Source organism: Camarhynchus parvulus, chromosome Z (genome assembly GCF_901933205.1).
Source record: "Camarhynchus parvulus chromosome Z, STF_HiC, whole genome shotgun sequence".
NCBI lineage: Eukaryota > Metazoa > Chordata > Aves > Passeriformes > Thraupidae > Camarhynchus > Camarhynchus parvulus.
This window is the reverse complement of record NC_044601.1, coordinates 15,856,642-15,993,882: the sequence shown is the minus strand read 5'-3', so window position 1 is coordinate 15,993,882 and position 137,241 is coordinate 15,856,642. Positions and strand designations below refer to the sequence as shown.

At 41.6% G+C, this 137,241-nt stretch overlaps 1 protein-coding gene across 1 annotated transcript; it reads left to right on the top strand.

Annotated features, from left to right (window-relative positions):
* Positions 1 to 40,225: 40,225 nt before the first annotated feature.
* On the top strand, positions 40,226 to 98,229 carry MUSK (muscle associated receptor tyrosine kinase). The gene is made up of 17 exons (XM_030968562.1): positions 40,226 to 40,366; positions 45,271 to 45,397; positions 48,586 to 48,737; positions 50,099 to 50,226; positions 50,706 to 50,847; positions 67,318 to 67,442; positions 71,248 to 71,407; positions 72,893 to 72,899; positions 75,709 to 75,975; positions 80,734 to 80,909; positions 81,326 to 81,349; positions 84,451 to 84,539; positions 84,881 to 85,040; positions 86,313 to 86,502; positions 86,831 to 87,022; positions 94,247 to 94,395; positions 96,229 to 98,229. The coding sequence occupies exons 1-17, from the start codon at positions 40,270 to 40,272 to the stop codon at positions 96,903 to 96,905; spliced, it is 2,862 nt and encodes a 953-aa protein (XP_030824422.1). The 5' UTR covers positions 40,226 to 40,269; the 3' UTR covers positions 96,906 to 98,229.
* The last annotated feature ends 39,012 nt before the right edge of the window (positions 98,230 to 137,241 follow it).

Below are 137,241 nucleotides of genomic sequence, written 5' to 3'. Positions count from 1 at the left end.
TTACAATCACATTACTGTATCTCTTTAATTGTCTTATTAAAATACACAGACTTGGTGAATTCCAGTAATACTTTACTGTCTCCCCACAAGATCATATGGTCATTTAACACCACTCTGATTACTAAACAAAAGGGAAATCTTTACCCCCAGTTAAAAACCCTTCTGCAAACAAACAGTCTGAGGATTGCTGTCCTTTAGCCAAATAGCTTTTTGCTTGAATTACTCAATGAAACATGGCCAAGCATCTTTCCAAATATGGAGAAGAAAAGCATTGTGTTTCCCCCCCCCCTTCATGTTCCCCCAAATACAGCTGGATAGAGCACATCCTTGTACTCAGCCCACACAGTATTTGTGCCTGCAGAGACAGCACCACAATATCACATACCCTACAATTTTTGAAGGAATGCAGGTCATTTTTGTTTTTACAGTAAGGATGTTCTGCCAGCAACTTTGTACCACAGTGGAAACCCAGCTGCAAATGAAATGTCTTCTGCAGGAATTTCACAGCATTCTAAATTTTAACTAAACTAGAGATAAAATGACAGCTTGAGAACAGAACTCAGAGCCTGATGTTAGTTAAGCTTGTTCTAAGACTCTCTTTGTGCTCAAGCACACAGCATCCATCTGGGGAAACCTAACACAGTATGTAGCTAGCAGAGCTAGGCTTTCTTCCCCTTCAGCCTTTGCCAGGGTACAGGATTACTCTGTGCTGTCCACTTCCCCTTGCAGATGTCAGGGAAGTATTTCAGCAGGGGGTGTTTAAGGAACTGTATGAGGAGGAAAGCTTTCAGGAACAGCGTTTAGAGAGTAGGGGTAGAAATACCTTCAATCTCTTTAAATGAAAGCAGCAGAGCTGTTCTAGGAAAAGAGGAGAAAGAAAGGGCTTTGGGGAGTTGCTTCATCTTCTTTCTTCCTGTGCCTTTTAGGAGAAAGAACATATCCAGCTCCTGAGTGTGTCTTCACCTGGCTGAGAACCTTCACCTCCCAGTGCTGCAGTGCCTTACCTGCTTGCAGCTTCATTCATTGCCCCCAGACTATAGCAAAGATCAGGCAAGACTGCAGTCTCGTTGCAAAGCAGGGTCTGCTCTTGGAAGCTCCCTATGTTAGAATTGTTAGAATGCATTGCTGGAGCACACTGTCTCAGCACTTTCAGACAGTTAAAATTTAATTTTTTTTTTTTTTGTGGCAATAGTGAAAGGTGGAGAGCATTATACAGGATGCAATGTGCATTCAGTTCTGAGGAGCCAAAGTTAGGCTATCAAGATCTTAGTCAAAAAATCTGAGAGGATTTTTTTGGCCATTTTAGGCCTCAGTTGTAAACAGAACATATGGAGGAAACAAAGAATTTTCTATAAATATAAGAGTATTCTCAAGAAGGAGGAATAAAAGGAGATTAAGCTCTTAAATTATCACTTTTTTATCATTAAAAGTTGGGAGAGATACTTTACAATCCTTTCAAATACCAGTAATTCACTGGCTGTAATTATTTTAATATAAATTTTCCAGGGCTAGATAATTGAAGTCCAGACTTCCCACATAAATACTGTTTAAACACACACAAATTGAAGGCAGTCAGTTTTGATTTACACACACAGATCCCATTGACACCTCTGGGAGTTCTGACACAGACTGAAGAGAATACATAGCACTTAAATGAGAGCAAAATGTCTGTCCACATGACTTTGGAAAAAGATCATTATGTAGGAGGAGAAGTGTCAGTCTGCCAAAAATTGCTCCTTTCAGGCAGAGGTCTGTGCATTTTAGTCTTCAGCAGAGCAAACAAGCATTTGAATGAGCCAAATTATGGGTTATTAGTTCAAGTTACAAAAAAAGAAAAACAAGATTCATATTGCTTCTCAGTATTCAGACAATGATGAAGTTTAGTCATATGAATTTTGTTTTCACTGGTGGACAAGCCCAATACACAATAAGGATGTCATATGGCTAGCTTCCAAGTTTAAAAAAAAGGTAGGCAAAATCAAAACATCTGCTGGTCTCTGTTTGCACAGCAGATGTTCGCTACACTTCTAAGCTAAGCTTTTCAGAATTCATGAAGCATACTTTATCCATAAGCACACAGTCAGTCTGTCTTTGGCCTACAACATTCATGCTAAAGTGAGTGTATTTTGCCATATTCTACACCCTGAAGTATGTGCTGTATGATTTTTGAAAGATCCAGGCAAATGTTGAATGTGAGAAAAACATGGAAGGCACCTTTGATCATAAAAGACAGGTTCATATTCAAGGTAACTTGAGATTCTGAAAACTCCAGTGGGACAGAAGAAAAGATGTAGACAAAGTCTGTAGGGTGAAGCTTGTTTATGAAATTTTTTCCTCCTGAATATGCTGATACAATTAAAAAATAGGTTTAGTAGACAGGCTATTCCAGGTTGCTTTTTCAAAACTTGCTGTACATTTTAGCCTTGAAATACAAAGGCATTGTCAGTCTCTCACTCTGCTAACTTACAGCATAGAGGTACTGCTGATGGTGCATGTGTCCTTCTAAAGATGTTCTGCACTAACCAGCAGAGCAAGTGCTCTGGGATAATGAGGGTAAATTTCTAAACTCTCTTTGCTATGTCCAAAGCATCTAAGAAATGGCCTTCATAGACATGACTGGAAAGTGCTTTTCTGAATGAGTAGTGCAGTTCTGTAATTTCCAGAGGTACTGAAACTTAAGGAGCAAGGGAAAGAAGGTTTGGGGCATGCAGAGCAGTTCTTCCCAATTGCAACTGAAACGCACAAGCAGGAGAAGTGTGACTTTTGGCTGTGGTTAGAGAAAGGACTCCAGTTTCAAGGGAAACGGCTACCTTATTAAAATTCACACAACTTCTAGTATTGCATATAATATGAAATATTTTGGATGTGCATTTAAGTTACTATGATGAAAATACTGCTCTTAGACAAGAAATTATCTTCAGCTTGGTAGCAGCAACTGAAGAGAGGTGTGATGGTGTCCTGGTTGCAGAATTGTGTGAGTGCCTTTGCCTGGGGAAGCCATGAGGTTGTGGCCTACCCATGCCATCGTGGTTTTTTTCCTGGTGGTGAATACCTTTTTGTGGGTAAAATACCTTCTCTTTTTGTTAATATTATTAATATTGCTGTTATGGCGCATGTCTTATTTCACTGCTTTGTACTTTCTAGAAATCATTACCTGAACCGATAGTCTCTGCTTTTGTCCCTCCCTTTACCAGAAGGGGTGGGGGGAAGGGGCTTTACTTACTTGGGGTTTAATTTCCAGCTAGTGGAAACCAACACAGAAAAAGGAATAGGATAGTGTAGTATGAGGAAAAACAGAGTTGATGAACAGAGAGAGACTTCACTATCATTTCTGATAAATTACATTATATTAAGTGAATATGCTGGGACCTCTCTTAAAAGGAGATGCTTCACACACCAGTGTGTAGCAAAGCACTTGAACTCTAAGCCATATAGAAATACAGAGGATGCCTCAACATTTGTGTGCAGAAAAACTGCGGAATAAAAATCCTCCCAGTGCCAGTACAAATATATCTCTTCCACCTCTGAAAACATGAAGCGCTGTACCCTAGATTTTTAAAAAGTATTTACTATACTTGCCTATCTTTAAACTGTTTCCTAGAATATGTTAGTTAAAAGACTTGCACATAGACAGATGCTTATTCTAGTCTGATATGGCTCATTATAGTCATACTGCCTCACTCTCCATCTGTATAAGAGTTTTTATTCATATTACTCACAATATTATTTTGAAATTAAGCCAGCCCAGGACTGAAGATGTGAGAAATTGAAATGCTTTCAGAATTACTGTGATACACATCTAGGACAAAGAGCTCTTACAATCACAGTGCCAAAAGAAAGAAAATATACAAGGTTTCTCTTACAGAAAGAAGTGTGAGTTCCTTAGCTAACTTCAGGGACAGCAATAATAATTAGCTTTGAGCTCAGGATGGGAGCAGACAAAAACTGAAATGAAAGCTAGATCAGCAGAAAGGTCCAGTTACCTGTTTTACACATTAATGAGGGCAGCATTGGGGTATCCCAGCCAGCAATGTCGCAATACTGGGACAGCTGGAAGAGTGTCAGCCTCCATCCTGTACTCATCTAGACATTTGCTGTGTCTTTTCTGTCCTAACAGCAGGTACACTCAGCACCCCAAGAGCTTACAAGTCTTGTTTGAAGTCATTCACGCAACCATGCCACATCCCTTTTGTCAGCCTATCAGAAGTTAAAGCAAACAGAAAGGAGGACATGCTGTGTTTTGCATTTGGCTCCCTCGCCCACTTAAAATCACACTAAAGATGTATGTGTTTGCAGCAGTTAAACTAAAAAAGTGTTTAGAGTAAGCTTAAGATGTCTTTAAGCAGTCTGACCTATTTGGTTCATGTGGGTTTTTTATTTTCTGGTTGAAGGGACAATCAGGTTATAGCCTCTTATTGTTAACAGTCCAAAGTGTCTCCTTTCCTGCCTGGTTAAGGAAGGCTGGCTAATACTAACATTTCAGCAGAACAAAAATAAACATCAGGAACTCAAACTGAGATTCAGTGTTCTAGAACTAATTCTTCCATGCATATTCAAGCATAGTTCATATTTATTACTGATGGAAATGTTGTCAAAGTAAGGTCTAAGAAAGACACCAGAATTCGGATGGACTTTGGAAATCAGTGAAGCCAATGGAGACATGGCAGTTGACACCATTTTGGATTCCCAGATTTGAGTCTGAAGCTAATCATCTAAATGTTATACCTGTATTCTCTTGCGTGGAGGAAAGAATTGCCTTTCTGTCTTCATGCCTATGTGTCCATATAAGTGATGGACCTAAGTCTGTCTGTCTGGTGCAAGAAGACACATCAGTCTGGTGCAAGAAGACACATCAGTGTGATGAGCTCTACACTTAGTGTACTCCCCTCTCTGTACAGTAATCATGTCTGGAACCATATCTTGCTTTTTACCTTTTCCATGATCTTGTATTTTGTCTACTTGTCACAAAGATTTTCTGTGCATGTGTCAGCAGATCAGTATTGCATGACTAAAAAGGAGATAGATGAATCCAGTTCAGTCAGCATATACTCTCACTTCTATTGTTTTTGATATTTCCATTAGATGAATTTTCTCAGCATGTAAAGCATGATCCTCAAATGAAATAAAATAAAGATTATTATCAGAAAGGAAATCAATAAAGTTAAATGCTATCTCCTTGAAAAGTGTATGGTAAAAGATGATTTGTACCATGTTTTGTCAATGGACGACTAGTAATAAAAACTCACATACTACTTTGAAAATATTGCTCTATGTGTCAGTACTGCCACTATTCATAAAAATACATTTGGAAAAAAGATATAGAATATATTTCTTGGAATAAATTTACTGTATGTTGTATAAAGCCTATTTTTGTTATAAACAGGAATAAATTATTTTTTCCCCACTGATATTACCTGAGGTGGGCAAAAATTAAGTAATGATAAAAAGTCATATCTAATCAACTTAGTGGTACTACTCTTTCATTTTATAAAGTTATTCTACTTATGTGTACCTTTGTACTCTCTTCTTGTTCCAGGCATAGTTAACTGAAACTGTATTTTAAAGCCATTGTAATTTCATCTGGTTTTTCAGTGCCATGTTCATTGAAGTTTTTATTATTCAAGTGCTGTGATGTAGTCTTTGTCATCAGTGAGTAAACAGTCTATCCCTATAGTGAGTGCTGTGGGCAAGGACAGAGATGCCCAGGAAGGGAAGAACTTTGGATGAGGGTAGCTAAGCAGAGAGGACTTCATTGTGCTTGAGCAGTGTCTCATCCTAAGACAGAGCTGTTATCAGCACCATGCACTTAATTGTGCTGCATGACCAAGATCAGCTTCAATTAGAATCTACTTCTTCTTGCAGCTTTGCAGTCTCCAACATCAGGGATGTTACAACTCCATTGTTGAAGTGAGCTATGACAGCTTGGTGAATCCTGGTATGACTGTCAGAGCTTATGCACCTCTAAGAGAATCAATCAATTTAGAGTTGCCTCAGATCAAGTCTCTTAAGATTATATGAATTGAAAGTTTAACCACAGGTTTTCACCAGAAACCTGGACTGGAATCATCTTACAGAAGTGTGGAGAACTTACAGGATATAAATAATACCTACTCACATGTGGGAAGGAAAATTCCAGGGCTTGTTAGTAGTAGCCATTAGGTAGGAACTGAAGATCCTGAATCATGAATTATATGTGGAAGTATTTTGGCTCTTTTGCTTTTTTTCTTTCCTTCCTATTGGTGGTTCTCCTTCCAAGCTTTGCATTTGCATTTTCCTTCCTCATCATTTGACTGTACACACAAAACATATGTTCTTGATTTTACTCCCTCTTTTAAACATATCAGTGCAGTACCATGATATCAGGATTCAGTAAACAGGTTGTGTCCTGATCTTTCAAATAGACCCTTTAGGCCTCCAAATACAGAAAGCACCTGAGCAGGCTTCTACGCTGATTTTAAATTCTAATTTTAAATTTGAGTAGACTCAGACTGTGATGATATACATACACCAAGAAAATGGGGAAAATTTCTGTTCATATATTTAGGATACCATTATTTCCACAATGAACTGATTCTTAGATACAATCCTTAAAAGATCTTCCTTGACATCAGAGGAAGAGCCATGAGAGAACATAATTGGTTTGAAAATTCTCTCTGCGAATGAAAGCAATGGCTTATTTCACCCCAGTTTAAATAGTCTTTTATATTCAAAGCTTCTTGCTTATAAACTCCAATTTTCCTATTTATTTACAATTGATTAAACACGCTTGCAAAATCATTCCACGAGGAATGCTCTTTTTTTATTCTTCAGAAGTACAAGAATTGCTTCACTTTTTTCCTGCTGTGTTGTTTTGTTTGTGCATGTACAAGTTACACTTTTTAGATAAAGCTTGCTAAGGGGTTTACAAGTTGCATCATATAATGTAATTTAAAAAGGAAAGAGTAAGATATTTGGAAGCAATTTTGTTACTTAATAGCAGTGATGGGGGCACACAGTCTTCGTCCATCTCAAGAATGGACAAGCTCTCAGAAACGACTGTCCCGCCCTTCCAGATAAAGACCATATGTTAACTCTTTAAGAACATTGTAGATACCCCTAACAACTAGCCATTTATGCAAACTAAGCACCTTAAAACACACTAGCTTCACTGGGACCCAATCATAAAATGGTTCTTTTTGCTGAGGATAAGATCAGCTTTTTCCTCTGCTTCTATGTGCGAGACCCACGCTAGCAGAATCTTGGCTTTCTTCTTCTCTCTTGTTGCTGTTGATGAGGATTTTAACTTTCAGGTAGACATGGTGGTTTGGATAAAAAAATGTGGAACATATCTTATTTACTTAAAATTAGAGGAATGAAGCAACAGCAGAGTGATTTCCAGATGTATTTCCAGACCTCTTACCACAACCACTGAAAAAAGGGTCATTTTTTCCCCCATAGAGATTTAGTATGATTTAATTGATAGGCGCTTCAAGAACTATAGAAGGTCAAAGTGTCTTGTTCCTTCTAAGAATGGTTCAGTTTCCCTGGCAGGAATTTTGCAGATTTTCATGTTGCACTGGCAAAAATAAATGGATTAGGAGTGTAGTATTATTGTATTTTAAAAAAAATGTGAGAATAAGGACTACAGTATATCGCAAATTGATATTGTTTATTACAGTTTGGGAAAGTTGTAATGTTAAAAAATGCATAAAGTACATCCATATGCTTTTTTAAAGGTTCTTTTTATTTGTTGAACCCTTAAAAAAATCTGTATAGACAAGAGGGAAGAGGAAGCCTAATGCTGCATGAAATCTAAAACTGAATTTTACTACTGTGGTATCCTTAAAAGAATAATTAGTTATGATACTGAAAATGATTCTTACACTCCTATAGATATATGATCAACAAAATTCTCAATTTTTCTTCTGTCTTTTGTTTTGTCCCATGCAATCTCAAGTTCATAGCTGCAGGGGTTGCCAGCAGGCCTACCAAAAGTCATAAAAATTGATGTACATACATGCATTTAATGCTTCAGTTCATGTATGTAACTCTGGTTAGGAAAGACATGCTAAAACTTCACAAAATCAAAACCAAGTCCAATGACAGCTAAAATTCACTCTTAAGTAATCAAACAGTTGAATTTCAAAAAAAGAGTACGAAATTTGAACTCCCAAAGTAAAGTTTGCAGAACTAAAATTGGGATAATAACGGAAACTGCTTTCTGTCCGTAATGAAAGGCTACAAGAACACGGAAATATTTCTTTCCGTGAAAGACTAGCGAGAGCTTTAAAACCTGTTAATTTCTTTACTAAATTTTGTTACATTATTATCAGCTGCATATGTTACAAACCATCAAGCAAGAACCTTTTAAAATAATGAATGTAGGCAAACCTAGTTGAGCATTACTTTTCCTGTCTCCATTAATATTAAGAAGGAACTTTTTTCTGCTTTGTTTCATCATTTCCCTTTACTTGTTTACTTTTTTTCTCCTGCGAGCACATTTGAGAGTTTACTGTAAGGATACATCTTTCTGCAGTGTCAAAACTCAGGGGGCAACCTCCGTTCCCCTAGAGAGCACCTCAGAAAAACCCAGAGTAGAAGGATGGTGAGTTCTTGGGAAGCTGCGGGGTGTAAGGGGAGCTAGTTGCCCTTTACATGTGGTGGCTAGTTTTCTTACTCCAGGTGGTAGGAAATAAGGGAGGGTGCTTTTCCAGTTTTAAAGGCTAGGGTCAGCTGTTCTTTTTGGTGTGGAATATACCATTATGGATGAGTATGATTGCTGCTAGTAAGCTATGCTGTAGGATGCAAAGGAGCAGGAGGTACTTTTCTAATGTAAATAGTGAAAAGGAAGAAGAGGAAATGAAGTATCTATTAGAAAAATAAATATTAGAGCATTTCATCCTCTTCCTGTGTCTTTGGCACGACTGCCTGTCTCAAGCCTTCTCCCCAGAGTACAGATGCAGTGAAATGAGCTGTCCACTGTTATACCTATGACCAAAGTGTGGTGTTTCCCTGAAATCTAAACCATTGCCTCACCTTATGACCTCAGGGGGAAATGGACATGTTGATGACTCTGGATTGTTGCTTCTTGAGGATAGCCAAGAAAGGAGGCCTTAAAGGTCACTAACAAAGGTTAAGACAAAGAGCATGAGGGGAGCTGGAAAGCAGAAGGCACTAAGGACTCCTATTTTCAATGATTTAAAGCGAATCATGGAAGCTACAGAGGCAAAAATTCCCCCCACAACCCTCTGCACTAAGCTTAAGCAAAGCCAGATCAATTGTAAATAAAGACAGATGAACTTCATCAGAACAAAACAAGGAAGGATTTGAGACTTATCTAGATAAATGGGATTTTGATGTTAAAGCATGGCTTTTCTCATGGGCATAATTTATTTTAATTATCCTACACATGGAATAAGAGGATGCTTTGGACAGAAGGAATTTTGCTTAGACATCTTGACCTAATTAAGAGCGCATTGACATTTTATATTTGAATTCTGTCACTAACATGCACATGACCTTGGAAAGTCACATTGATTATTGTTTCATAAAACAATCTTTAACAGTCACATGAAGCAAAATGGAAAAGCTCATTTATTTTTCTGGGCTCTGAATAGAAAAAAGATTTGACCACTTACACATTAAGATTCTAAGATCACTACACAAGTATGCTTAAAAACTTTAACTTCCTTGGCCTGCCTTGTTAAATAGTCTGCATAGTTGTGGCTAAAGGTTAAATGGCAAAATGCTAAGTTCACTGGCAAATGTTCTGGCATCCTATGGGCGAACATATAGGACATACAAAATGTGCTCCTGCACTGTGAGAACAAAAAAAACAGCATGAAGTACATGAGTCCTTCTGGAAAGCTTATGGCTCTGCTCTACTGACATGATTTTTTTACATGCTCTGCACACTGCAGGATTGTTTGTTTGTTTGTGCTTTTGTTTTATTTTGTTTTTTAAAATTTATTTTCAAGAGGAACAGGTAGAATTATGTTCAGACAATAAATGTAGGATTAAAAAATGACTAAAATATATTAAAAACACAACTGAATTCCCCTCACTCCTCCCCCCCCCAAAAATCCTAGTATCTGCAAAGTGACACTTGGTTTAGAGTTCATAGACTCACTAGATATGCCCAAAGGCTTTAAAAATGATTTACCAAACATAATTTTGTCTAACATACAGTTTGAGAGGATTCTCAAGCCAAACATGACAGATTTGCTGCTGAGATGTGGGAAGTGTGTGCTCAGAACTTCTTTGTCAGGGGAGATCCATTTTGTAATGACTCTGCCTCCTAAAAACATTGAAAGAGCTTAGTTTTTCCTTTAGAACACGTTGAAAATATGTTTTAAAAACTTGAGAGCTAATGTGAAACAGCCATCCTCTGGCAAATTCTGTTGTTTTTGCCTTCCAAATGTTTTACAGTTTGTATTTTGTCTGGAACACCATTTTTTTCAGAGAGCATGCAGAGAACATGCAGTATCTGGCTGCTACCTTAATCATATATTTAAGACCACTTGAAAAGTTTTAGGAATACATTCAGATTGCAAAAGTGGTTACTCAGAGGCTGGGAAATAACACAGATATCTTGTCTTGCCTGTTTGGACAAAGCTGCTTGCTCTGAGTGAGGCAGGGGTTATAATAAATACAGAGTGCTGACAGAATTAGTCTTTCTGCACACACTGAATTAGTCAAAATTAACACTGTGCCTCTCACAGGGCTGGCTACTCCATACAAATATTGCTGGATTCTTTTATTGGACCAACAACTATTTGTAGCAGTTTACCAAGCATTCAGCAAAGGTATGTGTTGATGGAAAGAGGGGCATGCAGGTCTGTTGGCTTCATGCTGTTCTTTCAATTTTATTTATAAGCTTATTTCTAGTGAAGATGCAGCATTATGTGGATGATATACAGAGTCCTTTAAGGTCAGCTTAAGCTGAACATCAGTTTTATTGTCTTACACCCAAATGCCAAAAACAGGTTGGAAAGTAAACATTTGCTACTTATTTTAAAAAGCATCTGACTTCATCTTCAAATTGGAATAGAGATACTTAAAAAAAAATCAAATTAATAAAAAAAGAAAGAAAAATCTAACAGGGATAAAAAGATATAGGGAGAAAGCATGTCATTCCACAAATCCACGAACTTTTAATCCATTAGCGTCACATAGTTAATGTGAACAGTTGTGTATATAATGCTACACGCTACTTAGATAAGCTACATTTTGCAAAACAATGCAGCCACCAACACAACTCTCTCTGGAGTGAGTAGAAAGAGGGCAGTATTCAACATTTGAGGACATGGTCCCCATTTCCATATGTTTATGTGAAATGAAACTCTGGTGTGCACCTGAAAATTAGGTTTTCCTAATGTATTTTCCACACTTATAAATGCTTATGTTGGCATCGAAGTAGAATTATGGCTTCTGAGCAAGACCTGACATACACATTCTTCAAATGTCCCAAGCTGTTTCTTTTTCCTGGTAATCTCAATTTTGATTGCAGTTTGAAAAGGTGAAATAACACCCACTGCAGCTGACACAGCTCTTGCAGAGTGTTTGTTTTATGGCAGTACCTCTCTTTTTGGCTGAGCTGCTTGTCTTTTTCCTGCTCACCTAGGAGCCTCATGAGCCCATGGACTCCAGAGAGACAATACAGGAAATTGCATGGATCACTTTATTGTTCTGAGCTGTTTGTTTAGTTATGTGGGGCTTTCCTTATCTCTGACATTCCAGAGAAGCCTTACTTTGAGGACTCCGTGGATACTAGTTATCAAATAGGTGAAGTTAATCTGCTCTGTCTTCTGCCTGAAATACATCTAAAGAGTCAAGACAAGGTGAAACAATTGCACTCCATGTTAGAAGAATTTGAAAAGAAAATTAACCAGAAAATTTATAACATTTCTGTTGATAGGGTGAAGTCAATTTAGTAGGATGAATGTAGGATTGGATTGATTGCAACATACATTGCCGACACCATTCCTGTATAAATGAGTGAAGAAGTGAGCTTGAACTGCACAAGAAGAATCTCAGATTTGTATTTTTACTTCAAGCATAATTTCCACCTGTCTTCTGTTGTTGTGGTCAAAGTGGAGGTCCAATCCAAATGAAGGAAAACCAGAGCCCACTGTGCATTGCTGTGACAATATTCTTGCACTCCATGCATTTCAAGTCCCTGTATATATTGTGGGGAAAAAAAAATAAGATGCAGCTTTCTCTTATAGCTACAGAGAGAAAGATAGAATAAAAAGCATTCCAGTCCTATATGAACTGGTCATGTAGCCAGATCAGTAACATTATATGCCTGTTTTCTTGCCTCATTTCAAGTCACAGCAAACAAAAGAACAGAAAAACCATCACATACATGAAATAACTCCTGCTTCTGGGAACACGATGATTGAGAATGTAACTATAAAAAGTGAAAATGTAGAGGATTGAGAATTATTACTGCTAATAATTCGAGGGTTAGAAGCAATGGATTCAAAATGAGAAGCAGCCAATTTAAACCAGCAAAAATACATTCCTTCCCTCCTTTTTTGACCTCTTCTCTACTATACACACTACAGAAATTGGATTGATAATCACTAGGAGGGAATTTTGCAGAGGATAGTGACATTAACAGGTTAAAACAGGTTCAATAGATTCAAGGAAGAGAACTATGTATGACTATTAATCTTTATTGTAGTCAGTACTTCAAGAAGAAGAAAAAGAAGAAAAAGAGGGAGGAGAAGAAGAAGGAGGAGGAGAAGAAGAGCAGGAAGAAAAAATGAGGTCTTGTCCTGTTGTAAAGTTTTCTTCAACTGTCATTAGCAACTGTTGTTGGAAACAATTGCTGCTCAGAGCAGCATTTGGCCTCATCTAGCATAGCAGTTTTTGCTTCTTTTGGAAATGCATTTTAGAGCTGGTCACTCAATTTCTTTTCAAAATCTTTCACTGGCTTTTACAAGAACACATTGAAACCCCTTGCTTAAGAGGTTACTTAGCAGGTTGTGGTTTTAAAAAAGCCAATTTGTGTGTGTGGAGGCAGCAAAGGGAACAGCACACACAGAAGTTATGGACTCAGCTAAAGCCAGCTTACTCTAGGAATGCAGAGAAAAAAAGTACTTCTCTGCTGTTTACATAACTGGAATGTTTCCCTGCTTGTAAGCAGGTCAATACTTTTAGCACTGGCTGTTCAACACTGCCAAGATGGAAAGTCTTGTTTCATTCAGGTGCCTCAAAGTACAACAAATGTGATAGAGCAGCCTTACAGTTTATCATGAAATATGCCATTTACTAGTGCAGCAGGACATGTTCTGTTGTAAGACATATCTAGCTTGTCACCACAGGAGTTGAGTTCTTGAGTGTATTTGTGCATGCTGCTAACCTGGACAAAGTCAGGAAGAACAGAACACAGTGCATATCTGGGAGCTGAAAGTCTGTTTCCCACCCCTCCTGAAGACAGACAGGGAGGGAAAGCTCACTCCCAGGGGTGTTGTTTAAACTTAGCAATTGTTAGGTCAGAGCCTTGGAACAGCAGACAGACCTGGAGATACCACCCAGGGATGGGATAGCCTGAGAGGCCTGTACAGACAGCAGAAGAGGTTTGGAACTGACAGTGGAGGAACCCCACCAAGATTCCAAAAATAATGTAGAACAAGACTTACTCTGCAAATATATGAAAGGTTTGTACAGACATTTACAAGTTCATGGTAACTTGAAATTGTCATTCTACTTGTTTTCAGGGCCATTTCTTAATCTGTTTCCCTTTGTCCCCACTTGGTCATTACAAAAAATTTCTTAAAGAATCTTCCTGTTCAAGCAAGGAACAATGAAAAGCACATGCAAAGAGCATATTCAACATCCATTTTAAAGAGACAAATTCATATATATGCAATCCAGTGAGCATTTCTGTTATGATGGCTCTTATTTTTCTACTGCTTGCATCTGATAAGATGATGCACATACTTAGAGTGTAGATTCATACTAAAAGCTTGGCTGGATCACAGCCATGATACTTAGAGAATCTGAGGTATAGAGAACAAACAGATTTTCACCATTCTAGTGTCATTTAAATCATAAAGTGTCTTTGCATAGAATTAGCTCTTTCTGTCAAACTGACAAGGATTTTTTAGACAAAGCATTAGCAGTGCAAAGGCAGACGATGGCTGTGCAAAATCCTCTAGATTTCTAAGACCATGATGGAGTTAATCCCCAGTGTTTCTGACTTAGTATGCTGGTTTATGAAGTTTCCTTTTTCCTTTCTCTTGAATAAAGGTATTAGGCAGGTAGGGAAGAGATGACATAGTGACAATAATGTGCCCCCTATGGGGATCAGGTGGAGGAGAGAGGCTGGCACAAAGCTTTTGCCTCCTGTAATCCTCATACAGGCCTCTGCCCTGCAAATAGTGATGGTGGTTGCCTAGTCTCTCACAGGGGAGAACAAGGGCTTGCTGAGCACTGCTTTGGCTGTTCATGTGGAAGCATCTGAGATCACTTAACATGCTTAATTTTCTCCTCTTATGCTTAGGTTTTAAAATACTATTTATGCTTCCCATTTGTCAGCAGCTTGTCCAGGAAAGGTTAGCTCAAAGAACATGATTCACTCTCATTTGAGTTCTTCACTTCTTGCAGCTGTGCAAAATGGAGCACCAAAGTTATGTATTTTGGTCAAGCTCAGAAAGAATTTGTATATCATCAAGTATTGCCAGCCAAAAATCTTCACAGCTATAACTAGACCTTGAAAGGTACAGCACAGACCATGTGACTTGGTCAAATATGGATCTAACTCCTTCTGAAGCACCTGGAAAGACAAGGACAAATCAGGTATCTTAACTTAGAAGCAAACACATTTAAATTAGATGTCTTCTGAAAAGAAGAAAGGAAACAAAAGTCACAGCCTGTGTTTCAGAGTACATTTATTTTTTGTGACGTAAGTGTAAGTAAGTAACAAGAATTCCTCATTTAATTTGTAAGGTCAAAATAAATACCACCAATACATACTGAACAGGTCACTGTAGAAAAGGATGTGTTCACAGGATGAGAGACTGAGGACTGCTTCTTCTAGAGTCCAGCTACTCCATGAAGATTGCATTAAAGCCTGTAAAAATTTTTGCAATCCTAGAAATGAACACAGTTAATTAAATCTGGTGTACCACTCCCTCATATTTTTCTAGTCCACTAGTCTGGTTTCATGTGCCCTCCTAAATGCATATCTACTGCTATCCAGGCTTAATTTCTCTCAGCTGTAACCTGTGTATGATCAGTCTGGGCTGAAATAAGATTCTTGCCTTATTTCTCTTTTGAATTTTCCAGCAGTGCAAGAACAGCTCCATGGACAAGAATTCTGCAGAGCTAAGCCTTCTCCAAGCTCTAGCCATATAACTGCACCCATGGAAGAGCAGTACGAGACACCATGGGCTAAGATGAAGACTTGGCAAAGTGTCTTCTATTTTTCAGCTGTTGTTCTGACACAGGATTCCTGATGGAGCCATTGGCAGGCTGTTTCTCACACTCAGTCTGTGTGTCACTTAGGAAGCAGAGGGGAACAAGTCTCACTTTTCAATCAATTCAGACAGATTTGACAGCAAAAAGTAAACAGCATTTGGCAAAAGTCACTCTCAATGAGAGTGTCGTTAAGAAAGTCACTCACAGAGAATATGTATACAACTTCCCTCCCTCTCATTTTTCCCCCAACCACTACAACATGAAAGATGATAATTTAGGTTTGTTTTCCTAAAATTATGATCCCCATTGCTACCACATCACAGATTTACCAGGAAAGTTGTTTCAGCTTCCAGCTAAATGAGGCAGGATTTTTGGACATCTGCCCTGCTTGATTGATGCAAATTTATTCTGGAAATAGACCACCAAACCCCTGATGTTAATATACCCCAAGTAATGTCCCATACATACAGAAGAAAGGAGGAAGACAGAAGAGATCTGGAACTTCAGGCTAACACTGGAAGCCTGCTGCCACCCAGGCATGAATATCCTGTTAAGTAAGTGGGAGGACATCTCAGCACATCATCTTGTCATCAATGCAAAACACCTTGCTCAGAATGCTCTCAGGATAAGATGAAGAGTAGGGTTTGGATGTCCATGGATGAGCAGAAAGAGTGCTTCAGCTAAACTTGTAGTTAAAACTAGGGATGTACTTCCCCCCTTGTGGCAGCCATAGCCTCTCTTCCCTGGAGGGACTACAGCATCATCTAGTGGGAACTGACCAAAACTGTTAAAGTCACAATTGTATGATCCAATTGCTGAACATAAATGAATGCCCATAGCATTTTTTTGACATGAGGCAGAAAATACCCTCTTTCCTCCTGAGAGAAAAGGTTATCTGGAAAGCGCTTGGTGCAGCCAAGCCACACACGGCCTGGTGTAGTAGCTGCTAGATGAGCTGAGTGTCTCCACCAAGGCTATCCTTCTCCTTCTGCAGAGATGCTTCAGACACTCCCAAACTGAGCAGGCAAAGGCAACAGTGAAAAATAGCAATATGCTGGTGCACCTATGAACATTGTGGTTCTCTATCTTTGTGCCAAAGAGCGGGAAGTATTTGAAGTGCATTGAAATTCCTGGGAGACATACATGTCTTCCTCTTTTCCTCAGCTGCTTTCTTTCTTGCTTGACAAGAACCCTTTGGTCCTAACTGGGAAACCCTCCAAGACCATCAATGCTGAAAGAAAAGAAGTCTCTGCTATTTAGAAGGAAGTACTGGGGTTCCTGCAAGTATTAAGCAGCAACCATGTAAAGCTGTGCAAACTGCATTCTGGAAACTAGCATTCAAACAATTGCTTTTCATAAAGACAGCTCTGAAATGTGTAGAAGACAAGGTCCTATTTCAGTGCATTTGCTTTTGAAGGTAGGTCAGAGGAAAAATTCTTCTGATGCAGATTTCAGTTCCAATTTTCTGTGCTGTGTTCCAAGAGGATAAAGATCAAAAATAGCATTTACTCTTTCAGGAGGCTAACTTCTCTTGTGGATCAAGAGAACAAATGCAGGGTGAGGTGAGATGGGTGTCTGTACAAACTCAGCACTGCAAGTCAGCAGCAGTGGCCTCAACAAAGTGTCCTGCCACCCTCTGGTGATGTTCTAGTGAAACTGCTGCAAGCATTAGCAGTTTCCTTGTATGGTCACTAACACAAATGCTTTCTTAAAATGTGATCCAAACCTGAAAAAGACCAATTTTTGTGGTTGCCCATCTGATTCTGTTGAACACAGCATACTTGCAACACCTGGTGAAGATGGATTAAGTCAGGACTTTGCCATCTACTTGGAGGAGAGGAGGCATTTTGAGACAGTATTGCATATTTTACTATTTGTTTCCAGAGATAGATACAAGAAAAGCTTAAAATTAGGCAAGCTACAAATATTCAATTACTGACATGCTATAGAAAAAATGAAATTTGAGGCTGCTCTAGTGCCCAAGAGCTCTGAGCAGAATCTGAGCGACTATGAGTTACTGAGATCATTATTTTCATTACACCCATAAGAGATTTAAAATAAGCGGCACAAATGAGGCAAAGAAAGTCAATAAACCAAGCAGCTGGTCACTTTTTCCTGGTGGAATAATCTCATGTGTCCCCATATATCAAGAGGCAGAGTGAAGTGTACACTGCAAAGTAGACAACAAGTGGCATTTTCCCATGAAGCTTTTTCCAGAAAGATTAGCCTGTTTTGAGACTGCAAGAAAACAGATATTGTAAAGCAAGAGCTGTCCAATTTAACACACAAAAGAAAATCCAAGTTGAAAAATAGTAATTTTCATTTAAAGATCAATAATACCTTTTGTTAGTTTCAGCCCACCACTGCTCTTTTTCAGAAGTTTTCCTTTCCATTTCAGCATGGTAGAAGAATGACAATCTTGTCAGCTGACAGCATGGTAAAATACTTTGTCCCTCTCTTTTCTTGTCCACTCTTCTCTCTACCTGATTGCAGCATCTGTTACCACTTCCATCACAGCTAAGCCATAGGAAGTGGCCCCTTATTTGAAGACCTGGTAGGTGCATATGGATATCCATCAGAATTGCTGGTGTCACAACATTTCAGGTGCAGGGACAGAGAATGGTGTTGAAAGCAGTAAGGGCAAAATATAATTCTGATGGGCTTTGAAGGGCTAATTCAAAATCCATTGAAGCAGATATTTTCCCAGTCCCAATTTTGTGTGACTTCTATTTGCTGCTCTTATTTTTCCCTTGTCAGTGACTTTGTGAGTTGAAACAACATTTTATAACAATTTTACTTTGGTCCCTTCCCTCACAAGCTTTTGAGATCACTTAGGGAAGGATGAGAGCGACTACATTGCAGAGCTGGGGAGAGCATCTCAGAGTTCCAAGAGAGGCCAAACCTGCAGGGTAGCCTCTCCACCCAGCTGTGTCCTCCACTCCCCAGAGAGCTTATTGCTGGTCAGAGCTGACAGCTTGACATTTGCTTGTTGCTGCCGCTGTCACAAAGTCCACCTGCCATCCATATCAAAGGAGCCCACACATGGCAACTCTTACTGTGGGTGGCTGTGTGCCCTGCCGGAGCCTCTCCTTGCGGGCATCACTGAGGTTCAGCCAAGCTGGCTGTAAAAACCAGGAGAGGCTGGCATGGATTTTATGACATGTTGCAAATGCAGACTGTAAAAAGTGAAGCTTTGTGTTTTTGAGGGAAATCTTTCTATCCTCTAAAGGTTGCTTTCATCTCACAAAGGCTGCAAGTTCTTGTGCTCCAAGGAAAGTCCATCCCAAAATACCTAAAATGCAGCAGACCCTGCATGAATTAGATCCTGCACTGCACAGATCTTCCTGAGGACTGCTGCATGGATCTTATTTAAACACTCTCCACAGTTCCTGAAAGGCTGACATTGAGAGCAATACACCCTAAACATTAATAGAAATGACCAGAGATACAACTTCCAGCCTTTTCCTCTGGTATAAATACTTTGAGCTTTCCAGCCATGAAGTAAATTTTAAACGTGCAGCTGGAATGCTCTTTCCAGGAGAAGCAGGCTAGAGAAAGAAGTAACTAACCATTCAATGCACTGTTATCTCTGAGCTCACATGAAAACTGGAATAGTCTCCCTCACAAGATCTCTGCTCGTGTTTTTTTGTTTGTTTGTTTGTTTTTTTGTTTGTTTGTTTGGTTTGTTTTTTTTTGTATTTTTTATTCTTTTTCAGGAGGCACTGAAATGAACAAGTAACAGTTGTACTACTCTGTACAACCCCTCTTCCTCATACAGCTTTCCTCCTGCACCATGCCCCCCACAGTAACAAGGGTGTCTCAGAGGGAATATAAATTGCACTGTAACAGGCATCACTACAGAGATGTGGATGGTAATTGCAGCCTGAGCCTCAGACTAAGTCTCATACCTAATTATCCACAAAGCCTACCATGGCTTTAGGCAAGACATTCCTGCATGTTTTGATGGCTAGGGATAAATACTGGATGTGCTCCCCACCACACTGACTAGTCTCAATGCCTTCATGCCTCCTGTCTCAAGCAGAGAGAGGGTTTAGAAATGTCAGCCCATCTCCAGACAAGCGTGATTTTGCTGTACATGTTTTGGAGGAAATGTCCCTGGGGCCAGTGGTGGAGGGAAGCCAGAGAAGGGCAGAGCAGCTGCCTGTGTAGCAGTTTGCTAGTGCGCATGGGGCACACTGACCATGAGGGGTGGTCCCATGGGGAGGTACTCTGGGCTCCTTGGGCTTTGCCTGTGCCAAGTGCTGCTGTGCAGCCACAAGCTCCTTGCAAGGACACGGCAGCTCTTGTCACATGTAGTTTGCATGCATCATGTATGACTGGCTTGTGAACACCTGGCCCACTTTTCACTGCTTGACAGAGATGGAAGTTGATCACATAATCTTTGTGGGTTTTAAGGGCATTCCTGTTACTTGTTTCCCTCACTCACTGTGACTAGCACTTTCATGGGAAGGAGGTCTTTTTTCATGCAGCCCAGAAGAAAAAATTGGCATATCTGAATTGGAGTAGCTCCATGAGAAATTAGTAATCTTTACAGCCAAACATTGTATCTGCTGCCTTTCTTCTTCACATCTTGTCTATTCCCTTTCATTACAGCTTCCAACAATGCAATACCACAGAACTTTTAACTTTTTTAGCTTTGTTAGAACTCCTTTTATAGAGAAGGTGATATTTTTAGTGACAAACAGGATGTTTTGTGGTCTGAATGTCACTTGTTACTCAGCTCTCCTTATTCTTGATTTAGCCAGTGTTTGGAAATGCTTTTTGGCATGAACAGCACAGATCTTCTAGGTAAGCATGTTCATAGCAGCAGTCTGTGTCAGCGCATGTGTGCACTGACCCAGGGGCCTGGGGACAAGGACAAGGAGTAGGCAGCCCCAGACAATAACTTCACCTCCCTCCTATCTGAAGACAATGCAATGAATGATGGAAAAAGAACTGAGTCTCACTATAGGTAGCTCTGCTAGAAACTATGAATTCCTGCACTTCAGTGTTCCAGGTTTCAGAGTCTGTTCAGCCACTTTAGAAGCAGCTGTTCTAAAAAAAAAATATTCTTTTCAAGTTTAACATCTATTTTTCCCCCTACTTTCCTGGAATCAGGAAAAATAATGCAACTTATGTAAAAAATTAAACTGTGCATTGCAGAAATTTTTCTTCTGAATGTGAACCAGTCAGTTTCAGATGAAACCACAAGATGTCAGTATGTTCACAAAGAACAAATCACCGGAGATGGTTTAAAACTCTGCTGAGGACAGTCTAAGCTTATTTCCCCCTCAGAAGTTAATATTTACACAAAATCAAAGATTATGCTGAGTAGGAAAGGACTCACAAGGTTCATCAAACCCAGCTCCAGGCCCTGCAGAGCACCACCCCCAAGAGTGACACCATGTGCCTGAGAGCATTGGCCAAACACTTATTGATCTCTGTCAGGCTTACTGCTGTGACCACTTCCCTGAGGAGCTTGTTCCAGTACCCAACCACCCTCTGGCTGAAGAACCTTTTCCTAACACCTAGCTAAACCTCCCCTGACACAGTTTCAGGCCACTCCCTGTCACTGGTCAACACAGAGAAGAGATCAGTGCCTGCTCCTCCTCTTCCCCTCAGGAGGAAGCTGTAACTGCAATGAGGTCTCCCCTCAGTCTCCTCCTCTCCAGCCTGAACAGACCAAATGAGCCCAGCTGCTCCTCACTTATACGACATGGCCTAGAGAGCAATTCATCTTGGTGAATTAAATATTCACATGGGAAAGTTACTAGCTTGAATGTACTTGTGTTTTACTCATGGACAGAATCAAGTGGTGGCCATGCTATTTTTAGAATTTAGCATTTTTCCTTGCCCTCTGTAGATTATATTCCATGAAAGTGCTCCAAGTAAAGAGAAACCAGAGGAAGAGATGAAAATCAGGGCTGGTGTTTTACTGAAAATGCTCATGACATCTAGATTTCTGAGTCATGGCATGTATCAGATAACATTTGACAACTGTTTTGTGCCTTTGATTTAATGACCTCCATGGAATTGTTCATGAAAAGACTTTCCCCATCTAACAAATCAATGCTGCTAACACACAAAGCAAGGATGTTAAGGAAACCAAGAAGTAATACTCAGAAAGGGTGTAGTTCTTGTACAGCACAACTGTACAAGCTCAAGACAACTTGAGGAAGCAATAGACCTTATTTATACCTTAGGCAGTCAACCCATTCTCTCCCATCCAGAAGAATGTTTACTAAGTTGGTAAGATCAAAGGAGGCAATAGGACCTAATTATTTGCCCTGTCAAACTTGCAGAAGAGCTCTCCTCAAGCTGAACCACACACTGGACAGGCTTCCATATGTCATTCAGTGATTGATAGAATCTACACATCCCTGGAAAAGGAAAGCAAATCTGAAAGACAGATGTCTCAAGAGCTTTAGGAACTGTCTGAGGCTGCATGTGGTCAGCTCTACTTGTTTAGTCTGTAAGGCTAAACCTCTCTCACCATATTTGAAGGAGGCAGGATAATATATTCCTGAATAATCTATTAGGAACCAAATTCTGTTTGCTTTCAAGCTATCTGTTGCAATTCATGCCAAGTCCCAAGAGATCCTGTATCATCTACAAAAAGATTCCAAGTTTTCTCACTTAGTTGAGCAAATCTTCATGTGTTATGTAGGTGCACTGTTGATTTCCATCAGCACTGATCATAGCATTCAATATATGGTGACTGCAGATGCTAAAATGCAATATCTACTGAAAGAGAATTGTAGCTTCACTTCTGCTCTGTGTTATTTTGAATAATGCTGTGATCCATTCAGCTAGGAAAATCTACCCTGTGAAAGTTATGGGTCAAGAGAATTGAAGATTATAGACGTGGAGGAAGAGATAAGAAATAGACAGGATATAACATATTTTTCAAGTTTTCTACCAAGTCTTTGGCATCTTGTTCAGTAAATCTGCGAAAATGCCCTTCAGGTCTTAGCTTGTGAGCACTGTGAGTACTGTGGGTAACATACTGGCATGATGGTTTCTCAAGCCGTGGTTTCTCAAGCAGTGGTTAGAGAAACTTGATGCACTTTGGGAACAAGCCCTCAGGTCCAAACATTTTATAAAACAACTGAATGAAGTGAAACTGCTACTGGAATAGAAAAAAAGTCATGCCAACCCCTTCTAACCCCAAAGTGAGCAGCTGTTTCCATCCCCATGTCCTTCTTTGATAAGACTTTTTTGCCTGATGCAAAGAGAGCCATGTTGCAGACCAATACATCATGTAGACTATCAGAGTCCTGTTTTTTCTCAAGTCTGAAATGCACATCTGTATTTCTGCAGTGCTTAAAACCAGACAGCCATGGTGAAATGAGGAAAATGGTGCAGTTTAACTGTGTCATGAGGAGGGTGTTGTATTGTTTCAAAACTTATGGAATATGCATCAGTCTCACAGAAAGCCCTCTGGAATGAGTTTCACAAGGATTTGGTTTCAAGAGCTGAAATTTCACCTGAAAAGGGGAGTCTGCAGACGGAAAGCCCACTGTTACTTCCTCTGTGTATTGTCAAAGCACATCCTGGCATAATGAAACATTTAAGTGTTTAACTACATGTTTGGAGCCTCTGAGAAGAGGCTGACATTTCCTTTGTCCACAGGTCCTGTCATGATGGATGCATGTGCTGTATATCCAAGTTGCTATGACAGCATGAGCACAGTGCTGAGAGGGAACTGTCACCTCCTCAAAGGTACTCAGGGACCAGTGCAGCCTGGGTGAAGGGAGCAGGTGGAGGTGCGAGGTGGACTCAGATCTTACTCTTGAAGTACAAGGCAGGTAAGCTATTGGCTATGATTCTTCATTGGTCACAGAGAGTAGGCATACTTTCCCAAAGCTGGATTCCTACACATGTGGATGAGAGCTTTAGGCTTCCTCACTGCTGGAGTCTGTTTTCAAGAAAAGTTGTTTTTAATTTTAAGTCTAATTTCTTACAGCTTTTCTGACTGCATCACTTTCAGACATTAAAATATCACAGAACATCCCAAAGTAAATGCCTCCAACTTACAACAGATTTAAATTTCAGTAAATGCTAAATTTAATTTTTAAAATAAAAATCTCTTAACAGTGGAGAAAGGCTTCTTTGAGCTCTGCAAATGAGAAAAAGCTCTTCATCAGAAAGAGTTAGCATTAGGGATCTTATTTATTCACTCTTCAGAGAGTCTGGAAGCAGATCTGAAGAGTGCCAGATGAAGTCAGATAAATTTGCAGCTGTCTCACTCATAATCCACACTGGGAAATACAGGTTAAGCCACCACCTAAAAACTGACCAGGCTGCTGCAGCCGTGGTGTATTGAAGAATAGCTGAACATATCCAGAGATAAAGGAAAAATGGTTACACAAATTGAGCAAATTCCTGCTCTAACAGGCAAAGAAAAAGTGGAGAGGAATTTTCTTTTAAATTTTTGTATGAGAAGCTACCTCTTTTCTCCTATTGGAGTTTTTAGAATAAAAATGCTTATGTGAAAAACTGGTCTAAGATTTTGCTTCAAACATTGTGAGTTTCCTAAATCTGAGGCAGAAAAACTTAACAGGGATTAGAAGCCAGTTCTTTAGACAAAGAAATAAAACCTAAAGCTTTCTAAAGACTTCATTAACTCATGGAATAACTGAGATGGGAAGAGGCCTCTAGCTATGCAACCCCCTGTGCGAAGCAGGTCCCATTAGAACAGGTTACTGTGTGCCTTGCGCTATCAAAGTGTTAGTGTTTCCAAGGCTGGAGGTCCCGCAATGTCTCCAAGTCTATCTTCTAGTGAATAACCACCCTCAAGGTGAAAAACATTTCTTAATAAGTAAACCAAAATTAACATTTTTGCAAATCATGTCCTCTTGTGCGCCACTTAATGATGGGACATAAGGTCCCTCCTTCCCCTCGTCCTCTCCAGGCTGAACCAGCCCAGTCACCCTCTGCCATCTCTCATATGGTCCATGCTCCAGCCCTGACCACTGCAAGGCCCTTCTCTGGTTACCAGGTGGAATATGCATATTCTTGCTTATTCTTTCTGTGGTTTCACTGTATTATGATTTAAAGGAGGTGACACCCTGGAAGGGGTGTGAAGAAATGAAGATCCACCTCTGGCTGCCAAGGGGACAGCACTCCATGCACTGCTATGTTCTCAGTCAACTTTGGACAGAGGAGAGCTGGCTATGCTGTGAATTGATAGGAGGCACAACTTTTATAACATGAAGTCCTCAGAAGAAAATTTTTTTGTGAAGATACTAAAAATATATTTTTTCAAAGGCTGAAAGAGTCCAAAGCCTTTCTGTGACTTTCAGAGATGCCTTCTCCAGGCCCTCAATTTCACATGACTGCTCCATTGCCTAAGCAAAACAACACTTAAAATGCTTTGGCCACGGAGAAGGCAGCACGTACAAGGATGTTCAAGTGTGTTTTTGGTTTATTAGTTCTACTACAGGCACTAGAGCAGATGAATGTAAGAGGAGAAACTTGCTTTATAGTAAAGAAAGAGACCTACAGCAGTGACAAATTAATTTCCATCCTGTCATGACTCATGAGACAGCGCTACAGTAACATTAACAAAACATCAGTTAAAGTGGTAGTAATTATTTCCATTGCTAATACTGACTCTGGCTAAACAACATTTACAGGCTTTGTTACACTGTCATAAAATAAACAGTAATATAGAAACAAACCAGATTCACTGCTTTTGAAAGAATGGACGTTTTCTCTATTTCTGCCCTTGACAGAATCATGCCTTGTAAAGGAAGTCAGAGGTGGAGGCATAAAAACAGCTCATGAAAAATCCCAGTGAGGACTTGCACAAGGCTTTCAGCAGCATTATATTCAGTGTCAGAAGGGTTGTGGCCTTTGTTTGCCAGGCAGACCACAGGTGAAGGCTACAGGAGCAGGACTCATTCAGTCCAAGTCAACTCTGCAGTTTCCTGTGCACCACTAAAAACAGCAGACTGTTAGTGTCCCAACAGTCAGCACTTTATTTCTTCTGTTAGATATGTTGAATAGTGTTATTTTTTTTCACATTTTTTTCTTGTGCTGTCAGTGTCCTGGTTCTTCAGCTGTGAGGAAAGCATTATCTGCCAGAACCTGTAGCTAGATGTCCTTGTGGCTTCATACCAGACTATTCAGGACCATGCATTAAAAGAACCCAATGAGAACATGCCTTGACAAAAAAAAAAAAAAAAGAAGTTGCAGGAAATCACTTTCTCAGCAAAATTTTGTAATGATGAAACAAAATGGCCCTAGACCAATTATCGTAATAGTTTTGATTTAATCCTTTTGTTCAAAATGCGCAGTATTATCCAGTTGCCAGATACTGTTTTCTAGAGCTATGGATGGGTCTTAAGACTACATGTTCAAAATAGGGATTTAAAGCATGCAATTTCACATCACAGAACACTATTTCTTAAGGGCTGTGCTCCTCCACATGACACAAAAATGGGGCCAAGTCTTAGTCTTCTCCATGAAATGTCACCTACCACTGCAAGCTTGACTCCATTGGAAATGGATATCTTAGTCTCTGTGAGTTTAATAGTAAATAATATCTGAGACCTAGTCCTGTCCTTTTAGTGGAGGACATGTGCAGAGGAAGCAGATAATTCTGCATATGTGTCCTTAGCCAGCATATTGGCTCAGAGGGCAACACACACAGCAATAACTCATTTTCAATAGAGCATTTTCCTTTCAAAAGGACCTTATAGCACAATTGAACTTATCTGCTTTTCTTATCTGCTTTTGACTTGGTTGTTATCTCCCAAGCTCAACTTTTCCTCAACTTTTCTTGAAGTGATCTCTAGTTCAATAACATGAACACACCCAATGTATTGCTCTTATGAGCCTCTCTTCCCAGAAATTCAGGTGCCATGGCTCACAAAAATGTCTTGATGAAAGGGTGAGTTCACTGGAGGTAAATAAGGTGCACAATTTCAGATATGTGCCTGAAGTGTCTAATTCTCATACTTCAACCTTTGTACTCGCCACTGCCAGGGACTATGTTTTAAAGGAATATTGCACTTTGTACCAAGGGAGCTTATTTTTCAGATCAGCTAATGCTTACTGCACCACCGTATCCCATTTGTCTTTCCTCAAACCTGAAAACTCCTGGCAGATGTTTTAGTAGTCCAAATTCAGCTAGATTCGAACTACTTTAAATTGAAGCGTAATTAAAGAAGAAGATTATCCATGCTCTATTTCTGTGATTTATCGGTACCTTTAATATAATAGAGGCCTTGTATTCCAAAAATCTCCTGCGAATTAGTCCCAGACTACGTTTTGCTTTTTAAGGCCTCACTTATTTTCCTTAGTGTTTAGAAGAGTTTAACTTGCCACTGTTCAATAATCCCTATTAACTGTCTTTTAAAAAGTAATAGCTTTTAGATAAAATCAGGTACTTAACACAGTATTACAGAATGATTATCTGAAGATTGAATAAAAATCTAACTTAAAATCGGGAGACTTTCCTTAAATTTTCATTCACTGACCATTTTTTATATGAGGTTTTGCAGAATCAATACTTGATGCACTGCAAAACATACACAGAAGAGGCTTCTGCAGATGACTCCCAGTAGTAATACAAAATCTTGTGAAATTAATCCATGTCTCTGCAAAGAAGTGGAACACATCTTTGTAATCCACTTCTGATCAACAATTTATATATATTATTTAATTTATTACAGGAGTTACTTTACTTGTTGAATATGCTTGTAATGCATATGAAATTCAAAATTAGGATGTATCACTACAAAAAAATTTCTGGCACCTTGGCAGACATTTTAGAGCTCTCCTTTTGCTTGGGTGTCAGGGTTTGTTCCCTGTGCATACTCTGTGTGTGATATAGGGTAGCACTGGAGAGCCTCTTGCCCTGCAAGAGGCACCAGCCCTGCATATTGGCTCCCAGGTCACCAGTTACCTACAACAGGATGAAAATCTACTAGATCTGTTCAGTGCTGTTCTGTTGTCCCACTCAGCACTGTGCTCTCTGGTTCTGCTGTCTCATGGTGCCGGGTACCACTAGGGAAATGCTCCCACACCTTGAGCACAAGAGTCAGGGATTTTCTGTCTAGAATCCTGTTTCCACACTCTTGATCTAGTACTAACATGGTAACTTACAGGACAACAGCTAATAAAGAGAGAAGCTACTATTCTGGTTGCACAGATTCTTGGTTGCTGCTGGTGCCCAGTGATTGATGTGGATATTTATAGATTAATACCTCCATAATATAAGTTTAAACCCATACAAGGGGTTAAAGAGCATTCTTAAAGCAGCAGACTGGAAGCAGACTCAGACTGCCTGCACAAGGATAGCAAAAAAGTCACAAGTTGTATTGTAAATTATGTCCTAATAGACTTTCCTCCGACTTAAAGAACTCCTGGTTACATCCTCAGTTGAGACCCCTAGGTTATGCTTTTTAATTGTCCTGCAAACACCACCCTCTGAACTCTTGCTGAGAAGAAATAAGCTGCTCATATTTTCAGTGGTGTTCAGAGTCAGTGCCTGACCTTACATAATGCAGGCATGGCAAATATATGGTGTACAGCCTCTCAGAGTGAAAGTCTAGGTGAGCCTGCTTCGGTTGCACAATGCCATTCCTAACAGAGCAGGCATGTTGGTTGCATATGCTGGTGAGATTGGGGTAACCACACCAAATCTCTTTCTGCCAAACACCACCAAGCCCAGATTTATTTTTTCCATTAGCACAATCCCTTTTGTCTAAAACCTACTTCCAACCACCCAAGGCACCCAAGTAGTGCCTTCATCTTTCAAGGCCAAACTTGGTTTCTCCCCACATCCCTGGTCAACTCCACATCTTTCAGGTGCTATCCACTTCTCTGTCTGCTGGGAATGGGCTTGTTTCTTGCTTTCTTTTTTTACTGTTGCCTCCTTTCTTGCCCCATGTAATTTGTGCTATATGAGTGACACACCCGGTTTCATCTCTGGTTACATGTCCCTCTTCCTTTCTGCCAGCGCTGATGTTGAGCCAAGTAGTTGCAGCGTGGAAGCAAAGGAATGTGTCTCATCCCACACAGACACCAACGGGGGCTGTGCATTGTCACAGACAGGTACTACAGCCTCAGAGAGAGCAGGAGAGTCACTGCTATGAAACAGCTGGTCCCCATTAGCCCCAGCTTCCCTTACCTAATTCAGCATGAGGTACTGTATGAGAGAGTCTGAATCCTCCTATGCTGGAGGACCCCACCGACAGATATGTTCTTGGCTGGCACACCAGAAGGGTCACAGATCTTTTATCAAGCCTTGTTGGAGCTTGGACTGGGGCAAAGTGATGCCTCTGAGCTCATGCAAGGGACAAGAGAGTCTAGACATTACCACAGTTGCTCAAATAGCAGCTGCACAGAAAGAATTGCGTAATTTTGTGCTTCTGACAGGCGGGGAGCAGCCTGTGAGGGTTGCCTGAGCACAGAGTGCTACATTGGCAGCACCTTTCCTTTTAAGGAAAACAGCTGATGAGGAAGAGTCTCATCGCTTTTCTTAGCAAATGCATATGGTGCTCTGTCTTTTGTAACTGCGCCATGGCCAGATGCGGCATCACTTGGCAAAGAAATTGTGATGAAGCATTCTTGCAGGAAATGTTGATACATGTTTTCTGAAAAACATTTCAGTCACTTTGTGATGTATGGCAACAAGCAAGGTCAGGTGGATCTGAGGGGGTGAGTGAAAGGTCTGGCAGAGGATTATAATCACCTGTGTTCCAGGAAAAACCCCAACATGTGGAGAATATGACATTTAGCATAAGTCTGTGATTTTGGAGTTGTTTCTAAATATGGAATTGTCCCCAGTCAAATACGGGAAATGTTTCTTCCAGTGCAAAGTGCATGGTGACATCCTTAAAGACTAGGAAGCCATGCCAGATCCATTCTCAGTGCGATGGTGGAGACCCAAGGCCTCCAGGTCATCTCCCAGCATGAGGACAATTGGAGAGGCCTAGCATCTGCAAGGACTTTTGGAAGTTTTGGAAGCAGAGAGTTTTTCTTCCTTTTGAATCAAACTTTAGGTCATCCTGTAAGTTAAGTTGTTAGCAAATAAATAAGTGTATTTTAGCCAAACCTAATGCTACACATGAATGCCATCACAATGTAATATAAAGGGCACAAGTTTTAGAGGAACACAGTGAATTTATTGAAATACAATGGGAGACATTTGCCTTGAGTAAAAACCCTAAAACCTCAGAAGCTCCTTTGAAATGTTGTGCTTTGTTTTACTAGCTGTTCTACTAGTTCTTCTGCATTTGTCCCTGCAGAAGTCTGTCCCTCAGGGGCTTTTATTTTCTCTTACTCAAAGAGACTTTTTCGATTGAATGAAACAGAGATATCATGTAATTTCTGACAGCCACTATGCAGAAGCTGTGTCTTAGAAAAATTATGTCTGTGAATGACTCCACCAAAGCACACCATTCCTGTTTATGTGGGCTCTTGAACCGGCCCTGAAATCTATTGCCAGGGCTATACAAATAAGTTTAGCTCCAGTATTGTCAACTGTTAGGGTTTTGTATTATCTGATGTTCTGCTAAATGCATCAGTCCCTGGGGCTGGTAGATTATGTAAGAGTCTCTGCTTTTATTACAAAATAAAGTTCAATTTCCATTTTTCCCAGAAGAATTTAGGAATGTGACCATTAATAGTGCAGACAATGCAAGGTTACTAACCCCCACAATCCTCATTTTTAAGGCAACTATGATTTTTTAAAGATCCGACTCATTATTTTTGAATGTCTGAGGGACACTAGTGTATTTTCAAAAATACAGCTATTCTTCAGATTTTCAGCTTGTTATCTTATTTCCTCAGCCTGACAGAATTGCCTAATTTGGGAATTTTTTTTCCTCTGGATGTTTTGAACATTGTAGCTCTGTAACGCATTTCTGGCATTCCAGAAGCAAGCCCCCAGGAGCCTCTGTCATACATCTGTTGTTGGAGGTGCCTTGACAAGTGTGATTAATACATCCAAAATCATACTTGTCCACAAAAAACCCAAAAATAAAACAAAACAAACCCCCAAAACCAAAAACCACAAACAAACAAACAAACAAAAAACCAAAACAAAAATCCTCCCACAAAGCAGTCATTTTAGATATGGAATGTCTTTTTTGAAATCTTTCTGTGGTGACACTTTCTTCAGGATGTAAATTTCATCAGGGAAAGCAGATATCTTTCCTTTTCCAATGTCTGAAAGCAGACACACAACTGCTGTGAAGCACCCGTGTTCGCACCATGACTTTGAGTGCAGCTGCCCCACATGCTTTTGTCACCTTACAGGTACAGTTGTTTCCTGCTTTTTCTGGCCCAGTATCTGGGGAGATAAGGTTTTGCATTACCCAGACACATGCTCTCATCCCCCTGAGGAGACTCCTGGAAGGAATACATCTCATGTTGTCTGACCCTTGATAATGCCAGTGGGTGATGTTGCCTCTTGCATGACTTGCAAGAATTTTCTTGCTCACAGGAGGCAAAGAAGAGAACTGAGGGGGAGAAGACAATGCCTCCACTAAAGTGTAGCTGAACTTTGGTGCTATAGCTCTGGAGAAAGAGGATAGGCAACAGTGTTTTACAGGAGTTTACTGGGATAAGCACATGGCCTGGGACAAGTATCACCAGCTGGCATTAGTGACAAGAGCTACCAGAGCTAGGGCTGTGGTTTCTGCATGACAGCTGTAGACAGCTGCCTAATAACTGCCCACCTCAGTGAGGAAAGGAAAGTGATGGTTGTTTGTGAAAGGCCTGTCCAGAGTACTCCTGTTGGTGTGAAAAGCACACTGGCATTAATAGGGACAGCAGCTCTGGGGCCATGCAAGATGAGGAAGGGCCAAACACCCAGATATCCCAAAGACATTGTGTTTGGTCTAGACTAAAATTTTAGGCCTTCTTAGAAAGGGGGTCCCTGACTTTGGTTGGATTGTAGCTCCATATATACCTGGAGATTGCAGTAATTGATGGTCCCAGTGCTAGAAGCTCACGGTGCACACTATTCAGTAGCTTATGAGCTCTTTGACATGGTTTTGGACTAGGTTAAAACAGTTCTTAGAGATGGCTTGCATTTTAAAATGGGCCCTTGCCAGAAGGTGGTTGGAAGGCTGTCTACCTCGAGTAGTTCAACAGCATGGATGTAGATTGGTGGGTGGTGGTTGTTGTTATAAAGATTTCTCATCCTAACCTGGATAAAAACAAACTGCATTTTGCCTCACACCTGGTACATTACGAAAAGTTACAGGAGTTACAGAATATTCTGTGTTGGACGGGACACACAAAGATCATCAAGTCTTAAATGATTTTAAATGATCTTAAATTATTCATTTAAATGATCATAAATGAATGGCCTGCATGAGGATCAAAACCACAAGTGTGGCATTATTGGCAGCTTGTTCTAACCAAGTGAATGACTCATACTTTTAACAGACGCTTCATATTAAAAATGCAGAATCTGGCTTCTGCCCTGATTTGGCTTCAAGTAAGAACATAGATCCACTGAAATTTAAATTTACATTCCACACAGTTTCTGTGTCACAAATCTTCACAGAGACTGGATTTAAAATGTGTCCATGGGCTAAACAGCTTCTTTCTCAGCTGAAGGTAGGGTGTGGGAGAGAATAGTTCACAGAGCAGAGCAGCTGCACAGGGAAACTCTGATGTGCAGATAAGACAAAGAGCTGAATTGTCAGTGATAGCAATCAAATATGAAGTTCTCAAGGAAAGGCAAATGGGCATAGTTTCACTATTCCACCAAGGGAATTATAACAGTTTACACCACTTGGAAATTTGTAGACATTTTGCTGAAAAATTCAAGTCCATCCTGGTTTTTCTGTCTTGCATCTTCAACTGTCTTGTCAACACCATTAGAAATTTGGCTTCTGTTGTCAATGAAAGTGGGATTTCCATCTCCTGCTAAGAGAAGAGTGGGTCTCTGGGCATACCTCATGGACATCCCCTGTGTCTCTAGATGGCTGGAGAAGAGTAATGAAGTTGGGATGCAATGCCTTGATGTAGGACAGAGAGGGCTGCAGGATGCAGATGATTGCATCCTGTGGAGTTGTGTGGCCTGACCGAGCAGTATGGATGACTCTGCAGTTTGACAGGCCTAGTCTGCAACCACACAAGGATCTTACCGTGTGAAAACCCCGCCTGCTCCAGGCATGCCAGCAGGCACTGCTCAGCAGCTGCAGTGCACTGAACTGGTGTTGGGCAGGGGGAAATCCAACCTTGCTGCATGCCTGTTGGAATGGTCAGAGGAGATTAATTTGGCCCAGAGAATTTTTTATTCATCCAGATGCTCTAGAGCTGCTCCTTCTACTCAGAGAAAAAAGGCAGATGCTATGAAAATGTCCAAGACAAAAGCTTTCCACAGAAGCACTGACTGGAAGAATTGACTGATTAAGTTGTAAGCTATTTTAGGGTCTGAAACCCAGTGCTGCTTGCCAAGTATGATTTCTAAGACAGGATGAAGCCTTGGCCACTTCTGCAAAGATGCTCAGGTATCTTACTACTCCTGGGGAACATTTACATCTCTGAGCCCACGCAGGTTTCCCTAACGTGACCTCTTCTCCAGTGACCCTCTGCCCACAGCAAATCTGCCACTAGTGAGGGAAGGCAGTCCAAGGTGGAGATGTGTTGAAGCAGTGACCAGGGCCCCCCCTCTCCATTTGGAGTAGAATGGAGAAGAGGGAGGGAGGGGAGAAAAGGCCCTCACCCAGGCTAACATCCCTCTTTAGCTGCCATCTGAGGACAAAATGTCAGGGCAGGTGTATGTAGGAGAAGTCACTGCCACTTGGCAGCAGTAGCTAGGGCTCTTGGCAAGGGCTCTAAGCACACCTTTGAGTCTTAGCCTCTTGCAGAGTTACCAAAAATGGCTTCTACCCTGTGTGATTTTCAAGTGAGTGTTTTGCTTTAGTTAGCCCCAAGACAATTTCAGTTTAGGTGCAAACCCTTGACCCCATCTGTATTATCTTCTGACCAGCTATACGTCTGATGCACAGTTCATTATTTACTCACAATATAGTCAATGGCAGAAGCACATCCTACACACCTGGACTGTAGGGTTAGGCCCGCAAAGTGTGCCCTCACTTAAAACATATCAAGTGATAATGATGCTATGTTGACAACATGCAGGGACAGGACCCTCAGGTCAAGTCCAATGAAGTTAAAGGACTAATGTTGTAGATATCCCAGTATTTTGGATCAGGTTTTCTATTTCCTAGTTCTTTCTCAAGATTAAACAAACTTAAAGAAGATTATCGGACAGTGCTAATAAATATGGGACAGAAAAGTGTAACATCTCATTCCTTGTCATAAATGCCACCTGCTATGCAGAACCTGCTGAAGGTTCTTCTCACTGTCGAGCTTTCTTCCCTAGGCTTATAGGGCATGTGCAAGCTTCTATACCTCTCATGCTTTTGTAGCATCTTATGGGCTCCTGAGCACCCTCCTCTCACCCTGTGTGCCTCAAATGCTTTTTCTGCTGGGCTGTTAAATCTGCATAAGGGTGCAGAACCCCACTGTAATTCCTTCAGAAAGCATTGTTCTGGCTGCACTCCCCCTGTGGGAGCCTACTGTCCATGGGGAATTGTGTGTTGCTGAGGACTTTTCCTTGAGGCTTCTGTCTTTGGTTCTCCTCCCATTCACATCATTCGCCTCCTTTGCTAACATCATCTGGATATCACTTTTGCAGTGTTTGCTCTTAAATGTGCTGAATGTGTTGGGTGTGTCTTTGGACCATGATCGGCTGTTTGATTGAGGAGATGTACTCACTTATACTGCTGTGCTAGTTATTGTGCTCCCAGATAATACACAGCAATGTTTAAATAGTGTGACTGCTGTAGCAGGTAGATATTGAGGTGATCCAAAATGCCATAGCTAAGAATGCCTCATTGAGTGAAGTTCACACTGGGACCTGATCTCTGCTGTGCAAGCCTCTGTCTGAGTGGGATGTCACCAAGGATTATGGCTTCAAATGAGCAGCAGGTGAACTCTAAGTAAAAAAGATCACAGGGAACCTTCTGCTCTCAGTTACACTCCATTGACGTCAATGGGGTTGCCTGGGGTGAGCTCGGAGCAGAATTTAATTTCTCATTTTTAATATGTATAGCCAAAGCCCCCAAAATTACTTTCAGCATATAGCACAGTGTCTAACAACTCCTCAGCTACTCACACTGTAAAGTTCTGCTTCCTATCAGAGCCACAGGAAAAAGCTATCTTGTCTGGAAAGAGAGGGTGGAGCTGTTTCACATGTTGCTGCACGCTGCCCGCATTCAGTGAAAGGAAAGGGGATAGGATGCCCCTGACACCTTGTGTTGCACCTCCTGCAGCCACTCATGGCAACCTGCCATGAGCTGGCAGGATGCAGCAGCTCCATTTCAGGTGTCCTGTTCCACTGGCAGACAAGCTATTGCATGAGTGCAGGTACTTCTGAAATTTGAGTGTTTCCTCATATCACACCCCTATGTTGTAACACCTCTTGGATCCCAGCTGGCTGCAGAGAGATGCTGTGAGTTTCAGTGGTGTCATGGTGATGGAAGGAAAAGGTGTTTACAGGCCTATGATCGCTCAGGACAGTTGATTTCTACACTGTGTACAGGACCATAATCTTTCACTTGAAGCTAGCTGTGGTAGAGGCTGTATGTTTGAAACCAAGCCGGTTGTTTGCTTTTGGAATGCCTATAAACTCCCACTGCTTGCCTTTTGCTCCTCTATAATCTAAAACAGCAATCAAGAACAGCAAATAATGACAGACAAAATCTGAAAATTGAAAATTGATTGATCTGACACATGAGATATCATATACATTTATTTCATTTTTCTTTTCTTTGGTTTTAACTTTAATTCTTTTAAAGAGATGTTAACAATAATTAAAATAATACTCACAGGATTTCTGATATGAAATAGATTTTATTTTGTAGAGACTATATTTTTTCAGTAACTGCCAATATTACTGTCAGATCAAGCTAAGGTTATATTTATTTCTTGGTGAGAGTGATATACTGCAAGATGCAGTATTCTGGGATCAAAATCAGTGGGATATATTAAGTCCCTAATGTATTCCTGTTGTGAAACACATCCGTATTTCTGCAAAAAGGGATTACTTAGATAGATGCTCTCCTTCATATGGCTGTTGTGGCCTGGAGATCTGGGTCCCTCCTTTCCCAGTTCCCTGAGCAGGGGTCAGTAAGAGCTCTGCTATAACTGTATCTAAATGCCGGTCTTGTTTCTCACTTGCTGGGCTGTGACACCATGGGATGGAGAGCAGATTTTGTGTGTCAACAGCCATCCTGGTCCCCAGATTGCACTCTTCCAATGGCAAGCACAGATTGACTGAGTGAAACCAGAAGCTGAGGAGCAAGGGTCATACATTTTTGTGGCAACTCTCTTTGGGAAACAGGGCATCTCTGTCCCACTCCAGCTCAGCACCATGACAGTGTTATCCCCTGAGAGGAGAGGGTTATTGAGGGTGGGGTCTTTCCCTGTGTAATGGTGTGGGGCTGGATAACATTGGCAGCAATTGAAATAGGAGGCAGATCTCCCAGCAGAGGAATTAGTTTTATATATTACAAAATAAGGACATTCAGCTCACACTCTGTGTTATATATAGTGTGCACAGCTAGCTAGGTGCATGACAACTGTTATTTCTCTTTCCTTACATTGTTTACATGATTCCACCACACTAATTACATCTCATAACCCTACATAATTTTGCCCCACCACAAAACATAGTATGGTATCTCAGATTGTCCTTAGTGAGTACTGTCAGATCCTGTGAGCTGAAAAACTATAGAGAAATTTACAGCAAGATGATAGCAAGAAATTAATGCAAATTTTATTTTTCCCAATTGCCACAAAATCTCAAGAGAATAAAAGAGGATTATTTTAGATTGAAGCATCAGAGCTTAGTAAGTGTTGAAATATTAGTAGGAGACCAGAGATTGGTCCAGATGGCTGAGGGTAGAGGTCAAGCCAAATGTGTCTGAAACCCTCAAATTTAAACACTTAGTGAGGCTTTGGGAAGGGTCTGTGTTTCTTAAAGGACTTTAGAGAAAAGCCTTTCTTTCATCTTGACAATTAAAAAATAAAAACACTAAACAAGGAAGTGTCAAGTGCAGGGTAAAGAACAGCAGCAGTAAAGTACAGGTCACTCCTTTACATATCACATTGAGTACAGCATTTGCTGTTCTCACACAAACAACAGCAACTGTCTGGCCATGTGTGTTGGAGGCTGGGTTGAATCCCTTGGAGCTGGTGGCTACATGAGCTGTTTCAACTCAGGATCACTGTAAAGAAGTGACTTGCACTGTGTAGTAAGAGAACTAAAATGATGTTTTTCTTGTCCCCTAATGCTGGCATGCATTGTTAAAGATGCTTTTTCCATGTCTGACACTCAGGAGCTTGCGCTGCCTGTAGGTACTGCTGGCAAAGTGAGCAGGGGGGAATGGGAGGAGTGGTGACAATAACTCTGTGACAATGTGACCATGATTAATTTCTGCATAGAAAGGCACATGTGCAGCCCCAAAAGGGGTTTCACTGGCAAATGTTTTGTGAGGATGCCACTATCTAAGAGGCCAGCAGCTTTGAGGCAGGAAGCAGCAAGAATGCATCAGGCACCAGGTTAGTGTATGCAGGGACATGTGCGTGCAATCCATCTGAAGAGAAGACCACCACTGTACATCCTTTTCATCTCTCTGCTGTCTGGGAGAGGCTTGGAGCCATGACATGGCAGCTTGGGATTTGAAAACCACTTGTCTTCTGTGTCTGTACACATCTGCTATCTTGGCAGGTTAGGACATGCTCATTTTCCGGCTTATCTTCAGCAATACACAAACAATCCAGGATGTTCTTTGAAAGTATTGATCACTTTCTCATACAAGAGGTGGAGAGGCCAATGATAAAGGATGTGGTGCTGTGCCTCATACTAACAACAAATCTTTGAAAGGTTGTTGTGGCCAGGAGAGGTGCCTGAGAGCTGGAAGAAAACAAATGTCACCCAGTTAAAGAGCAAGAAGGAGGATCCAGGGATCTACAGGCCAGTCAGCCTCACCTCAAACTGAGGTCAGGCAAGTCAATCACTCCTCAGGCTGGGTTAGTGCTGACTTGCACTATTTCAGTGTGAATCACCAGATGCTTGGGTGATTAGGAACACTGCCAAAGCAATTTCATTAAGTCTCTCTGTAGGATGATTTTGTTCTCTGTCTGGACAGTTTCTGCTGGAAATACCTGTCCTAGCCTGTCTACTTGGATGAACATCTAGGACTACCTGGGGAGAAGACATCCCAGAGGGTGATGTGGGAGAAAAGGCAGTTTTCAAATAATTCAGTGGTCAAATTATGTCATATTAGCATGCAAACCTGTCAGCCTCCAGCAGAATACTTGGGAGGAGAGAAGTGTACAGAGGTGTACAAAAAAAAGGTCCAGCATGGTTCTCTCCTGCAAACAGTTTCCACTTATCATAGTGGTGAAATATCAAGCAATTCATTGACTGCAAGTCAATTATCTCTTTTATGAACTCCAACAAATTACTACTTTCTTTGTATTTATGCATTTATTTCAAAATACTGTATTTGTCACTTCACAAACATTTTGCAGTGGGAAAAAATGGTAGCTAGGTGAATGAACACACCTTGTCTTGTGTACTGAACTTCATGGACTGACCTCTTTGGGGTGTTTGAAGTGCAGAGAGATAAGCAGAAATCCATGGGATCAAAGCTTCTCCCAAAACGTCTGAAAGCTGAGGACTGGACTTCTCATTGTTGTGTAGGCTGCTGGGACCTCATCTCAGCAGAAGCCTTGGGGCATGACTATAAGAAAGCAACAAACTCATAACCTCATGAGTAAAAATTAAAGACGCATTTTACTTTTATAAGGTAAGCTTGGAAAATACTTGGAATCAAAGAAAGTTTGGTGTCACCAACATTTGATATTCCCTGATTTCACTGTGAAATCATAGAAACATCTTTCCATGATAGGCAGAGATGACCACAAGCTTCCCATATACATTGTATGTTAGTTGTGTGGCATGTGTAGCTGGAGCTTGTGTACCTTTGCCTGTATCCTCTCTACTCTCATGTACTGAGCAAATTTACATCCTTTCTGTTTAGAGTAGTGGAGCTCATTATGATCCTTAGCAAAAATATATGAAGTAGAGGAAATGAGAGATTAAAAGTGCTTTGATAATCCCCAAAATGCAAAGGCATTATTAGCGTTTAACAGACATTGCTGGCAGTGACATTTCTAAATGCTGCAATTGGCAAATAAAAGGGAAATATTAGTTTCTGCACTCATATGGATGGTGCAGTTTCAAAGCCCTTATTACACATTCCAAACAGGAATCCAGCAATGCAAAGGTCTTTTGCCAAATCACTTCATGAACAGGGTTTTACCCTAAAAATCCAAGTTACATTTCTATGGAGCATTTTAATTGGATAAGTCTGTACCTGTAAATTCAGCCATGAATCAGTATTTCTCTCTTCCCTGGTAGGATTATTCTTGTTCCATCATTGTCTTCTTGTTTTGCTATTTTGTCATTGCCAGCTCCAGAATTTTTGGAATACCTTTAACATCTTCTGTGAGTGTTTCTGCCTTTATTCATCTTCAGAGAAACACTTGTCTAGAGATCCTTGTTCTTAATCAATGATGGCAAGTCCCCAAAGTAGCATTGCTGTTATAAAGCCATGCCAAACTGTAGGGATTCACACATTCCCAGCGCTGGTCAGTTTGACTCCATTTGCTCCTCAGAAAAAACACTGCTGAGCCATGTACGTTCATTGCAGAAATGACTGTTTAGAAGTGGTTTAAGTCAAGAGTTTCAGTAAATAAAGGAAATTCCAGAGATCTCAAAGTACCTTTTAGTGTGATGTGTTATGACTGCACATTTGCTTTCCTCAAACCATGTAGTTTAGTGCAAAGCTCTCATCCACTCTGCCGATAAAATGATGAAAAGTATGCGGAGTCATGTTCCAAGAGGATCATCATCAATTAGGTTCTTCCTGGAGTGATTATTCATCTTTTTCCCTGCTCATGCAGATATTGCCCCGGCATCAGCCTTTCCACAGTGGTAAGCCTCTTTGGTCTTCATATAAATATTTATGTTGGAAAAATAGGCAGTACAAAGGACTTGACATTTTTGGAAAATATAATGTAGGCCTTTGTGGTAGGATGGGGCAAGAAAAAATGAGTCAGAAAATCTTGATTCTGATGTTCGTTAAGTCTTCCTAGAAAATGAGTGTTGATTGTCCGTCTTTCATCTTAGGCAGAGACCTGGTGGTTAACAAGATATTTCTGGAGATTAGGCCCCACTGCCATATTTCCCTACAGAAAGGCACTTTTAGTCACCAATGCCAACCTCTTCTGCTCCAGCAAATGCATCTGTTAAGAAAAGAAATACTATCAGCAGTGCAACAGGTGGCATATTACAGCCAATCTTGAAAGGTTATAATAAGAGGGAATGTGTGTGAGTGAGAGGAGAAAAACTGGAAAAGAGGGTGACTAAGACGAAGGAAAAGGCAGTGGCAAGCATTTTTTCCTACTATTGCACTTACAGTGTTTTGGAATAAAAGTCTGATGACTTTGCAACACTGGGGTAGGGTACTACCCTGGAAATGCATTGCCCATTGTACTGTTCTCTGTTTACTTAGAAGGAATTCAGAAGGGATTTGCTTTCTCTTGTTTCATGAGCCCTACGCTTTCACACTGACCAAAGTGGATACACACCAGCTGGTCACGTCCGTCACCACCACTGGGTGGGAGAATTCCTGATTATACTTAGATCCCTCAGACCCCACTCTATCACTTGCTGAGAAGCTCTGCTTGAACACTGCTTCCGAAATGCAGCCGGCTGGGAAGTCTGCACGCCTTGCCTGAAGGAGCTGGATGCCTTCTGGATCAAACATGAATGACCTGCTGAAGGTGCCCCTGTTGCACGTCCTCACCCTGGCAGCCCTTAACTTGGCTGAGACACTTCTGAAAGGTTTGCTTTTTCCCTGCTCTTCTTCTGCCATTTGCTGAAGGAGGTTTTGCAAAGGGGAAGGTGTCTCTGCTAACAGTGGGGAGGGTGGTGCTGTAGCGTTCCCAAAAAGGACAAAAATGGTCTGCTTTCAATGGTCACTGCTCTGCTTTTAGAAGGATAGCAGGGAAAATATTCTCATATTTGTGTTTGGAATTGAATTCTTTGTCTGTGAAGAGCACATAATCCATTGTAATAGGCAGGGGAGACCTTTGGGTTCAGCTTGTGTGGGATGTAAATTTCTCCTGTGAAAGCAAGCTCAGAAGTGTTAATGGTTGGTAGCACCAGTTGCTGCAGAGCACTAGATCTGTTGTGTTTAGCACACCTGTATAGGTTTTTAAGTATATAAAGCTTCAAAATAAATAAATATCTATGATGTCTTTACAAAGAATACGTATATGTGTACAAATATGCACTGTTTGTTATAGCATATAACATAGAAGTTATTATACCTTCCTCCAAACTTGTGCACACACATGCATATGGGCATATGCTCACATACTTTTAGCTAACAAAAGAATTGGTAAAAAATCTGTTTAGAAAAGTCTTTGAGGTACAAAATGCAACTGTGGTACCATTCTGGATGTTCCGTTTGGTGAAGCTGCAGACAGCAATTTTTTCTGAACGGTGATTCAGATTTACACTTCAAAGCTTTTGAAATTCAAGGCTTACTAGAGACTTTGCAGCTTCAGGAAAACAAAATGAAATCTTAAGGGGAATGCCAGTATTCACATGTTAGGCCAACATTGCTGCTCTTGTAGGGCTATGCTTTTACAATTGTAAGTCAGGTTATTCCCAAAATGAAAAAAAGAGAAATAATATGTCTTTATAAAAATGTTTCGAAATAAAAATATGGGTATATTTGTAAGGCACTGAAGTAAATTTGTGAACTTAATGTTTATGAATATTGTGGTAAGATAAGTGGTAGTAGAGAGACAAGAAAAACAAAGAGAACAGGGATAGATTTTTTTTTTATGCATCGCAGGGTAATGAATAGATACATTGCCTTTTCTAGGACATCACAGCTGAGCTGTTTTTTATCATACGAACTGCAGTTTCTCCAGGTGTCTGCAATGTTGGAGAGGGACTGGTTCTATTTTCTGTATTGTTTTGTTTACCTGGTTGGTCTGGTTTCAAAAGTGTGAATCCAAATCCAAAGCCAACACATTTGGAAGCTTCTGGTGGGCTGGGGACAGAAGGGGATTTGGCTTTCTTACGGACTCGTGACCAGCCTTGGGTCATTTTTCTATCTCGGGAAACTACAGCTGACATCCAGAAAAATGGCACCTGTGTAGCTTTACACATATATAGTTTAATTTATTTTCAATTTATTTAAAGCCACAAGGATACCTTAAAAATATGAGAAAGGCCTAGTATATGCACATGGAAAGGCCTGGCTCCATTTCTATGTGATGGTAGATATGTCCGTACATTGTTCAGATTTTATTTTCCTATGTTAAAATATGGTAATGCACACATAATGAGTTCAGAGTGTTTTCTGAAGAAAACATGGACTGACACCAACACCCAAGCTGTTTGAATGACTTTTAGATGTAAGTACCATCTCAGCCATTTTGGAACTCTGTTGCTGTCTCACAAAATGACGGCAAGGTCCGCTGCTTGCTGTCCTTGCTTGGGTTAAGTATCACAAAGGTGAAAAGAGCATAAAAGAAAGTTATACATCCCTGTTGCTGTCATGGTTGCTCTCTGAAGATGGAGAATTGGGAAGGCAGCTTTAAAATGATTTCTTTTTCTGTCACTGTAGTTGTGTCAGTTTGGACACTATTTTCTTAGAAGCATGTGGCTTCATTCTGCCCAAAAATCTGTATGCTGGCTTTCAAAAGGGAGCAGGTCAGACTATGCCTATGCAATATCCTGTCATCTACTGAATAAAAGACACACTTAAAAGTATGTAACTGTTTCTAGAGAATTTATTTAATATAGAAATCCGATAGGTCTTGTTTTTCCAAGGAATAAAATACTGTCATTATGCATACCAGCTTTTGGCACAAATGTAACTTTATTACTTGTGGGAGTGGCTTTTTTTACTGTTACAACAGTTATAAAACTGGTTGCTTTGAATTATTATTACTGTAAAAATTTAGATTTCTCAGGGTTAGAAAAGCATCCTCCCAGAGATCAAGGAATGTGGACAACAGCAACAAAACTGTACTATATAAAATTAGATTGCAACACTCTGGGGTTAATGCCATAAAACCTGATAAACTTTGCCACAAAATAGCAACGTCTCTTTTAAAGCAGAGAGGATAACCATTAGTGGGGGTTATTCTCCTAAGACAACCTTCAGTAGTAGGAAAATGAAGACCTTATAGAAGTCTTCCATTTGGTTTCACTGGCATGGGATTCATATGGGGAACAATACAGATGGTTATATCTGTTTAATGTGACCCAAAATGACCTAATAAAGTGATGCATGATACAATTTGAAGCAGTGATCTTAAACAAGGAACTCGTCGCAGACTTGTTCTAATTGAAGTTTCATCCATATGACCTTTAAAGCTATCTTAGATGTCGTTTTGAGATTTACATAGGTATAGTCATTATTGTTAATCAATGATACTATCCAAAGTCATACAGTCTAGAAATATTATTGAGGCAAATTCATTCTAATCAAGCGTCAAAAGCGTTTAGAGTTTTACATAAACCTGATAGTGGAAGCTGATCCTTTCTTCCTCTAGCTTCATTCCAGAACTCCAAAGACGTTCTAATTTTGACTTCCATGTGAATTGAAAAGGATTCAGGTATTGACTTTCTATTATTCTCAGTCTCTTGAATTGGAATGTCTTCTCTTTTGCCCATTCCTTAGGGAGGGAAGGGTAAAATGGTTATAGTTTATTTTTTGCCTGAATTTGAATCTCATTGTACTGTGGAGGGTCAGTAGATACATAGCAGTTGGGATTCTCTGTGAGAAAATAATGGGCCAGAAACTGTTATGCTCAGTGAGGAACAGGAAGACTCCTGAATCCATGATGTATTTTCAAGGTAGTGTTTCAGGAATATAGTAAAAACTAGTTTATCTCAGCACGTTTGTCATGAAATCCAGTCCAACCAATATGGATGTGTGTCTCTTGCAGCCATTGGTCAAGAAATTCCAGTGTTTTTGGAGGCAGTGGCTGCAATGAATAACATAAGCAGGGAAAGCGAGTGACTAGGCTTATGCTTTGATCCCTTCCAGCTGTGCTTCAAGTCTTTCACCAGAGCAATGGCAAATGTTTCTTAAGATACATTCAACTTATGTATGACTACAGGTTTATGATAATAAGCATTAGACATAGCTATTAAACTTCTAACCCTCATACTTCTTGGTTAGAAAATGTGAGAAAATGAGAATGAGTCCTAGACATGTGTCACGATCTGTCCTAGTAAACAGATGTTGTGATGGTTTGTAGTGGTGATCTCAGGGTGCAAAAAACCAACACGGTACAAGGGGGCTTGCAGTAATAATCAAAACAAATACACCTTTATCGAATGACCACAGCAAAATGTGATAGAGGGATTAAGGGAGAGAAAAAGAGAAAGAGAGATAAAAGAGAGAGAGAAAGAGGGGGTTATAGCTACCAAATGTAGAGATGAAGTCCTTTGGTCCAGTCCGGTTGAGGATCTGCCTGTTACACTGGGGAGATCTCAAAATCTCTAGCTAACTCAGAGGTTTTTATTATGATATTGAAAATTGTGTGTGTGTGGGGGGGAAACAGATACAATAAGGAATAGATGTAACAGGCAGTCCATGTTCTCAGCAGTAAACGAGAGCCATTGTTTTCTTGTTCCAGTGGTCACAACCTGCAGGCAAACATCTCGCTTTGGTCAGCTTGCCTCCCCCACACACCTCCCCCGGCTTGGGGGTTTCAGTCCCAGTCCTTGGAAGGAGGAGAGGGGCCTTTTCACATGGAGGTTTCATGTCTCAGTCCTTGATGGAGAGGCTTCTTACATCTCAGTCTGTCTGTCACGGTGGTTGTAAAACAGGTGAGGGTCTTCTCTGGGACACCACCTGAAACTCAGGAGAAGTCCAGCCAGGCCAAGAGGTGGGACAGCTTCCAAGGCCATTGTTGCAAAAAGGGCACGGTGCCGCTTCTTCTTCTCATTGGGTTCAGTACAGCATACAGCAAACAACACCTGTGAAAACAATTACTTAACACTGTGCTTTCACGTCTCAGGGCCTTTGGCATGTGACTTTCTCCTTCAGAGCCAGAGATTTTAGATAGGTGGGGTCTTCTCTTCAGTGGTCCCCCAAATGATGATCGTGAGGTAGATGAGGGAAAATTCAGACAGACTCTCACAACATGACACAAATCTGAATGACCTGAATGGTCTTTGTGAGCCTGGCTTAGAAAAATGTAGTGCTATATAATGAGTTTGGTGTTTGGATAGAACAGGTTTTTTGTTGTTGCTGTTGGTTTTGTTTTTTTGTTTTTTCTTCAAAGATAAATAGTTGAGTGAATAAATCCTGTAATATTGACAAAAAAAGCCCACATCTCAAGCACTAATAAGGAGGTACTCTTCCCACTCCAGGGGCAGGTCAGCTTGGCTTCAATTTGTGTGCTGCACCTTGCACTTCCAGCCTATGCAATGCCACCCTTATGGCAGTGGGACATCCTCACCTGTGTCCTTGCAGTATGCTCACCTATTGCTGTGAGTCTCGAGGAAGAGGTGAGTCAGAAATACAGGATGCACTGAGCTTGTTGGATCTTGGTTTGCTCTGTTTTGCATCTTATGGAAAAACCTCAAGGGAAAATCCCGTTGAGTGACTCTGCAGGGACATATCTCCCTCCACCAAAGGTGTTTGGTAGGCTATGTAACACTCTCCAGTAGGCACCAGAAGGCGTTCTCATTTTCTCTTCTTCACACAGCTCCCTTGATCAGCACTCCTCTGGAAACAGTGGATGCCCTGGTAGAAGATGTTGCCAAGTTTGTCTGTGTAGTGGAGTCATATCCTGAGCCAGAGATCACATGGACACGCAACAGCATTCCCATCAGGTAGGAAGCAGCCCCAGCCCTCACCAGCACCTTCTGCCGAAATTGGCAGTGCTTCTTTTCATGATACAGGAGATATCTGGACATATAAAAATCAGTCTGTGGCAGGAGAGAGAATGAATGGCTGTAATTATCTAGGATTCTGTATCTCTGAGGGAGTAAGAGCAATTGAAGTTGCTCTTGCCCCTCCACACATTTGAGTTTGCAGAGAGCTGGTTTCTGCTGCAAGGAGTTTTCTCTCCAGCTTCAGACAATTCAATGCGCTTTCTTCCTCAGTTCATCCATTTTTGAAGGAGGAGGATGCTGTATAATATTTAAAAGGAGCTTAGCAGGGCTTGTTGTCTTTCTCAGTGTTCTTGGAAACTTTGTATGAAAGGGGTTGTGCTGTGCCATTCTTGTTTGCTTCTAGTTCTGGATCTGGAAATTGTCTTCTCATTGTTTTGCACTGTCAGATGTTAACAACCAGGCATCAAGATGTCAACAGAGAAGGCAGCCTTCTGGAAGTGTGGAAATGTGTTATGGAAGTTGCTACCATTGTTTTTGCTCTTTTGCTGTAGACAGGTTTCTACAAAGTAAACTGTACTTGATCTTCTAGCTCTGAAATCACATTACATCTGCCACATGGCTTCACATCAGTTTCTCATTCTAAATGGCTGTAAGTGCCTTACTCTGTGAGGGAAAATGCAGCACAGCACAACTTTGTGTAACATAGTCAATACCCAACCTCCACAGGACAGGTGCATGTTGGGCAGATGATCACCTGAAGCATGGTTCTCACTATTGTGGTAAAACATCCAAAAAGCTTTTGAACCAATGGCATAGGAAGCTCAAACAAGTCCGCAGCAGAAGGAGGTCTCACTGTTTGGAAAACTGCTTTAGAGTAAGACAAAGCAGAAAGTTACAAATATGAATATAGGCCTTCAGAAGTATTTTTTTTTCATTGTCAACAATCTCAGCAAAATTTGGCCCTAATCTGATCCTGACTTTGTTCCAGCATGGAGTTCTGAACTTCCATGGATGTTATTTCCAAATCAGATCACCTTTCTCCTAATTCCTTCCCCACTGGTGACATCATGACTGAAAACCAAAGCAGGGAGAGAAAGCCGTCCATGAAGGACTTTGTCTTTCTCTCCCCATGTCTTTAAAATTATCCTTCTTCCCTGTGTTCTAAGGTAATTTGAAATGGAGATAATTTATCACCTCAATCCCCTCTTCCAGAAGCCAAATGCATCATTCTTAAAGCCATTCCACTCTCTCTCTGAGACACAATGCTTTAACCAAAATGGAAAATAAAGATAAAAACACCTCTTCTGGTAAGGCCATAGAGCTCAGGTGCTTCATTCCTTTACAAGGACTTCTGAAGCATCATTAATAACAGCAAGTGTTTCATTTCACAAGGCATTAATATTCAGTACTGCTGGATAGAAAAGCTCAGACCAAAGACAGAGGAAAAGATAAGCTGAATATATTTGTTACTTTCTAAAAAGTCAGATGAAAGTATTTGCACACTGGAAAAGCATCAGATCAGAGGACACTTTTTTCTGAAAAAAACCCCATATAAACGTATTTCTGTGCCTCTCTGTGTGTGTGTATCAAACTTCAAACAGCATAGGTTTTGAAAGCAATTAATATCAGTTATTTTGTTTCCAAAATTTTCTTCTCCTACCAAGGTCCCAGCATCCTGGACAGACAGCAAGATTAACCTGCAAAACAAAGCAGTATGTAAACTTTGAACTTCAATGGGAATAGAGCCAGCACAAAGAATAGTCAGCAGTAGTCTTCTGGATGTGACTTTCCTTTTGACATCAAAACTTGTGCAAGTAAACCAGCAGGTGTCCTGTGCTGAGTGAAATGGTTACCTGGCCCATCATCCAGAACAGGGCTGCCCACAATGAGCCTTCCTTAGGACAGGAAGGGCACAGAGTCGGCATGTCTTTTACATTGAGGATAACTTCACTCTTTCTTCCCAAGTTGGAAAAGAGGAGGGAGATGTAATTCTGAGTGGTGAAATGCTGTTGAAAGGAAATGCATGCCTAAACCATCATAATGGTACATTCAGATTAGGCATGACTACTGTACAATTTTTAATAGTAAAAGACAAAACTTGACATATGTACTGGTCAGATACTTGTGATTGCTTGGGATAAAATCCTCAGGTCACAACCCTTTTTCCACTGTTCATTAGAATCAAAGTCCAATTGCATGAAGGTGCTTCCCAAAAGCATTAACAAAGGTGTGAAAATAGACACTACGAATAGTGAATTTCTTTGTGGTTTTTTTTAATACTATTTCTTTATATCTATCATAGCTTTGCAATGAAGATCAATACCTCAGCTCTCTGATTTCTCATCATTCTTTCTGATTTCCTTGGCTGTCCCACTTGCATCTACATATCCCCCCTACTCACATACCACACTTCTCTTGTCATGCTCACATATGAAATTGTTCTTTGCCCCACATACTTTGTTATAATATCCCATATTTTTGTTGATCCAGCTTCAGGGCTTTCTGCAGTTCTCTGAAATACCCAGGCTAAAGCCTGCTGTCATTAAACCATAGCTATTCTTGAATCCTCTAACTTTCAGATGGCTTCAGCACATTTCTTTGCTTGTTTGTTGGTTTGGTGGTTTTTTTGCAAAACAAATAGACAAAACTACTCCAGGATGTAGACACAAAAGTTCATGGTCTTTGGTTTGTGTCTTTTTTCACAACCTTAAAAATATTCCTATAACTTTATCTGTTTAATAAAAAAAAATCCCTTTTTTTTTGCTTTTTTTTTCCTGAATAAGGTTTCTTTAAACAATTTCAGCTAGCTCTTATTCCTATATAAGCATCTTTCTCTTACGTTGAACAATGATACCTAAACCAGGACCTGGCTGGAACTGAGCATGTGCTCATGCCTGTCCTTGGTCAGTCAAAACCCCAAACATGATGCCTACTGATTTTACCAGTGTCTGGGGGGCGGAAGAATTGCCACTACACTTGTGACAGTCAGGAACTGCATGGTCTAGTGAAAACTTGAATCTTAATTCAGAACTCAACATTTTCAGCACCTTCCCTTCTGTTTGCAGGTTGAAAATCAGAGGTAGAGCTTATTGGCATTTGTAGTGATATCAGCAGTCTGGATATTCAAATGCAATTCCCGTTCTCTGTCCCTGGTTGTCTCTGACAATCCGTGCTATGCCTTGCAGGCTGTTTGACACACGGTACAGCATCCAGAGGAATGGGCAGCTGCTGACCATCCTGAGCGTGGAGGACAGTGATGATGGGGTGTACTGCTGCACAGCAGATAATGGAGTTGGAGCAGCTGCACAGAGCTGTGGGGCTCTCCAGGTGAAAATGCGTAAGTGGGAATGCAATTTCTTCCTGATGCCATGTGAGTGTTTAATTGAAAGCCTGAGCAGACTGCCATCTATGGCACCTGGAGATCCATGTTCAGGGCAAACCCATGTTCTTGGGAAGACACGTGCAGTTCTTTGAGTCAGAGACACGGCATATGGGATCATAACTTAATGCAGTTGGGATTATTTACTTTGAATAACACACATTTGTTCTAAGATCAGAAGAAAAAAATAGATGGTTTGAAGAATGCCCTTTGTGCAAAAATCTGTAAAAGAATTTGATAGATTAGTCCTCTGTGGCAATACTGCGTAAGTCCCTGGTGAATTTTAATTGTAAAATTTCACTAATAAGATTTCTTCCTGAGGATGGCAAAATCAACTAAATTATGTTCAGATGCTCTCAATAGCAGTATTGGATGTTCTGGAGCACCATGTTGTAAATCTCATCATTCCACATGGAAGGCAAAAGATTTGCTCTTGCAGAGAGCTACATATGTGCCAAACTCAGTAAAGCTGGACTCACATGGCTAGAGTTATTTACACAAGCACTTTAAAAGGCAGTGGAGGTATATTCTGGTCTGTGCTAATGAGATGACCCTCAAGGTCTGGTAATGCTGGAACTCTGTATCATCCCAGTCGCTTGCAGGTGGTGGCCAGGAGATGATGCTCTCTGAAACTTGTTTTTCTGCTGATTCATTATCATGCAAGGGCCTCAAAATGTCAGATCTCCCAAAATACTAATATAATAATCCTTTTTACTCTCAGCTCAGACTACGGCAGACTGTGTTCTTTCAGCAAAATGAATTTAAATTTATCCCTCATTAACTTTAAGGGAGTTTGATTGCTTTTTCTTTAAGGCTTGATTGTCCTTTTCACTAGTATATTTATAAATCCTTCAGTTAAGGATATTAATTGCATTTACATACCCTTCTTGTTGAGCTAGAGGCAAGCCTGGGTTAAAACTCTTTCAAAATCAATTCAGTCTGGATCTGAGCTTTGAGACAGGACAGTGTTTACACAGTGAAAAATGTCAGAACCTGCAATGCTAACATTCTTCAATACTGGAAATACTCTTATCTGAATTTGGATTTTAGCCCAGGCCCTAATTCAAATGACTGTCAAACTCCACTCAGGAAAACAAATAACCCATGCAAGTTAGCTGCTTTTGCAGCTTTTTAAACTGAATTCTGTGCTGAAGAAAGTTCTTTCTTACCAAATAACTTCAAAACCGAGAAAGAATGCTTTATCTTTCAGCAATACGCAGAAAAAGCAGCAGATTTGTGCATGTGATTTCTGAATTTATCTTGTTCTATTATCTTGTAGCTTTATCCCAAATTTAATTCTTTGGCTTTTAAAATTTTAGGACCCAAAATAACCCGTCCACCTGTAAATGTGGAAATAATAGAAGGATTAAAGGCTGTTCTTCCATGCACTACAATGGGGAATCCAAAACCTTCTGTTTCATGGGTCAAAGGAGAAACAGTTGTAAAGGTGAGTAGGAATGGTTTTCAGTAATACTAATTATTTGCTAACGGTACTGTGTTAAATATTAGCATCAGTTATAGTATTTGTAAATTCTAGTAGCTAGAAAGGAAGTATTTGGAAAATCCAGGGCTCATCTCATAAATATCTTTATTTGCAATGATTCTACATGTGAACCAAATGTTCTCGATCTATATTTTATGTGGTAAATGCTTGTCACTACTAAGTATGGCCAAATACTGAGGAAAGCGCTTGTGAGTGTTCCATTAAATAAGAGCTCTTTCAAGCTATAATTCACTGATCTGCAAAAATAGCAACAGGTGAATGTGTAATGCTATGAGCAGGAAGAGCTGGCCCCAAATCCTTGAATTGTAGGACATATATGGTGTTCATGCACATAAGCCCAAACTTTGTAAACAGATTTTTGATGCTGTTTGTGTGCAGCCTGCATGTAGAGTCCTCACCTCAATGGCTCCTTCCTCCGGCAGGAGACTGCTCGCATTGCTGTCCTCGATTCTGGGAATTTAAGGATACACAATGCTCAGAGAGAAGATGCAGGACAGTATCGTTGTGTAGCCAAGAACAGTTTGGGCACAGCCTATTCGAAACCTGCAAATGTGGTAGTGGAAGGTGAGTGATTTTTGAACCAGTCTCAAGCTCCATGTGCCAGCCCCTCATGCATACCCAGTTAACTTGCATTAAACCGAAGTATTGTGTTGATGTTGTCAAAACCACCCTAGAGTGCAATAAAAAAAAAGAAGAGAGGAGAGGAGAGGAGAGGAGAGGAGAGGAGAGGAGAGGAGAGGAGAGGAGAGGAGAGGAGAGGAGAGGAGAGGAGAGGAGAGGAGAGGAGAGGAGAGGAGAGGAGAGGAGGAGGAGAGGAGAGGAGAGGAGAGGAGAGGAGAGGAGAGGAGAGGAGAGGAGAGGAGAGGAGAGGAGAGGAGAGGAGAGGAGAGGAGAGGAGAGGAGAGGAGAACTTTTGCCTTTGTGGACCTGAGCATTTTCTGCCCACTAAATGAACAGCAGTTTGGTTTTTCAGTTTCTGGTTCTTAGGTACTCTGTGTCCAGTTCTTATGTACAGAAGGTGTTTGCTGTGTTGTGTGAACCACCACCAGTTTCAGAGTGCTGAGAACAGTAGACAGGGGTACACAAATGTTGGCCACAAGGCATTCTATCTTCCTGAATCGTAGAAGAGAATTTAGTTTGGGCAAGGGCTTGTGGAGTGAATGGGGGAATGTCTGTTTTAGTAGATGAACAAATTTTTATTTCTGATTCAGGATGACTGTAATGCAGAAAGTAGAGAAGGGTCTTCATTTTCTTAGTAAGCTTCAAAATACTGTTGTAGATTACATTTGGCCTGGGGCTATCTGAGGTTACTTAGCATGCAATCCCATTTCTAAGAGGAACATAGACTTCCTTCTGGGAGCAGTTTCAGATACATTAGATCCAACTACTGTAGGTCTGCTGTTTTCTTAAAAAATGCATGAATTTTTCAAGGTTTTTTTGTCCCTTTTAAATATTTATACATACAGACCATATATACTAGAAATTCCTTAAATAGCTTTAAAACAGGAAGGCAGCTATTCTTAACCTAGATTCAGAGCTGTACTTCTCCCAGGCTAAAAGTGATGAAGCAAACTGAAAACAGTTGGATCTTGATGTGAACAGCTTGAGTCCTGGGTTTTAGTTTGGCCCCTGTCTTTGAGACAATGGGCAAAGGCTTGTCAAGAGTTAAACTGTGAATGGCAGATACTTGGTGCCACAAACACAAACAGTGAAGGCCCTGTCACTGCAATTCTTTGCTCCAAATCTGCCAAAGCCAGCTAGGGAATCTAAAAACAAGCTGGAATTGCGCGAAAAATCTGGGCTGCTAAGGTGGATGGTTTTTCTCCATCTCCATAGGTGTGTGGTGGCCTGTTAATTCAAGGACTGGCAAAATAAATCACAAATACCCTACTTGGGGTGTGTATGTATGCTCTTTTTTAAAGGAAGATTAATTCTTAATTGATCAGTGGCAGGTCAATGCTCCCACACAAATTGTCCCCTCATGTTCCATTCATGTGTTGGGCGAACAAATAAATGCTCTCCTTCAGGCTCACCTTGGTTTCTCTGGTAGGACACCTGTATAATATACCTAATTTCAGGTGGCCACCCAAACTAGACAGACACATGTTTGGTATATATTTTTGGCTTCCAAAAATCCAGAGGAATTTATCCTAATTTATTACATAGAGTGAACTGTGCAGGATCCATTTGTTCAAACTGACATCAACATTCATAATTCTGACACAGCAGCTTGCTGTGCAAATCCCTTCCCCTGATGGTGTTTTAGATCAATTTTCATGGATATTTAGCATAACTACCTGTGTGCATACCTGTGTACACCTGCAAGCTGATACTTGCACACATCACCCTCACACACCTCTTCCATTAGTTTTAGAATCCCTCCCCTCCTGTCTCTCCTACCCTAGTATCAGCATTTTAAAATAACTACAAGTAAATAATATGCTAAATTTATTCAAAGCAGGAAAATCACACACCAATATTCTTTGAGCATTCATAGCATTCATAAAATTTGTGAAAATTGTTGTTTATTGCTTCTCTGTAATAACATTATGATTTTTTTTTAATCTTGGTTCCACTATTTGCTGGAGTCCCCAGCCTGCATTGTGTGGTTTAATATTAAAATAAAATGAATAAGCATGGCTGGTTGACTAGGAATATAATAATTCAAGGTAAGTGTCCATTCAAGGAAAAGTGTAAATATTCATGCCTAGCTAGAGCTAGATCACTGATTTATTGTGTACTTCCATTTTAGTGGGTCCTGTGTGGCATCCCACCCTTACGTAGAAGGGAGCTCCCAAGGATCATAGGTCCTTGTGGTTGAAAGGAATGACAAAAGCAAGAGTGCCTGCAAAAGCTTACGAAGTTTTATTAATAAATTACACATTTGGCATGGAAATGTGTATGGTAATCCCTGACCTCCTATATAAGCATGGGGCAGTGGGTTTTGATAAAGGGCTAGGATGAAAGGAGAGGGACTGAGAGAGAGAGAGAGACGGATTAAAGAGGAGGAGAGAGAATGAAAAGAGAGGAAGAGGGCAGTACCACCAGTCCTGGCTTCAGCATCAATCCAGCTGATACGTATGTAGGTCCCTGGAACACATGAATGTCCAGGCTTTGTAGTCCTTTTTATAGTGAAGTTTCCATGCACTGGAGCTAAGTCTGTCACTCTCTACGCAAATGAATTATCATGTGCACCCCATTCTTGTTGACCTTTGTGGAAATGGGTTGGGGGGCTTCAGGGATCTTGGGTACTCTTGATTCCCTCTTACATTCCATGCTGGCTCATCAGCATCACTCCTGTGCCTCAGCTGTACTTTGTTGTGCTAACTCTGGGAGCCAGAACAAGGACACTTGTGCCAGAAACGCACTGCCCTACTTCCATTTGGCCCCTTTCTCCAGTCATGTTTGCTAATTGGCTGGCACTACCAACAATCCTTGGCTGGCTCCACAGCTGTGCGGCTATCAATGTTTGAGACATACACATTACCCCTTATCTTCTCGCTTCCACATCCTGCAATTAGCTTATTCATTTGTTCAAAGTGCAGAGGTGTTCTTGAAAGACTGACTCTGCCTTCTGCAGGCAATCAGGCTCCTAAATGTGCTTTTGATCAGGCACATGCTTAAATGACTTGCTCAAGTTGGCCCAGAAATTGCAGCAAGTCACAAGTATACAGCACGAACTGTGCAGGATCCATTTGTTCAAACTGACAACAGACTTGGCCCAAGAATTTACACTGCTGATGTACTTTACAGTACTACTTGTCTGGTTTCAGTGGTCCAAGGTAGAACTTTTTGAAAAATGCAGCTATTTTGATTTTCCAGATATTTTTTCCTCTGTTCCTTGTTAGCTTTCCTCAACATTTATAATACTGGCCTCTATTTATTATTTTTAAAGCACAGCTTTAGTATTTTTAAGGTTTTATTATTTTTAATGCAAAGTTGAAATAATTTGAACAACTGGCTTTAGATGAAAATTCAGATGCAGTTCTTGTCAGGAAAAAGAAAGCACTGAAGGCCTCTTTTAGTGGAACTGATTTTTCAGTTTTCATCAGTGAATGCTATGAAGGAGATAAGGACTCTATAGGCTCTTCACTCTGCACAGACCTGTCCCAAGTAAGGGCAGTCCACTTGCTTTCCCAGGGCAGGTTTCAGACACCAGGGCTTAGGTCATGAATTATAACAAGTTAATCCTAGCTCAGGATTTTAATTGAAAGGATTAAAAAGCCTGCCTTTTTGCATCTTTTATCCAAGTCTGGGGCAAACTCAGATGAATTTGGACAAGTGATGGTGAAATAGATTTTTTCCTTTAAAGGCATAATCCACATGTGGTAGACACAATCAAAATGGACCTAATTGTTGGGTTTGTGGGAAGAGCTTGGTTCCTTACTGGGAACTGTGTTGAGTCTATGGACAGCACTGCCCTCACTCAAAGTCTGCCTGGGATGCCTGGGGGGCATTTGGAGAAGAAAGAGGCCATGGAGCATACCCTTGATTTGACATCAGAAAACGGGCTCTGGAGATAAGGCAAGGAGAAAGCATGCAAGAGGCAAGCGTTGGCCAAGTGAGCCAAATGAGTGACTATGCAAGATAGGCATTGCTCCTGAAGAAGAGTTACACACAATTTTTGTGATCTTGGTGCATCCTGTAGCAGTAAAATGATACATGTCTTTGATTTCCTTCTGAGAAATGTCTTGGTTCTTTCTGACGTCTGCTGGGGTCATTATAAATTAGTTCTTCACTAGTGAGCTGGTTCACAGCTGTGCAGAAGCTGCATGGTTGTATTTTCCTCACTTGGTTCTTCTAGATACAGCCCACTCAGCTTCTGAGAAAAAGATTAGTGAAAGTAGTGGCATGAGGCAGATGTTCAATAGGCAGAAACAAGCCTTTTCCACAAAGGAAAAGGCTTTTGCTTTCTGCAAAGCCAAACAAATAAGAAATGCTGAGTTTGTTGGATCTGCTAAAATGAGCATGTGAAGATGACTTCCTCTTACTACTGTACATCCAGAAGGTAGAAGGTACATTGAGACACAGAAGGTAATATGTGCATTGAGATAAAGGAATAATTTTATAATCATGACTGTTTGCCAAGAAATGAGTTTTTAATTCCTTGGAGGCAACATTTCTGACCTGCAGTTTTGTATTCATTTTCTATCTTCTTAAGCATTTTGCTAACTATCTTTTTGATCACTGCATTATCAACTTTGGTAATGTATACTGCTGCAAAATCTAGAAGAGTATTTATATACTCAGTGAAGCAGTACATTGCCAAAGGATTTCCACAGATTTCTTGTAAATGACTATATTGATTCTCAAACTGAATCTCTGGCTGAAAGGTTCCTGAATTAATCCAAGATTCAGGACTATGGTTGAATAGAGGCATTTGCTTGCTTATCTGATCTGTAGTTCACATAGATGTCTGAAGGCTGAAGTTCATTGACAAGATGTTGACTGAGATGACTAAGATGTTCCAGTTTTATCTGAGTTCTGAAATCACTCCATTGGAAATAGAGAAGCAGTCATTACCATCAATAGTGTTGAGATTTGTCATCAAATGCAGAAATTGCCATTGATGAAAGTGAAAACTTAGGGAAGGGTATAAAGATTTAAGTTGTGCCAAGAAGGCATTTTTTGGGCCTCCTCTGAGCGTTTGAAATCTGTAGGGTCTGTAAGACCTTTGGTTTCTTCCTTTATGCATTAGACAGTTATTTATGTACATAGGCCATAGAAGAGGAGGAGTTTTCATTTTTGTTGGTATTTGCAGTGACATCAAACTGGTCCATTAATAGAACCAGTTCCGTAAAAGCCGTGCAAGAGCTTTTCAGGTTCAGCTTCTGGGCCTGCTGCCTAGAATTGTACAGTCTCCAAGGTCTGGCATGAGCTAAGAATGATATTCCCCATATCCACTATGTATGAATTGTGTGATATTAAAAGAATATGTTTAAAAGCATGAGCTCTTGTGCGGTGAGAGGCATGGGAATATTCCTGTTATGAGCATGCTTATCACTCAGACACAGAGTGAAGCTGCCTCATTAATTTTTTCTTAACATGCAAAATAAATTCCATTGGATTGTTTTGCTTTAATCTCTTACTATCTTTCTCAGATAAAATGCTTATAGCCAGAGTTCAGATTATATGTAATTCCTGCATCAAATAAGAAGTGTCTATTGCAGAACAGCCACAAACCAGTAAAATTTGTGATGATTTACAGGTGTCATTGCCAGATCTGGGCTCAGTTTTTTCTTTGTTTTGGAGAATGTTTCTTCTGGCCTTAGGGGAAGGAAAGTGCCACTTTGTGAATTGGTAGAATTCACATGAAGAAGGGCTCTCGCTCTTCTTCATTCTTCAAAACAACAATAAAAAAATCGCAAAAGAAATTGAGAAGTTGACTATGAATTTCTGACAGTTTAGAAATAATACCTGCTTACAAATGAAAAAACACCATAAACCACATTTCAGCCTTAGCCTTATATTTAACTTCAACTATTGAAAGAGCATTTTCTGGAAATTAATGGAGTTATTGTCACTGAAATATACAAAGGTTGTGGTGGATTAGGCACCACAGCAGCATGTGAATGAATGGCAGTTTTCTGATTAGGGAGACAGTGTGAATGGTCTACTGGAATGTAGTGCGCAAAAGGTTTTTCTTCCCCTGCGGATAAAGAACAAGCTTCCTGTCTTTCTCAGTGTTGCATCCAGCTAGTGAAACCTCTGAAGTTCCAGTTTGCTCAGTGATGCATTTTTAATGTTGAAAAGTGTAGAAAAAGGCAATAAATACAGGGTCGGCTACGTGACAGGAGAGAGCATGTGGATGGTCCTGTTGGTTGTGTACTGGGTTAGATGCAACTCCATCTTGTGATCTATATGAAACTGAGCTTGATTTCCACCAGCCTGTGGCACCAGAGACTTGTGGAATTCAGGAGCATACTGTGTGATAACATTTAGTTTTGAAGTTGCGACTCTACAGACATGTGTAGAAATTAGCAATCATACATCTGTAAGGAAAAAACAAACAAAATAGCCGGGGCAAACATTAGAAAAGGCAATGTGTTTAACAAAAAGCTACCTGTATTCTCCATGGATATATTAACATTTTTGGTTCAAGTCTCTGCATTTTCCAGCTTTCTGAAGAGGCATCAGTTGAGGACTACTGACCCTTTCTTTAACTAGGCCATTTCATTAATTTCTCTGCTGAAGTGTTGCTGCTCCACTTCATACTGTGCTACTATGTGCCAGTACATAAACCAATCAAATTAAAACAATGAAAGAAGCAGATCTCCTTATACTCCCCTGACTTAGATGTTGTTTGGTTTTGCATTCCAGCTCTGGTATATAGATGTCTTTTCCTGGCCACATTTTATTGCTTATTACTAGCTACTAAAATAATACCCCGCCACAGCACACAAAAATGTTTCCCTGTAAGCCACTTCTGAAAACTGCCTTAGCCTTAAAAATAGGATGGCTTTCCTTGGAGAACCATCCATTCAGAAGAAAGAACTTGACAGATTCCATCTAGATTTTTATTTTAATCATGTAGTCTAATTCTTGTGCCAGTGAGGAGATGGCAGACTAATTGACAATAGAAAGCTGCTTAGTTAAGAGGCTGTCCCTCTGAACTGTAAAGCACGAGCTTCCTTCAGCTATTTTTTGGATGTCTTATATAGTCTTGGGACAAATTTGAGATAAATCAGAAAAATCACAGATAATCAACAGACTAGCAAGTCACACCAAAATTAAAGTAACAGGAATAAAAACATGTATTTAGTGCAGAAAATTCTATCAATTTGAATAGACCACATTCCAGAGGTGGTCTATATTTTGAATGAGCTGACTCCTGATATGCCATCTGTCGTAGACATCCTTTTCACTAAAATCCTTTCTTTAGGATTTTTTCCTTCTGGGAAGCTGAGGCCCCAGAAACAAGATGTAAACAATAGATTGTCTGCTGCTGTGGAATGCAACAGGTGGGTCTGTGATTGGTCTCCTGGGGAAGTTTTGGTTCAGTGACCAGTCACAGCAGAGCTGGCTTGCGGAGTCTGTCAAGGCCAGCTTGTGTGTTATCATTCCTTACTTTCTATTCTTAGGTAGTTAGCAGCTTCTGGAAACTCTCTTTTTCTTTTTCTTTTAGTATAGTTATAATGTAATATATATATATATATCATAACATAATAAATCAAGCCTTCTGATCATGGAGCCCATCTCGTCTCTTCCTTCACCCCGAAAACCTTGTGTCCAACTGACGACAGCCATCCAAAAAGTTTTTTACACTTTTGTGTCGACTTGCCTGCATTTGGCATAGATCATGTAGGAAAGGGAGATACCAAGAGACCACTGAAGCAGCCAGCCAGCACTGTTACCTTACATTTCCCACTAATTAGATTTCAGTGCAAAATCAGAATTTTTATCTCTATCATCTTTTGAGGCAGAGTGTTTTGGGTCAGGTGAATTGCCAAATAGTAAACTGTCAAGGAAGTTTGCACTTCTTCTTTTAAGTATTGGATGAAATTTCCTCACGGAAATTCTAATATCAACACTGAAGAAGAGCCTTTGGCTTGGCCTTGAGCAGAGGCAGAAGCTCCGGGAAAGGATGTCTTTCCTGTTTGTGCTGGCGCTGGTGTATGTACCTGCAGGCAATGTCCTATGACAGTAAAGGGTGAATACAGCAGTTTGATTTTAAACATTGCAAAATGTTTATGGGGAGGAAGCATTACAAGTTTGCCTGTAATTACACCAAAGTATTTGGCTGACCTCAGTGGGGTGGCGTGGGCGCAACTGAAAACCCAGAATATCTCATTAAATCTCCTCCTACCTGCGGCACTCATCAGAGTCATCCCAAGGTTCTGAGATGCTGCAGAAACAATCATGGGCCTAATTACAGGGTAAGAGGGAAAGCAGCATCAGACCTTCAATAAATGACAAGTACACGTGATCTATTCAATTTACCTCCGAAGCTTGCTCCGCTGTGTCATTGGCATGAGGTTCATGCTGCCTTTGAGTCATTATCACAGGGTGGCCTCTTGCAATGAGGAGCTGCAGTGAGGCTTCAGACAAGGCACATACACAAAATTCTTCTTTAAAAGCATTTGAGCCTGCTATTTCCTTTCACAAAAGCCTCTTTCCCCTAACAAAGACCTTGGGAAGGCACTTGAAAAACTTATGACCCTCTCACATCATTGCATGAATTATGGTTTTAAGAGAAAAAATGACGTGTCAGTTAAAATCCCTCCCTTCTCTAAACCATTGGCTAGCTAGAAAGCATGAGCTTCCCACAGAACAATGAAGGGAGTGGAGGATAGAGAATATCCATAGCTATCAGATAAAGGAGACCAGAGCAAACTGAAACAAGCATTCTGAAGTGGCTGGAGCCCCTCATAGACCCTCACAAAAAGGGTATATCAAATAGGGAGTTGAGAATTTGGAAAAGAGATGGATCTCTGCTGTAGGAGGAACTAGATGAGTTTTCAACACTAAAAATCAAGAATGTGTGATGGATAAGGTGAGCAGGGAACAGGTTCCTTGCTGTCCCCAAACCAAGGAACATCTTAGCAGGTACTGAGCAGCACTTTAAACTAGACAGAAGGGAATACTTATCACATGATATGTAATTAAATTTATTGTATTGCTAATACTAATGGTGAAGACCAGATGTCAGGATGATGCATGAATTATCTCATTTTTGGGTATGCATAGCCATGATTTCAATATGTGCGCACAGACTAGTAGCCTTGGCAGCAGTCATGATGGGTCGTGATCATGAGTGGAACAAGGAAAGGAATTGCTCCTTGACTTCGGGAAGCTGGGAGCTTCCTTTCCAATTTCATATTCAGTAGTGGGTAGAGGCAGAGATAAATGCACCTGATATGACTCTGTACTGTAGACAAGACAGATCATGAGGAGGTTTAAAAGGGTCTTTCCCTCAAAGAAACCAAACACAAATATAAGACCAGTAATGACATGAGAAGAATTTCCTCATTCATTTCCTTGGGAAGTAATTTGAACGCATTATCCTCACTTGTCCTTGAATCTAGTGTTTGCTCTGTATATAGAGATGAACACTTGTAGAGAACAGGTTTTATATAGTCACACAGGATATAAGCTATCTATTTACATTTTACTCCTGGTTATTACGTCTTTGTGTATTTGTGGTGTCTCCTTGTAGGATTCCAGAGACATCTACATGCAGTGTAAAGTCCTTCACAGCTGAGAAGTTAGTGGCTGATATATTTACCATCACATGACTCCTTCTACTAATGCAAATTGTTCTACCACCCATAAATCTAGGAGTCCACCCTAAAATAAAGTTAGCTTGAAAACTTATTGCCTTGCTAAGAAAAATTTTCTTTTATATCAGACACTAGAGCTTTGAATCTGAAGGCATATGATTCAGGATGGAGATGTTGTGCCTTGCTCCATCTTCCTTTCACACAGATCTTGAATTGTCTCTGGTGCCCACCTCATGGCCTCAGACTCCAGGTTGAGTGTCCATGTATTGCTGTGGAGTCTAGCCTGTGCTGCATGATGCTTTAACGACTACAAGACCCAAGTCTCCCAATTAATATGTCAGGACCCAGAAGAACTTGCATCTTGCCATTGTGTACAAAATGCAGATGCTTCAGATGCATTGGAGGCTTATCCTCCTGGGTTACCACAATAAAAGGGTGAGGGTCAGTGGATGATGAAGTACTGCTTGCTTACAGCTTGCTTACAGCTCTTCCTCACCTTGCTCTTTTGGGGCCCATACATAATAGCGCTGCTCCTTGAGAAATAGTAGAGTGATTGTGTGTTTCCTACAGTGTGTATGTACTTTTTTTTGTTTTGATAACTTGTATACACATGGTTCTGTAGCAATAAACGTGTTTATACAGAGATTAAATAAAATGGGTAAGCAATTTGATAGAGGTAAATGGAAGTGTCTCATATCAGCTTTGCTGGAGCTGTTTTGCTCCTCTTTGTATTTACTTGGTAGGCTTACAAAAAAAGATATGTACTGCAACTTAGGTAAGAAATACTTGGAGATCAAAGTAAAACTGACCTTGCAGTTATCTTGGGATTTAATTATTAAGTCATCCCCATTTTGAAAGTGCTAAGCCACACTCAGAAGCTGCTGCTGCTGCTGTTGCTGCTGCTGCGAGAGGAGTGGTTGACTCCTTGTCTCCTTGTCCTTGCTGGAGAATATGTTCTCCAAGGTGGGATTTGGTTCTGTCATGTCAGCTGCAGAGACTGTATCTTGCCTGGTCAGCCCTGGTTCTTGGAATGTGATTAGCTGCTGCACACAGCTTGGTGTGACTGTCTCTGTGACTGCTGATCCATGAGCATGGTGTGTGGTCTGTTCTTGGCACTGGTATTTCAAGAATTTTTTTCATTTTATGCAGGTAATGTTAGAAGACACAAATGCTGCAGGTTTTTATGTATTTAAAATGTATTTGTCAGACGTTCCCTCATCTCTCACCAGTGGGAAGGAAATGGTAGTCCCTCCACTTTTTACCTCTCCCTGACTGCCTGGTTTAGGCTTGTCAGGAAGAGTGAATAGTTATGAGCTGAATGGATCTGAATGGGAAGTTAGACAAACGGACATCTCACTGGCAAAAATCACAGTGGCACAAGTTCCTGGCTCTTCACAGCATACAGCTAGCAAGAAGAAATATTTTTTCTATGGCTTTGTAAGCAAAGTCCAAGAAATAATTATGACCTTTCCCCCTTCAGGTACAAAAGACCTATGGGAACACTGGCAAACACAAACAAAAAATGTTTGAAATTTAGCTAAGTACTTACACATGAATTTTGCACAGTGCAAAGTCTTTGCCAGGTTATTTATATCTGGAAACCTTCCAAGACAATATGTGGTTTACCAGTTCCAGCAGCAGTGTAGACACATTGGATCTCAACACAACACTGGATGCAAAGGAAAATGTGTTGTAAACACAAGATTTGCCTTTACACACTGTGTTCTGCAGCTTAGATGAAAAAAATAATATGCTTAAGACCTGGTTTCAGGCACCCAAAAGGCCATGATAAATTTTCATTGATAAGGCAATGACAAATTTTCATTTATAAATACAAAGCAGTTGTGGAAAGTGAGGCACATTGAGATATCAGATCTGGGAGGATGGGCACATTGGTCTGGTTCATGTATGAGACAGACTTTGGCTGCAGTGGGAAGGGAATGTTACCAGGCAGTTGCCAACACAAAGTTAACTCCTGGTGGCCTTACCTTGCTTTGGACTATTGGGGATGCAGATGCTTTACAGTATGCCAGAACTCTGCCATCAAACTCTTGGATATGAACACCTGTGGATGTTGACAGGCTAAGTTTATGGGAAAGTGTTTCTCATACTCTCTGAAATACAGGGTTCACCAAAGAAACTGTGCCTTCTAGATAAAAAGCAACCTACCCCACATCCCAAAACTTGTGCTTGACTGATGCTGGGGTTGCCTTTTTCCCAACCTGGAAATGAAACTCAAGATCATTTTAGTAAGGAGGTAATATAAGAGAGGATCTTTATTTGAAGACCTTCAGGGGCAGTTATGGAAAGATGTCCACAAAAGCCCACCCTCCCAAGGATGAGTACATTTTTATACGTTTTAGGAAATTAGCATAATTGATAAAAAGCACCAATTAAGAGGACAATAGCTGATGTAATTCCCCCCTGCCCAGGTCAAGCCCCTTCTCTGGAGTCCCCCACTCAGCACTAGCCAGCCTTTGTCCATGAAATGTGTCCTAAAGAGTTGTTGTAGGCCTTGGTTCCCAGGAGGAACCAAGATAGCAGAGGGGCCATGCACCTCCCAGGGCTTGGAGCTCTGCAAGTTCTTTTGTCTTTCTGCCTAGGAAAAGGCCATGGAAAAGTACTGGGAAAACCAGCCTCTAGTACAATAGGCTGCAGAGCTACAAATATATGTGTGAAGAATACAGAGAGCATATTAACGTAAAAAGGCAAAAAACAAACAGCATCACTGGTGCTCTGGGCATCACTTCCTTTCCTCAAAGCAGCAGCATGCCTCCAGGCCACCTACACAGCTGTCTGGTTGTGACTGGCCAAATCCAGCCTTCTTTAAAAAAAAATAGGCTTTACCCAGACTGAGGGCAGGCATCTGCCAGGACTGCGGGACCAGACCCCAAACCTGGGAAATTAAACATAGCTCAATCAAAGGCAATGGGGAAAAAAAGTCACCTGGAAAGAGTTAGCCATTCAATGTGGAGGAAGGGGGGTGGGCATGCTGCTTTAATCTTTTTATAGTATAAAAATTTTGTGACTGAATTAAAGCTCTACTGTTTGGACTGGATGATGTTACGTAATTCTCAGAAATGAGAGCAGCTGGCCACAGTACAGATACCTCCTAGCAAGCCCTGCAGCGCACAGAACATCATTTACCAAGGCTGTAAAAAAATACATTTATTAAGGGGCTTGGGAGTGAAATTTGACATGCTGTCTTGGCTTTTTGCTGTCTGGATTTCATTTACAGCTCCTCTGTTTTATTTTCCACTGAAATAAATAAATAAATAAATTAAGCTGTCTTTGCCCACTTTCCCTAGCTGCCTTTTTGGCATGCCTGTGGGTGATTCCAGTGCAGAGAGCCAAGGGGTATTGATAAGAATGTTGCTAACCTTGTAATAGTAATGTAGGTAAACAAGCAAAGGAAAAATCCAAATTCAGGAGGATGTGGAAAAAGACAGACCAGTAATGGAAGTACTAGAAATCACTGATTGCTGGAAATTTTCACTCTGAGGAAAATTGAGAACAAGAAAAGGTCCTGAGCCCACCAAAAAAGGTGAATTTTACAAACATTTATTCCTATTTCCTGATCCTTCCTCTTGCCTTTCACCCACCTCTTCCTGCCAGGTACACTACTGCCAGATTTTCCATTTCTTACTTGCCTTTGCCTCTTGTCTTTACTTGCAGAATTGGGGGGTGGGAGAGGAGAGGGAGGGGCCAGAAGAATCATAGTTGGGGGGTCTGTGTTCTGCCATTTATATACAGGACAGATTTTGTTGCTCATGCAGTTGCCAAAATGGACCCTAAACTCATCCTGGTGTTCTTGCCCTGCTTTGCACAGGTGGATGGTGACACTGGCTGCACTTATGCAACCCATCCTGACTTTCCCACAGCACTGAAGTCTGACAGCTATGTCAATGTGTTGATCATCTACCCACAGATTATGTGGTTGAGAAATAGGGCGATACTATTTTTTTAATACTCTTTCCCAAAGTGATTAAGAGCCCTTTGGAAAATATGTCCCTGGATTGGCTGATCAGCCATGCTCCAAAACCTCTTAGGACCTGTAAAGTCTGGTCCTTGTCCCAGGAAATTTCTCATTTGAAAATAAAATAATTTAATCCTCCCCCCCACCACCAGTTTATTCCAGAAATACCATCTACAGCTACATACTTAAGGTACATAGCTAAACTTTAAATAAAATATTTGAAAGCATTCAAATGTAAGTATCTGAAACGTTAAAGAATTAAATCTGTAACTTCAATTCTGAAGGTCTTGAAAAATGCACATAATAGCACTGGGGATAGAAGGAATTTCATTTCTTCCACACTTTGGAAATCAGCTTAGTTCCTTATAGGCAAAATTTTATTTAGCCATCCCTCCCTGCAGTACTTACCACTGGAAAAATGTGAGTGTTTAGGAGCTATTGCTGGATTTTTTAATCCCTGTATTTGGTGTTTTAGGATTTTAGAATGGCCTGATGCTTTACCTTACCTATGGTGGCAGACAACTGCTTACCTAGTAGTGTGCTGGGCTACTAAAGCAAGTGCAGTGATCAGTGCTGATGGTTGGACCCTGGAAAGAGGAATGCAGCTTTCTGACCTCCCCACAGGCACCATGCCAGGCATAAGCTGAACCAGCCATAGTGCTTGCTGTGGCTTTGCACACTGCCTGTGCTATTGCCATTTTCAAAGTGTGTCTTTTTTCCTCCTGGCTGAAAGAACCTAGCAGATTTTGGGAGACCAGCTAGTACAGAGGAGGGCATATATGCCACTGTCCAGCAGCAGCTAACTGGGTGCTGGTAATTTGTCACTTTGGTATTAATTTAACTGAGCAGCAGAGTCAGAGAGCAGCATCAGGTGGGCAAGGGTCCCAGCAGCATACTGGGCAGCACAAGAGAAGCACTAAGGGCCATATTCCAACTCTGGAAGCGAAGATGCTGGCTTCAGCTGGAGCCATGTGAATGTAACTGCTGCCAGAGGGCAGGCCCCAAAGTTTAGTATTTCTCCAAATGAAGTATAAAAATAATTATGAGCTTAGCCTGCAAAACTTGGGTCGAATTCATAACCATCTGGTGTTAATGGCCTGAAGTGAAACTTCAGACAAAGGTTTCATTTTATTTATTATTCATGAGAAAAGCTTCTGGCCAGCGACTGCAGCTTTGCTTATTACTGATGGAGCTTCATACTTGCTGCCTCGCTGAGGGGTAAGGAGGTGCAGAAGCCTGATATTGCTCTGCTTTGACTTTAGGCAGGTGGCACTGAGCAGAGACAGTGGGATTTCTTGAAGCATGCAGAAGAATTAAGAAGCTCAATATAATATTTATCTTCTCCCCATTTTCACTTAACTGACACTAAACTTAATCTTCCAGAAAGCCTCTGCCCAAGAGTTTATTGAAAGGCAAAAAGGTTTCCATGCTGAGATTAACTCCTATTGCTACTTATCTATGAGCAAAAGCTGTTTTTAGGCTCTTTGTGAAAACCAACCTCAGCTGCATACTAGCTGAGAACTGGGTGGAAGGACTATGTGGAAAGCATATACTTTTTTCCAGTTCAACTGAAATTTTGCAGACAAAGCCTTCCCATCCCAAATAGTGGGGACACTATTAGAAACACTAAGGGGAACACTTAGATGCTCTAATTCTGAACAGGGCAAACAGAAGATGCTGATGTGGTGAGGTATGTTGGTAAGGAGAAACACACAGATAAAAGTGGCAAACAAGATCTCAGGCTTTTCTGACAACACAAAGAGAAACTTCCCTGCTTCTTAAAGTTTCTGATGGAGATTTTTAGACATTACTGTGTGGTCTAGAAGGTGTAACTCACTAAGCATGAGAAATTTGAGTAAGAAATAGCAGTGTTTTTGAGCCTGCTTCCGTACAGACATTCTGGTGTTTCCATTAAAAATTTTAGGTCAGAACTCAAATGTTCCAGGTGGGAAGTTTCTCTTCTCTGCTTTTCTCCATGTGGTCCAAGTACAGCAGCTTGTTAAGACCATCAGGGTTGTGTTTCTGGACCAAAATAAGTTTTCAGCAAAAATACTTCAGTTGTTATTCATGGCCAACAGTCCTCCCCCTTGCCCAATTCCCAATCCCCCCCCTCAACCCAACAACAACAAAAACAACAACAACGGAAGGGGGGTGGGTGAAGGGAATGCATATGTCATTTATCTGCAAAGTGCCCAGTAACCATAGTTCCACAAAAGAAGCAAGAGCTGTAGAAATGAGAAGCCACTTTAAAAATCTACTTTTCCACTGCAATCTCATCTTCCTAAAGTTTTTGCCAGCCATTTTCTCACATCTTGATGCTTGATGTTAGACATTTCCCCTCAAGGTAGCTTGTTGTTGTGTGGAAAATGCCAGTGTTTGCAGCACTCTGTGGCAAGTCTTAATCACTGCAATCAGACTGAGATGTTTGTCTGACCCTTAACCTTCATGGCACATATCCATACTGGTGGTTCTTTATGGTTCAGACAAAATTTCACAGGTCAACCTGGGCAGGGCAGCATGGTGACTTGCTGCTTTTTTTGCCATAAGCTGTTCCATCTGCATGCTACGGAAGAGTTTCCTCTTGGTTTTCTTGCACATTACTTCCTCTAGGCTTTGGACTTGACAGAAATTTCCAGAGGTAAACTTTTGGTCTGTAAGGTGCAGAATGTAACCACACTAAATTTTTTTTTCTCCTCCTCAAGGGAAGCCTATTCTATGCTCTACTTTTTATTAATGGAGCTGTGACTTATATCAAGACCCACTGGGGAGGGAGTACACCCAGGCACCAGCCTCAGCTTTACATTATTGTTCAACTAGAACCTTTGTCTTCTCTTACAGTGTTTGCCAGAATCCTGAAGGCTCCTGAATCCCAAAACATCACCTTTGGGTCCGTGGTGACATTGCGGTGCACAGCGACCGGCCTTCCAGTCCCTACTGTCACCTGGCTGGAAAATGGGAAAGCTGTAAGTGCCTCTTTTTTATGCTTTTGGCACTGGAGGACTGCTGTCAGCTGGAAGGGCTGGTAGTCAGCACCAGTGGTTTCTATTCCTTCCTAACTTAGCACCTTGGTTTTCAAACTGTTTGAGTCCAGATCATCTGTCTGCTGCAGTTTTCCCTGGAAAAACATTGTCCTCCTTATCCACGGTGTTGTATTATCTAATTTGTTAGGACCTAAAAAGCCCAAGATGAAGAGTGCTTTAGAACTTTCCAACCATCCTCCAAGACAGAATTTCTAGGACTTCATTGTGTCTTTCTGTAGCTATCTTTCCTTTCCTTTTTTAATAATGTGGTAACAATAATGAGGCAAAATTGCATATTTGACAAATATGTCAAATATGACACGGAATTAGATAGACCAAACTGTTTTGAGGTCAAATACCTGTGGAACCACATTATGCACAGGATATTTGAAGACGATAATAGATATGAAATTTTCTAGGCTGACCTAGATGATGTGAAATATGTCATGAATTTATCCCTGGGTAGAAACATGCTCTTAAGAAAGGCACACCCTCTCCAGTGGCAGGCACCAAGGGATGCAAATCCACTGTGTCTCATAGGAAAGATTCTGTGGTCTAATGATCCTGACCACTTAATATGGGTGCTTGCTTTCAATTTGCCTGGCTTTCATGCCTGTGTGTAGGCTGTTGCAATGCCTTCATTTCAGTGAACTGAAAACCTACTTGATGCCTAATATTGCCTGTGTGGGAGTGAGCAGGGAAACACAGTCATGGCAGCACCGCAGCCCAAGCCGGCCATAGCTTCTCTCTAGTCTTCATGTGCTCAAGATGAACATGTTTTATACTGTCTTTGGTCTTTTGACAGCTTTTTAAAGGATGTGAGCTCCAGGGCATGATTCTGTGGAGGCAGGTGGAGTGTCTGCTGGGTGCAGGCTGGCAATTTGCTTTTGCTCTTTCTCATGGATTTCCTGTCAGCCCCGAGTCCTGAGCACAGGCTAATACTGACCATTCCTGTGGACTTGCTGGTCCGGAGGACCAATAAATCCCCTTGGTTCTTACTTCAGGGGGCTATCACCATCCTGGTTTGTATCTCCTCTCTCCACACATTAAAACGTTATTAAGACCCATGGCTACTCTGCAGGCTGTCTTGCCTTCCTTGCCTCCTCTATACCTTATTATGTCCTCCAGTCTGATTAGGGCTAATTTTCTATATTCCTTCAGTGTTGCTAGGCAGAGCAGCAAAGGCATCAGATCAGCCTCTGCACCCTGGGGTGCTTGTTGGTTTCTGACAATATTTACTTTGAGACAACTGCAGGTGTTTTTTTAAGACTTCTTCCCCGCTGGGAATGAAACATTTTGCAGGACTCTGGGGTACCTAGAAAGAGCAATATATTTCCAGAGCACACACCTGTGCTCTCCTGAGATCCCAATGAGTGGGTCCCACAGAGAGCTGAGGTACATGACAGGATGCTCAGCCCTGCCTGGGCCACTGCCTGACTGGTCATATCTGCTCTGCCTCATTGCTGTCTGAAAGGCATAGCCCAGTCCCAGGAGGGTAGTGCACCTGATTGCCTCACTTTAAATATGGCAAGGAAACCTTAATGAGAGCCTGTCTCTGGGAGAGTCAGCAGGAAGCCAGTGGATGGGACATGGTGAATTTGAGGGTTGGTTCACAGCAAGGGTGAGTCATTTGAAGATGCAGCCTGCCTGTGGCATTATGGTTTCTGAACACCAACCTGTAATTATCCCAAGGTTCAAAGAACAGGAGTCTGCTGAGCTTACTGAGCTTCCCTGGAAGAGGAGGATGGAAACTTCTCTGTGCAGCAGCTGCCTGGCCTACCTATTTAGAAACACAATATATTTTCCTCCTGCTATGCACCATAGGGCATCATGGACCTTATAATGTAGTTTTCCACATATCCAGGAATAAATGAGCCAGGTGTGAAGATATGAAGAGGTCTCTAATTTCCTGGTAGCTCAAGTGATGTTTTAAACACTAAAAAGAGAACTCCTGGAAACAAAATCTCAGGAAATGTGGTTGAAAAGGAAAGGGAATCAATTAACACAAGGGAACATCTTGAAGTTTCCAGTAAAGGAAAAAACAGATGGCCAGTGTGGAAGTCCTAGGCACCACTGCCTGTGATTTTCCCCTGTACATGGTGCATACTGCTTGCGCTGCTTGCAGTAACTTGAGCAATCTGTCCCTCCTGCGTCCCAAGCTGGAAGGAGCAATCCCAGTTATCTGTTCTCAGCAGGCACAATCCAGTGCTGCCAGATGTGGTACACCTGAGGCCTGAGGAACCAGCAGGGAGAGAACACTGGATTAGCAAAAGCTGCTCGTGGCAAGCAGCCACCTATCCCACCAAGATGCTCGAAGAAATAGGGGGCCTGTAGGAAATACCTTCTTCCCGCTGAGAAGGTCCCTGCACCATTTAAGTGCTGACTGGTTTCTGGAGAGAAAAGGAGTCTAAAACTGAATTTGAGCAGCTCTGTAACAAAAGACATATCTGTGAAAAAATATCCCCTGGGCTCCCACCCTCTTGAACTGACTTCATGTTATAAGGCCAAATATATCCCTGGTCCCTTCATTTGCACAGTGGCTGACATACCTGGTGCAGTACTTACAAACTGTGTTGGTCTGATTATTTAGTGATTTCTTCCCATGAACATTCTCTCACCACAAGTCTAAGCTGACTCTGAGAGAGGCAAAACAAATATATTCTTTTCAGCATTTTCTTTTCATTGAGAATCCAATCTGCTTCCAAGACATGTTACAACATTGATGAGTTCCTTCTTGCTTTTTCAATTGCTGTCAATACTCATGGGTATTTAATTTCACTGAAAGGTCTAATTGAAAACAAATTTTTACTGACCTCCAGGGGAGTCAGATTGATATTTCTGTCTTAGTTACATGTGTAGGTAGAGTGCTTTGCTGGGGAGAATCCAGGGAGAAAATCTGCAGTGTCCTTAGAGTCAGGCAGCACCTAGGGGGTCTCCAGGCAACATACCTCACTTGAATTATGTGTGATGCTTCTTATCAGTGTGAAGGTCAGAGCAGGCAACACTCTTCTTCCACTGGCTTTGCAAGGTAGAGTCTGTGTGTACCATGCTCTCCTACTTTAATAAATGCCATATTGGCAGGAAAGACTTGATGGTAAATCAAGGCCAACCAGCCAAAATCAGCAGGCTTCAAGCTTATTTAACTGCAAATTACTGATCTGGGAAAAGAGCTGGCCAAAATAATAATATTTTCAGCCCCTTCCATATTTCTAGTTGTGAGATAAGAAAATCTACCAGGTATCTGCTAATGCATTGTAGCCAGAGCACTTTCTATGCTCATGACTGCTTTGAAAGTATTGCAGTGGTTATACTAGTCCAGAATCAATGACTTCCAAACTATTTTCTTTTCTTCCTGTGTATAGCAGATGTTCACAAAGTCAACTTGTGCAGTTCCTAAGGCATGAAGAGGCAAACAATCTACCACAAGAAGCCATGTAGTAATTAGCCAACTCAATTACATAAACCAAATTGTGACTATGATCCTCTTGAACTGAAACCTAATTGCAAAAGTATTGCTGAAGTGTGAAATAGGAGAGATCTTTTAATATTTATTTCTGTGTGTGAAGTTGGTGGCTATGAAAGCACCAAAGTAACACCAGCAGCTTTAGGTCTTTGCCACTTTTGTTTCCTTACCACATCTTCCTCTGCTAATTTAAATGCTTGGGACTCTGTCTCATAGATTTTTCCTTGGTTTGCCTGTTTGTGTCATTGTTAGAAATATTACTGAGCTGGGCTTTCTCTCTTTCAGGTTTCTGTGGGGTCGATAGCAGAAAGTGTCAAGGACAGAGTGGTTGATTCCAGACTGCAAGTGTATGTCACCCGACCTGGCCTGTTCACTTGTCTTGCCACAAACAAGCACAGCAAAACTTTTGGAGCCGCAAAAGCAGCAGCAACCATCAGCATTTCAGGTATGCAGGGAAAGAAAAGGCCATTAATTTTTTTAGCCTTTCCTGCTGGGGAAGAGGAAAGGGATGTGGAGTACTGCGGTGGAAGAGGAGAAGGCTTGGAGAGCTGATAGTGTGTGGGGGCCTAAATTTGAGTCTGAGTACATCCTTCACCAGGCTATTTCCTCGTATACTCTTTCACTTCGGAGACAGGCATAGCTGTCATTTCCTGAATGTTTGGTGCTGTCTTGTACTTTGTGTCCCAGAAGCACACTTGGTAAGTTCATCCATATGGAGGAAGTTGTGGCCATGACCCAGCGTTGGTATCATCTAACAGCAAAGTGAAAATAGCTTCAAGCAGTTCAGCTTCACAAGGGGCTGGCATCCAGAAAGCAGGGTGGTTGCTGTCAGAGTAGTACCATGCCTTGCCTGAAGTTATCTCTTCCCTTAGAGACGTCTCCCAGATATGAAAATTAATTTCCAAAGAGGAGAAATACCTCTATCAGAGCTAACTAACAGCATTTGTCATATGGAGAGAAAGGTGGTAGCTTGTCCTGTCCCTCTTTGGACAGGCAAGGGGATTCAATTAGAGGAAAGAGGAATCAAACTGGATATGGGATAGTAGCCCTGGTTCTGCTTTTAACCAGGCAGGTACTTGTTTATCTCTCTGTGCCTTAGGTTCTGCTTTCTTGATAAAATAATCATACCCTTTCTTACACTGGGCACTGAAACCTACCAGTAATCTCTGCTCCATAATGTACTCACCACCTGGTGCTGTATTTCCCATCCCCACTTCTGCTTTTAGCCCAGGCAAGTGTGTCCCCTACAAATGCAGTGGGGTGGACAGGTACTTGGGGCTAGTGGAAGTTATACTCTTCCAGTCTGTGTGTGCTCAGCAGGAGGAGAACTGCCCCCTAGACCTGAGCAAGAGTCTGGCTCGGCCTTGCCCCAGCTCACAAGGCTCCAAGGGCAGAGGTGCCCTGGCCCTTGGCTGATGCCCAGTGCCTCCTCCCTGTGCTGGCGCTGCCCAACTCCCTGTGGCATGGCAAGCCAGGGCCACTCCTGTGTGCTGGTACTGCATCCCCAGCCCTGGCCTCTCCTGCTTTTTACAGCTGCTGCCTGAAGTAATGGATATCCATGTGGCTTAAACACGGGATGCTACCTGCTGGTTACATGGGACCCAAAGGATCAGGATAAAAGTAGTGGGTTTATGGTGCAAGAATCCACTTCAGCCAGCACTGCCATCAACAATCCACTTCCTCCTCCTCATTCTTTCTCACTTTACAGTGTTTAGTGTTGGCCAACTTTTCTTCCCCACAAGAAGATACAAACAAAGGAACAGAATTTAGGTGCATTTTTTTCATACAGCTTACAGTTGTCAGACACATTTCCTAGCATGGAAATCTTGACTATGCATCTCAGAGGGAGTGATGAAGTGTCACTGATGTCTTTTCCATTTCTTCTTTCTCCTGGTTCATCACAATTCCTGGATCTGGTGCCTCTTGGCAGAATGGAGGTAAGAATGACTTTCTGTGGCTTTGTGGAGGCTCTTTCTGGCCGGGGAGAAGAAAAAAAGATGAACCAAGGGGGTTTGGTTAATTTGGCTTAAATTAAGAGGTAGGGTTTTTTCATTCCAGCTGTGCAGATGAGGTTCACCCATAGGGATCACTGATCTCCTTCACAGAGGCATAATTGGAGAGTAAGCTTGGGTGGTTAACAATGGTTTTGAGTCAAGCCAGCAGTAAGGGTGTTTGAAATATGGTAGTGGGGAGAATATTTTGAAGGAACTTCTATTTGGTTACAGATCCACAGTTTGCCTTGACCTTATAAATTTTCACTGCAAAGCTTAACTGCAAGGTAAACTCCTACCTGTTCACAGTTAATAAATATAATTTTATTTGGTGCTCACCAGATTAGGCAGGAGAAGATTATGTTTGTTCCAAGCAGAGTTATGGATGAATAAAGCCACTTACATGCGATGAGAAATGAACTTCTTCTTAGTAATTTTTGCAGGACTGAACAATTTAGCTGGCCTTTTCGCTTTAGAATCCTTCCATATTTCTACATGCTGCACTGGCTGATCAGTCTGGAAGGAAAATGAGAATGTTAGCCTGGGAGATGGGCTGGGAGCTTCTGGCCACCACAGAAAAGAGCAGAGGCTAGGAAAGTCTGAGCAAATGGTTTTGCCGCTCTGCTGACACAGACTCCCTGCAAAGGCTATTGCCTCCATCACAGGAGCTTGCAAGGTTGATTCAGGAAGTTTGTAAGTGATTAAGTGACCACCCAATGATGATGGCAGACTTATGCCTTACACCTGCACCCATGCACGTATGACAGGCATGGGGACACAGACCAAGTGGTCAGCCCATCTATCCCACAGGTGTTCTTAACATTTGCTGCATGATTTTTCTTTTCTATGACAAACCATTGTGAGAAACATGTTGTTGCTACTTTTCCATTGCAACTTGGTCTGTCTCCTTGCATATTTTAGAAAAGCAAGGAAACATTATGTTAGTGCTGTTAGCTCTTCTCAGTCTGCCTCTGCAGTCTCCTGATGTCAGCAGCACAACTGCCCTGTGCACACCTGTCCCTGCTTTTGCCCCGGGCCACAGGAAGGACGCAACTTTCAGATTAAGCACAATGGGAATCATCAGGGAAATGCAAATAACATGACCCCTGCCATGCCAAGAGCAGTTCTAGCAGGGTACTGGGATTGGTGCATTGCTTTGAGGAAATCTGCTGTGTGCTGGGGAAATGTCATGAGCTGTGAGACTAGTGCAGCATGCTGAGGGACTCCTGTGTCACATGAAAGGTTGTCCATGGAGCCTGGAATAATGCACTGTCAGAGCATCACTGCCATTTTGATAAACATAAAGGGATTGGTGCCTTCCTGTATTTTTTTATCCAATGTGACAGAAAAAAAAATTAAAGAAAAAATTCACATGGAGCCCAAAATAGAGCAGCTGAAACAGGGCCAGGGATTGTCATCTGCAGAAAACAGCATCTGAAGAACAGAAATGTGAGCATCCACTGTTATCCTTTGTCCATGTACCTCCAGCTTTCTGAAAAAAAGCAAAAAAATCAGCAAGAAACCCCAGAGTTAACAATGGGTGATTATTTGGACAGGGGAAAGAAATAAAAGGCAAAGATACAAATAGCTCTGTTGACTGCTCCAAATGGTTGGCATGTTGTGAATTGAACTCTCTGACCCCAGTTACACTGACTGAATGGCAGTGGGGACAGCTGCACTCAGCCCTCCTCTCTGCCCTGTTTTGGCCATGCCCCACACACAGGGAGTCTGTTTGCCTCCCATACCCAGGACTCCGCCCCCCACAGGCTGCCTGGGCAGAGGGCACCTCCTCACCTGCAGTCCTTGCTGCTGGTGGGTGACCGTGGGAGCTACTGGAAGCATGGCTGGCCTGTGCACTGCCCCTACCCTGCTGCTTACTTTTGATGACCATGGGGAGGAAGGGAGGAAGGGAGCAGGGAGAGATCTCCTTCCAGATACAAATAACATGGGAAAGATAAGTAAATGGCCCTAAAAGAAGATGACCCTACTGTGATTTCTACTGCTCCTGTATAGCTCTGTCTCCATGCTATGTGTCAGGACTTTGCAAAATGGGAGATGTGGTGAAAAGATGCACATTGCAGAGAAACACTGGGAAGGAAAACACAAAGACTTGTGCCTTCCTCATCTCTGAGTCCCCCAGCTAAAGGTGTGGAAGAGCGGCAGGTCAGGAGTGATACAGGAGCTGTGGAAGGGCAGGCAGGACCTTGGTCTGACCTTGTGAAAAACTCCCTGGCATATGATGGGTTGAACTTACCTGTCTCCTGCTCATCAAGTCTATCTTACATTAAACTCTAACTCTTGTTAGACAGCAGAGCGAAAAATCCTGAGTTATCACAGAACTGCAAGCAATGCAAGCAAGCAGCATGGCTGATCCCTACTGCAGGGAAGCAGGAAAGTAAAATACTTTCCCATTAGAGCCCAGGGGCAGAGTGAGGGGCCATACTAGGTCATGGTTCTATGTGGTTGCTCAGGCTTCAGTCCACTTATAACTTTAACAGCACTTGGTCAGAGCCTCATCCCTGGAGCTCACCTGGGCTGGCATCAAGGTACCCTGCAGAATTTTCATTCTTGCATTATATTAGCTGGTTTTAGTGGTATAAACATCTACCATCTCCTCTGCCCTCTGTTAACCTTACACATGCCACTTTATTCAGAAACAGGGCCATCGTGCTCATATAGCTGTTTAGATCTGTGAGCTTACTCTGTGTGTGTGTGTGTGTGTGTGTGTGTGTGTGTGTGCTCTTGTCCTCGACAGCAAGCTGTACAAGGGTGACGCAGGCTACTGCAGCACATACAGAGGTGAGGTGTGTAGTGCTATCTTGGCGAAGAATGCTCTTGTTTTCTTCAACTCCTCGTATGCTGACCCAGAGGAGACCCAAGAGCTGCTTGTGCACACTGCCTGGACTGAACTGAAAATGGTGAGTTCATTCTGCCAACCGGCTGCTGAGTCTCTGCTGTGTAACTACATCTTCCAGGAGTGCAATCCCTCGGGAGCTGGGCCAGCTCCAAAACCAGTGTGCAGGTAAATGAAGAAAAACATGCTCACATTTCACTTTCATTTCGTGGGGATATGTATGCAGCAGGGGAGTGGTGAGGGACTGTCCAGGCTTGCTTGCAGTAGCAAGTGAATCTGAGTGAAGCTGGACCCTCTAGGTTTGCACAGGTTTTCACTTTGCTCTCTCCTCTGTACACACAGACTGATTCAGCTCTCACTGTGCTCATGGCTAGGGTGTGGTCTGAATTTGTAGTCCAGACCTCTACGTTACATCAGGTGTTTGGAGGATTGTGTTGAAAAGAAGTATCAATTTGAATTACATAAGCAGTTTCAATAATTAACATATTGTTTTCTGTTATTGTTATCTTACTAGGCCAGTATTTATATTTTTATTACTATAGAGAGTAATTGCTTCTTTCAAGTTTTGACTAAATGCCGCTCCAGAAGATGCAACAAATCTGGCTGAGCAATATACCAATCATTTAGCACTTCCTGCTATGACAAAAATGTGACAAAAATGATGAGACCAGAGGCATTGCCTGTGTAGTTGTACCCAATAAACCGAAACTACAATGTAGTTATTGTGTCCTTCTATATGCAGAGAAATGTGCATTGAAATTGGGCTGACAGGGAACCTGAGGAGTCCAACGCATCTCTTACTATAGCTAATCTACTGTTGACAGGTATTTGTAAACACATCCCAGTGACAGACACTACTCTCTTACACAACCTCCTGAGCAGCCCTTTCCTTGTTGTTCCTTGTCCTCCCACCATGGTCATGGAGGCGAGTTTCTTTCTTTCCTCTTTGCAGTGAAATTTTACATCCTTCCCAGATTCTCTGACTAGAATAAAACAGGTTTTCCTGAGCCCTGCACACAGCTTTTGCTCTTCTGCCCAGTCCAGGTTTGGTTATTTTTAACTGTAACAGAATTATGATTGCTTGCTGTTCTTTGCAGAGGACAGACCCACACACCCATATCAGGGTGAAGCTTTCTTTTTCCTGTCATGTTAAGCTCCTAAAAGACTAGTCATTACCGATATCACCGATATTACCGATATTTGGGCAGCTGGCATCCCTGCCTAAAGTGCACTGCTTTGTTCTTGTCTTCCTTGAAGCACATTTTAAAATATTATTCAGATCTGCATTTACTGGAAGAGTAGCCCCAGCTCTAGTGTCCCAAATAAAATACAAACCTTTTCTACAGATATGGCAAGCACGCTGCTTGATGGACTTGTGCCAGATGTCTAATGGCAATAATTTCTCGAGTTATGTAGGGGCTTTTTAAGACAATCAGCAACATGTTGGTTTTGTAATCGGGACCTTGCTTCTCCTTTAACACCTCTAAAACAAAGGCACAGAGGAAAATCCCACTGTGAATATTGACCATACATTTAGCTTTCTACTTGGTACCTGTGCTGCCTTGTATTCTATCAATGACACAGAGGTGGCATATATCCTACGAAACAATATTATGTGCAAGTATCCAGAGATAATCGTGCAGCCAAGTACTACCATTTGCTTTTTGCTGGCAGGCTCTTCCCTGCCACCTCAATATTCTGCTCCTTGTCATTGTGCTCTTAAATACACAATCACTCTGCTTTTTTTCAAGATCTGTGACAGTATTTATATCTCTGCCACACATGCACAGCACATTAGTCAGCTAAGGGTTGTGCACATTGCTCTGCAAGGTATTTTAGTTAGATCTTGGCCTTGCTTCATTTACCCCTGCCCATGAGTGGCCCTGCAGGACCGGAACTCACAGTGATTTGATTGAGGACATGTGCTTCTGGGGCACTTCTAAAGTCAGAATTATATAAACTAACATAAATATTCACTTGATCTTGATGCACCTGAGCTAAAAGTTACAACATTTGCAAATATATCTAAATGTTAATGGGCTTACCTGGAATAATTTTTCTTCAAATCCCTGAATCAATGTTGGTTTTCATTAATTATTCCTCCCTCCTTCAACCCTAATTTTAATGCAGCTTTCTTTATAAGAAAAGTTCTGGAATAGCATCCTTCCCAGCTCCTGTCCTCAGAGAGCATCAGCATCAGCAGTAGTTCTTCCAGAGCCCAATATTCCTTTTGATAACTCAGATATCTAATATACTTCTATATGGCTGAGAGAGGTCTAGGGCCTCTTGAACACATCTCACATGGTCTTGGTTACTTTCCAATTTTTTAACTTCTTTCTACTGACAACTTTATAGCTTTCTGCAGAAGCTGGCTGGACTACACAAGTTTTCAGCTGAAATACTTCATGAGTAAGAATTTAACTCTCTCTGATGTGGGAGAGCTCTCCCATTTTTTGAGGGACATACTGCCCTCAATATGTGTCCATGTATTTGTATCTTATTATTTATTTTCTGCACCAATTTTTCTCTTTCCATGTTGTTTTTTTAATGTTCATTTGGTTTGGAAGCTAGCTAGCAAGAATAACAACTGACAGGCTGAGTAAAGTTTTATAAAAGTAATCAGGGGGTAAAATAAGATGAAATGAAACACAAGAAAACCATGTGGGAAAAGTTCATTCAATGTAAATTTAGATGCAAATTGATTAAAATGAGAGTTTTTAAGGGAAAGTGATGTCTCATCTCATAATTCTTGGTTACATCTGCCTCTTGTTGCTGGCTGCTATTGCAATAGCAGAACTACCCCCAGTTTCTGTTTCAATCACTGCTGATAGGAAGTGATTGGGCTGTAGGGAGCTGTCTTGTGTCAGCGAAAGTTTTTCTTTGTTTGGGTCTGTATGTCCCCTCCTCCCCCTACATAGTCTCTTGTGGTCCCTAGAAACACCACTGGCACACTTGCTGTCTTCTGCCATTACTGCTCTTTGTCCATCTGTCATTTACATGACATAATATTTCTAATAATAACCTGAAGTAATCTTTGCCTGTGACCTCAGCAAACCCTCTGTGTGCAGCATTGGGTGCTACAACAATGGTATGAACCCAGCTAGGAGTGATTGACCACTCTCTCTCTGGCTGTGTTACCATTCTTCCAGGGTGCAGATAACCTTCCTTTAACCCCGGAGGAGACAGCGCTGCAGAAGAATGGTCTTCTGCATTTTGCAATTGAACACTGAATAAAGGCCTTATTTAAGGGTGCTCAGGATCCAGGAATGAACAGAGCTAATTCAATCCAGATCTCCCAGGTCTCAGCCAGTGCTTCAAATGCAAGTTTTTCTCATTTCCGATCTAAGTATTTCTTTACTTCGCAAGGTCACTCCTGTTCCACGTGTTGTTTAACATAAAAAAGATAAATTTGCCATCTGCATTCTGGCTTCCATGGAAGGGAGGAAGGCATAAACCAGGACTGGCTAAAACCAAGCACAGATTATCTGGGCATTAATGACTTCAGCCTGCTGAATTGAGGGGCATCCATTTCTGTTGCAGAAAAGCTGTTTCTCTAGTAGAATTCTCAATGACCTCCATCCTTCAGGTGCTTTGGAGGGTTTGCAGTGTTGTTAGCCATTGCTCACACTCATGATCATCTGCTCTTGCCAAAACTGTTGTATAATTAAGGAGGTTGCATCAACCCACCAGGTGGTGAATTTGGCTAAATCCTTCCCCACACACCCCAGAAGTACATTTCTTTTTCTGCATCATTGTGTGATGAGTTGTGGATCTGGGAAAGACTCCAGCTGAGCTGTGCAAAAGAAATCTCTGCACATGACCTCAAAGTTGATTTTGTAACTCAGGCTCTCAAGAATACTTACATAAATAAGCAAATCACTGATAAATTGACCAATATAACAAATCCACAAACTTCCCAGAATTGTGTGTTTTCTTTTTTTCTTTTCCTTTTTTTCTAGTGCAGGTATTTCTACCATGCCCTTCTCCCCAAACAATTTCTCATATAAGGCCCATTTAAAAATCCAACACACTTCTTGTCAGTGAGTTTCACACTGTTATGGAGGTAACACATTATGTGGGAGACAGGTCACTTTTTTACCAGGCAATCTGCAGATATCTACAGAGAAAAAAATTGATTTAAAGTTGCCTGTAGAGACAATTTAAAAATTCTGTTTTTTTGTTCAGTGAGATTAAAGGTGTATGCAAATATTTAATATAAGAAGGTTAAGAATTGCAGCTCACCTTTTGCTTTTAGTAGATGACAGAAGCCAAATGAGATTTTAGGATATATTGAAAAATTTGAACTCTAGAAATGAGAGGGAGACTATTTACAAGAGCATGTAGTGACAGGACAGGGGGGAATGCCTTCAAACTGAAAGAGGTTTAGGTTAAATAATAGGAAGAAATTATTTACTGTGGGGATAGTGAGACACTGGCGCAGGTGGCCCAGGGAAGCTGTGTATGCCTCATCCCTGGAAGTGTCCAAGGCCAGGCTGGATGGGGCTTTGAGCTACCTGGTCCAGTGGAAGATGCCCCTATCCATGGCAGGGAATTGGAAATAGATGATCTTTGATGTCTCTTCCAACACAAACCATTCTATGATTCTATGATGTTTATTAGAAGAACATGTAAAAAAATCTGTAGAAAAAGATTGGAATGAACTCTTCATAGCTTGGTGTGTATTGTGTTTTGAGCATAACCCTGCTTCATTAAAAATGTAGGTTTGTATGTTTCTTAAAGGAAGCTGTTGCATTTCATACAGCTTTTTTTATAGTTTATGAGCCAGAGAGACGGGCTTTAAAGAAGCGTTACCCCATTAGTGGATTTCTGTCAGCTTGATAACCCCTGCACATCACTGCTAAGTGCAGCCATTTTTTCCCAAGCCATTGACAACTGTATTTCACTTTTTTCTGCAAAACAATGTAGAGAGAATTGCCTTGCTGTAAAGGATCTCTACTGCTTTAAGGAATGGCTCTCAATGGAGGAGAACTCTCAGAAGGGGATTTACAAGCCAGGGCTGATGCTACTCACTCTTCCTGAATGCAACAGGTTGCCCAGCCTGCACCAGAATCCCAGCTCCTGTACCCGCATCCCTTTCTTTGGTAAGATGGCACATGCTGCTGATTGTCCAGAGAGCTGAGTTCTTGGTAAGGGAGAGGGGAAGGGTATGATCCATAATTTACAGCTAAAGTAAAAGCTGATGGTGGATACTGTCCTGTCAGCACCTGTGCATGGAATTGTGACAGCTGCTTTAGCTGTTTGCCTCTCTTGTGCAGCTGGGGTGTGGGAAAAATCCCTCAAGTAAATAAAGCCTGGATCTTTATTGGGAAGATCATAACAATCTCGAAAAACAGTCTTAATGATAGCAAAGTTGCCACTCAGGTGCCTTTGCAAAGAAGCAAGCTGTTCAGGCACTGCTAGGGAGGGAACTTTTTCCTGTAACATGCTTCTAAGTGAGCATCTGGTGATATTGCATCCTGGACAACTCCCCCTTACATCTGGTCTTGTCTTTTTACAGATTTTAAGGAGGAGAACATAACCAGTAAGTAGACTGCTCCAGACTCTATGTTTTTAGAGATTGACATGATATTCTTTATTGAAGCTGCCATTTGCACATACTTTTGTGTTTTCTGCTGGTCCTGGCTGGCTGAATTTAGATTATTACTGAGGATTATCTGGGTTTCCATGTCCAAGGCATGGGGAAACACATTTCCAGCTCTTTGGAGGTTGGGGAGACCATGGGCTGGTAAAATTTTATGAGATAGGCATGCTGGTTTTAGATGGTACCGTTTCCTCCAGCTGTTTCCTTTTCTATCTACCCATTGCCTATCATTCCCCTCTACCCATATTTGGATTCCTGATTCTGAGGTCATTCCAGCCTTGTATGTTAACAACATGGTTACCTATGACAGGCTGGCCTTGCAAGACCTTAAGCTCCCAGCGCTCTCCTCAAATCACCTCTGAAGTCTGGCTGTTTCTTGTATGAGCCTCCCATGACCAGTGGTGAGACCCCGATATACCCTGCAGTGCAGCTTTGACTTCTGTCAGGCTCTCCCCTGCTGCTGGTTGTGGCTGAAGCATGCACACCCAACTCCTCTTGCACTCGTGTGCAATTGCAATTTCAAGCTCAGCCGCTGAACTGGCCTCATTGGAAAAAGGAGGAGTCTCTCTCTTGCCATGCATCTATGCTGGTGAGGTTTGCAGATTCCACAGTGGCTCATACCTTATGCATGGAGAGAGAGGCAAAGTGAAAAAAAAGGGAAATAAAGAATTTTGGGGAATATTCTTTCATGGAAGGATCTTGGCTTCACCTGACAACCCAAGACCTAGGGGCCTGGTGATGCAGACATGGAGACAAGGGCTTCAGCACCCTGTGGGCCAGTGCCTACAGCCTGCAAGGGCAGCCACCCCTGCCCTGGTGGAGGAACCACAAGAGAGAGGTGTCAGCATATGGGAGGAGCATTTGTGGTATGGCTTCAGTCTCCTCACAGTTGCTTCAGGACATATCCTCTGACTCCTGTATATTGCGTATGCATGAACTTTTCTGTTCAGCTTCCACAGTATTTTCCCAGAGTGGCATTGCACAAATGTACAATATTCAGTCATGAACCAGGAAGATATATCAGTAACATTTTAGTAATACTGACCCCTCTTTTTACTTTAGATCCACTGTTTTGTGCACAGGGGTTTGTTGAGTGTGAGCTGAACTGTTTTCTAGCTTGTTATCAAATTATTTATTAATGTCCAGGTGGACCAGCTATATTATTCCTCTGTCCTCATTGTAGGAAGGCAGTTTATGAAAACATCTGCATTTCCAGAGAATGAAAGATTCAGAGGTTCTTTCTTAGTGTTGCTCCTACCACTTAAGCTCTCCACATTCATCTTTTAAGGTGTTCCACAGACATTTATTTCAGATCTGTGCAGAAATCTTTTCCTTGTTTATTACTAGCTGTGTCATGAGGTATGTTTCAGGCACTGCTTTCCTTGTCTTTGAATGTGAAACATGAGGTATGTTTCAGGCACTGCTTTCCTTGTCTTTGAATGTGAAACAAGTAAAATTCTCATCTCAGGTACACATGTTCCAGGACAGTTTAACACCTCTGATTAAGATGTTACACCTCTGCAGAGCTATAGGTGCTGGTCATGCAGGGCTGCTATCTTATTGCAGATGTGAGTCATAAATGGTATTTATGTATCAGCCAAAGAAATCCACCTTAGAGTATTTTACTTTGCATTTGTCATGGGTTTAAATGTTCCCATAAAGTCCATGATCATTCCGCTACTGAAGTGTTTAGATGCCTCAGGGCTACATGAACTCAACCCTTTGTTTAAGCTCACTGAGCTGGAGTCAACACTTTAAAGGCAGTGTGCCTACCTACAGGCGTATAGTTTCTGCTACCTGCTGAAGCCTCAGTAAGCTAAGAGTCTATCACAATATATAACTGCTACCTGAGTGCAAGAAGAAAACAGTAGGTGGTCATGGTGCTGTGTTGGCTGTGGTCCTTGTACATGAGAAAGAGTTCAATCCACAAAGACAGGTAGCCTTGTGTCAAATTTGGGTCAATCCTTACACAAAGCTTTCAAGAAGATGAGAAGTATTTGCTTAAAAAAGTCGTTATTTTAGAACACATCACATTTCTTCTTGTTCTTCTTTATTACTGAGCTGTGAGATTATGAACATAATAGAAAATAAAATTATGACAAAATAATGTGCTGGTTTGTTAATTTTTCAAGGCTAACAATGCAGTGGACCTTAATATATGCCATCTATTACAATGTTAGCCTCGGCTCAGCAGAGTTTAGAGATTGGCTACTATGTATTGAAATCTGTAGGGCTGCATCTCCTCTGCTGTCTTTCTGCTTCCTAGATTATGCCAGCATGCATTAAACTCTCCTATGCGGACAGGTGTATGTGAGGACATGGGTCCTATGAGGACATTATTGCATATTCCTGCAGTAAAATCTCAAGATTTTCTGCTTAATTTTTCTGTAGCTGGAACAAGCCCTGTATATGCAGTGACTCCATTATCCTCATTGTAAAGAACATTGTTTTTTACTGATACCATTCATTAAATCATAGTTCAGATCATACCTCAGGGTATTGCTTCCATGCATGCTGAAAATCATAAGCTGTTTCCAAATAATCAAAGAGAATAACCAGTGTAGAGAAGCAGGAGGAGGGCAACTTTATGAATCTCAGCTCCCTGCTACCAACCTGAGGAATATGAATGTCTTCCTATTAGTGCCCTGGTAAGAATGCAGGATGTGAATAATGGAACCAGTGCTGTGATTTTCTTTCTGCCTTGGTTTGGCTAGGGTGGGTTCAGCGTAGTTCTGCGCTGCAATTTCTGCATGATGTACTGCGGACTATGTAGTTGCAGCTCAACCATCATAGACACATGGCCTGATTTCTCAATCTGAGAGAGCTGCAGTGCCCAGATTTCTGCCTATGTATTGAGTGTAAAATCCATTGGAGAATAAACAGGAGGCTAAGCAGTACCCTTCCTGTGTTGTCTAATCCTTCTGTGTGCTTCACAGCTGTCAGATGGTCTTATGTAACAACATGAACTTTATTCTTGTGAGTCTCTGCTGCAGGACATGGTCTGAAATGCCTTGACCCCATGTTTTTTTTTTCTCTCCCAGGGACTTGCTACAGTGGCAATGGCCAGTTTTACCAGGGCACAGCCAATGTCACAGCATCTGGCATTCCCTGCCAGAAGTGGAGTGATCAGGTGAGCGTCAGTGTGAGATCCACCAAAAGGAGAGCTGTACTCGAGGCTTGCTTTTCCAAGGAGTTTCTCAGAGTCAGGCAGCCCAGTCTCAGTGAAAGGGATGAGGGGGGAACAAGTTGCCTTCATTCTTGAGCTCATTTTATAATCTCATCATATTTCAATCTGCAAGTTCCCCTTACTGTGTCAAGATGTGTTCTCTGTCATTTCAGGCGACCGAAAGGCTGTTTCACCAAAGGCTCTGTCTTGCTTCCCTCCCTTGGGTTTTCTTTTAATTTTATTTTAATAATAATAGCATGGAAAATTATGCTGAAACACTAATACAACTTGCTTCCTTCTCTAAGGCTCCCCATTTGCACAGGAGGACTCCTCAGGTTTTCCCAGAGCTGTTTGATGCTGAGAATTACTGCCGCAATCCAGGAGGTGAGAACGAGCGTCCCTGGTGCTACACAAAGGATCCAGCTGTGACCTGGGAATACTGCAGCGTGTCTCCCTGTGGAGATGGTAGGCAATTGCACTTTGTGATTTCTGCCACTGTGGCTGTTTCTTGGCCATGCAAGGTGTTTGCATGCTGCGTACATCAATCTGTTCTGTCCTCTGGATTCAGCTAGTTCTGGGTCTTCTCACAGATTCATTCAGCATCTTTAATGAGAAGGTTTAATGTGCCCCATGAAGAGGGGAAAATGAAGACAGACAAATCTAGCACCTTGCAATAGGTTAATATAAATGCTAAATGAAGTGAAATGTCCTGTGGTATTCTGAAAAATTGATTTGTCACACTGTTTAGAAAGTAGGGCTTCAGGCTGTTTTTCCTAGGTTGTTTAGTTTAGGGTGATTTTTTTTCAGTAATACTGTCCCGTCCCCCGCCTCTCCCCAGCTTGCCCAATTTAAACTAAAAATAAACCAAAAAAAGACAGAAACATCTTTGGGTTTTGATGTAGAAGCCAAGTATTCCTGTAATTTCTTGCTCAAAAACAGACAAATTTTTGAAAAATATTTCATCCAAGATTCCCAGTTTCTGGATTTCAGTATTCAGAAATAAGACTGCATTTGGAAACTTCTTGCACAGGGAATAGCGGTTCTATGGACATAAGTGAACACAAGTAATTTTCAGTTTAGCTGACAACTAAGAAGAAGGAGAGTTTAAATTTCTTTCTGTTCTCAAACACTCCATGCAGAGAACAGCATTTTCTAGAATATCTCAGAAAGTACTCCACAGGTAGTTATGTAATTTTTTCCCCTAATAATTTAGCCAAGTGTGCTTTAAACTAGTTTTTCAAGTTTTCCCCATAAAGACACTGAGATGCAAACTGTTGGGGGTAAGAGGATATTTCGGGAAAGTATCACTCTGTACTTACTTGGTCTTACACTCCTCCCTGCAGATTCCTTTTAGGACACATGATACATTGTGGTTTACATTGTGCACCATTGATCTTTCCCACTGCAGACATTACTATATTTGAATACTGTTGAGACTATCAGATGTGACCTCCCATTTGTAACTCTCTCAAATATTCTATACCAAAACTGTGTTCCCAGCTTAATGGGAACTATATATTGGTCCTATCAGATCTTGGATTTTCACTCGTGGCAAGCACAAATGGGTTTTGCTTCCTGCAAACCAAGCTTCCCTAGTATGGTCCTCTCATGTGGTCATAGGTCTGTATCTGTAGTGTCAGCAATTCCCAGGGTGACAGGCTAGCTCCGTAAACTCCTCTTAGAGAAAGCTCTATAAACTGGCAGAGGCATAACCCTCTGATTTTACTTGCATTACAGCATTGTTATCCCTGGGAACAAGAAAACCAAGTGGAGAGACTCTAAATCTTCCCCCTCCTCCTCCATTTTCCCCTACATACTCCATGACTGTTATCATCTCAATCATCTCCAGCTTCGCTCTGGTTATGATCTTTGGCATTATCACCCTGGTTTGCTGCCGTCGTCGAAAACAGTGGAAAAACAAAAAAAGGTAAAGCTTGGAACTTAATTCAGTGCAAGAAATGCTGCTTTGGAAAACAGGCTTTCTTGTTTCTGAGAGAAAAGTCCTGTGAACACCTGTGAGGGCACAGCAGCCCTCCCTCTGCCTGTGTCAGTCCAGTGTTAGTTCTGTTGAACTCCTGTGCCAGAGCAGAAGGTGGTGACTAGGAACATGGACACCTGCTGCAAGGTTCCTTCAGTAGCCCTGCTGCACCTTCCTTTTTCATCCTGAAATAAATAAGCTCAGGAGGAGATGAAGCTAGTTATCTCCTGATTGAGGGCTGTGCACACACTGACCAAAAATCTCTCCATTGTTTCAGAGAGTCTGAGACACCAACTCTCACCACTCTGCCCTCTGAACTGCTCCTGGACCGGCTGCACCCCAACCCCATGTACCAGCGGATGCCTCTTCTCCTCAATCCAAAATTGCTTAGCCTGGAGTATCCCAGGAACAATATTGAATATGTGAGAGATATTGGGGAGGGAGCATTTGGGAGAGTCTTCCAAGCCAGGTAAGCAGTCTCTTTGTGGGTCTTTGTCTGAAGGTACTTGTGAAAAATCAGCACTGGAAATCATCCATCCATCCATCCATCCATCCATCCATCCATCCATCCATCCATCCATCCATCCATCCATCCATCCATCCACTCAAATGCATGTGTACCAAATGGTACACAACACTCAGGTTTGAATAATTGTTTTTGTTGTCCACTGCTATCTGTCAATATTTGTTAAACTTTTGCTACAAATTACTCTTTTCTACTCTATGGTAGATGTAATGCCTTGCTGACATACTAAAGTCTGGTGTAAAAGTTCAGCTGAATTTTGCCAAGAGTACCACCTGTAATATGTGACCTATTATGAAGTTTTTGCATTTCCCAGTATTTATGAGTTGTCAGTGTGTGGTGATGTCCATTATAACACCAGTACTGACCTGTGTAATTACCACAAAGTCATTGCATCATGCCACAGTTCAGTCCAAACTGAATTGCAATTTGATTCCATGGCAAAACCAAAAATCCCCTAAAAACCCTCCCAACATAGACCGGGGGCGGGGCAGAGGGGGGATGGGCATATGGTTGTGTGTCTGCAGTGTCCCAGTTTTAATGGAAAATGCACAACCCAGATTTGCAGATGCTCGTGGGTGAACGGAGTGGCAAAAGCCAGAGTATCTGCAAAAGTGTACAAATTTTTAATAGTAAATTACATGCCTTCCATGGAAATACCTCTTTTATTGTCCTTGACCTCCTATATAAGCATAGGGTAGTGGGTTTTGAATAAAGGGGTAGTGTGAAAAGGAAAGGAGACAAAAAGATGGATTAAAGATGGAAGGAGAAGAAAGAAAGAAAGAAAGAAAGAAAGAAAGAAAGAAAGAAAGAAAGAAAGAAAGAAAGAAAGAAAGAAAGAAAGAAAGAAAGAAAGAAAGAAAGAAAGAAAGAAAGAAAGAAAGAAAGAAAGAAAGAAAGAAAGAAAGAAAAGAAAAAAAAAAAAGAAAGAAAGAAAGAAAGAAAGAAAGAAAGAAAGAAAGAAAGAAAGAAAGAAAGAAAGAAAGAAAGAAAAGAAAGAAAGAAAGAAAGAAAGAAAGAAAGAAAGAAAGAAAGAAAGAAAGAAAGAAAGAAAGAAAGAAAGAAAGAAAGAAAGAAAGAAAGAAAGAAAGAAAGAAAGAAAGAAAGAAAGAAAGAAAGAAAGAAAGAAAGAAAGAAAAAGGAAAGGAGGAAAAAAGAAAAAAAGAAAAAAGATCAGTGGTCCTGGCTCCACCATCAATTCAGCTGACAGAAAGTTTATGGTCCTGGGGCACATGTGTGTCTAGGCTTTGTGGGGGTACCTTTTTATAGTAAAATTTCTGTGCCCTGGAGCTAATTTCCTCACTTTCTATATGAAGTGATTTATCATGGGCAGCCCCTTCTTCCAGACCTTTCTGGAAATTATTTAGGGGCTTTGGGGCCTTGGATGTTGTTGATCCCCCCTTGCAGTCCATTCCCACCTACTTCTCAGCCTCATTCCTGCACCTCAGATGCTGTTGTACTTATCTCCAGGAGCCAGAACAAGGACACGTGTCTCAGAAAAATGTTGCCCTACCTCTATATGGCCCCTTTCTCCTGCCATAACAATCCTTGGCTGGCTCCATGGCTGTCTGGATATCAATGTTTGAGTAACACATATAAATTCCCTTATCTCTAGACTTCTACAGTGTCCCCTTTAGTTAGTTTCTCACTTTTTATTTTTGGAATTTGCAGCCACTGTTACCTGTTTTAAACCTAAGATATTAGATGATAGCCCAGTTCTGATAATATCATGGGAGGTGAGATTGTGCACTTTTAAAAATGTGAAAAATCTTTAATTGACAACCCCAAAAATGAGGACGATGGAAGATACCTAGTTTTTCTTGACAGAATCCATAATGTCTGCAAAACAATCTGGACAATAATAGTTTCCTCCTAAAGTCCCATCCCCAAATTTGTAGAAGAAAGTGTACAGGCTGCATAGCTCCCTGCTTAGTCAGGGCAGTACTCTTTGTCCTTTGCAGTTAACAAGCATGGGGCATGGCTGATTTTGTAGCTGTATCTAGAGTAGTGTATGATGACTTCAACAAAAACCCAGGGAAGCATCAGAGTCCCACCATGAGCCAAGATCTGCTTGGAGAAATGCTTCTGTTGACTGCCAAAGAAAAGGGCTATCCTTGCAAAAAGGATATCCTTGTAAAAAATGTAGGTATTTGTAATGTTTATAGTTAAGCTGTTGATGTACCTGCTAGAAAATTAGTTCTGTACAGGTTAGACATGTTACAGCTGGGAAACAGTTTCAATAGCTGTGATGGATTTTTTTTTTTCTAATGAAGAGATAAATTATTTCTAATGGAAGAAAAGCAAGCATACTTTTCCTTTTTACAGAGAGAACTAAAAATAACAACATTCAAAGGGTGCACAGTGGGATTGTCACAGATGCTTAGCCTGTGATGAACTGTTATCCTGGATGGCCAAACACATCTGAGCTTGAAACAAGAACACAGCTATAGAGGCTGCACAACAGCTGTGGTTGGGGCACTGCACACCAGGGGCACAGGGCAGGTCTTGTCCCAGCCTCAGTGCAGTGCTCGGGGTGCCCTGAGGGGCATCACCTTCCTGCTCATGCTGCAGGAGTCTTCGCCTGTGTGCCAGCAGGACAGGCATTCTCCCTCCCAAGTGCTGCTTTGGCCCTGCTCTGGGAGCTTTAATAAAATTTGAGTGCAGCACAGACCTTCTGAGCTCGAAATGACTTTCATGGATATCAAGAAAGACTTCTCAGAGGGCATTCAAATGTCACAAAAGTGCCAGTTAAGCCAGTGCCAAAGTGGTGTAAAGACCTTTTATGTGGATTTCATACACTTCAGCACTGTACTTCCTTTCAATTAAGCCTTTTTGTTATTGTCAATGGAAACTGAGAGAAAGAGACACAGGAGAAGAAAAGAAAGTATTACATCTCATCTAGCATTTGCAAAGTGAGAAGTACCACATCTTGAGAGATGCCTGCTCTCTCTGGCTCAGGGAAGGAGCCACAGACATATTGCTTCTTAGGGACCTCCTTTGTTTATTACCATCTCTATCAAAAATGCCTCCAAGGCTTTATAATTCCTTATAATAAGGTATTGACATTTCTGTGCACCTCTGGCAGATCAGTGCAGTCATAGTATAAGCTGTGTGTTCATCCAGGTTACTGAAATGATCAAAACTCAAATTATTGCCTTCCCATCTCAGAAGGATAAAATGTACTTTCCTGCATGTGTTAAATGGACATCTCAAGCTAAGTTTAGCAATCCTCTTACTTCTCCTGCTCTCATGTTTCTCGCTCTTCTGTAAACACAGCTCTGCACTCAGTGCCAGCGATGCCTTTGCCAGTTGGCTGCTGTGAGTCCTGATTCAGTGTTTACTCACTCTTGGGTCAAGCAACATGTTAGGACAGGAAGTGTCTAGCTATCATTTACTAGCTTCTCCTGAAAGGCTACTGTCTTCACCAGGAACAGCTTCACACTTGGAAGGACAAGGAAGTAACCATGCTTAAAACAAAATTCAGGACCAGGTTCAGGTCTGTCCCAGCTAGGTCTTTGTGGCTGATTCTCCTTCTGGGGGGACCATGCTGGCCCCACAAGACACCAGAGCACCAGCTCTGTGCAGTTCAGCGCAGACCAGCATGCAAGTTTTCTTCTAGAGCTGGAGCTGTGTGGTCCAGGCAAACCCTGAAGATCAGGGTTGCCTAAAAGCCTGGATGTGGAGTCTTTGCTAGAAGGCCGGTATGGAGGTTTTGCTAGTAGACTGGTAGACCTACACCACAAATGCACAACATGCTGTACCTCCTTAGGGATAGGGCTGTTCCTAAGGTCAGAGTTTCTTGACAGAAGTCTCCTCATGTTCTTTCCATCTGCAAAGGGTATTTCTTTGACCAGCTGTCTCATATATAGCTGAAAAATAGTGTGGGTGTTAATTAATAAAAAAAAAACCAAAAAAACCCCAACCTTCCCTTCCCCATCAAAAAGCAGCTCCTGCTGATTCAGGGCAATCTCCTGCTCACATATTAACTTAACCAAAGAATAAGGTAAAGGTAGGCTCCCACCAGACTCAGTAGATGTTAATTACATTATTTAATCATCTAAGAGAAGCTGCCCAACTGTTATGGTGAGCAAGATGGGGACATGACACAGTCTCAAATAAAGGTTCAGACTGCTCCTCATTTTTTTCTACATATTTGGTACTTGAAATAAACACAGGCAGGAGATCTTTCTCCTTTTTAATGCCTTTATTAAAAGCGATCAGCTCGGGTGGGGAGAGCTGATGGGTCCGCGCTCATGCTGCAGCTGCTCCCACGAGTGATTGGGAGGAGGAGGAAGAGTGCAGCTTTGTCCACTGGTCTGTGGGCAGAGCTGGGGATTCCTTCCTCACCAGGGCCTTGGGAAATCCCTTGCTTTTTGGTTCAACATTTGAGGTCCTCTGTCTAGCCAACATCTTAGGTTAGGGTGAGGTACAAAAAGGCCTTGGCAAATACTGGATTCTGTTCCTCATGTCTAGTCATCACTTTGATTCATCAGTTTTGTGTTGGCTTGTTGTTTTTAGAGTTTTTGGCTTGGTTTGGTGAGGGGTCTCTCCCATTGCATGCTGGATCCGATGTCGTTTGCATGCCGACTCGATGTCCCTTCCCCTTCACCGTCTGGGTGCTATCGTCTAGGAAGCAGCAGGGTGTCCCTGGACAAAAGGGGAATTCTTAACCATCAACAACCGGTAGTTAACGAAAACAATAGGTTATTACAATAACAACAGGTTATTACAATAACAAACAGTTAGAACTCCACCCTGGCAGCAGCTAGCCCGACTCTGCAACCTTTTAAAAAGACGGGCAGCTTTTTCTATTCATAACACTGCTTAGAAAGGAAAACCTGACTGGGAACTTAAGTCAGACATTCTCTAGACAGGCTCAGAATGAAATTCCTAGCTGCACCGCTGGTTAGTTTAAACAGCATGCACTTAAATGCCAATTAATGCCTCTGGTGCACAAATGTATTGGTAGTGAAGCAGGCAAAGGACTGTTGCTGTTCACCCTGTGCACGAGCGCTGTAAATTTCTCCTCCTTAATTGCAAGAGAGATTACCTAAGGTAATTTCTTTTGATGCTTCCCAGTTCTAGGAGAGAATTAACCTATTTTTCGAAAAACACTCCCCCTTTTGGCCCTCCAGCTGAATTCTCCAGGTTCAGAGGCAGCTGTTTCCCACTGCTACCCTGCAGATGTGTCCCTATCATTTGTGCAAAGACTGTCTTTAGGGCATCAAAGGGGTCAAATTTGATAGCTGTCTGACAAGACTTCAGACAGTTCCTGCCTCTGTGCCAGAGCAGTGTGAGTTTCCCAGGCCTGCTAAGAACTGTACTGCATCACCATGAGCTCCCAAAGGTGAAATTTCTGGCTTTTGCCTGAGGGCCACTTAAAAGGCATTGTCCAGCTTAACCTCACTCGGCTACATTTAGGTTAGTTTACATTACAGAATTCAGTGAAATTGGGTGGCTGAGTGTGAGTTTCTGTCTCCAAAGCAGGCAGGACTGAGCTCTGTCCCACCCCTGCTTTGGCACAGTGCTGGGTCTGCTAGTCAGAGATAAGTGGTAATCTCTGAGACTATTTGGAAGATATAAAGCTGTCCTATTTTTACTTTTAAATACCCTATTGCTTTGTTCAGTCTGCTGCTGCTGGCTCTAGTGCTGAGAATTGACAGCAGGTGCTTGTACTCCTCCCCTCCTACTAGACAGGGAGCTGCTGCCAGCACGGGTGAAAAGAAGGAAGACATTGTGCTGTAATGGAGGCTGTAGCAGACAAGTGTGGGGCCTGATCCTCTGCTCTGGCATGCCAGAACTCCTTGCTTGAGTGTCTCAGCTGTGATCCAGCCACCTCTGATTCCTTTCTTGATGGACACCCTGCCATCCAGTGACATTTGACATTTACAGCATCCAAGCGCAACTGTTGCAACTGCCACGTGTCTGAAGTAGAAGACAAGGAAGCTGGAAGTTTGCTTTGGAAATTGGAGTCTCCTCTAGGTGCTACTGAGCAATAAAATATCCTGGCATTCAAGCAACGGGAGGGCAGTCAGGCTGGTGTAGCAACATGACACATAAATGGGCACCACTCCCCATGGGCTCTGGATGGTTACCTGTACGTAATGTGTGCTACCTGCAAGGCCCCCGGGAAGAATTTGTGCAGGAAACAAAATGTACATCTGAGGTTTGGTGCATGTTTGAAGAGTGGAAAGTTACTCTTCTCCAGCAACAGCTACCCCTAAATCTTTGGCAAGCCCAAATAATTAAACTTGTTGAGGGTTTCCTATCCGCAGGGAATCCTGTGGATAGGAAAACAAGTCTGTTGCTCAAAGTCAGGATTCTGTTTCCCAAGGATTTGTGTCTATAAATTTTAGTTGAAGATTCACAAGTGTCAAAACGTGTGTATTTACACATTAACTTGTTCTTCAGACAAGGCACAGGTTTGCTTTGTTCCTTCTGTCCTGTCACGTGTTTCCACAAATCTTGAAGGAATATAAATTGTTTTCTAAACCTCAGCTACACCACATTAAATCTAGCTGAAATTAGCAAATGGTTTTATAACTTGTGAAAGATGCATACACATGCCACACACACATACACAGAAAACAGTATCAAAAGGCTATTTTCCTTACAAAACCAAGGGAATACACTTCCTGTAATTGCTACTTTCACTCTAAGAGTAGCCAGATATACCAAAGTCACCACTGTGCCAGGTATGGGAAAGGAGGGTCTTTAATCAATAAAAAATAGGCTATTTTTAAAATAGGTTTATTTTTAACTCCACTGTTACACCCCAAAAGTGAATTGTTTAGACTGAAGAGCCCATCCTGTCTCCATTAAGTTTATGATGTGATCTCCAGCCTAGGGAGCAGTTGTTTCTTACCAACCTGTTACTTATTTATGTCTTTACCAGACATGGTAATGAGCCTATAAGCAGAAGACCAGTGATCAAAAAAAGTTATATTGAATTTAGTACTACCTGAACCAAATTAAATGCCTCTATAATATGCAATACATATTGCAGTCCCAAGAGATGAAACTGTGCTTTAAGGCTCCTTCTGTTGGTTCTGGGGCCTTCTCCCTTTTTTTTTCTTTTGGTCAGCCTCTCCTTTTGCATCAGAAACAGAACCTATATTTAGTGTGCATGTATTCATCACTGATGGTTTCCTTTCTTACCTCTCCTTGCAGGGCCCCAGGGCTGCTGCCGTATGAACCTTTCACCATGGTAGCAGTGAAAATGCTGAAGGAGGAAGCATCTGCAGACATGCAGGCTGACTTTCAGAGGGAAGCAGCTCTCATGGCAGAGTTTGACAATCCAAACATTGTCAAGCTTTTAGGTATCTCAGTGAGGCATCCTGTTGCCTTAACAAGATGGTGCATCATATCAAAACCTCCTCATGCTGCACTGGTTATACTGCTGGCCATCTTGCTGCCTAACTCTGTTTCCAGTCTAATAACATTGACCCAGATGTCTTACAGGGAAGATGTGAACTTCCTGGAACTGTGATTTATTTTGTGGGTACTGGAAAGAAGAAGCACAAGTCTTGTTAGTTTTATAGGTCCCACTTACTATTATGATGTCTGAACACTTAATAGCATTAAAAACCACAAAATTAAATTAACAAAAAAAGCCAGCCAAAAAATGGCCTCTTCCTTTCCTTCCATTCTCATCTGAAAGGACATCCTTCTTTGTTGGATTTTTTTTAGAAAGTCTTGATGCTGAAGCTTGGCTAATAAGGCACTTTCTGAGAAGAAAGCTGCTGACAAAAAATATTCTTTTAGAAGATTGTAATTTTTTTTTCTGAAGTAGATGCTGCTGGTCACTTTTATCTGGCAATACTGCTCTAATTTGTTGTATACAAATCTGATTCTCATGAGCAGGGGCATTTAAGTTCTTAATTTATTTCAGTAGGAAGCTCCAGAACATTTTGAAATGGATAAACCACATTTTTGGGAAAGCTGGGTTGATACAGATACTTTGGCTACAGAAATGAAAAGCAGAAAGAGCACTAAACTGGACTAAACTTTGTGTTTATTGTTAACACATTTTAGGCCAGGAAAGGACAAAGGTACAGGCACAAACTAGTACCAGATCATGGGGCTCTGGAGAAATAGCCACATTGTTGAAAACAGCTTAAATGATAAATCTGTCACATACACTCATCATGCTTGTCAGATCCTGATGTCATCAGACTGGGAACAGCCATTTGTTTTTCCTCAAAGATTCAAATATTAGGGCATCAATCAGAATTTCAGATTTCACAGTAAGTTGCATCACCAATTGCTAAATGATGACCCTAAGAAGGCAAAACACATACATTTTAAATGTTGGCCTTTGCTGGTTAGCATTCTAATGATAGGTGCACAAATATTACTGTATGACTGTATGATCAGTAAGGCTCATGGAAGTGTGGTTAATGCTGGCCCACCAATAAAGCTGATAAGGTGCCAAGCATGCAGGACTGCATTCTACACCTAACAGACATGGCTAATGCCTCATTTCTGCTGTCTGCTTTGGTTTGTCTTTCTTTCATTTTTGAATATCTGCCATGCCAAAAGTAATTCCTCAACCAACTTTTTTTTGCATCAGTTATTTAAAAAAAAAGAAGAATCCATAAGGGCAGGAGTTTCCTTGCAATTCAAGAGTTCCACTGAACCCTTGAACATGCCCCTTGTGAATACTTTTGAAGCCTTCCTGCATATGTGTCACCCCTACAACAATATTATTGTTGTTATAATACAACAATCACAAAAAATAAAAGAACTAAAAAATAACTTGATCAGAACTTTAAAAGTTACTTCCTGAAAGTCCTTGCAGTTGCCCCTGGGAAGAGGCAATACAATACTTTAGTTAATACTAACTTAAGTAGGATGGCTTAAGTTCTGCATTAAACTTAGCTCCAAAACTCTGAGTTTTACCCAGGATGTTGTGAAAAATTTTGCATGCAGGCATGTGCATGATTTGTAACATCACCTATGGAGCTCATAATCAGATCCCTGATGAAGGAGCTTGAAAAGAGGCAGCATGGTGGATGGTATTTGCATGGTCACCTCTCTCTCTGCATTGTAGAAAGCCTGCCTTTTGTGTAAGCATTTTTGTGCTTTGTGGCTTTTGCACGGCAGAACTCTCTTTGCTGCACAAATGACCCGTGTGGTGTGTCCCCTGCCAGGCGTGTGTGCGGTTGGCAAGCCGATGTGCCTGCTGTTCGAGTACATGGCCTACGGGGACCTGAACGAGTACCTGCGTGACCGCTCGCCCCGCAACCTGTGCAGCCTGGCGCAGGGCAGCCTGGACACGCGGCTGCGCCTCCCGAACCCCCTGGCGCTCTGCTGCACCAGCCAGCTCTGCATCGCCAAGCAGGTTGCTGCCGGCATGGCATACCTCTCCGAGCGCAAGTTCGTCCACCGGGATTTGGCCACCAGAAACTGCCTGGTGGGGGAGAACATGGTGGTGAAAATTGCAGATTTTGGTCTCTCAAGGAACATGTATTCAGCTGACTATTACAAAGCAAATGAGAACGATGCCATCCCCATCCGCTGGATGCCCCCTGAGTCCATTTTCTACAACCGCTACACCACGGAGTCCGATGTGTGGGCCTATGGGGTGGTGCTGTGGGAGATCTTCTCCTACGGCATGCAGCCTTACTATGGGATGGCTCACGAAGAGGTAATCTACTATGTGAGGGATGGGAACGTCCTCTCCTGCCCCGACAATTGTCCTCTGGAGCTCTACAACCTGATGCGCCTCTGCTGGAGCAAGTTGCCTGCCGACCGGCCAGGCTTTGCCAGCATCCACCGCATCTTGGAGCGCATGTATGAGAGGGCTGTGGCCAACATGTCTGTCTGAGGGATACAGTTCCCTCCCTGTCTCCTGTGTCCACCTATTTAGACTGACTTGGACCAGCCCAAGAGCTCCTGATCAATGGTGGCTTCACACAATATCTCACTCAGGGAGGAGAAAAGAGCTTGTTCCACTGCCAAACAAGAAATACAGACTGTATCCCTTTATGCACCTCCTTGAGCGGGACTGTACCTCCCAAACAACAGGGTTGACCTTTAGCCACCAAGACAGGACTCCTCAGGTTGGTGAGAGGGCTGGTCATACTAACTCAGTACTTAGCATTTCCAGGAGTAAAAAGTTGCCCAGGGAAGGCAAACTAATGTTTCTTCCTAAGCACTGTTTCTTCCCTTCCTAAGAGATCCCACCATGCCCTTCTGCATTTACACTCTTGGCTTTTACCTTTTTTCCCTCTTTCTCCTACATTTTCTAGTATTATTTAAAAAAAAAAGGTTGCAGAGTTCAATCTTCTTTTGGGGATACCATTTATTATGTTATTTTTGCATACTGTTTACTATTTGGTGTTTGCATACTCAGTCCTTTTTGCAGAAAAAGGATGTTTTTGGAGCCATAGGCCACTTTCATCTTACTTTTAACTTTCACTCTCTCTCATTACAATAACACTGACAGAGTCAAAACAGGAACCTGCTGGACCACTGGCAGCCACTTGCATCTTCTGTTACAGAGACAGGCAAACTCCTGTCGAGCATGACACTTTCTGTTTTCCAGTGTGGGATGTCCAGAGTCACGTTCCCTTGATGTTTGTTAAAGTCTCATCTAAAACCTTTCCTTAAGCATTGCAGCACATCTTATCTACCTTCCCCTGAAGCAACAAAGCCATTTGTTGCTGTGGGAGAAATTCATCCCAAAGGCCTGGTGCTGCACCTCGCAGGCATCCAAGGTGTATTTATTTGCCGCTGCCCATTCCTCACCCATGCCAAAAGCAGAAAGAAATGAATCCCTTCTTGCAGAAGCATGGCAGGTTGTATTAATTACTTATTTCCTTTTCCTTTGCAATCTTTGCCTCCTGTTTCTTGTTTCCTTTCCTGACAGATTCTCCTGTATCTGACTGCAATATTTGCTGGCCACCTTTCCTTGTGCTGCAGTTTAGAGATAGAGAAGTAAGAAAGGTGGATGTCTGCCACAAGTGTCCTTCAGAGACTACCTGTCAGTTAGGAGAAGGTGGAGAAAGTGGGTGAACACAAGAAGAATTGCAAACTGTCCATCTACAGGGCAAAGATGAGACTGCCTCGGTTACACATAGCCTACAGCCCATCTCTAAACACCACATGTTTCTCTACTAAAAGTTCTCCAAATTGTAACAGATACTTCAGTGCCTAAGTAAATTTTATTCCTCTGGTGAGAGGTGTAACCTCTTAGCTCCTTGTGGAGTGAGGAGCAGTTGTCCCAGAGCCCCATTGCTGACACAAAATGTAGCCTGAGGCAGGGATGTGTATTATGACTATAGAGCAGGAGTGCAAATGAGTGTTTTAGTGTGGCTTCTGTAACTTGGACAGACTGGTTTAGCCTACCAAGAAAGCAGCAGCAGAGAGCAGCTATGTATGGTTTCTGAAAGGTAAGCTTGAAAAGGTCCATGAACCATTATAAAGAACAGAACTGGAAAGATCATACTTTCCTCTGCTGCTCTCCTGTTTGTTTGAGGTTTTATTTTATTGGATTTGTTGGGTTTTTCTCACATAACCATAGTTTGTCCTAATTGCAGCCACAACAGCATGATTTAATGTTTTCAGACCACTGGTGTCAACTTCAGTTGGAGCAAAGAACTTGCAATTACCAAAGACAATGGCAAGAAAAGAGGTCTGGGCTGCAAAACGTTTAAGTACTAAAATGGTATCGGCACAGTGAGCACAAAATGGCCAGTGCTGTCTTACTTATTTAGCAGTCACACCATCATGCTGCTATCACACTACAGTTTACTGAGGTTTGGATGCTACAGACAAATACCCTTGAAAATGCCAAAGAATTTCAATAAATATTATACTGGAGTTCCTTGTATAGCTCCTGTTATTGCTTTATGACCACCTCGCAGTGTGCACTGTTGAATTTGTTAGGTTGTATCAGCTCCCTGTCTCTCTTCCCTGTTTTGAGGAGGCAGAAGTGAGGAGGCAGGCCTGGAAGGATGGGGGTGATGCTGAGCTGAGTCCAAATATACAGCCCAGGACTTGCATCATCTCTGTAATGGCGGGGGCACATTCAAGATCCTTGCAGTGCTCAAGGCATCAGACATTTTGTAACCCCCTTTAGAGAGGGCAGGGTCAGAAGCTGTGCATGGGCAGTGGTGTGGGTCCAGGTACCCAGCACCTCGTCTGAAGCTGGAATGATTCTTACACTAAGCAAAGCACACAGTAACACGTGCAAAATCTGCACCATGTGCTAAATGTAAACAAACACACCCATTTACAGTCTGGAGGACACTCTGCCTTTCTGCCTTCTAGGATCCCAGTGCTGCTTTCAGTTGTTCATTCTCCCATTTCCCCAGGAAAATGATTTCAAAACCAGTTTTCTTCTTGTTAGCTGCCTGTAATGCCACATGCTAGGAATTTTCACTCACTTTCTTTGTGAAAGAGAGACTCCCATAAAATTGGAAGTGTAGCCCTTTTAATCTCATTTCCCTAGCCCAAATGCTTGTCTCAGTGGCCCCCTTTTGAGGATAACAGTAGAAAATTTGTTCTTCCTCATGCAGCATTCCAGCCTTTGCATTATAAGCATGTACTGAAGTGTGAGATAGTCAGTGTCTGCAGGTCAGGAGGGGAAAAACTTCCTTTCTTGCAGGAGGAAAGAGATCATTTGAAGACAGACTCGGAGAAGCTCTCAGCAGCAGGTTCTCCAGGGATGGTAATCACTTCTGCGTACTGATCCAGCAGGGGGGCTTAGCACCTAGATAGTGTTGTACTTGGAGGATTAAATTGTAGCAGGACTTCTGCTGCCTTAGTGTGTAGTGGATTTTACCATTTCCTTCTGCTGTATGCTTTTCAGCTTGCTAGGAGCTGGAGGTTGACTGCTTTCATGACATGCCTCCTTTCACAGATGTTTTTTCTCCTCCTTATGTTTAAGATTCTGCTGTCTTCATTCTATGTTACAGTGTGTTATGCCAGATTCTTCTAGACTTTCTGTGCAATTATCATGTAACACAAATTTTTTTGAATGGGAGTAAACAAAGGGATTATGAGAGAGCAGAAGAGCAAGAAAAGATTTTTGCTCAAAAAGTTGCTTGGAAGCAAAAATATTTTGCTTTTCTAGTTTGGACTTATAATTCATGTGGAGAGAGAGGACGAATCAAAAATGAACATTTTTGTGTTCATTTTAGAACATTTGAGTGCTGCAAGGTAGAGAACTTTTCTACATTTAATTCTGTCCATACTGGCCCAAAAAATATGGAATGCTTCATGAATTTTTCATGTCACCCTTGTGCAGGGACCATACTAACATATGAGTTTAAAATGAACCTTTTTGGTGCTTTGGCTCCCATTCACACTGAGAGCAGAGGGAGCCAGCAATCTGGGGCACTGGATGAGAACCCCAAGAAAAGGACTTGCAGCACATTTGAAGTACCCATTCCCTTTGCAAGTGTGCTGCCTTGAGCGCTGGCAGCACATATACATCTTTATCCTTGGTGACATATTGTGAAACCTGACCAACAGAACAACACAGACATCCTTTCATGTTCCTGTGCCCTTATTTGACTGTTGCATTTAAAATGCACTTTTATAAGCATAAATTCCATAATTGATTGGACACTGTTTACAACATGATCAAATTTGGTTCAGATCCTCTCAAACACTTTGTGGGCTAAACGTAACTATCTCATCTCATTTACCCAAGGGAATATACTAGTTATTATTCTGTGATTGTTTGTTATATCTTCATAAATGATGGCTTTGAAAGACATCCCTAGCAGAGATGTACATTTCTCATTATCTCAACCTGTGTAACTCTTGCGTGCAATATTTTATAAAATAAAGAGACATTGAAAAGGATAATACTAATTCTGTTCTCTCTGTTCTCTTCCTTCTCCAGCATGGTGTTGGGGTTTTTGCTTTTGTTTTTGTTTTTGTGCTTTTTTTCTGAAAATGGATGGTGTTTCATTTCACTAAAATATCTTTGTTATAGATATTTTGTTTGTGATTTAAAGCTAAAATCACAGTTGTTATACTGTTATATAACAAACACAGTTGTTATATTGCAGTAATAAATTACCTTTTGTGTGCTCAAAAGCATGTGGTTTTGGTGGGTTAAATTTGGTGGGTGCTGTAGGAATACATTAAAAAACTTTACATTATGAGAACACATTAAGGGCTGGACAACAGAAAGGAGAATGTTTTTACAGCAATGTAGATTGGAGTCCCTTTATGACTATTCCAAAGTGTAAGATGCCTCACACAGATGGCAATGACATCTCTCTCCCTCCAAATATCTGCTGGTATTTGTGGCTGGATTCTGGTCTCACCCCTAGATGTGTGGAATTAAAGTGTGATATAAAATCAAAAGGGAATTGAGTTTGCAGTTTGTAGAGCACAGCTGAGCAAAGTTTCATGTGGATGGGTTTATCTAAAAGGCTAAAATTTGTTTTTTCTGCATATGATCCTTGAAGATGAACTCACTCAGTAAATGTATGGGAATTTTAACTATTTAAAAATTAATTGCAAATCTTTAACAATTAGGAATGGGGAATCAAACAAAACTTTCTGACTACAATTAGTCAGGCAAACCAGGAAATACATTCTTTATTTCTCTCTCTTCCCCCTATCACCCTCCCAATACAATCTGAAGAGTTCTCTGCAAATCTTCTTGCTAGAAACCTTAGGGAAAACAGTGTTTTGTAAATATTGTCCTTGCTGAGCAAGTCATTAATGAATTAGGAAAGGAATTATTTTTTCATCCTCTCAGTCAGGTTGAACCGTATTAAAGGGTTGATGTGCCAAGTTTTTCAAGGCACAAGAAGAAGTGATGCACTCATTTCCCACCACCAAATGAATAGACTTTTGAATCTGTAGAGAAGCATTTTTCTAGCCTGGCTAAATTTGATCCTATGACAGAACCTGTTATCTTCAGCAGTACAATCGCTGCCAGGCTTCCCTCCTTCCAGCCCTTTTCTGAGGTCACCTGAACCAGACAGCACAATGAGATGTCCCCAGTGCCTTGAGTCACCCTGAGTATTTTCGGTAATTCAGCCATCCTGCATGAAACAATGAGAGTAACTTGTGGCTGGGAAAAGTAGAAGCATGTAATAGATAATTTAGTTTTCCTTGACTTTCATATGTGATTTTGTAAATGCATATCCTTGTCTTTGTGTAGGTGTGGGTGGAAGAGGGTTGAGGAACCTTGCTTTGTGGGGAGGGCAAAAGGGATTTCACTCAATCCTCTATGCAAATTCCTTGTTGTGTCTTTTCATTCATTTAAAAACTTTGCATCTTCAGCTAAATGTAATGACATCTCACTTCCTCAAAGGAAAGTCCTAAGAAGCCTTTTCTAAGTTTCTGTCACTGCAGTGACGTGGGAGTTACTGCCCCTCTGCTGCTGGTGTGGAACTCTGAAGTAACATGAAACAGCTTTTCATATTTCATAAAGAATCCAGAGGATTTCTGTGGTGTTCAAATGTAGGACTAGGATAATTTTATTATTATCAAGAAGGAAAAAAATAAAAAAAAGCCCAACCCTATCAATTTACCTATTCCACCAAAACCACAGAACCTATCATAATAATATCATGGACATTTTACAAGTGTCTCAACCTTGGGACAGAAATTATATACTCATTCATTGACAAATCTTTAGAAACTCACCTTTTTATACAGTGCTGCTGTGCACAGACAAGAGCATTCCCTGGAGCCCTCTGTCCATATTTAGTGATACAGTGGCCAGTTGTAACTGTAGGGGAGCATATGAGGAGTTTGAATCTGCCCTTAAAACCAGAACTAGCAATTTTCTTCAGTGCTGGAGTGGTAGCCCTTAGCAAAGATCATACTTTACACCACTGACATATTCATGTGTTAACAGATCATATAATATCCCACAAATTTAGTATTAAATAAATAAGAGTTTCATCAGCAACTGATAGACAGAAGATTTTATTATAAATTTGGACCAAAAAGCAATCAATTAATTAATTTAATATATTTATTGAAGAAATATTTTTCTTCTGTCTGCTGGGATGCTTTAAATCTTTTGCCAGTAATAGGCCAGTGTGCTTACTTTGACTGTGAGATAACCACACCATACATTTCTACTGGGCATGAGTGAACACGTTGAAGCACTTGTATGTTTATCTGCCCTCCCCCATGGCTTTTATATAAAAGAGATGTTACACTTTGGGAGTTTATATAGGCTAGCTAACTTTTATGTAAACAAAATACTTAATGGAAGAGGGGATCTGTGCAGAAATGAGGAGTGCCAGATGAATGAATGGGGGTTATTCACCCTCTGGATGTTGAGATCATATTGTGCTAAATTTGACTTCTTATTTAAAGCAGTGCTAACTTCAAAGCAGTGACACTGAAGAACAGGAGGGCTTTGGTTATTGTGAAGAAGGGGAACTTCCCGTTTCTGGCTGCGAACAGATGGGATGATGTGGGACCACTACACAGGAAGTGCAGCAAGGAGCTGAGAAGCACATTCCTCAGCTGAGGAGCACACCATTTTCCTGAGGGACACAATACCAGGCATAGTCAGTCCCATGCCAGATTAGCTTAGATTTGGCTGAGATTTATTTGCAGTGCTTTTGTTATTTTTTCTTCTGTTCTGGAACACAATGAGATCTCTTGATGCTCACGCTGCAAGACCCTGAACTCTCCACACCTTGTGCCCTTCTCAAGGCAAGCAGCAGGACAGCCTTGTTCTCTTTCCTTTCCTTCCGGCAATGCACCACTTTTATCTGATCACAGGGTCCAGACAGATGCCTTTTGTGGAGCAGGGCAACGAGAATGTTTCCACACCTCTTACAGTGGTGCAGCTGTGGCTGTGTGGCCCCTGCATAGAGCAGCACCCTCCCTACCTCGGGCAGGTACCTGACCTGCAATATAGGTGCAGGTCTTTTTGGGGCTGGGAGGGTGCATTTTGTTTGGAAAGAGCTCCTAGAGAGGACTGTACAAAATGTTCAGATCAAAACTTCCAGCAGTGAAAAGCCACCAGGTTTGGGTGTCATTACTGGCCCTGATGAATTTTGCCAGGAGTATCTGCATGCCGCTAGGCTGCTGAGCAGCTACATTTCAAGAGAAACTGCTCTGATTTATAGCTCGGTGTCAGTAGCACGTTGCACTCCAACAGCTGTGGACTGGCAGGGGAATGGACAAGACAACTTGGTATGGGTATGTCTTACATGTTAGATCTTCAAGTCAACAGCAAAGCATTTTAATGATCTGTCCTCTCAGTAATCTCAGATGTGAAAAACTGTGACTGTCTGGGCACCAAGGGACACCTGTCTAGACAAAACAATAAATTTTTGGCTAATCTATTTTACTGTGTACCACACCTCATACAGACAAAACACTAGGCTACCTATACACTGTGTTGAACAGGATTGCTGTCTCTTTTGCTGACAATATGCACTATTGCCCTGAGCCTACAGGACAGCAGAGTATTTGATTTAGCTTGTGTGAGATAAATCCTGTCAATGAGAGGGACACTCTGCCTATTTGGAAACATACCCTGACTCAGCAAGACTTGCACAAATATTTTTCTTGGACAGCTACCATGCAGTCAAGTAGCTGCTACTACTACACATTTGCCCTTTTATGCCAATCCATACAAAGGATTATCTGTTAGCAAGAAGTTTTTAAAAATAACTTGAGATAAAATGTTAAATTAAATTCTTACACATGAAATAAATGTATCTCTCTCTACAATAAAAAATATGCACAGTTCATCCTTTTGGAACTCTGAGATCCTGTTTGCCTTTGCTGTCAATTCTAACTTTACTCAGAGATTAGTGGGGTTGATAATTATTCACTGCTTCTGCCAACACTGAAATGAAGGGTCTTCCAATGAACTTCAAAACAAGGAGGCAAAAAATCATACACAGGGCCCAATAATATATGCACATGAGGCTACAGATGCCAAAGTATGAACACATTTAAGGAAAAAGAAAACAAAACAGATTACAAAAAACCATATGGGAGAGGCCTGTTAATTTGCATTACATTTAGTGTTTTCAGTGCTTTAAAGTGCTGTTTTCTAGAGCATTTTGGAGGAACAAAAAGCAAAAAACCGACTTTATGGATGTTGTATGATCTGAACTGGTGCTTTTCTTAAACTATCTGCTGGCAACAGCTGGAGTCATGATACCAAATATATGTCCTTCTGATACCTGGTTTACTGGTCCTATTCTAAGATTCCTTTGGAGAAGGGCATGGGTTGTAAAATCTGGGCTCAGATCACATGTTTCTCCTACCCAAAGGATAATTGGTTGGTCTGACCTTGGCATTGGCATATAACTAGTTGAAAAAATGTTAATTTCTATTTTCTTGCATTGTGTTTTAATTTCTCTTGGACAATGCTTATAACACCTTCCAAACCAAAACCTGAGAATCTTTCAATGAGCAATTGCCCTGTGTGCACCTGCCGGGCTACAAGAATCAGAACAAACTCCTGGTGCAACCCAAAATATTGCTACCAACTGGCTGCGTCAATGGCTTTTGGCCATGTTTCTAGCTGACAGAGATGAAACAGTATTAAACATTGAAGGAAAATAACTGAAAGGCATAAGGAAAAACAGACTACATGATTCAGAGTAAGAAGCCAAGCTCATCTACAGGGGAAGCTTCTAGGGACTGATGCCTCTACAGCTGCACACAATACCCACACTTCAGCTGGGAACTCTAACCCTGTGATCCCACTGTGGCAGATGGGATTGCACACAGACTTTTTCCAAGTTAAAATCACAAACACCTGTGTTTGGAGCCCTTGTCTCTCAGCAAACCATAGGGAAATGTGTGCTGACAGGTGGATGCACACTCCACTGGATTCTGAAGTCCATCTGTGTCCCTAAAGTAACCACTGCACTGAACTGATTTGGTCACACACATCACAGGATCATCTAAGAGTCTTCCTGCAGATTTGGCAATGCCATAACTTGTAAAACACCACCACAGTATCAACAGCAGTACTTCTTAGCAAGTGCTTTTTCCATCTAGTCACTAGCAGCCCTCGGTCCTCAGCTTTAAATGATTGCAGCCAAATGCAGTTCTTTCACTTCCAAACCCTGAAACCATTGACCTAAGCAGCTGGCTGCCTTGTGTCTCCTGGGGTAGACTTTTTCCAAAGAAACCTGTGATTCATCTGCAGATGGCTCCCTGAATCAGCAGGCAGTTCCACCCACAGCCAAAAAAACTGACAATCCCAGTGCTTGCTGCCCCAGCAAGGATGTGAACCCAGGGCTGGCATGGACCTCTCTGCATTTTCAGAAACCTCTAGCTGTTTGTTTAAGTCTCAGTGCTTGGCTGGGTGGTAGGAAGGACAAAGACTTGTGGGGACACACCATGGTGGGAATTTGTGTTGCAGAGACACTGTGATACTGCAGGACAACATCCACAAGGCAACCCAGGATGGGTGTGACTACTTTTGGGATGGCTTTTCTGTCCTTCTGAGGAACACAATTTGTCCTAGCCAAGCAGCAGCAAGTGTGTTGAAGCTGTTACCAGGTAACAGACATGGTGGGATACAGTAGGGATCATTTCCTGATCTGATTCATTTCCTGGGGCAGGAAAAGTGGGGCAGAAGTATGAGACTCATCCTTTACTCTCCCCTGCATTGTTAGTGCAGCTTGCTGGCCCTTGAAGTTGAACTTCCTATGAGGAGAAATTGGCTTGCTCAGAACATGCTTGAAAATGCCAGCCTTGCTGTTGACAGCAAAGTTTTTGTAATATCAACAGTTATGCAAGACAAAGATTTATAACACCTATGCCGCTGCAAATATGGACATAGCACAGTTTTTTGAGTTGATGCAAATTCATGTTAGAATTATATAAGAATGGCCTGTACTTGACCTCCCCTGGCAGTTTCTCACACAATTAGACATCTTCTGGTGACAAATTTATGATTGGAGCCAAACAGTTTAGCAAATTCCAGATATAGAAATTTCTGGTAAGTTGACGCTCCAAATAGCCTGATGCTGTCTTAGGCACATCTTCCAGATGTACAATTTTGGTGGCAGACAGACAAGGAAAATTTCCTCTCTCCCTCTTTCCTCTTTCCCCTTGCTTCAGAGGTTCTTTCATAAAGAAGAGCCTTCTGGTAGTCGCTACCTATCTGAATTAATAGGTTACAGCAAGCTCTGGGGAAGTGCCCTTCCTGCCCTTCCTATAAGATTTGTCTTTTTTTAAAATTAAATGCATGTTTTAATAAGGCCAAAATGTGGAAGTTTGCCACCTACAGCAGTACAACTTCATGCTATGAGTCTCCCAAGTCAAAATGACAGGAGGGCACTGGAAGTCCCCTGCCTCCTAATGCTTGCAACACAGCGTTCAATGAAGCAGAGGGAGAGCAAGAGGGGAAAACAAGGAAATATAAAACACCTGGCTAGATTCCAAAGTTGTTACCGAAAACCACATGGTGGGAAGGGGAATGCTGTAACTTTTGGCTCCAATCAGGCAAACCATCGGGCCCAGGACCTAATCAAGGCCAGTCCAAGGGTAGCCAGAGGTATCGTGCCAGCCGCATGGGAGACCCAGAGACAATAGGTGCTGTGGCCATTGAGATCACAGAATCATCAAGGCTGGAAAAGACCTCTAAGATCATCGAGTCCCCCTTACTTTACTCTTGGTTTTACCTACATTCTGGTACAAACAAATGGGTGGCCTTAGAGTCATGGTGAGTTGCTCAGCAATGTTCACTGAAGCATGCTTTTGTCCAGAAATAATTTTCCTAATTCTGTCCAAACAAAGGCATCAAATGTACACCAACAGCAGCATAATGGAAATTTTGTGAGACCCACCACATCCTGCTCATTATTTGAGGTTCATACAAAATGCCCGTTGGTGAGCAAGGAGAGATTCTCTGTTCCTGTTGTGAATGGATTGAGATCAAGATAGTAATTAATCCCTGTTGTGTATTTTGTATGAGCTACTGAGAGCTGCTGTGAAGTCAATAGGTGAGAATACTTAAGCAAGCTTGCCCTAAGGGTGTGTGCAGTTTATCCCTTTCTGAGCACAGAAGTTCAGTATTTGACAGAGACTTGCCTGTAAACATCTGACTAGGAACCAAAAACTTATTGCCAAACAGGATACTTCTCTGAAACAGGCTCAGCCATGTTCTTCACCCTGCTTTGGGTAAAGTACATACAAAAATATGTTATGTATCATTACAACTGTTACGTTTGGCATAATAGGGTCTGATCCAGCTCTCACTGAAGACAGTTGAACAATTCCCATTGATGTCACTTAGGAGACAACTACAACTCATGGCCAACTGCAGTTAAGTTAAACACAAATCTGAACATTCCAAAAACAATAAGGAGCGCTGCAATGGCTGTTTTTCCCTGATATTGGTGTCCTTGGAGGTTCAACAAGACAGATGCACCTAAACCTTTATTTGAGAATTTATTTTTCAGAAAAACCCAGGCCCTTAAAAAGCCCTTTCATGGGCTCGTTTTTCCATCACAGAACATAACTTCTTCAAGAAAGATACTTTATAAATCGGTTAAACTGAAACTGCTAAAACAGTATTTGGGAAACTGAGGCAGAGGGTGAAGATATCCATTTCTTTCTTTCATTCTAACATATATGACTTTAATGGCTGCTCCCTGACTTTCTTTGACAAAGCAGTGACAAACTTCTGCAGCTGTTCTGGGGCACAAAACATTAATAGAAAAAAAATAATACTGCTGCAGAGTTGGAAATAGTTTGGATCACACAGGCTTCATCGTCACTAACAATGGTCCTGGCTGAGTATCTTTGTGCTGTCTCTGTTTCAGTGATAGTTGTGCGAAAGAAAGAGAAGAGCTGGAGGGATCAACTCTCACAGTGATTGCCCAAAATTTTCACACTCCTGACCATGAATGGAGACCTTCCCACTGTCCTCCTTTCTGATCTTGAGAAAATGGAGCAGTAACTCATATGACTCTTCAAGTCAGGCTGCTTTACTCTCCTCCCTCTCAATAAAACAGCAAATTGAGGACAAGATAAGGATAAGCATTGGACTCAGTGGTGTTGAGGTTTGTAGAGCCTGATTCATGAGTAGTGAGTAGTTCTTGGCTGCCTAAAAAGCTACAGGCTGCATCTTCATCAAATGGAAACACAGAAAGTTAGAAACTCATATATGGGGAAAAAAAAGCCCAAAAAAAATCACCTGCAGTCTTCTATCTAAGCAGAATTAAGAAATTTCAGGAAGAAATAAGTTTCTCCCTCCGAAAGAAAACCCTCAAGAGGAGCTACAACTGCTCCTGAGTTCCGTGGCTTGTGCTGTGGTGTATAGCTCACACAAAAGTGAGCTATACAGGTGTAGAGAGTAAAGGGCTGAGAAAGTGACAATAGGTTTGTGGAGTTCAGATGCTTTGTAGGAGGTACGTGTCTATTTTTTAGGGGATGCTGGACTGCCAAAATATGATGCACACTCAAATCACACCCACAGAATATGCTGTCACAGTGGACACAACAGCAGAGAATACTTTTTTGGGGAGGAGAATGAAATCAGAAAATCTTTTGACTTCCTTGAAGGCAGGGAGGCTGTGCAGAGAGACCTTGAGAAATTAGAGGGCTGGGCAATCACCAACTGTATGAAGTTCAACAGGGGGTAGTGCCACATTCTGCATCTGTGATGGGGGACCCTGGGAGTACAGACAGATGAGAGGCTGGAGAGCAGTGTTCCAGAAAGGGACCTGGGGGTCCTGGTCAATGCCAAATTGAACATGAGCCAGCAGTGCCCTGGGAGCCATGTCCTGGGGTGCATCAGGCACAGCATCACAGCCGGGCAAGGGAGGGGATTGTCCTGCTCTGCTCTGCTCTGGGGCAGCCTCACCTCGAGTGCTGGGGGCAGTTCAGGGTGACATAATATAAAAAACACTTTTAAAGCTGTTAGAGAGTGTCCAAAGGAGGGCATCATCAAAGATGATGAAGAGTCTGGAGGTGAAGCTCTGTGAGGAGTGGCTGAGATGACTTGGTCTGTTCAGCCTGGAGAAGAGGAGACTGAGGGGAGACCTCGCTGCAGTTACAACTCCCTTTGTGGGGGGAAGAGGAGGGACAGGCACTGATCTCTTCTCTGCGATGAGAGTGACAGGACCTGAGGGAGCATCTGTGAGGGAAGGTTTAGGTTGGATGTTAGAAAAAAATTCTCTCCCCAGAGGGTGGTTGGGCACTGGAACAGGCTCCCCAGGGATGTGATCACAGTGGCATTTCGACAATGCATTTGGGTACATTGTGTGACTCTTGAGTGCAGGTGCTGGGCCAGGAGTTGGACTTGATGATCCTTGTGAGTTCCTTCCAAATCAACATTCCATGAAAAGAAAAAGTCATGAGGAAGAGCTGGCTGAAGGTCATTTCACAGCTCTTTCAGTTCAGTTCTCCTTGCATGCCCTGTGAGGGAGATAAAACTGACTCTTGGCTAGCTGATATTGCTTCCAGGAGGGGAACAAAAAAGGTTTACAGCTTTTGTTTCATGCTTTGTTTCTGGACCACAGTTCTCTTTGCCTGCACATTTCGAGTGTCTTTGTGTGTGCTCTCAAACTTGTGGCAATGTCTGCCAACTCAAGCAGTCTCAGGCCACACACAGCATCTATGGACTCAGAAACAACAGCCGTTGCATTTCAGCACAGGGAATTAGCTCATAAATATTTACAAGGCTGTCAGTTACAGAACTATTAGCAAGACAGCTCTGATCAGAACAGGAGAGATGGTCTTCAGCATGCCTGACTAATCTAGTCTGCTAGTTGCCCAGCAAAATCATTTTTGACCACAAGGAAAGCAGTTTTCTTCCCCCTGCCTCACAAACAAAGTAAGAGCATGCACTGCGGGATGGCTGCAAAATCCAGTACCTCAAAACATGTCCCTTGAGGCTGTATTTTTTAATCCATAAGTAAGTATATATATATATATATATATATATTTTAGAGAGACTAAATAACTTCTCCCCATAATCTCACATGTTGTTGGAAACCAAGCCTGAATGCATCAACCATGACCCAGAGTCCCAGTTCACACAGTCCTGGCCCCATTCAAGCCAGTGCCAACAGGAGAGAACTAAATGTCACCCCAGTGTCCCACCTCACTCAGTGTCCTGCTTCCTAATGAGAAGACTCAGCCGTGCCTAGGGTCTCCTGCAGAGATACATGCTGTTCTCAACCTTCTCTTGGCAGCGAGGTCCAGGGATGTACCAGCAAGATGCCTCTGCCTGTGGAGGGGGCTTGCTCCTAGTCTGCCTTGGAGCTCCTGCAGCCAGACCACATCTGCAGGTACTAAATCGAGGCTAAATGAAGGCTATGCTGGCATTTGCCAAAACAGAAATTTGCTGCTCCAAACTGGGAGCCATCCTCCTCTGAAGGAACCAATTGGCACTCTTGAAAGACAGGCTCTTGGAAAATATAATGTCTTCCTAAAAATTTAAATAGTTTTGTTTTAAGAGGTCAGGGATTTTTTAGTAGTAGTATAGTGCTCATAAATAGGAAGCTGTTGGTGTTTGGGTGTTTTTTGGCGAGTTTATTGATTTTTAAACTGACCATGGTAAAAGAGCTGAAGGCTTAGCACAATGTTTTGAACAACAGTACGCCACCAGTGGATAGAAAGGAAAAGATGAGCCACAGTGGATAGGTGCGAGACTGTAGCAAATGAGGAATGAGAGGGCTGATACAGATAATTTTTTTCCTGATCCAAATCACATGAGGCAAAACCAGAACCCAAATGGTCTGGGAGTATGGGCCAGATTGCCTGCAGAAAGCTCAGCAACAGAGATTGAATGAAACTTGTGGCTTCTAGTTTGGTGAGAAGTCCACAGTTTTGTGAGACAGGGAAAAGCCTGTATATGTATAGTGCACAGAGCCAAAGTATATTGCTCCATTCCCAGTTATTTTTCTTCTGCTTCTTCCTTCTCTTCTGCTTCTTCCTTTTGGCCCAGTGGGATCGTGGCTTAGGTCCTGTTCTAACTGGTAGACTGTGGGACAATGCTCTGAGTGCATCCCAGGAGCACAGAAGGCTGTCATGCTTTAGCAATGGTATTTGCCAATTAAACACTCTCACTGAGACTCTCCAAACTTCGAGCTGCTGGCTTGTTATCCCTCCCCTTCTCCCTCACTCTACAGGTGGCTGGAATTGAGGACAGGAGGGACAAAAGGTAAAGTTTACAGGCTGAGATAAGAACAATTTACTGGAAACAGCAATGAGGTAGGAAAATGAACCACAATGGCAACAATATGAATTGCAGCAGGTGCAAGAAAGAGGCAAACAATTCACAGGGAAACCTCTCAATGATTCCAAACCAATCCCTGCACCACACTATGCCAACCTGGCAGGGACCCCTTCTCCTAGGAACAGATCCCCAAACCCTTTTACCTGGCAATGACATGAGGTGGTATAGAATAATCTCCAGGTTGTATCCCTGCCTCCTCTTGGCTACTGCAAAAGTCCTGGCTGGAAATAGGATAAAAGCTCTATCCACATAGATTTAACTTAGGGATTAGGTCTTAAAGGCAAGGTTTTTTTTGAGAGAACCTGTCTCTTATTTCGTGTTATTCCAGCAGTCAGCTTCATGTATCTGTGACCCCACTGGAGTCTGGGAATGGGAGTCAAGAAGCAATGGCATGAGAGCAGCAGCCTCTTAGCATATTTTATCCACTAGGTTCTCAATAAAGTAATTATGTGTCTTAAGCCATGGCTCATGTTCAAGGAGTTTTTCGGTAAGTAGTTCTGCACATCATTGGATCTTTGTGGAAAGATTCTGAAATTCCACACTTTTTGCTGGTTGGTTTGGCTCTCAACTCTCTTTGTGGATACATGAAAAGGTGGAAAAAGATGCAATTTTGTTAATTTTTCCATGGCTCTTGCAAGGCACAGAAATTCAAGGTGTTGGACATCTTTTTTAAGGTGTACTGGGAACAAAAGGACCATGCCAGTAGAGGCTGAAAATCATGAGTCCTGTTTAATTTTTTCTGCCTTATCCACTCCGGGGAATTTTTCAAACCTCACTACACTTTTTATCTTGAACCTGTTGTGAGAGAACAACACACACATTTGTTTCACCAGTGATCACATGAGACACTCTGATGTCCAGTGAGATGAAATAAGATGAGAGACAGGCCAGGTGTTTCCAGAGCCTTTCACACAACACGAATGGACAGCCAGTACAAAATCTCAGATTTTTGCCAAAGATGAATAGTGTACCTGACACTGCTCATGCTGTCTGCTCCTGAGGCTACTCTCAAAAAGCATGGCACTGGCAGGTCTGTTATCCTACCAGATGCCGCAGAGGTGAAGATCTGCAGGGCCAATTCATAACACAGCTGAAATAATGGCATGCAGTTGCCTGTCTCCCCTGGTATCAAAGCCTCCGCCCTGGATGCGAGTCCTGAGAGCATGGCAGTCTGGCATCTCCACTGAAATATTCAGTTTTAAAGCTGTGTGCACACTCTGCAAGCTCTGATCTTGTGGTATAGAGACTACTCATGACTGTTCTGTGTGTGGGCAGGAGGTTCCATGAAGATGCTGAATAATGAAACAGACTCTGGCATGTTCTTTTCACATCTCTTGATTTGCCTTATACTATACAAATGGTGGGGTACTGAGACGACAAATTTGAGAAGAGATTTTAGAGATAAATTTACAAGAGGAATAAATAATGGAAAATTGTTATTATTAAAAAAACCTTGAAATATTTTGCAAAAATCAATGCCACAGTATGAAAAGACTCATGAGAGTGCTACTTCTTCTTTGCTGAGGAGCAGAAGAAAAAAATACCTCCAGTTTTGGTGGAACTCAGTCTTCTGAAATAGAGATAGAAGCATTGTAGGATTTTTCTTCTGGGTAGAGATCAGGTCTCTATCCAGGGTTTACTTCATTTGCAGAATTTTTCCAGTGGCAGAGAAACATAAAGCCATATATGTGAAGGATAAAACAAGATGTCTGAGGAAAAGCCACACTAAGTGCAACAGCTATTTTCCAAAAATAAGAAAGGATCTGGAAGCAACTTTCTTCAAGACACAGAAAATAATTTCTCTAAATTCTTCTCTGACAGGCTGCAGAAGGTACATAACTCAATGAGTTAATGCCTTTGTATTATCACCTTTTCCTTATCACTGGCCTCAATTCTACTCCTTTCTTCTTCTTAGCAAAACAAATAAGTGCATGTTTAATTCCAACCATGTGCTTTGCTGGAGCAGTACAGACCTTTCCTCATAGTAGAAGCTGACCTTTGCCGGGGTTGCTGTGGCACCCCAGTACCTGGGAAACTGGTGAATCTTACCCTGCAGGCTTTTGCAGAGCTAGGAATTTGCTCAATTATCCCATAGGAATCTCACTGTATGCGAGGGGTCAAGCTATTCTCTTTAATAGAAAATGGGTGCTGAAATGTGGCTCTCCACCCACTTAGCTCCCGAGCACTCCCAGGAAACTTTTTTGTATCCTTTTTGCGTATCCTTTGCCAGATCTTCTTTTTCTTCCCTCAGCAAAGCTGTAGGTCCATGGACCTTTTGGTGTTACTACATCCCTGCCCTTTGCAAATGCTTCCTTGCCCAATTGTCAGGAGGAGGAATGCATGCTGTAGGGGGAATATAAAATTTTACAGGAAACAGCAAGTGTCAGATGTTGCAATATATATTCTATTTAGTGCTGTATTGGTAACAGGTTACTTTTTGTTAAAGAACTTAAGTGAGAATGGGTAGAGATACAGGTTCTTAGAGGACAACCTGTTGTCACTCAAGCCTTATGTCTTCATTCTGTGACAGTAATGGGCACTGAACCAGAAATAACAGAACAACAAAAAAACCCCAGAATAAACTGGTCTTCAGAGAGTACTTTTCTCCTAATTAATGCTACAGAGTGCAGAGACATTGTAGGATTTTTTTCATAAATATAATCTCCAAAGGCCTGTGCTGGATTTCTGAAATGTTTTCATTACAGGTGTGTGTATGTAATTTTTAAAGTCTCCCACTTTGTCAGCAGGCCAAACTCAGGAGGATACACGTGCCCTGCCTACTCTTTTATTCACATGTACCTTGTCAAGTTCTTTTCAACTCCTTTTATTCAGTGAAGATGCCACATACATTTCTGGCTGAGGTCCTGCTACAGGTGGGAGAGAAACTCTTCCCTAAAGACGTGATCTTCCTGCATTATTCAGAGCAAAAAAGGTGCCTGTCCCTGTCAAGGGCATAAAGCACTGGAGCTCCTGCAGTCAGCACCGTGAGAAGAACAAAGTCTTCCTAGTCCTTGCTTGGCAGGTCCCATCTGTGGCCAAGTGGTGGCTGTCATGCAAGAGAAGGGTCACAGCGTCTGTGACATTACATTCCTCAAACAATGGGGCAATGTACATATCCCAGAGGGGAGCACATACCGTGTTTCACACCATAGAAGACAGAAGCTATTCCAGAGCTTTGGTTGTGGAGGTGCTCGTGTTTGCAGCTCTGGATGCCCTCTGTTTCTCAACCCCCTAGCCAAAGGAGACTTACAAATAAACAATTAAATGATATTGTTGGGGGGAATTTTCCAGGAGTTCCATAAATCACTGTGCTCAGTTGAAAACAAAACAAGGCCCAGTCCCTGGCAGGAGATGTTCAGGACTTTGGAGGATTGAACTTGAGCTGAGCCAAAGTAAATCCCAAGGGACAGCAATAAGTCAGCAACCTCCATTCCAAACGAGAGTTTCCTTCAGATTATCCACTCCTGTATTGTTTGTGCTTTAGTGTCAAGGTCCTGAAGAAAGCATTCTCTGAGACCAGAGGTCAGAAATGATTCTACAAAAGACTAGACACCCCTTCACCTCTCGCAGTGTTTTGGACCACACACTACTGCAAGTTATGGGCATGACTCCAAAGGGAGGAGAGGAAACTTTGGCAATGCTGCTAGCTACAAACTTCAAAACTTTGCTGGTATTACCTTTAAAAATCCAAAAGTAGTAAATGCCCTCTCTGCCAGCTGTAGAGACTGCCTCAAGCCAGTACCTTAGGAAAGCTCTCTCCTACTCCATTGCAAATCCCCTCAATATGAGGGCAAAGACAGGCTGTCCAAAAACAAGTCTGCAAAGGTACGAATTGTGTCAGGGAGACTTCTATCTGACACTGTAGGCTGCCACAGAGGTGCCATTGATGCAGGAAAGTGCAAAGAAGACAGTTTAAAACCACAGATTGGGCCTTTTAAGGGAGCTTGTGAAACCTGGCCATTCAGTTCTCTTCAGGCTACGGGGGACCTGAGTGTTCAGATATTAATTAGGAGAGGGCAAAAAGCAGGTGAAAGAGTAACACAAAGTAACCTCCCCATCTAGTTTCAAATGCAAACACCCCAGTTTATTCAATTTCAGATAACAAATTCTGCAAATGCTGGTTTTAAGTCTGAGTCTGGACGTGTGCTCTGAACTTTTCTGTAGCTGATAGGAATATGCTGGAAAAATTCTAGAGAAGAAGAGAGACAAGCAAAAGTGTCCTAAAGGTATGATTTTAAACGATAAATAACTTCTAATGCATTGTCTTTTGGATGTTTGAGTTTAGATTTTTAATGTCTCCATATATTCCTTCAGTTGATCTCATGGTTTGAGTATACTGTTACACAATAATTCATTACACATGAAGAATTATGTCAAAACAGCCATCCATATGAAATTATAAAATGCTGAAGAAAGAGGCTGCCAAAAATCCAAAAAAAAGAGGTGACATAACTACTTTGTGACAGAACAGAAAAAACACTTATGCATGCATTTATTTTCTTATTAGATTATTAAGTGAATCAGAAATAATATTAAGTCAATGTCAAAATTTAATATTATATACAATTTTAAAAGACGTAACAAGGTCACATGCTCAAAGGTGACTTGAATTGCTGGATTGACATAGCAATGATTGTGTTAAAATGAAACAAAACTAAAAAGCAGAAAGTATGAAAGAAATCCTTAGGGCTGCTGCAGAAAACACTGAAGGGCTGAAACTTTGTTCATTCCAGAATGGTACAGAAATGAATGTGCTTGATCTCTGGTATGCGTCAGTTTTGGCTTCATGCAAGCTAGGAATTTCACAGAGAACTACTGTTTCAGTTTATTTTATTCCATCAATAAAAAAAAAAAAAAAGAAACTCACTATTTTTTATCCTGAATGTAATGAAGATCTAGAGATGCTGAAAATGTGGGTGCAGTGCCAGAAGGGTCCTTATTTCAGCAAAAGGGACCGGTGAAGGCCTGACTTCAAGGTCTTTGGGCCCAAACGTGTTGCCAATTAGAAAGAAATTATCCAATATTTGTCAAGTGCAAGCAGCTAACTTCATGGCAGGAGAGCCAAGAGAAGTGAAAAATAACAGGACGACATGAAAATGGAGAATGGCTGAAAGTCTGTGTGCAAGTATCAAATTAATATCTTCTTTTTTTTCTTCTCTGTCTTTTGCCTAAGGCCAAAATAATTCAATGGTCCAACTAACAAGTGGATTCCTGCTATCTTACAGTGACAAAGCCCACAGACATCTTTATTCAGATGGTCTGACTTAAAACATAAGTCAACCAGGGACAGTTTTTGAAGACTGTTGCAAAATAATCAAATTAATGTATTAAACACCTTGAGAAAATTCAGAACTGGCAAACTTCACACAGGTACTCACCACATGTTTTCAAAGGAAAAAAAAAAGGTACACATCTTCCTTCATGAAAGCCAGCAGCTTTATTGCCACCTGCCTGCATTGCACCAAGTCAGCATAGGAATGAGCCACAGCCACTCTACTCCCTTTGCTTTGCACTGTGCTTCCCCTGCACAACGCAAAAATGAAACAAGAGGAGAAAAGTGGAATTCAGAGATAAAAGCACAGAGAGGCAACATATTGAAAATACATGGAACAAAAAGACTCTGAAAGAGCAAATAGCAGGGCTGTCCTGTTCCACTGGGCATTGTAAACATGGCAAATGGCTCAAGATTTCTATTATGTTATTACAAGCAGATCACATGCAAGGGCTGGATCATTTATCCTGGGCACCCTGCTGCTTCCTGCTTTTTGGTCTTTTTTTTGTAAAAAATATCTTTATACTCTTCTTCAGGCTTCCTCCTTTTGCTTTAGCTGGTGTAGTTCAGTTTCTGACTGCAAGAGGAAACATGCTAGCACATGGCATTTAATCATGGTGCAAGCTGGATCTCCACCCAAAAGACTTAGAAAGTGGATTGCTGGCAAAATACCAGCTTTCTCAAGACATAAATCACACTAATCTGCCTCATTTTCCTGCTGATGTGTATGGAGTAGCATTTATGGTGAAAGGAGAGAAGGGAGAAGGCACTACTATTTCTGAGTTCTCCAAGCTCTGAAATACTACACTAAGAAAAATTTACCTGACAAACACCAAAAAACCCAAATGCAACCAAAACAGCAAAATCCAACATGGTCTCATGTATCCCCATGACTTCCAGGTACTGATCCATTAAAAGCCATGAAGATTATAGAGTGGGATGTGACCTGCTGGGGCTGTGGGAAGTGCCAGGGACAACGTGAAACCAACATGTTAGGGGCTCATTTTTCAAGGTCTCTATGTACAGATGGCCCAGCTATGGATCATGAGTGACACACAGTGGAGGGGTCTGTGAGCAGAGAGGGGATGCAGCTGAAAAAAAAGCGGAAAAGCATGCAAAACTAGAGAAAAACCACGCTGTGCAGGACCTTTCCACAGCCATGCACCCACATAGTGCTCCTGGGCTTTCATAAGAGGACTGTAAATAAAGGAGAAGGAAACAGGAAGGGAAGAAAACCGAATTCCTTTCTCAAGGGAAATTTTATCTGAGAAAAGAAGATAGTAAAACAGGCGTTCCTCTCTTTACCCTACAGCTGAACACAAGGCAAGCTGGAGGAAAAAACTTTCCTTTCATGCTCCCCAAGCATGAGCACCAAGCACATATCTTCCAAGATTCAGCCTTTGTGACCAACCCTTGCTATTAACCTCTCCCTCTCCAAAGTGAGTCACACCCTTGCCAGCTGTGTCCTTAGTACTCTGATGTGCTAATTCAAGATGTTCAGTCCTTAAAGACTCCACCCAGCTGTACAGAGGAAAAAGTGGAAACTAATTTACTAATTTAGGTTTCTGCAGAATGTTTTCTAATAATCTGAACTGGAGTGCAGAAGATCTGACTTTCTAATTGTGTGATGGAGTTTTTCCTAGCTTTATGAGCCAAGCTATTAAAACCACCTTGTTGCCTTCTTTTATGCTCTTTCCTTCTGTTAAAACAAACAGACGGTTTTTGCTTTACTGCAGAACAGTAAGGACAAGGCAGGGTAAGTTTAACAAGTTAGTCAGAGTACAGATACAATTTGCCAGGGCCAGGGCAGGTGGTTTTGTCATCTGGAGGAGTGTATTATCTGCTGCTCCTATGTGCCTGGCAGGCACAGGGCCTCACCCATCCTGGCTCTGACTTCTACATTGCAACTGTCTGAAAACATTTCATACTCGCTATCTCTCCATGAATCTGCAGACATTTTTCTTCTTCTTTATTGAAAAAAATCCACTTTTAGAACAACAGGGGGTGTGATATCTATTCTGCCTTCTTTAATCAGTGTAAGTTTACTTTACTTGCAGAGCATCTCCTTTGAAATCAGCGAATCATGTCATGACCTCCAGTGAAGTAGAGGCAGTGATTATTTGCTGCAAAACAGGGGACTTTTGTGGATGAAGAAGGATTAGAAATTAAACATAGATCATAGTTTTCATGAAGGCTCTTATAAAAATGGCTTAAAAAGTTTATTAATAGAGGCTTATTAGATTGCCTTAGTGACTGGTAATCAATTTTTAAGGAGTCCAAAGGGCAGTGAGTTTCCTGTAGCATCTACTTATTTTAGAGTTACTGGAAATCCTTCATGACATACATTAAACATGAAACATTTGAAATCTTACATTAACCTATTATAAATCTTTTCCAATATAATTTCCATCCAAGTTAGAACTGAAGTTGCTCTGCAGTGCATGATGCCCTTCCTGTCTAGTGGGTGGATATTTAGAGTCCTGTAGAATAGATCCAAGCTACTAGGATGACTTGCCTTTCCTGTAATCTTTTTCAGGATAAAACTTTAGGTTTCAGAAGCTGAAGAGTGACTTTGATGCGGCTGTGCTGATTAATAGGAATTGTGGTTGCAGTTCTGTAGCGGTTTTTTATTAAAAGTAATGGGAGTTATTACCAAACCTGCTAATGATTTCCTATAGTTTTAATTTCAAGGCATGTGACTATGAGGAGAGATTTGGTATGAGGTAATTTTATTTTTTCTCTTCTTTAGAGTTGCTTTGGGAATAATTTATCATCTTTGCATATGTTTGTACCACTGCAACATGATAAAATTCCCAGAGCAGTTCTTTGCTCAGAAAATTTATTTCTTACTAACAGGCCTCTGTGACTAGCCAAAAATTCATTCCAGGACAGTTTCATGGAAAACAGTTGCCAGCTCAAAGAATTTTGATTCATTAACCAGACTGCTGATAGGAACTGGGCTGGGAATAGTCTTGAATGAGTTGTATGAAGTAATCCTCAGACTTTCCCTATGACTTGAACAGTCTCTGTGTGCACGCAGCCACTCATCTTCTCCCTGTGGCTACAGGAGTGACCCCATACCTGCAACAGGGACAAGCTGGGACTCCTTGCCCGAGTCACAGTTAACTGCTCCTTCAGTCCCACTAAAATCAGTACAACTGGTGGTCACAGATCAATAGGTCTAATAAATAGGAATATATTACCATTTATGCATCTATTTTTTATTCCTGCTGCAGCATCTTTGTTAATAGCATACAGATACAGAAAAGGAATGTTTATGCAATACAAAAGGGAGAAATTCTAATACATACAAAAGAAGAGAACAAAGTACTGTGAAAAAAGGGGAAAAAATGGCCAGGAAATGCAAATATATCCTGTATCTTTCCAAAATCATGTTAACTACTCCCCAAAGAACTGATTTTGTTTTCTCCAGCAAGATTATTTCAACTTGTGGAATCCAGAGAGCACCAGAAAATATCTTGCCTGATTCATATCTTCACCAATCCAAAAGACAGTTTTACAATTGAATCAGTCCTTGGAGGAGTAAGTGTCTATTTGTTTGAAAGCATTTTAAAGGGCTTAGCAACAGAGTGAGAAGAATCTCACATGTGACACTCCACACCACCAGGTATGCAGCTTATGAGTTTAGCGTGCCATTTCTCTGACAGCACAAACTCTATCTTGCTTTAACATGCAAGGATGGGCAGAAAAGAACCTCCCAGATACTTCTTTCTGTAGGGCGGGCTCATTTGGGATAAAAACCAGTATAATTTTGCAATGATCATTGCATGTGTAAAATGCCAAACCTTTCTTCCTGCTGGAACAAATCCTCAAAACATATCCTTTGACCCTAACTTAAGGGGTCTAAATTTGCTGCAAAAATCTTGGTGGTATCCAAGGGCTCTCTGTAAAGAGTTAGGAGCTTACGGTGCTAGGTGATGCAGAAGCATTCAGGAAATAGAATACTTTTGTCCTATATTTATGAAAACATGCAACAGGTGGGGGAAACATGAGGCCAGGCAGAGAAAGAGGAGAGAGTAAGGTAGCAATATAAGCATATTTTCAGATAGACAAGTGCAGCTAATTTGTTGAGAGCTTTCATTGTAAGACCACCTTCTGGAGCTGTGTTTCTTCCTAGATTGTGTAAACTGCTTTTGCTTTTCTTACAGCACTTGGACACAAAGAAACGCTGAGATTGGATACTCCTGAAGAGGTGTGCTTGGGACAGCCAGAGCTGCAGATGAAAGGTTTTTTCATGAGACTGAGAGTTGAGCTCAAACCAGAGAGATGCGTACCGTAACTGAATGTTCTGAAAGATAGAAAGATTGAGTTCATCTTCATGTTCTGCTCTTGCAGAGGGTATGACCCAGAAATGGAAGTAATTTTAATGGAAAGTAATGTGAAGAAGCTATGGTTGAAGCAAGTAATCAACAGGGAGTAGAACTGACTGTCTGAGCATCACTGAGTCAGGAAGCACTTGGAAGATGAGGAGCATGGTCAAAGAAAAACGGAGAAATGGAGAGGTGAAGAGGGAAGAGTCCTGGCATGTGGCAGCAGAGCTAAAGCAATCAACATCCCAGCTAGTGGAAAATGAGGAATTCTCCTTTGTTTTTAAGGAAGACAGTTTGCTTCTGCAGTGGTCAAACTAAGTTTTAGCAGCCTGGAGTTATTACAAGCAGTAAGATTTTTCCAGACCACCTCTAGATTTTTATAGGAGAAAGGTCACTTAATAACACCCTTTCTTGCAAGAATCCATCCCACAAGAATTTCCATTAATCCCTTGGCCATCACATTACTGAAATATGTATTTTCCAGCTGCAGGAAGAGACTTGTCAATATGACCAGCCCCAAGTACTGGGATAGTTTTTTACAGCACATCTCACGTGAATGTGGTGCTTTGTGCAGTTTCTTCAGAAGCACATGTTTTGATTCACTTTAAGATAATTTAGAAGACAAGACTAGATGATTAATCTGCCTGTCCTGGATGCAGAGCTAAGGTATGCAATGTCAATGGGTTTCCATATTCCTATTTCACTACAAAAAGACGACAGCTGTGGATGAAGAGATCCTCCAGTGCCAACATACAAAGTTTGATCTGTTTCTCCCAAGGCCCACAGTCATCTTGGGGGTTAGCATCAATACAGATGTTCTGTAAAGTGCTTTGAGGCCCTCTGGCATGCAAGGACTTCTTGGTGGAGGATGGTGACATTTTCTACTTGCTTCAATATTTCTTTTTTCCTCTCAGATGTCTCAGGACAGATGCCAGCCTCCCTTTCTCCCTCTCAGGTTTGCTGGTAGCTCAGATTTCATTTGGGTTCACAAGCATTTCCTGGTGTTTGGGTTGTGTCAGCATGTGAGTTAAAAGCTATTTCCATCCCATAGTAGTTGATGAATGATACTCTAAACAAACAAATTCTTTGTACTGGTTTTTGCTGTTTTTCTCACCTGTAGTGGCATTGTAGCACCAATTTCAGAAACAGGGTAGTGCTAAATCTTATGGAAAAAGACACCTCTGAAATCATGAGGGAGTTGCTTTAAACAACTACATGAAAGAGATATTTTCCTGGGTGAAAACTGTGTACACTGGATTGGAATATCCAAAGCAGTAGTTCTCAAACTACTTTGTAGTGACACCACTGCCTGGATTAAAGAGAAAACCCTCCATTTAGGAAGGCTGTGCTTTCAGTTTCCATTTCCTCTTTGCGGGTCCCACACTTCCTTTTTCCAAAAATTTCTCCCTTCCTGCTGTTAACACCTCTCCATACTGTGAATGTTGTTGTGACATCCCTTTCCTAGAGTCATCATTCAGCTAAATTCTCTCCTTACCACAACAACTATAAGTGCTCATTCACAAAATAATAGGAAATGAAGTCAGCAATCCCGACATGTCTGTGCTAATGTATGATGGATCATTTCTGGAAAGACCTCCAGCACCCTGTCCTCATTCAACTGCATTATTTCTGTTTACTCTGTCAGAGTTTGCTGTCTTGTGCTTCAGAGTTTGCTGAAGGCAAGTCATTACACAGCGGCTCTGGCCCCTCAGCCCTTCTGCTGCAGCTGGAGATGGGAGAGGCACATTCTGGGATTTGCTAGGGCTGGTGAGGTAGTGGAACCAGCCTTCTAACTCCCAAAAATAATTCTTGGAGGCCAAATATTCTAGGTATTTTCTAAAGATGGCCCATCTTTATGCCTGAAACTGTGAGCCTTCTTCAGCTGATTAAGATCATCCTTTTGGGCAATAAAGCATACACCAAAAGTATCCTTCAGCCAGTATCCTATATATTCCCTAAGCTTTCGTCTCTCCACACCACCCCATGATCTCTGTTTATAATAAACATCACAACACCATGAGGATTTTCGCACGAGGGAGCGAGTTGCCCCTCAGCAGATGAACAAACTTAGGAAATGGCTTCTGGCAACAGCTCACCACATGGTCAAACTGAGGTGAAGAAGGAACTTACACACTAAACACTGCACCTGTATTTCTGGTCATCCTTCTTTTCAGTTTACTATTGGATGCCAACTTATTTGCTGAAAAATAAATACCTTACAGAAAATCGCTGTACACCAGTGAAAAATTTATTGTAGGTTGTTATCTGACTATGTAGCAGATAACAACAGTGAATATCAAACTAAATGGGAAATAGTGTTATTCTCAGCTATTTTTTAGATTTCTAGAAGAACAGTTGGTAGACAAATACTTTTGAAAAACTAAAAAGTAAATACATTTCTGTGATCAGGTTCTATGAACACAAGGTTTTAAATGCCTACAATAAATAAAAACAACTACAGGAAAGCAGGTTGTTCCACTTACTCTAAAACCTACCTTTGATAATATTGGCAGTGCCTCTGTCTCTTGCCAAGGGAGACACTGTGTCACTGAGTCTCCAAATGCATGCTTGCTTCCCCAAAGAGGATAATGTACCAGGGAACAGGCATTATCCCCAATGGGTGTTGATCACTACCTGATTTCAGAGCTCCAGTTTTTTGACAACCACTCCTGACTGAAAATTCTCCAAAATATGTCTGCTATGAACAGCCCACGATTTGTAGTGGCAGTTTTGTAGGAGATTGTGAGGTAGGGCGGAAATGTTTCTCTGAAACTCATTTGCACCGTTGGTTTAAGATTCTCGCTGGTTGTGACAAGGTTAGCACTGATTTAATCTAAAATAATGTGGAAAGGTTTTCTTTGGAAATCTCAGGCATTGCATTGGTATAATTTCAAATTACAAACTTCATCTTCCCTTTTAAAAACCCCAAAAATATTATGAGGATAATGATTAGGGCAGTAGGAGCTCCAGGATCCAGGCCAACACTCACTCAACTATAGTGAATGACCCACAGCCATGCTTGTACCTTCCACAGCCTGATCACTTGCTGTCACAGAGACAGATCAGACTCCTAATACCAGTTCTTGGTACAGGGAAATTTTGCTCTTGTTCTGAATATTTGTATGGACCAAATTTGGCCTTTGTTTTTATTTTCATGAGTTTTCAGAGATTATGTCAAAGACAGGTATAACTCCTACTTAAAAAAGTGTAGAAGGCAGTGCCCAGGTTTTGATCTTGGTCTTAGAAACATACACCTGGATTTGATCTTCTGATTTCAATAGGATCATCTGGCATTTCCAGAGAACTGAGACAAGACCATGACTGTTTGGGAGATAGTAAGACCACTTCCTGTATTTCATCCTATGAGGTTCTGTAAACAGCTTAAAAGATCTATTTTAGTAGGAATTTAAACCTGTGACAATTAATTTTTCCAGGGTATGCTATTTGCAAAACTGTGCAAACAAGTTAAAGATCTTATTGCAGAAGTAGTTCCCACCTGTGCACTGAACATTGCAGCAAATTTGATGGAGAATTAATAAAAAATGAATACTATTTTTCTTTCTAAAAAGAGCCACAGGCCTGCCTGAAGGGCACTTGTTTTACCTAATAGACAAATGTGCTTATAAAGTAGACATGAATGGCTAGTTTTGTGCATTCCAGTTAAACCCCTGGTGTGCTGCCTTCTTTTCTGCTTCCAGGGAGATGTCCAATGGCTGAGTGGGTACTGACATCCTGAGCATCCTGAAGATCCCATACAGATGCTAGATGCTGGGCAATATGGGAAGCTCTGTGCTAGCTTCATCCCCTGGACCCATTGGTGAAACTCCTGCTTCCTTCCATGGCAGGGATATTCCCACCCAAAAGTTCCTGAAGTAAGCAAGACTTCCATTGCATCACCTTTAGTGTCCTGGGAGGAGATAGCAGGCCTCTGAACTCAATGATCTTGCAAAACAACTTAAATGAGAAGGCTTTCATGTGGCACGACACCATTAGAATTTCATACTTTCAGTTATGCTAGAAGGAAATCCCTTCCAATAGCACCAGCCTAGTCTGTCTTGGATGCCTCATTCACATTCAGTTATGTTTGCACTTTTAGGGGAAAATCCTTTCTGCCTTTTGGTCTGTCTCTACATAGAGACATAAACACTCTGTCCTTAGGCTTATTTTGAGCAAATGTACTACCTTCCTTCTGAATTTAATTGTTACAACAAAATTCAGCAAAGGACTGTCAGGTTGATTTTTTCAGCAAAACATAGCTTTGGCCATGGCCTTGGTTCTGATGTGGGAAGCAAGGAATATGTTTCCAGCCATCACAAAGGGGAGGAAAGAAAAAAGTCCAACTGAACTAAACACAACAGGAAACTGGGGCTGGCAGCTGGATGGCTTGGCCTCCATCCCGCAAAGAGTGTGGTGGAAATCAGTCCCAGTGAGCTTGCAGCTGGCACACAGAAGGTCAGTTTGATATGGTCACCAGAGCCCTTTTTATCCCATTTCATCTTAGGATTTGTGAATGAAAATTCTTGGTTGCTCCTGAGGAATCACCATGCCTGAAACGACCATAACCCGAGGGGAAAAAAACAGGGAAAATTCAGGTCATGTTTTTTCATAGAATGTTGTGGATTCATGCTCCCATCCAGCAGCCATCTCAGCCGCTGGTGAGTTTGATGCTGTAGGCTCCAGCCAAGATCCTCCATAATGGATCTCTTGTTAACTGTGTCTGCTCTAACAGATGCTGCTCTGTGCTTTAGTCATATTTTGGAGCTGAATGTCTCTGCTCCCTGTTTTTCAGGCAAAGCCCATTCCTTTATTTCTCCCCTCCCAAGCACCACAGGTTCCCCTTCAACACCACTCCACAGGCCTACATGGTCCCATTGATTTTCCATAACCTTCCTCAGCAGCTGTAAGGGGCTTGTTTAAATGATAAACCTGCTGACTAACTCAACCCTTCCAGGTTTTCAGGAAACACAGCCATTTCCTGATGGACTCTACTTCAGCATCCTACTTTTCAGCAAGTCCTTTGATGGCTTCCTCATTTCCGGGCCTGCAGAAAATAAAGCTTAGCAGCCCATTAGTTTCCTGTCTGTGGTTCAGCAAAGCTTAATTGCAAGGAGTTTTTCACCTTTACATTTAATCCATTAATTTTATTTTTTTTCTACGATTTTCCTTTTAGTTTATAATCCCTAAACATTTATTTTGCTTTCTTCCTTCGTTACTACTTCTTGGTGTCCAACTGCATTCTTATGTAATTCTCTCTTTCTTGTCCAAACTGTCTTCCAAGAATGAGGTAAAAAGATTACCAACCAGCTCACACCCAAGGTGACAGTGAGTCAGCGGGGTGACAGAGCTGTTTAACAGAGTGACTTGAGTCCTGATGTAGAAATGGCCTCATCTGCTGTTGGAAATGTTTTCCCATGAACACATTCGTTTATTGCTCTGGGTTCTGCAAAAACACGTTACAAAGAGGTATTTCCCATACTGTAGAACTCATGGTGGAAAGGGAGCAGAGGGCATAAACCTAATACCCCTTACTGAAATGGAAAACTTAAATACTGAGGGCTAATTGCCTAGTTGTATATAACATGTGGCAGAGCCAGGCGTAATTTCTGTGTTCAGATTCTTGGCACAATATTTTGTTCATCTGGCTGTATTTCCTCCTTCTTTTGATTATTCCTTGCATTTGTTGACTTTGTCCTGGGTCTCTGGACAGAGGCAGACCAGAAGGGAAGGCACAGGATCGCACAGCGTCTGGACTGCTGCATCGTATCATGGGGTAGCCTTGTGCTTCGGCACTGAGCTCCAGGAGAGGGGCAAGCACTGGGACTAGAACCACAGCCCTCCTCAGTGTGGTGTTCCACCGCTGACTGTGGGGGCAAATCCAGCCAGGAATGATTAGGGAAGAAGGAGGAGGGGGAGGAGGCAGAAGCCCACCCACACCGGTGGTGGGATTGCAAAGGCTTGGGAGCTTATTGATGGACAATTCTTTGATGAATGGCTGGATCTGCTTTGTTTTTCACTGTATGCTTGACTTGCAGACAGTGTTAACTAATGAAATTATGGGGTTCCTTACTAAAATCACATGTATGTCACTGCTAGTTCATAGCAAACAACATGGCTTCATTGTAAATTTATACGCTGTGTAATTTTTTTTTCACTCTTAATGGAAAACACACTGTTTTGTTTGGACCATCTCCAGGCGTTTCAGTTATGGAGTTACTCACTGAAGGTGAAGCATGTGGGAGGTTGCTTTAAGCAACATTACTAGTAAAGCCACTTACTCTGAATATTGGCTGCTCTTTTACTTTATTTGGATGAAGAGCAATATTTTCAAAAGTGTCTGAGCTACTTAGGAGTCCATGGCTTACACGAGAAAAATTTCACTGGCACATGTTGGACTGGATGTGATGTTTTTCCTTCAATGCTTATACCTTTAGATAGAAATACAAGACACTGGAACAAAGGTGCCTTTTACTAGTGCAGTTTCTTTTAGCTCCTGAACCAGATTAACCTGGACTGGCACAAGCAATAGGAGACTAACACGGATACCTTGGCACAAACTGAGTTTTGTCTCTTCTATCAAACTCAGTAAAATGAATGCAGCCACCTTTGTGCACATTTAAGGCAATTGTGAAGAAAACTGTTTTTGAATTTTTTAAGAGCCAAATTACTCTAATAAAACTTGATGTTTCTTCAGCTATGCAAATGCTTTTTGAAAATGCTAGCCTTGCAAGTAAAAGAACAGAACACAGACATTAAGGAAAAATCAATGCTATAAAGACTTCCTTTTATACCACTGTTCATTAGAGCATGAGTAGAAAAAGCAAGAACTTGACTTTCGCAGAGATGACTTAGATGTTTTTTTTCATCACTGTCTGGAGCTCACTAATGAATAATTAAACAGTAATAATTAAATAATTAATAATTAATTAATAAAATGTCTACCTTGGCTGTTACTGTGCTGCAAGAAACAAGAAATGCTAGACAAAAAACCCCATCCTTCTACATGCAGGATACATGCATCCTTCTGGCAGTACCTGCTGTGGGATGGATTCTGCTGCTGCAGTGCAGCCTTTGGGCCAGGCAATGCAAGCCAGAGTTGTTCCTCTGTTCAGTACACACTGCAGAGGCAGAGGGGCCAGCAGGCTGTCATTTTTAACACACCCCTGGAAGAAGTCTCTCACATTTTCAAAGCCATATATGTTATTTTTATGGAGCTTGCCCAGGAGGGGACAGGTCAGATATTGGCCACACAGCTACACCACAGACAAGCAACAGTGAGACTCAAGAAATAAGAAGCCACAACTGATGACATCCAGACAGCTCATGGTGAGGAGCAAAGGACTCACCAAGGACTCTAGGACCAGCTGGGGGTGGCCATGCAAATCAACAGCCCATGACTGGCCAGAAAGCTTCTAGAACATTCTTTGAGAGACTATAGATATATATGTGTGTGCGTGTGTGTGTGTGTGTGTGTGTGTGCATGTTTGTTTGTGTATGTGTCAGCTCCACATTGGGGTCTTCTGAAGCAGCCTTTTTATGCCCTTTTTATGTTTTGTTTTTCACCCTCATTTGTGTCCTTTTATTTATTTAAGAAATATCTTCAGTTTTGGCACTTCAGTTGTACCTGTCCCTTTCTTGTTGCTTGCGATCACACCACTGTCGAGCTCCCAGAACCAGAGAGTTTTCCTGCACACCCTGAAGATCCCTCAGGGTGTTGGTGCCAGCCCATCCCCAGCCAGATCAGAGATCACTGGTGGTCAGACGCACACTGCAACATTATTTGACCTGTTCTTTTTGGCTTTTAAAGCATGATTTCGGGACAGTGCAGAGGATCCCATCCTGAGTTCACTGCGGAGCACTCTGATACCTCCTCCTTCTCAAGCCTCATCCCAGACAAAATTTATATCCTTGCTCTCTGGGCCGGGTCTTGAATCCTTACAATCCATTTTATGGGTTCATTATAACCATATAGTACTTCAATCCCAATTTAGTGGTGTTCTGCTGTATCTCCACAGAGATTCTACCTCTTTGTAAAGCACTAGAGGCAGACAAGAGGGTAGTCCAGCTTGTCTCCATTTCATATAACTCCTTCCAAACTTTTTTTGCTATGTCCCTCTTGCAACATGGCCCTGTGGCTCATTTGTGGCTGCCTCACCTGGCTGAGCTGCTCCGGCACAGCTGCCCACCTGGGCTGACTTCACACCTCAGAGAAACAAGTGACCCCTCCCTCCTCAGCTCCTTTGGTCCCTGCTGCCCTCTACACCATGCAGCCATGGCAGGGGGGTGAGCAAAATCTCCCTGACTGCTTCCCCTTCCCTGAGCTCACAGGGGGCGGGTCAGGTTCAGAAGCTGGCAGCAATTTTCAAGCACAGTAATCTTCCTACAGCAGCTAGGTTAGACATGGTTTGTTTGGAAAAGGAAGTTGTCATCCATGGATTGCAATTAAAAAAAAGAAAAAAGTAGTTTCTCCCTTCAGTCTTGTTGTTTGTGCTTTCCCAGGATTTTGGAACTCTTAGATTCAGGGTATGTTCTTGACTATTAAAAAAAAAAAAAAAAAAAGAAGTAATGCTGCCCACTATTTTCCAGTTTTCTGCACAGAAGTAAAAAACAGAAATAAAAAAATATATCCTTTAAGTTTTTCCTGAAAGTCTTCCAGTCCTGCAAGTTTTCATGGAGTTTGACTAAACAAAATAATTGCCTGTGTCACCCTTGTGTTTTATGTGTGCCCTTAGAATAAGTCATTAAACACATCTGGTGTTCTCAGACCAAAGGAGACCTCAAAACACAGACTGTGCATGTGATCAGCTGTCAAGTAAAGAGGACTGACAGTCAAGGTCTCACAGTTCCCATTCTCCTGTGCACTCTCTCTCTGGTAGACCAGGTGTGAATGCCTTGTGCTTTTAAGCATGTGGACTGAAAATCATGTTTTCCACTTTATAGAAAAATGCAGGCTTTTTCAGGAGCACAAATAGGAGTGTGCATACATCTGAACAGCAGGAAAAAGGACAGATGATCTGAAGACTAAACAACAGCTCACCTCAAAGCATGTTCATGTAAAGATGTAGGAATGATGTTTCAAAAATGAAAGAAAGGTAGGTCACCTTTTTCAAGTCCTTAACCCCGTCCAGCTCAGGAAAGTCTGTTTTCCTGATGAGTCTCTTTAAGAAACACCACATGGGCAGCCAGCCTGCCCAAAGAACATTGCATTAGCTGTAGAGACATATATATGATACTGACATTTTCCCTGGCACAAGAATTTCTAAACAAAATAATTGTCACTTGTTAGCATATATTTGTGGCTCAAAATCAGACCTCACTGTGATCAGACAGGAGAGGGGTCTGGAAGGCAGTAGCAGCTGGACTAGCTCAAATCAGGCACATTTTTGAGTAACTCCCTTGAACTAAGGAGTGTTTACATATTTTGAAAAGCAGGATTGCAAAGAGACACTTGAGGACAAGAAGAATGTACAAACTTAAAAATCTGTGGCAGAATAAGCAGCAAAATATCCAGATATCATGAACTCTGGAAAGACAGAGAAATACAGAAACCCCAACCTATACCAGTGATCCTTGAAGCATCCTTCAATCTTTTGAGTGGTAAACACCCTTCATATAAAAACTGTTTAATTTTGTACTCAGTGTGGGTGGTAAATGGGAAGGCTTCTACTTGTTTCAGTTGGCCTTTTGATCTCTTAATAAATTAGATACACCTAAACCAACAAAGTTTTTCATCAGAAACAAAAAAAGTAATGCCATGGAAGGGGCATAATTCGTTCCTTTTGAACAAAAGCAACAACCAAGAATTCTTTCCTGAACTTGCCAGAAAGCCTTTGAAAGGCTTCTGCACAGAAGGTAGGGGAGTATCTTCTGCATTGTCTCTTCCTTCTCACAATTTTTCACTTCCTTTTTCTCTATATATTGTATTTATTTATTTCCCATTAAACATAGAATGGTTTTGGTTATAAAAGATCTTTAAGACCACTGACTATCACTGTCAGGCCCAGCAGCAATCCATGCTCCTAAGTGCCACATCAACACATCTTTTAAATATCTCCAGGGATGGTGACACCCTTCAGGCATCATAGGTAAAGATATTAAACCAAAATTGGATGCTGGGGAATACCACTTGTGACAGGCTGCCTACTGACTTTAACTCAATTTCCACCTTGTCCTCCAGGCAATTACAAAGGAACTGCATCTGTGGTGTAAAACACCTGGCTGTCACCTTGAATCTTGCCACAAATATGGTTTAGGCTTTTTGAAGGAGGCACAGAGAAAGGCAACACAAATGAAGAACTGGAAGGACTCTGAGGGGTGGACAAAAATGTTCAGCAAGATGTTGGGCATGCAAAGACTGGAGGAGCGAGTAGCAGATCTGTAACCATGTGAAGTCTAAGCAGCTAAGGAGAGAAAGGCTTTGATTAACATGAAAGAGGCTGACTTGCATTTGCTCCTGCTGGGTCCAGCTCTTGAGAGGCAGTACTGCCAACGCAGACACACCTATTCTGAAGGGGTACAAAAAGGCACAAAGCAGGAAAGGAGTGTTGGCCCACGTGATGCAGGGAAGTGCACTGAGGGCTCTGGGCACTGTGATCTCAAATGTGCTGGCCCTCTTCTCTCAGAGCTCCAGCTCTGTGCATCTCGTACTGCGCGCCGAGGCTGAGAGCTACAACACTGCACGTGTTGTGTATTTAATGTTAACAGATAGCCATATAAACAGTCTGGCTTTCCCAGCAAATGGTGATCCAGGGCTCAAGCAGAAAATCCCAGAGGTATTGCAGTGCATTTTCATGAGACGTGATTTATTTTGGAATTGTATGTTTTGGCTTTCTGCTCATTATGTCCAGTAATCAAGCTCTATGGAGCTGCTTTACATTACACACGCCATGCCATGGAAAGCCCAGCACCAAGGCATTAGTCATGAATCATCAGGATCTGGGGAGATGAAAAAACTTGAACACTTCTCATTTTTTACTTTTGTACTTAATAATGCTTAGAGTGATTAGGAACACCAACTTCTTTTTCTGTCATTTTGCTGAAGCAGACACTTGGGTCCCATCAGTGTGTAAGTGATTGGCTTCTCTAACAAAAGGCAGGGGGCTAATGAACCCTTTACATAAGTCCTCTTTTCTTCAAAATGTGAAATAGGATTTAGCAGAAAAATAGAGTCATAAAGACCTATACTCAAACAGCACTGAAAGAATAATTTTATGTCACTTCTGCCCTCTTCCTACGACTATGCAGATCTATGTGTGCACACATCCATTTCTATACATAAGCCAAGCAGATTTGGTTTAGTTAACATTCTGTGGTTAAATCCAAACTGGGGACACATTGTAGGAGAAAAATGTCCATGCACAAAAAAAAAAAAGGAATGGAAGGTGAAGAGCAAAAGGAAAAGGAAGAAAGCAGAGGGAGGAAGGAAGGAATAGGAAAAGGGAAAAGAAGCAGTAAGTTTGTTTTCTCTGTACAGGAAATGTTTTCTCTATAGTAACAAGATGAGGTCTGAGGTTAAATGGTGCAAATGTGGACTTCAAAGAAAGGAAGGTGAGCATATAAGAATCACAGAGTGGATTAAGTGATTTACTGGAAATAACCTGTCCCTTTGCTGCCCCTGTGTTTTAGTCCTACACTATCTCCTGGAAGAGACAAGCCTGTGCCTTGATACAACTTTTGATTAGTTCCCCTCCACATTCAAAAATATCAGCTCTCCCAAAAAAGGGTATTTCTTTCACGCTCCATATTACACATGCCAAATACTTTATTGTACTAGATACAACCTCTAAACATTTACAGTAAGTGCACTTAGTAACAAAATTGTTTGCCAGAGCTCATTGGCTCTCTCAATACTTTTGAATTACAAACATGGCTTTATTTAAACAGGAAAAATTAACAGATTCCTGAGTCTCCCACATATACTTCTGGTTATCAGAATTTTATCACAGGCAAAAGGGAACATTTCATGGAGGCTCCTGTTAAAATGCTGGCAGCTATCAGTGTGTTGGATTTCCATGTACCGCAGAAGACAGCAGCATAGTTTAATATCCATGTGCTCTGTGTTTTTCTTGTGGCTTTTTTAGTTTATTTTGTGAGGTTTTTGTTGTAATTGTTTTGTTTTGGTTTGGCTGTTTTGTTTGTTTTCTTTAAACATTGTCTTTTTTGTCTTCTTGATAGATTTAGAAAAGAGAAGCTGGGTCAATAGCTTCTTAGAAAATCCTCTAAGAGAGGAAACTCGAAGGAAAGATAAGGGCACGTTTTCTTAAGGAGCTGTGGCTGGACAGGTGTGGATGCCAGTAAAGCTAACTCTCTATTGGAAGTGGCCTTTCCAATCACATGGAAAAGCCAAGCAATTTGTCTGAACAAATGAGATTGCAGTTGCAAATCCCCTCCTTACAGACAACAGAGTACAGCACAGACTGATGCCTCACAGCAAGAATGGGTTTGAAAGGACATGACAGGTACATTTGCAATAACAAGAAAGCCCTTAACAGGACCAGAAAAAGGAAAAGCCTGTATTTACCTCTGCAGTGAGTGGAAAAAATTAGCCAGTTTGCTAAGTCTGACCTCTGCCAGCTACATCCAGTCTTGGAAGTCAGAAGAGACAATGACAGGGACACCAGGGATGGGGTCATGCCTCTGCACGGGGTGGGGACAATGCTCTAGAGAAATGCGTTTGCCCACTCTGCTTTGCATCACCTCGATTCACACAGACTGAAAGACAGACCGGGGTGTTTGCATCAAAGCCTCTCCATTGGTGGTGTTCTTTCTAATCCCGTCTGATAAGACCAATCTGCATGGTGGACTTTTATTTATTTCACAGAAAAATCTGCATGTTTTTCGTCTGAGGATACCCACTGCAGACAGATCTCTCTGCAGCATTGTCACAGACAGAAACCCTAGACGGCTTTACAGTAAAGTATGATATCTGGTAGTATGCTACTGGAGCAACACAAAGGTCAGAAAAAGCTACAAAACCTGCTTCAGAAGCAGAGCCCACTTCAGTTTCCCCTGACACACAGCTCCTGGGACCCAGGCTGGCCATGGTCAAACCGCTGCCCACTACACCAGTACAGATCAAAAGATAGCCCATACAGTGACCTGCAAAGTTTAATTTCAGTGCAATCATGTACTGGGACAAATTTATGTTGATATTCAGAAGTCACATAGCAGAGGAAGGAGAACTAAAACACTGGACATAAGACATGTCCTTTACTCTTTGACATCCAAGTCACCCAGGCTTAGTTTGCCCCATGAAGATAGCAGGCCTGCCCTTTCCTTTTCACCAAGTGGCCTACTCCAAGCCTTTGCTGCCTGGTTGTTTAAATGCTGCTACAGCTGTGACTATTTGGCAAAGGCGGAGTTAAAAAAAAAATGTGGCAACAATTTTAAAAAACTCCGTTACTGGTGCACTATGGACAGATTCCAATTTTAGGAATCAGTACAAAACCCTTTTTTTGGTCTCTCCTCTCTTCTATCTGCCCAGCTTTTAGAATCAGACAGAAGCCAGCCTGAAGCTGCCAAGGGATCCCAGAAAACTCAGAACAAAAAAAGGTGCTGACAAGAAAATAAATGTGTCAAACATACGTAGAATATTTTCAATCTTTTATAAAAAAGTTGTGCTTTTTCTGACCAATGGGTTACCTAGCTTCTGTATATATCACAGCAAGAAGGAATCAAAATTCAAAGGCCATCTTTTTAATTAGTTTTCAGATTTATATGGCGACTGAAAATACATGAAGTAGAAAAACACATTTTCCTTGATCTGCATATTCCTTTTAATACACAACTTCCCACCACTACAATTGCTGACATGAACACCATTACATTTGAACTTCAAGAGGATTTACTTGGACCAGAAGCAATCAGCAACAAAAGAATTTTAATGACTGTGGGAGGATCGTTGGTATTTTAAGAAGTCTTCTAAAACCTTTTGAAGAATTTGAGATAAGTAAAAATAAGTGGGGCAATCTTTTTCCCTAAGTACTTTGCACCATGTTTTCACATAGCAGAAATGAGCTCTACAACTGCACAATGTGGCTGGAAAATCGGAATAGAAGAGCAAAACTTAAAAAAAATTCTGAGATGACAACAAATGGCTGGGAACCATTCTAAGGAACACAGCAAATGGGTCCTTCTATTCCAAGCTCTGGTTTTTATTCTCTTTGCTCACTGGAGCTTTAATTTCATTAGCTTGCAAAGAACTACTCAATTCACAGATCAGATTTCTTAAGGATATAGGAACAACATGTCAACAACACAAAGCACTAATCAAATTGTTATACAGCAGCCGTATGCTTGGTGAGTTCCTCTAGCAGATTTGTACAAGCAATATTCCTCCTGCTGCATTTGATCTGAAAAATTGCACTTCACCTTTTAGAAGAAAAGCCACCTGCTGTCAGACATGCTCCTGGATTAATATACCTGACAACGGAATTTAACTGCTGCTAAGAGTTCAAAAGGTTCACCTTCCTGAATTGTTGAGTGACTCCTTGGGTTGAACTATGTACCTGGACAGCAGCTGCCCTCTGTCACAATCACTGTGACGACAGAAAACTTCCCTGGGCATCTGTCTTCACTACAGGCCTTTGGACCCACCCATGTTCAAACAACCACACCACTCCTGTTTTCAAGTTATTCACCCATGGCTTCTCAAAACCCACCAGACTTCCAGCAGGTAAACTAGGGTGAATGATTTGCTGCTATTTTGTAACATCATCCTCCCACCCTATCCAGATGAGATTCAATAAAAGCATGCAAATAGCAGTGAAAAGAACACTTGGAAAGGACAACCCCCCAGTTCAAAAACCCCCAAACCTGAGCCTAAAGTATCTATGATCTTCTACTTTCGTGGGGATGTTAGGGACAGGAAAAAGTGCTCTTGCTGAATCCAAGGAAGAAAGGAATTCCAAGCACTCTTGAGAAAAAGAAATATTTTTTCACTCAGATATCTGTCTTTGGAGGCAGTCTTACCCTTTCCTTTCTTCCGCTTACCTGCACTAGTTCAAGTATCAAGCAGGCACTAAGGAAAAAATATGAGTGGATTAGCAAGCAGATGCTTTTAAATGAAAAAGTTCGTGCAGCCTGCTTTTCTGTTTCTCAGTACAGTTCTGCAAATAAAACCAAATCCATCTGTACATTCACTTGCTCTCAAATACAGTCAGAAAAAAGACTGGTTTTGTTCAAAGCCAGTGGATATACTCAAACCCTTGGTCAACTGGCAGACAATGTAATGTTTATTCTCTCTGCCTACTCCACCTTCCACAGTGTCCACACAAAACTAGTTTGACTGTTCAGGTGGATTTCAGTTTTACTGAAAGCAGTGTCATAACTCTCACTTCATTCCATGGAGGCAGGATTTGTTCACTTGTTTCCCTTCTCTCTCTAAGCAAGGAACTGC

Excerpts from the sequence above, each read along its gene's own strand:
- MUSK (XM_030968562.1), top strand. The coding sequence starts at position 40,270 with ATGCCTTCTGGATCAAACATGAATGACCTGCTGAAGGTGCCCCTGTTG. Across the intron at positions 48,738-50,098 it reads GGCTCTCCAGGTGAAAATGC|GACCCAAAATAACCCGTCCA; the intron begins GTAAGTGGGAAT and ends TTAAAATTTTAG. Across the intron at positions 85,041-86,312 it reads CGTGTCTCCCTGTGGAGATG|CATTGTTATCCCTGGGAACA; the intron begins GTAGGCAATTGC and ends CTTGCATTACAG.